Source organism: Scyliorhinus torazame, chromosome 23 (genome assembly GCF_047496885.1).
Source record: "Scyliorhinus torazame isolate Kashiwa2021f chromosome 23, sScyTor2.1, whole genome shotgun sequence".
Classification (NCBI taxonomy): domain Eukaryota; kingdom Metazoa; phylum Chordata; class Chondrichthyes; order Carcharhiniformes; family Scyliorhinidae; genus Scyliorhinus; species Scyliorhinus torazame.
The window spans coordinates 80,724,122-80,868,300 of NC_092729.1; the positions used below are offsets into that span (position 1 = coordinate 80,724,122).

General features: G+C 49.6%; 2 protein-coding genes across 2 annotated transcripts; both read left to right on the top strand.

Annotated features, from left to right (window-relative positions):
• The first annotated feature begins 5,308 nt into the window (after nucleotides 1–5,308).
• Nucleotides 5,309–104,321, top strand: LOC140399626 (probable N-acetyltransferase 14). Its single transcript, XM_072489163.1, has 3 exons — nucleotides 5,309–5,431; nucleotides 94,806–94,926; nucleotides 96,622–104,321. Exons 2-3 carry the CDS (start codon nucleotides 94,846–94,848, stop codon nucleotides 97,162–97,164), a joined length of 624 nt encoding a protein of 207 aa, XP_072345264.1. The 5' UTR covers nucleotides 5,309–5,431; nucleotides 94,806–94,845; the 3' UTR covers nucleotides 97,165–104,321.
• Nucleotides 104,322–105,503: 1,182 nt separating this feature from the next.
• On the top strand, nucleotides 105,504–108,274 carry LOC140399628 (uncharacterized). The gene is made up of 2 exons (XM_072489164.1): nucleotides 105,504–105,647; nucleotides 106,353–108,274. The coding sequence occupies exon 2, from the start codon at nucleotides 106,385–106,387 to the stop codon at nucleotides 108,125–108,127; it is 1,743 nt and encodes a 580-aa protein (XP_072345265.1). The 5' UTR covers nucleotides 105,504–105,647; nucleotides 106,353–106,384; the 3' UTR covers nucleotides 108,128–108,274.
• Nucleotides 108,275–144,179: the final 35,905 nt, after the last annotated feature.

A 144,179-nucleotide genomic window follows, 5' to 3' on the forward strand; every position in this document is an offset into this window, starting at 1 on the left:
CTGTGAAACCACTCTAAAGCCCATCTACACTATTCCCTTATCGTCCATATGTCTATCCAATGACCATTTGAATGCCCTTAGTGTTGGCGAGTCCACTACTGTTGCAGGCAGGGCATTCCACGCCCTTACTACTCTCTGAGTAAGGAACCTACCTCTGACATCTGTCCTATATCTATCTCCCCTCAATTTAAAGCTACGTCCCCTCGTGCTAGACATCACCATCCGAGGGAAAAGTCTCTCACTGTCCACCCTATCCAATCCTCTGATCATCTTGTATGCCTCAATTAAGTCACCTCTTAACCTTCTTCTCTCTAACGAAAACAGCCTCAGCCTTTCCTCATAAGATCTTCCCTCCATACCAGGCAACATTCTGGTAAATCTCTGCACCCTTTCCAATGCTTCCACATCCTTCCTATAATGCGGCGACCAGAACTGCACGCAATACTCCAAATGCGGCCGCACCAGAGTTTTGTACAGCTGCAACATGACCTCATGGCTCCGAAACTCAATCCCTCCACCAATAAAAGCTAACACACCGGACGCCTTCTTAACAACCCTCTCAACCTGGGTGGCAACTTTCAGGAATCTATGTACATGGACACCGAGATCTCTCTGCTCATCCACACTGCCAAGAATCTTACCATTAGCCCAGTACTCTGTCTTCCTGTTATTCCTTCCAAGATGAATCACCTCACACTTAGGTGGGGTTACCGGGTTAGGGGGATTAGGTGGGGCTGTGGGGCTTAGGTAGGGTCCTCTCTCCGAGGGCCGGTGCAGACTCGATGGGCCGAATGCACTGTAAATTGTATGAAATCGGGACTTTGTGTGGCGAGATCTGTTGCCTGATCCCGGACCTAGATTCGCACATCCTCAGAGGGAGATTATAATACAGTCTTGGACCCGGAGTTGGACCGATCAAGTCCTAGACCTGGGAGGAGATCGCCGATGGCTCGGGAACAGTGGTTAGTTCCCCAAACATTCAATCCTGGCTGATATTTTCTCATCCCCATTCTCCTGCCTTCTCCCCATAACCCCTGATCCCCTTATTGATCAAGAACCTATCTATCTCTGTCTTAAAGACACTCAGTGATTTGGCCTCCACAGCCTTCTGCGGCAAAGAGATTCACAGATTTAGCACCCTCTGGCTGAAGAAATTCCTCCTCATCGCTGTTTTAAAGGATCGTCCCTTTAGTCTGAGATTGTGTCCCCTCTGCTTCTAGTTTTCCCTACAAGTGGAAACATCCTCTCCATGTCCACTCTATCCAGGCCTCGCAGTATCCTGTAAGTTTCAATAAGATCCCCCCCTCATCCTTCTTCACTCCCAACGAGTACAGACCCAGAGTCCTCAACCGTTCCTACCTGCCTCGCACATCCCCTCTAAACTTTGCCCCATGGACCTTTAACCTCTGCCCCCTGGTGACTGACCCCTCCACCCTGGGAAAGAACCTGCCCATCCACTCTATCCATGCCCCTCATAATCGTGTAGGCCTCTATCAGGCCGCCCCCCTCAACCTCCGTCTCTCTCATGACAACAGTCCGAGTCTGCTCAGCCTCTCCGCATAGCGAACACCCTCCAGACCCGGCAACGTCCTGGTAAACCTCCTCTGCACCCTCTCCAAAGCCTCCACCTCCTCCTGGTAGTGTGGCGGCCGGAATTGTGCGCAATATTCCCAAGTGGGGCCTCACCGAGGTTCGATACAGCTGCAGCGTGGCTTGGCCGTTTTTACACTCGACGCCCCGGCCAATGAAGGCGAGCATTCCGTACGCTTGCTTGACCAACTTGTCCACGTGTGTTGCCACCTTCAACGGTCTGTGGGCCCGCCCGCTCTGATCGCTCTGACTTTCTGCTTTTGATCCCAACGTTGCTCCCCTTGGGCCTACAGGACAGGCTTCCCTCGGACGATGGGATTGCGTCCTCGTCGTGTGCGGGGCCCAGCTACAAACAGGTTACGGCCGTGCGCAGAGTGAAGCTCGGCTGAGCCGTCTCATTCCGGACGTGGCGGATCGATGCACGAGATATCCCCGATCACCAGCGAACTATGTCCACATGTTCTGCTCCTGTCCAAATCTAGTGCCGTTTTGGAAGGGTGTCACTGCCCTTCAATGGGGGGTGATGTCACGTCTTGTATTGTTAGTGTTTTATGTATTGTGAGTATGTTATGTTCGTTGTGGACTGTTCCTGTTTTGTAGACTCCAAATGCTTTGGATATACCTTCAATAAGTTATGTTTTCGCAAAAATAAATAGAGCGGGTACCAGCTCGTGAAGGAAGAATTGTTCAATCACTGTCGCTGTGCCCATATCGTCAAGAAATTTACTTTCTGTTTGATTCTACAAACACCTGCTGGATTCTTCATGGCCCTCCCAACAGGTAAATACAGGGTTCGAGACAGAGTAAAGCTCTTTCTACACTGTCCCCATCAAACACTCCCAGGACAGGTACAGCACGGGGTTAGATACAGAGTAAAGCTCCCTCCACACTGTCCCCATCAAACGCTCCCAGGACTGGTACAGCACGGGGTTAGATACAGAGTAAAGCTCCCTCTACACTGTCCCCATCAAACACTCCCAGGACAGGTACAGCACGGGGTTAGATACAGAGTAAAGCTCTCTCTACACTGTCCCCGTCAAACACTCCCAGGACAGGTACAGCACGGGGCTAGATACAGAGTAAAGCTCCCTCTACACTGTCCCCAACAAACACTCCCAGGACAGGTACAGCACGCGGTTAGATACAGAGTAAAGCTCCCTCTACACTGTCCCCATCAAACACTCCCAGGACAGGTACAGCACGGGGTTAGATACAGAGTAAAGCTCCCTCTACACTGTCCCCATCAAACACTCCCAGGACAGGTACAGCACGGGGTTAGATACAGAGTAAAGCTCCCTCTACACTGTCCCCATCAAACACTCCCAGGACAGGTACAGCACGGGGTTAGATACAGAGTAAAGCTCCCTCTACACTGTCCTCATCAAACACTCCCAGGACAGGTACAGCACGGTGTTAGATACAGAGTAAAGCCCCCTCTACACTGTCCCCATCAAACACTCCCAGGACAGGTACAGCACGGGGTTAGATACAGAGTAAAGCTCCCTCTACACTGTCCCCATCAAACACTCCCAGGACAGGTACAGCACGGTGTTAGATACAGAGTAAAGCCCCCTCTACACTGTCCCCATCAAACACTCCCAGGACAGGTACAGCACGGGGTTAGATACAGAGTAAAGCTCCCTCTACACTGTCCCCATCAAACACTCCCAGCACAGGTACAGCACGGGGTTAGATACAGAGTAAAGCCCCCTCTACACTGTCCCCATCAAACACTCCCAGGACAGGTACAGCACGGGGTTAGATACAGAGTAAAGCTCCCTCTACACTGTCCCCATCAAACACTCCCAGGACAGGTACAGCACGGGGTTAGATACAGAGTAAAGCTCCCTCTACACTGTCCCCATCAAATACTCCCAGGACAGGTACAGCACGGGGCTAGATACAGAGTAAAGCTCCCTCTACACTGTCCCCATCAAACACTCCCAGGACAGGTACTGCACTGGGTTAGATACAGAGTAAAGCTCCCTCTACACCGTCCCCATCAAACACTCGCAGGACAGGTACAGCTCGGGGTTAGATACAGAGTAAAGCTCCCTCGACACTGTCCCCATCAAACACTCCCAGGACAGGTACAGCACGGGGTTAGATACAGAGTAAAGCTCCCTCTACACTGTCCCCATCAAACACTCGCAGGACAGGTACAGCACGGCGTTAGATACAGAGTAAAGCTCCCTCTACACCGTCCCCATCAAACACTCCCAGGACAGGTACAGCACGGGGTTAGATACAGAGTAAAGCTCCCTCTACACTGTCCCCATCAAACACTCCCAGGACAGGTACAGCACGGGGTTAGATACAGAGTAAAGCTCCCTCTACACTGTCCCCATCAAACACTCCCAGGACAGGTACAGCACGGGGTTCGATACAGAGTAAAGCTCCTTCTACACTGTCCCCATCAAACACTCCCAGGACAGGTACAGCACAGGGTCAGATACAGAGTAAAGCTCCCTCTACACTGTCGCCATCAAACACTCCCAGGACAGGTACAGCACGGGGTTAGATACAGAGTAAAGCTCCCTCTACACTGTCCCCATCAAACACTCCCAGGACAGGTACAGCACGGGGTTAGATACAGAGTAAAGCTCCCTCTACACTGTCCCCATCAAACACTCCCAGGACAGGAACAGCACGGGGTTAGATACAGAGTAAAGCTCCCTCTACACTGTCCCCATCAAACACTCCCAGGGCAGGTACATAGAATTTACAGTGCCATTCGGCCCATCTAGTCTGCACCGGCTCTTGGAAAGAGCACCCTCCTCAAGGTCAACACCTCCACCCTATCCCCATAACCCAGTAACCCCACCCAGCACTAAGGACAATTTTGGACACTAAGGGCAATTTATCATGGACAATCCACCTAACCTGCACATCTTTGGACTGTGGGAGGAAACCGGAGCACCCGGAGGAAACCCACGCACACACGGGGGAGGACGCGCAGACTCCGCACAGACAGTGACCCAAGCCGGAATCGAACCCGGGACCCCGGAGCTGTGAAGCAACTGTGCTAACCACTGTGCTGCCGCGCAGCGCGTGGTGAGATACAGAGTAAAGCTCCCTCTACGCCGAGCCGACCGGCCACCCTGCGGGACGATCGCACGGGTCCACGGAGTGGGGAGACGCGACCGATCTCCGCACAGGAAGATCCCACAAATGAATTGAACGCTGGGGACGAGGCGGCTCGGGTCCCGGGGCCGCTGCCGCGTCCGGGACGCCCGGAAGGACGGCGTCCCCCCCCCCCCCCCCCCGGGGCCCCGGTTCCATAGCGCGAGGCCGCCTCCACCCTCCCAGAGTGGCCAAATCAATGCAGAGGTATCGTTGCAACCCCCCCCCCCCCCCCTCTCAATTGGAAACCGGGGTGGGGGGGGGGGATGCAGCGGGGTAAACCCCTCTCGGCCTTCCCCCCCCTTCCATTTTTCCAGCGGCCCAACCCAGTCTGGGGTCCATTCGGCCCATCCTCCAAGGCCCCTGGGGCTAGGCTGGGGGGGGGGGTGGGGCAGCGCGCCTGCGCGGGTGCCGGCCGGCCGGCCGCCGGCAAGGGTTCGAGGCTCAGCGCGCCTGCGCGGGTGCCGGCCGGCACGGGCAGAGGGGTTGGGGTTCAGCGCGCCTGCGCGGGTGCCGGCCGGCTGCCGGCACGGGCCGAGGGTTGCTCCCAGGCCGAGTCAGCTCGCTGAGCGGATGACGTTGGTGGGCGGGGAAGGGGGGGGAAAGAACGGCGCTGCGCGCGCAGGGCCCCGCCCCCGGCCCCGCCCCCTGAATGACCTCCCCGGACCCAGGCGCCGGAGCCTCAGTCTGCGGCTGGACGGCGAGGGAGCCGCATCCGGTGAGTGGGGAGGGGGAGGGGAAGCCCAGGGCAGCAAGAGGGGGCAATACACAGAGAGAGAGGGAGACCCTGAGCAGTGCCAAGATACACATTAATGTAACCATTGCACACTGGGCAGGCCCGCCCCCCCCCCCACTCTCCCCCCCCCCCACCCCCGGATGCGCGCCCGTCGATCGGCGCGATCGCCCCCCAAGTCCATCGCCGTCCCCTCGATCACCAAACTCCGCTCCCTGGATCACCAAACTCCACTCCCTCAATCACCAAACTCCGCTCCCTGGATCAACAAACTCCACTCCCTCGATCGCCAAACTCCGCTCCCTCGATCACCAAACTCCGCTCCCTCGATCGCCAAACTCCGCTCCCTGGATCACCAAACTCCGCTCCCTCGATCGCCAAACTCCGCTCCCTCGATCACCAAACTCCGCTTCCTCGATCACCAAACTCCGCTCCCTCGATCGCCAAACTCCGCTCCCTCAATCACCAAACTCCGCTCTCTCAATCACCAAACTCCGCTCCCTCAATCACCAAACCCCGCTCTCTCAATCGCCAAACTCCGCTCTCTCAATCACCAAACTCCGCTCTCTCAATCGCCAAACTCCGCTCCCTGGATCACCAAACTCCACTCCCTCAATCACCAAACCCCGCTCTCTCAATCGCCAAACTCCGCTCCCTGGATCACCAAACTCCACTCCCTCAATCACCAAACCCCGCTCTCTCAATCGCCAAACTCCGCTCCCTGGATCACCAAACTCCGCTCCCTCGATCGCCAAAATCCGCTCCCTCGATCGCCAAACTCCGCTCCCTCGATCGCCAAACTCCGCTCCCTCGATCGCCAAAATCCGCTCCCTCGATCGCCAAACTCCGCTCCCTCGATCGCCAAACTCCGCTCCCTCGATCGCCAAACTCCGCTCCCTCGATCGCCAAACTCCGCTCCCTCAATCACCAAACTCCGCTCCCTCAATCACCAAACTCCGCTCCCTCTATCACCAAACTCCGCTCCCTCAATCGCCAAACTCCGCTCCCTCAATCACCAAACTCCGCTCCCTCAATCACCAAACTCCGCTCCCTCAATCACCAAACTCCGCTCCCTCAATCACCAAACTCCGCTCCCTCTATCACCAAACTCCGCTCTCTCAATCGCCAAACTCTGCTCCCTCAATCACCAAACTCCGCTCCCTCAATCACCAAACTCCGCTCCCTCTATCACCAAACTCCGCTCTCTCAATCACCAAACTCCGCTCCCTCTATCACCAAACTCCGCTCTCTCAATCGCCAAACTCCGCTCCCTGGATCACCAAACTCCACTCCCTCAATCACCAAACTCCGCTCTCTCAATCACCAAACTCCGCTCCCTCGATCGCCAAACTCCGCTCCCTGGATCACCAAACTCCGCTCCCTCAATCGCCAAACTCCGCTCCCTCAATCGCCAAACTCCGCTCCCTCAATCGCCAAACTCCGCTCCCTCAATCGCCAAACTCCGCTCCCTCAATCGCCAAACTCCGCTCCCTCAATCGCCAAACTCCGCTCCCTCGATCGCCAAACTCCGCTCCCTCGATCGCCAAACTCCGCTCCCTCGATCGCCAAACACCGCTCCCTCGATCGCCAAACTCCGCTCCCTCAATCACCAAACTCCGTTCCCTCTATCACCAAACTCCGCTCCCTCGATCGCCAAACTCCGCTCCCTGGATCGCCAAACTCCGCTCCCTCTATCACCAAACTCCGCTCCCTGGATCGCCAAACTCCGCTCCCTCAATCGCCAAACTCCGCTCTCTCAATCACCAAACTCCGCTCCCTCAATCACCAAACTCCGCTCTCTCAATCGCCAAACTCCGTTCCCTGGATCACCAAACTCCACTCCCTCAATCACCAAACTCCGCTCCCTCAATCGCCAAACTCCGCTCTCTCAATCACCAAACTCCGCTCCCTCGATCGCCAAACTCCGCTCTCTCAATCACCAAACTCCGCTCCCTAGATCGCCAAACTCCACTCCCTGGATCACCAAACTCCACTCCCTCAATCACCAAACTCCGCTCTCTCAATCACCAAACTCTGCTCCCTCGATCACCAAACTCCGCTCCCTCTATCACCAAACTCCGCTCCCTGGATCACCAAACTCCACTCCCTGGATCACCAAACTCCCCTCCCTCAATCACCAAACTCCGCTCCCTCGATCACCAAACTCCACTCCCTCAATCACCAAACTCCGCTCTCTCTATCACCAAACTCCGCTCCCTGGATCGCCAAACTCCGCTCCCTCAATCACCAAACTCCGCTCCCTCAATCACCAAACTCCGCTCCTTCAATCACCAAACTCCGCTCCCTCGATCGCCAAACTCCGCTCCCTCTATCACCAAACTCCGCTCCCTCAATCACCAAACTCCGCTCCCTCAATCACCAAACTCCGCTCACTCAATCACCAAACTCCGCTCCCTCGATCGCCAAACTCCGCTCCCTCGATCGCCAAACTCCGCTCCCTCAATCACCAAACTCCGCTCCCTCAATCACCAAACTCCGCTCCCTCTATCACCAAACTCCGCTCTCTCAATCGCCAAACTCTGCTCCCTCAATCACCAAACTCCGCTCCCTCAATCACCAAACTCCGCTCCCTCTATCACCAAACTCCGCTCTCTCAATCACCAAACTCCGCTCCCTCTATCACCAAACTCCGCTCTCTCAATCGCCAAACTCCGCTCCCTGGATCACCAAACTCCACTCGCTCAATCACCAAACTCCGCTCTCTCAATCACCAAACTCCGCTCCCTCGATCGCCAAACTCCGCTCCCTGGATCACCAAACTCCGCTCCCTCAATCGCCAAACTCCGCTCCCTCAATCGCCAAACTCCGCTCCCTCAATCGCCAAACTCCGCTCCCTCAATCGCCAAACTCCGCTCCCTCAATCGCCAAACTCCGCTCCCTCGATCGCCAAACTCCGCTCCCTCGATCGCCAAACTCCGCTCCCTCGATCGCCAAACACCGCTCCCTCGATCGCCAAACTCCGCTCCCTCGATCACCAAACTCCGTTCCCTCTATCACCAAACTCCGCTCCCTCGATCGCCAAACTCCGCTCCCTGGATCGCCAAACTCCGCTCCCTCTATCACCAAACTCCGCTCCCTGGATCGCCAAACTCCGCTCCCTGGATCACCAAACTCCGCTCCCTGGATCGCCAAACTCCGCTCCCTCAATCGCCAAACTCCGCTCTCTCAATCACCAAACTCCGCTCCCTCAATCACCAAACTCCGCTCTCTCAATCGCCAAACTCCGTTCCCTGGATCACCAAACTCCACTCCCTCAATCACCAAACTCCGCTCCCTCAATCGCCAAACTCCGCTCTCTCAATCACGAAACTCCGCTCCCTCGATCGCCAAACTCCGCTCTCTCAATCACCAAACTCCGCTCCCTAGATCGCCAAACTCCACTCCCTGGATCACCAAACTCCACTCCCTCAATCACCAAACTCCGCTCTCTCAATCACCAAACTCTGCTCCCTCGATCACCAAACTCCGCTCCCTCTATCACCAAACTCCGCTCCCTCTATCACCAAACTCCGCTCCCTGGATCGCCAAACTCCGCTCCCTCAATCACCAAACTCCGCTCCCTCAATCACCAAACTCCGCTCCTTCAATCACCAAACTCCGCTCCCTGGATCACCAAACTCCACTCCCTCAATCACCAAACTCCGCTCTCTCAATCACCAAACTCCGCTCCCTCGATCGCCAAACTCCGCTCCCTCAATCACCAAACCCCGCTCCCTCAATCACCAAACTCCGCTCTCTCAATCGCCAAACTCCGCTCCCTGGATCACCAAACTCCGCTCCCTCGATCGCCAAACTCCGCTCCCTCGATCGCCAAACTCCGCTCCCTCGATCACCAAACTCCGCTCCCTGGATCACCAAACTCCGCTCCCTCGATCGCCAAACACCGCTCCCTGGATCAACAAACTCCACTCCCTCGATCGCCAAACTCCGCTCCCTCGATCACCAAACTCCGCTCCCTCTATCACCAAACTCCGCTCCCTGGATCACCAAACTCCGCTCGCTCTATCACCAAACTCCGCTCCCTCGATCACCAAACTCCGCTCCCTCGATCACCAAACTCCGCTCTCTCAATCACCAAACTCCGCTCCCTCAATCACAAAACTCCGCTCCCTCGATCACCAAACTCCGCTCCCTCTATCACCAAACTCCGCTCCCTGGATCACCAAACTCCGCTCCCTCTATCACCAAACTCCGCTCCCTCAATCACCAAACTCCGCTCCCTCGATCACCAAACTCCGCTCTCTCAATCACCAAACTCCGCTCCCTCGATCACCAAACTCCGCTCTCTCAATCACCAAACTCCGCTCCCTCTATCACCAAACTCCGCTCCCTCGATCACCAAACTCCGCTCCCTGGATCACCAAACTCCACTCCCTCAATCACCAAACTCCGCTCTCTCAATCACAAACTCCGCTCCCTCAATCACCAAACTCCGCTCTCTCAATCGCCAAACTCCGCTCCCTGTATCACCAAACTCCACTCCCTCAATCACCAAACTCCGCTCTCTCAATCACCAAACTCCGCTCCCTCAATCACCAAACTCCGCTCCCTCAATCACCAAACTCCGCTCTCTCAATCGCCAAACTCCGCTCCCTGGATCACCAAACTCCACTCCCTCAATCAAAAAACTCCGCTCCCTCTATCACCAAACTCCGCACCCTCTATCACCAAACTCCGCTCCCTCTATCACCAAACTCCGCTCCCTGGATCACCAAACTCCGCTCCCTCGATCGCCAAACTCCGCTCCCTCGATCGCCAAACTCCGCTCCCTCGATCGCCAAACTCCGCTCCCTGGATCACCAAACTCCGCTCCCTCAATCACCAAACTCCACTCCCTCGATCACCAAACTCCACTCCCTGGATCACCAAACTCCGCTCCCTCGATCGCCAAACTCCGCTCCCTCGATCACCAAACACCACTCCCTGGATCACCAAACTCTGCTCCCTCGATCACCAAACTCCACTCCCTCAATCACCAAACACCGCTCCCTCGATCACCAAACACCACTCCCTGGATCACCAAACTCTGCTCCCTCGATCGCCAAACTCCGCTCCCTCGATCACCAAACTCCGTTCCCTGGATCACCAAACTCCACTCCCTCAATCACCAAACTCCGCTCCCTCAATCGCCAAACTCCGCTCTCTCAATCACCAAACTCCGCTCCCTCGATCGCCAAACTCCGCTCTCTCAATCACCAAACTCCGCTCCCTAAATCGCCAAACTCCACTCCCTGGATCACCAAACTCCGCTCCCTCAATCGCCAAACTCCGCTCTCTCAATCACCAAACTCCACTCCCTCAATCACCAAACTCCGCTCTCTCAATCACCAAACTCTGCTCCCTCGATCACCAAACTCCGCTCCCTCTATCACCAAACTACGCTCCCTGGATCACCAAACTCCACTCCCTGGATCACCAAACTCCCCTCCCTCGATCACCAAACTCCGCTCCCTCGATCACCAAACTCCACTCCCTCAATCACCAAACTCCGCTCTCTCTATCACCAAACTCCGCTCCCTGGATCGCCAAACTCCGCTCCCTCAATCACCAAACTCCGCTCCCTCAATCACCAAACTCCGCTCTTTCAATCACCAAACTCCGCTCCCTGGATCACCAAACTCCACTCCCTCAATCACCAAACTCCGCTCTCTCAATCACCAAACTCCGCTCCCTCGATCGCCAAACTCCGCTCCCTCAATCACCAAACCCCGCTCTCTCAATCACCAAACTCCGCTCCCTCAATCACAAAACTCCGCTCTCTCAATCGCCAAACTCCGCTCCCTGGATCACCAAACTCCACTCCCTCAATCACCAAACTCCGCTCTCTCAATCACCAAACTCCGCTCCCTCAATCACCAAACTCCGCTCTCTCAATCGCCAAACTCCGCTCCCTGTATCACCAAACTCCACTCCCTCAATCACCAAACTCCGCTCTCTCAATCACCAAACTCCGCTCCCTCAATCACCAAACTCCACTCCCTCAATCACCAAACTCCGCTCTCTCGATCGCCAAACTCCGCTCCCTCAATCACCAAACTCCGCTCCCTCTATCACCAAACTCCGCTCCCTGGATCACCAAACTCCGCTCCCTCGATCGCCAAACTCCGCTCCCTCGATCGCCAAACTCCGCTCCCTCGATCGCCAAACTCCGCTCCCTGGATCACCAAACTCCGCTCCCTCAATCACCAAACTCCACTCCCTCGATCACCAAACTCCACTCCCTGGATCACCAAACTCCGCTCCCTCGATCGCCAAACTCCGCTCCCTCGATCACCAAACACCACTCCCTGGATCACCAAACTCTGCTCCCTCGATCACCAAACTCCACTCCCTCAATCACCAAACACCGCTCCCTCGATCACCAAACACCACTCCCTGGATCACCAAACTCTGCTCCCTCGATCGCCAAACTCCGCTCCCTCGATCACCAAACTCCACTCCCTCGATCACCAAACACCGCTCCCTCAATCACCAAACTCCGCTCCCTCGATCACCAAACTCCGCTCCCTCAATCACCAAACTCCGCTCCCTCGATCGCCAAACACCGCTCCCTGGATCACCAAACTCTGCTCCCTCGATCGCCAAACTCCGCTCCCTCGATCACCAAACTCCACTCCCTCGATCACCAAACAGCACTCTCTGGATCACCAAACCCCGCTCCCTCGATCGCCAAACTCCGCTCCCTGGATCACCAAACTCCACTCCCTCAATCACCAAACTCCGCTCCCTCTATCACCAAACTCCGCTCCCTCAATCACCAAACTCCGCTCCCTCGATCGCCAAACTCCGCTCCCTCGATCAACAAACTCCGCTCCCTCGATCAACAAACTCCGCTCCCTCGATCAACAAACTCCGCTCCCTGGATCACCAAACTCCGCTCCCTCAATCACCAAACTCCGCTCCCTCGATCGCCAAACTCCGCTCCCTGGATCACCAAACTCCGCTCCCTCAATCACCAAACTCCGCTCTCTCAATCACCAAACTCCGCTCCCTGGATCACCAAACTCCGCTCCCTCAATCACCAAACTCCACTCCCTCTATCACCAAACTCCACTCCCTCTATCACCAAACTCCGCTCCCTCAATCACCAAACTCCGCTCCCTCTATCACCAAACTCCGCTCCCTCAATCACCAAACTCCGCTCCCTCTATCACCAAACTCCGCTCCCTCAATCACCAAACTCCGCTCCCTCAATCACCAAACTCCACTCCCTCGATCACCAAACTCCGCTCCCTCTATCACCAAACTCCGCTCTCTCAATCGCCAAACTCCGCTCCCTCTATCACCAAACTCCGCTCCCTCAATCACCAAATTCCGCTCCCTCTATCACCAAACTCCGCTCCCTCAATCACCAAACTCCGCTCCCTCAATCACCAAACTCCACTCCCTCGATCACCAAACTCCACTCCCTCGATCACCAAACTCCGCTCCCTCTATCACCAAACTCCGCTCTCTCAATCGCCAAACTCCGCTCCCTCAATCACCAAACTCCGCTCCCTCAATCACCAAACTCCGCTCCCTCAATCACCAAACTCCACTCCCTCGATCACCAAACTCCGCTCCCTCTATCACCAAACTGCGCTGCCGGCGACAGATAAACTCACAGATTGTGGCGCGGATTCCTTAGCCAATCAACCGCGGGATCGAGGGGTCAATTTATATCCGTCAATGTTATTCTATAAACCACCCCGAACCCCTCGATTAGATTCCAGTCTGTAACTCACTCCCGGGGATCTGTTATTCTATATATAAACCACCCCGAACCCCTCGATTAGATTCCAGTCTGTAACTCACTCCCGGGTATCTGTAATTCTATATATAAACCATCCCGAACCCCTCGATTAGATTCCAGTCTGTAACTCACTCCCGGGTATCTGTTATTCTATATATAAACCACCCCGAACCCCTCGATTAGATTCCAGTCTGTAACTCACTCCCGGGTATCTGTTATTCTATATATAAACCATCCCGAACCCCTCGATTAGATTCCAGTCTGTAACTCACTCCCGGGTATCTGTAATTCAATATATAAACCACCCCGAAACCCTCGATTAGATTCCAGTCTGTAACTCACTCCCGGGTATCTGTTATTCTATATATAAACCACCCCGAACCCCTCGATTAGATTCCAGTCTGTAACTCACTCCCGGGTATCTGTTATTCTGTATATAAACCATCCTGAACCCCTCGATTAGATTCCAGTTTGTAACTCACTCCCGGGTCTCTGTTATTCAAGAAATAAACCAGCCTGAACCCCTCGATTAGATTCCAGTCTGTAACTCACTCCCGGGAATCTGTTATTCTATATATAAACCACTCTGAACCCCTCGATTAGATTCCAGTCTGTAACTCACTCCCGGGTATCTGTTATTCTATATATAAACCACCCCGAACCCCTCGATTAGATTCCAGTCTGTAACTCACTCCCGGGTATCTGTTATTCTATATATAAACCACCCCGAACCCCTCGATTAGATTCCAGTCTGTAACTCACTCCCGGGTATCTGTTATTCTATATGTAAACTATCCTGAAACACTCGGTTAGATTCCAGTCTGTAACTCACTCCCGGGTATCTGTTGTTCTACATATAAACCACCCCGAACCCCTCGATTAGATTCCAGTCTGTAACTCACTCCCGGGTATCTGTTATTCTATATATAAACCATCCCGAACCCCTCGATTAGATTCCAGTCTGTAACTCACTCCCGGGTATCTGTTATTCTATATATAAACCACCCCGAACCCCTCGATTAGATTCCAGTCTGTAACTCACTCCCGGGTATCTGTTATTCTATATATAAAACTATCCCGAACCCCGCGATTAGATTCCAGTCTGTAACTCACTCCCGGGTATCTGTTATTCTATATCTCAACATCCCCGAACCCCTCGATTAGATTCCAGTCTGTAACTCACTCCCGGGTATCTGTTATTCTATATATAAACCAGCCTCAACCCCTCGATTAGATTCCAGTCTGTAACTCACCCCCGGGTATCTGTTATTCTATATATAAACCACCCCGAACCCCTCGATTAGATTCCAGTCTGTAACTCACTCCCGGGTATCTGTTATTCTATATATAAACCATCCTGAACCCCTCGATTAGATTCCTGTCTGTAACTCACTCCCGGGTATCTGTTATTCTACATATAAACCACCCTGAATCCCTCGATTAGATTCCAGTCTGTAACTCACTCCCGGGTATCTGTTATTCTATATATAAACCAGCCTGAACCCCTCGATTAGATTCCAGTCTGTAACTCACTCCCGGGTATCTGTTATTCTATATATAAACCACCCCGAACCCCTCGATTAGATTCCAGTCTGAAACTCACTCCCGGGTATCTGTTATTCTATATATAAACCACCCTGAACCCCTCGATTAGATTCCAGTCTGTAACTCACTCCCGGGTATCTGTTATTCTATATATAAACCATCCTCAACCCCTCGATTAGATTCCAGTCTGTAACTCACTCCCGGGTATCTGTTATTCTATATATAAACCACCCCGAAACCCTCGATTAGATTCCAGTCTGTAACTCACTCCCGGGTATCTGTTATTCTATATATAAACCACCCCGAAACCCTCGATTAGATTCCAGTCTGTAACTCACTCCCGGGTATCTGTTATTCTATATATAAACACCCCGAACCCCTCGATTAGATTCCAGTCTGTAACTCACTCCCGGGTATCTGTTATTCTATATATAGACCAACCTGAACCCCTCGATTAGATTCCAGTCTGTAACTCACTCCCGGGTATCTGTTATTCTATATATAAACCACCCCGAACACCTCGATTAGATTCCAGTCTGTAACTCACTCCCGGGAATCTGTTATTCTATATATAAACCACCCTGAACCCCTCGATTAGATTCCAGTCTGTAACTCACTCCCGGGTATCTGTTATTCTATATATAAACCACCCTGAACCCCTCGATTAGATTCCAGTCTGTAACTCACTCCCGGGTATCTGTTATTCTATATGTAACCCACCCCGAACCCCTCGATTAGATTCCAGTCTGTAGCTCACTCCCGGGTATCTGTTATTCTATATATAAACCACCCCGAACCCCTCGATTAGATTCCAGTCTGTAACTCACTCCCGGGTATCTGTTATTCTATATATAAACCACCCTGAACCCCTCGATTAGATTCCAGTCTGTAACTCACTCCCGGGTCTCTGTTATTCTATATATAAACCACCCTGAACCCCTCGATTAGATTCCAGTCTGTAACTCACTCCCGGGTATCTGTTATTCTATATATAAACCACCCTGAACCCCTCGATTAGATTCCAGTCTGTAACTCACTCCCGGGTATCTGTTATTCTGTATATAACACACCCCGAACCCCTCGATTAGATTCCAGTCTGTAACTCACTCCCGGGTATCTGTTATTCTGTATATAAACCACCCCGAACCCCTCGATTAGATTCCAGTCTGAAACTCACTCCCGGGTATCTGTTATTCTATATATAAACCACCCTGAACCCCTCGATTAGATTCCAGTCTGTAACTCACTCCCGGGTATCTGTTATTCTATATATAAACCACCCTGAACCCCTCGATTAGATTCCAGTCTGTAACTCACTCCCGGGTATCTGTTATTCTATATATAAACCACCCCGAACCCCTCGATTAGATTCCAGCCTGTAACTCACTCCCGGGTATCTGTTATTCTATATATAAACCACCCCGAACCGCTCGATTAGATTTCAGTCTGTAACTCACTCCCGGGTATCTGTTATTCTGTATATTAACCACCCCGAACCCCTCGATCAGATTCCAGTCTGTAACTCACTCTCGGGTATCTGTTATTCTATATATAAACCACCCCGAACCCCTCGATTAGATTCCAGTCTGTAACTCACTCCCGGGTATCTGTTATTCTATATATAACCCACCCCGAACCCCTCGATTAGATTCCAGTCTGTAGCTCACTCCCGGGTATCTGTTATTCTATATATAAACCACCCCGAACCCCTCGATTAGATTCCAGTCTGTAACTCACTCCCGGGTATCTGTTATTCTATATATAAACCACCCCGAACCCCTCGATTAGATTCCAGTCTGAAACTCACTCCCTGGTATCTGTTATTCTATATATAAACCACCCCGAACCCCTCGATTAGATTCCAGTCTGTAACTCACTCCCGGGTATCTGTTATTCTATATATAAACCACCCCGAACCCCTCGATTAGATTCCAGTCTGTAACTCACTCCCGGGTATCTGTTATTCTATATATAAACCACCCTGAACCCCTCGATTAGATTCCAGTCTGTAACTCACTCCCGGGTATCTGTTATTCTATATATAAACCACCCCGAACCCCTCGATTAGATTCCAGTCTGTAACTCACTCCCGAGTATCTGTTATTCTATATATAAACCACCCCGAACCCCTCGATTAGATTCCAGTCTGTAACTCACTCCCGGGTATCTGTTATTCTATATATAAACCACCCTGAACCCCTCGATTAGATTCCAGTCTGTAACTCACTCCCGGGTCTCTGTTATTCTATATATAAACCACCCTGAACCCCTCGATTAGATTCCAGTCTGTAACTCACTCCCGGGTATCTGTTATTCTGTATATAAACCACCCCGAACCCCTCGATTAGATTCCAGTCTGAAACTCACTCCCGGGTATCTGTTATTCTGTATATAAACCACCCCGAACCCCTCGATTAGATTCCAGTCTGTAACTCACTCCCGGGTATCTGTTATTCTAGAGATAAACCACCCCGAACCGCTCGATTAGATTTCAGTCTGTAACTCACTCCCGGGTATCTGTTATTCTGTATATTAACCACCCCGAACCCCTCGATCAGATTCCAGTCTGTAACTCACTCTCGGGTATCTGTTATTCTATATATAAACCACCCCGAACCCCTCGATTAGATTCCAGTCTGTAACTCACTCCCGGGTATCTGTTATTCTATATATAAACCACCCTGAACACCTCGATTAGATTCCAGTCTGTAACTCACTCCCGGGTATCTGTTATTCTATATATAAACCACCCCGAACCCCTCGATTAGATTCCAGTCTGTAACTCACTCCCGGGTATCTGTTATTCTATATATAAACCACCCTGAACCCCTCGATTAGATTCCAGTGTGTAACTCACTCCCGGGTATCTGTTATTCTATATATAAATCACCCCGAACCCCTCGATTAGATTCCAGTCTGTAACTCACTCCCGGGTATCTGTTATTCTATATATAAACCACCCTGAACACCCTCGATTAGATTCCAGTCTGTGACTCACTCCCGGGTATCTGTTATTCTATACATAAACCACTCTGAACCCCTCGATTAGATTCCAGTCTGTAACTCACTCCCGGGTATCTGTTATTATATATATAAACCATCCCGAACCCCTCGATTAGATTCCAGTCTGTAACTCACTCCCGGGTATCTGTTATTCTATATATAAACCATCCCGAACCCCGCGATTAATTCCAGTCTGTAACTCACTCCCGGGTATCTGTTATTCTAGATATAAACCAGCCTGAACCCCTCGATTAGATTCCAGTGTGTAACTCACTCCCGGGTATCTGTTATTCTATATATAAACCACCCCGAACCCCTCGATTAGATTCCAGTCTGTAACTCACTCCCGGGTCTCTGTTATTCTATATATAAACCATCCCGAACCCCTCGATTAGATTCCAGTCTGTAACTCACTCCCGGGTATCTGTTATTCTATATATAAACCATCCTGAACCCCTCGATTAGATTCCAGTCTGTAACTCACTCCCGGGTATCTGTTATTCTATATATAAACCACCCTGAACCCCTCGATTAGATTCCAGTCTGTAACTCACTCCCGGGTATCTGTTATTCTATATATAAACCACCCCGAACCCCTCGATTAGATTCCAGTCTGTAACTCACTCCCGGGTATCTGTTATTCTGTATATAAACCACCCCGAACCCCTCGATTAGATTCCAGTCTGTAACTCACTCCCGGGTATCTGTTATTCTATATATAAACCACCCCGAACCCCTCGATTAGATTCCAGTCTGGAACTCACTCCCGGGTATCTGTTATTCTATATATAAACCAGCCTGAACCCCTCGATTAGATTAAAGTCTGTAACTCACTCCCGGGTATCTGTTATTCTAGATATAAACCACCCTGAACCCCTCGATTAGATTCCAGTCTGTAACTCACTCCCGGGTATCTGTTATTCTATATATAAACCACCCCGAACCCCTCGATTAGATTCCAGTCTGGAACTCACTCCCGGGTATCTGTTATTCTATATATAAACCAGCCTGAACCCCTCGATTAGATTAAAGTCTGTAACTCACTCCCGGGTATCTGTTATTCTATATATAAACCACCCTGAACCCCTCGATTAGATTCCAGTCTGTAACTCACTCCCGGGTATCTGTTATTCTATATATAACCCACCCCGAACCCCTCGATTAGATTCCAGTCTGAAACTCACTCCCGATTATCTGTTATTCTATATATAAACTATCCTGAACCCCTCGATTAGATTCCAGTCTGTAACTCACTCCCGGGTATCTGTTATTCTATTTATCAACCACCCTGAACCCCTCGATTAGATTCCAGTCTGTAACTCACTCCCGGGTATCTGTTATTCTATGTATAACCCACCCCGAACCCCTCGATTAGATTCCAGTCTGTAACTCACTCCCGGGTACCTGTTATTCTATATATAAACCCCCCCGAACCCCACGATTAGATTCCAGTCTGTAACTCACTCCCGGGTATCTGTTATTCTATATATAAACCACCCTGAACCCCTCGATTAGATTCCAGTCTGTAACTCACTCCCGGGTATCTGTTATTCTATATATAAACCACCCCAAACCCCTCGATTAGATTCCAGTCTGTAACTCACTCCCGGGTATCTGTTATTCTATATATAAACCACCCTGAACCCCTCGATTAGATTCCAGTGTGTAACTCACTCCCGGGTATCTGTTATTCTATATATAAACCACCCCGAACCCCTCGATTAGATTCCAGTCTGTAACTCACTCCCGGGTCTCTGTTATTCTGTATATAAACCATCCCGAACCCCTCAATTAGATTCCAGTCTGTAACTCACTCCCGAGCACCTGTTATTCTATATATAAACCACCCCGAACCCGTCGATTAGATTCCAGTCTGTAACTCACTCCCGGGTATCTGTTATTCTGTATATAAACCATCCCGAACCCCTCAATTAGATTCCAGTCTGTAACTCACTCCCGAGCACCTGTTATTCTATATATAAACCACCCCGAACCCCTCGATTAGATTCCAGTCTGTAACTCACTCCCGGGAATCTGTTATTCTGTATATAAACCACCCCGAACCCCTCGATTATATTCCAGTCTGTAACTCACTCCCGGGTATCTGGTATTCTATATAAAGCCACCCTGAACCCCTCGATTAGATTCCAGTCTGTAACTCACTCCCGGTTATCGGTTATTCTGTATATAAACCACCCCGAACCCCTCGATTAGATTCCAGTCTGTAACTCACTCCCGGGTATCTGTTATTCTATATATAAACCATCCCGAACCCCTCAATTAGATTCCAGTCCGTAACTCACTCCCGGGTATCTGTTATTCTCTATATAAACCACCCCGAACCCCTCGATTAGATTCCAGTCTGTAACTCACTCCCGGGTATCTGTTATTCTATATATAAACCATCCTGAACCCCTCGATTAGATTCCAGTCTGTAACTCACTCCCGGGAATCTGTTATTCTATATATAAACCACCCCGAACCCCTCGATTAGATTCCAGTGTGTAACTCACTCCCGGGTATCTGTTATTCTATATATAAAAAAACACCCCGAACCCCTCGATTAGATTCCAGTCTGTAACTCACTCCCGGGTATCTGTTATTCTATATATAAACCACACTGAACCCCTCGATTAGATTCCAGTCTGTAACTCACTCCCGGTTATCGGTTATTCTATATATAAACCATCCCGAACCCCTCAATTAGATTCCAGTCCGTAACTCACTCCCGGGTATCTGTTATTCTCTATATAAACCACCCTGAACCCCTCGATTAGATTCCAGTCTGTAACTCACTCCCGGGTATCTGTTATTCTATTTATAAACCACCCCGAACCCCTCGATTAGATTCCAGTCTGCAACTCACTCCCGGGTATCTGTTATTCTATATATAAACCACACTGAACCCCTCAATTAGATTCCAGTCCGTAACTCACTCCCGGGTATCAGTTATTCTCTATATAAACCACCCCGAACCCCTCGATTAGATTCCTGTCTGTAACTCACTCCCGGATATCTTTTATTCTATATATAAACCAGCCTGAACCCCTCAATTAGATTCCAGTCTGTAACTCACTCCCGGGTATCTGTTATTCTATATATAAACCACCCCGAACCCCTCGATTAGATTCCAGTCTGTAACTCACTCCCGGGTATCTGTTATTCTATATATAAACCACGCTGAACCCCTCGATTAGATTCCAGTCTGAAACTCACTCCCGGGTATCTGTTATTCTATATATAAACCACCCTGAACCCCTCGATTAGATTCCAGTCTGTAACTCACTCCCGGGTATCTGTTACTCTGTATATAAACCACCACGAACCCCTCGATTAGATTCCAGTCTGTAACTCACTCCCGGGTCTCTGTTATTCTATATATAAACCACCCTGAACCCCTCGATTAGATTCCAGTGTGTAACTCACACCCGGGTATCTGTTATTCGATATATAAACCATCCCAAACCCCTCGATTAGATTCCAGTCTGTAACTCACTCCCGGGTACCTGTTATTCTATATATAAACCATCCCGAACCCCTCGATTAGATTCCAGTCTGTAACTCACTCCCGGGTATCTGTTATTCTATATATAAACCACCCCGAACCCCTCGATTAGATTCCAGTCTGTAACTCACTCCCGGGTATCTGTTATTCTATATATAAACCATCCCGAACCCCTCAATTAGATTCCAGTCTGTAACTCACTCCCGAGTATCTGTTATTCTATATATAAACCATCCCGAACCCCTCGATTAGATTCCAGTCTGTAACTCACTCCCGGGAATCTGTTATTCTATACATAAACCACCCCGAACCCCTCGATTAGATTCCAGTGTGTAACTCACTCCCGAGTATCTGTTATTCTATATAAAGCCATCCTGAACCCCTCGATTAGATTCCAGTGTGTAACTCACTCCCGGGTATCGGTTATTCTATATATAAACCATCCCGAACCCCTCGATTAGATTCCAGTCTGTAACTCACTCCCGGGTATCTGTTATTCTCTATATAAACCACCCCGAACCCCTCGATTAGATTCCAGTCTGTAACTCACTCCCGGGGATCTGTTATTCTATATATAAACCACCCCAAATCCCTCGATTAGATTCCAGCCTGTAACTCACTCCCGGGTATCTGTTATTCTATATATAAACCACCCCGAACCCCTCGATTAGATTCCAGTGTGTAACTCACACCCGGGTATCTGTTATTCTATTTATAAACCACCCCGAACCCCTCGATTAGATTCCAGTGTGTAACTCACACCCGGGTATCTGTTATTCTATTGATAAACCAACCTGAACACCCTCGATTAGATTCCAGTCTGTAACTCACTCCCGGGCATCTGTTATTCTATACATAAACCACTCTGAACCCCTCGATTAGATTCCAGTCTGTAACTCACTCCCGGGTATCTGTTATTCTATATATAAACCACCCTGAACCCCTCGATTAGATTCCAGTCTGTAACTCACTCCCGGGTATCTGTTATTCTATATATAAACCACCCCAAATCCCTCGATTAGATTCCAGTCTGTAACTCACTCCCGGGTATCTGTTATTCTATATATAGACCATCCTGAACCCCTCGATTAGATTCCAGTCTGTAACTCTCTCCCGGGTATCTGTTATTCTATATATAAACCACCCTGAACCCCTCGATTAGATTCCAGTCTGTAACTCACTCCCGGGTATCTGTTATTCTATATATAAACTATCTTGAACCCCTCGATTAGATTCCAGTCTGTAACTCATTCCCGGGTATCTGTTATTCTGTATATAAACCACTCTGAACCCCTCGATTAGATTCCAGTCTGTAACTCACTCCCGGGTATCTGTTATTCTATTTATAAACCACCCCGAACCCCTCGATTAGATTCCAGTCTGTAACTCACTCCCGGGTATCTGTTATTCTATATATAAACCATCCCGAACCCCTCGATTAGATTCCAGTCTGTAACTCACTCCCGGGTATCTGTTATTCTATTTATAAACCACCCCGAACCCCTCGATTAGATTCCAGTGTGTAACTCACACCCGGGTATCTGTTATTCTATTGATTAACCAACCTGAACACCCTCGATTAGATTCCAGTCTGTAACTCACTCCCGGGTATCTGTTATTCTATACATAAACCACTCTGAACCCCTCGATTAGATTCCAGTCTGTAACTCACTCCCGGGTATCTGTTATTCTATATATAAACCACCCCAAATCCCACTCGATTAGATTCCAGTCTGTAACTCACTCCCGGGTATCTGTAATTCTATATATAAACCACCCTGAACCCCTCGATTCGATTCCAGTCTGTAACTCACTCCCGGGTATCTGTTATTCTATATATAAACCACCCTGAACCCCTCGATTAGATTCCAGTCTGTAACTCTCTCCCGGGTATCTGTTACTCTATATATAAACCACCCTGAACCCCTCGATTAGATTCCAGTCTGTAACTCACTCCCGGGTATCTGTTATTCTATATATAAACCACCCCAAATCCCACTCGATTAGATTCCAGTCTGTAACTCACTCCCGGGTATCTGTAATTCTATATATAAACCACCCTGAACCCCTCGATTAGATTCCAGTCTGTAACTCACTCCCGGGTATCTGTTATTCTATATATAAACCACCCCAAATCCCTCGATTAGATTCCAGTCTGTAACTCACTCCCGGGTGTCTGTTATTCTATATATAGACCATCCTGAACCCCTCGATTTGATTCCAGTCTGTAACTCACTCCCGGGTATCTGTTATTCTATATATAAACCACCCCGAACCTCGCGATTAGATTCCAGTCTGTAACTCACTCCCGGGTATCTGTTATTCTATATATAAACCACCCCGAACCACTCGATTAGATTCCAGTCTGTAACTCTCTCCCGGGTATCTGTTATTCTATATATAAACCACCCTGAACCCCTCGATTAGATTCTAGTCTGTAACGCACTCCCGGGTATCTGTTATTCTGTATATAAACCACCCCGAACCCCTCGATTAGGTTCCAGTCTGTAACTCACTCCCGGGAATCTGTTAGTCTATGTATAAACCATCCCGAACCCCTCGATTAGATTCCAGTCTGAAACTCACTCCCGGGTATCTGTTATTCTATATATAAACCATCCTGAACCCCTCGATTAGATTCCAGTCTGTAACTTACTCCCGGGTCTCTGTTATTCAATATATAAACCATCCTGAACCCCTCGATTAGATTCCAGTCTGTAACTTACTCCCGGGTATCTGTTATTCTATATATAAACCACCCCGAACCCCTCAATTAGATTCCAGTCTGTAACTCACTCCCGGGTATCTGTTATTCTATATATAAACCACCCCGAACCCCTCGATTAGATTCCAGTCTGTAACTCACTCCCGGGTATCTGTTATTCTATATATAAACCACCCCGAACCCCTCGATTAGATTCCAGCCTGTTACTCACTCCCGGGTATCTGTTATTCTATCTATAAACCACCCCGAAACCCTCGATTAGATTCCAGTCTGTAACTCACTCCCGGGTATCTGTTATTCTGTATATAAACCACCCCGAACCCCTCGATCAGATTCCAGTCTGTAACTCACTCTCGGGTATCTGTTATTCTATATCTAAACCACCCTGAACCCCCCGATTAGATTCCAGTCTGTAACTCACTCCCGGGTATCTGTTATTCTATATATAGACCACCCTGAACACCCTCGATTAGATTCCAGTCTGTAACTCACTCCCGGGTATCTGTTATTCTATACATAAACCACTCTGAACCCCTCGATTAGATTCCAGTCTGTAACTCACTCCCGGGTATCTGTTATTCTATATATAAACCATCCTGAACCCCTCGATTAGATCCCAGTCTGTAACTCACTCCCGGGTATCTGTTATTCTATATATAAACCATCCCGAACCCCGCGATTAATTCCAGTCTGTAACTCACTCCCGGGTATCTGTTATTCTATATATAAACCACCCCGAACCCCTCGATTAGATTCCAGTCTGTAACTCACTCCCGGGTATCTGTTATTCTATATATAAACCAGCCTGAACCCCTCGATTAGATTCTAGTCTGTAACTCACTCCCGGGTATCTGTTATTCTATATATAAACCACCCTGAACCCCTCGATTAGATTCCAGTCTGAAACTCACTCCCGATTATCTGTTATTCTATATATAAACTATCCTGAACCCCTCGATTAGATTCCAGTCTGTAACTCACTCCCGGGTATCTGTTATTCTATATATAAACCACCCTGAACCCCTCGATTAGATTCCTGTCTGTAACTCACTCCCGGGTATCTGTTATTCTATATATAAACCACCCCGAACCCCTCGATCAGATTCCTGTCTGTAACTCACTCCCGGGTATCTGTTATTCTATATATAAACCACCCTGAACCCCTCGATTAGATTCCAGTCTGAAACTCACTCCCGATTATCTGTTATTCTATATATGAACTATCCTGAACCCCTCGATTAGATTCCAGTCTGTAACTCACTCCCGGGTATCTGTTATTCTATATATAAACCACCCTGAACCCCTCGATTAGATTCCAGTCTGTAACTCACTCCCGGGTATCTGTTATTCTATATATAAACCACCCTGAACCCCTCGATTAGATTCCAGTCTGTAACTCACTCCCGGGTATCTGTTATTCTATGTATAACCCACCCCGAACCCCTCGATTAGATTCCAGTCTGTAACTCACTCCCGGGTATCTGTTCCCCGAACCCCTCGATTAGATTCCAGTCTGTAACTCACTCCCGGGTATCTGTTATTCTATATATAAACCACCCTGAACCCCTCGATTAGATTCCAGTCTGTAACTCACTCCCGGGTATCTGTTATTCTATATATAAACCACCCTGAACCCCTCGATTAGATTCCAGTCTGTAACTCTCTCCCGGGTATCTTTATTCTATATATAAACCACCCTGAACCCCTCGATTAGATTCCAGTCTGTAACTCACTCCCGGGTATCTGTTATTCTATATATAAACCACCCCGAACCCCTCGATTAGATTCCAGTCTGTAACTCACTCCCGAGTACCTGTTATTCTATATATAAACCACCCCAAACCCCTCGATTAGATTCCAGTCTGTAACTCACTCCCGGGAATCTGTTATTCTATACATAAACCACCCCGAACCCCTCGATTATATTCCAGTCTGTAACTCACTCCCGGGTATCTGTTATTCTATATAAAGCCATCCTGAACCCCTCAATTCGATTCCAGTCTGTAACTCACTCCCGGTTATCGGTTATTCTATATATAAACCATCCCGAACCCCTCGATTAGATTCCAGTCCGTAACTCACTCCCGGGTATCTGTTATTCTATATATAAACCACCCCGAACCCCTCGATTAGATTCCAGTCTGTAACTCACTCCCGGGTATCTGTTATTTTCTATATAAACCACCCCGAACCCCTCGATTAGATTCCTGTCTGTAACTCACTCCCGGGTATCTGTTATTCTATATATAAACCACCCCGAACCCCTCGATTAGATTCCTGTCTGTAACTCACTCCCGGGTATCTGTTATTCTATATATAAACCACACTGAACCCCTCGATTAGATTCCAGTCTGTAACTCACACCCGGGTATCTGTTATTCTATTTATAAACCAACCTGAACACCCTCGATTAGATTCCAGTCTGTAACTCACTCCCGGGTATCTGTTATTCTATATATAAACCACCCCAAACCCCTCGATTAGATTCCAGTCTGTAACTCACTCCCGGGAATCTGTTATTCTATACATAAACCACCCCGAACCCCTCGATTAGATTCCAGTCTGTAACTCACTCCCGGGTATCTGTTATTCTATATATAAACCATCCCGAACCCCTCAATTCGATTCCAGTCTGTAACTCACTCCCGAGTACCTGTTATTCTATATATAAACCACCCCAAACCCCTCGATTAGATTCCAGTCTGTAAGTCACTCCCGGGAATCTGTTATTCTATACATAAACCACCCCGAACCCCTCGATTATATTTCAGTCTGTAACTCACTCCCGGGTATCTGTTATTCTATATAAAGCCATCCTGAACCCCTCGATTAGATTCCAGTCTGTAACTCACTCCCGGTTTTCGGTTATTCTATATATAAACCATCCCGAACCCCTCGATTAGATTCCAGTCCGTAACTCACTCCCGGGTATCTGTTATTCTCTATATAAACCACCCCGAACCCCTCGATTAGATTCCTGTCTGTAACTCACTCCCGGGTATCTGTTATTCTATATATAAACCACCCCAAATCCCTCGATTCGATTCCAGTCTGTAACTCACTCCCGGGTATCTGTTATTCTATATATAAACCACACTGAACCCCTCGATTAGATTCCAGTCTGTCACACACACCCGGGTATCTGTTATTCTATTTATAAACCAACCTGAACACCCTCGATTAGATTCCAGTCTGTAACTCACTCCCGGGTATCTGTTATTCCATATATAAACCACCCCAAACCCCTCGATTAGATTCCAGTCTGTAACTCACTCCCGGGAATCTGTTATTCTATACATAAACCACCCCGAACCCCTCGATTATATTCCAGTCTGAAACTCACTCCCGATTATCTGTTATTCTATATATAAACTATCCTGAACCCCTCGATTAGATTCCAGTCTGTAACTCACTCCCGGGTATCTGTTATTCTATATATAAACCACCCTGAACCCCTCGATTAGATTCCAGTCTGTAACTCACTCCCGGGTATCTGTTATTCTATGTATAACCCACCCCGAACCCCTCGATTAGATTCCAGTCTGTAACTCACTCCCGGGTATCTGTTCCCCGAACCCCTCGATTAGATTCCAGTCTGTAACTCACTCCCGGGTATCTGTTATTCTATATATAAACCACCCTGAACCCCTCGATTAGATTCCAGTCTGTAACTCACTCCCGGGTATCTGTTATTCTATATATAAACCACCCCGAACCCCTCGATTAGATTCCAGTCTGTAACTCACTCCCGGGTATCTGTTATTCTATATATAAACCATCCCGAACCCCTCAATTAGATTCCAGTCGGTAACTCACTCCCGAGTACCTGTTATTCTATATATAAACCACCCCAAACCCCTCGATTAGATTCCAGTCTGGAACTCACTCCCGGGAATCTGTTATTCTATACATAAACCACCCCGAACCCCTCGATTATATTCCAGTCTGTAACTCACTCCCGGGTATCTGTTATTCTATATAAAGCCATCCTGAACCCCTCGATTAGATTCCAGTCTGTAACTCACTCCCGATTATCGGTTATTCTATATATAAACCATCCCGAACCCCTCGATTAGATTCCAGTCCGTAACTCACTCCCGGGTATCTGTTATTCTCTATATAAACCACCCCGAACCCCTCGATTAGATTCCTGTCTGTAACTCACTCCCGGGTATCTGTTATTCTATATATAAACCACCCCAAATCCCTCGATTAGATTCCAGTCTGCAACTCACTCCCGGGTATCTGTTATTCTATATATAAACCAACCTGAACACCCTCGATTAGATTCCAGTCTGTAACTCACTCCCGGGTATCTGTTATTCTATATATAAACCACCCCAAACCCCTCGATTAGATTCCAGTCTGTAACTCACTCCCGGGAATCTGTTATTCTATACATAAACCACCCCGAACCCCTCGATTATATTCCAGTCTGAAACTCACTCCCGATTATCTGTTATTCTATATATAAACTATCCTGAACCCCTCGATTAGATTACAGTCTGTAACTCACTCCCGGGTATCTGTTATTCTATATATAAACCACCCTGAACCCCTCGATTAGATTCCAGTCTGTAACTCAGTCCCGGGTATCTGTTATTCTGTATATAAACCACCCCGAACCCCTCGATTAGATTCCAGTCTGTAACTCACTCCCGGGTATCTGTTATTCTATATATAAACCACACCGAACCCCTCGATTAGATTCCAGTCTGAAACTCACTCCCGGGTATCTGTTATTCTATATATAAACCACCCCGAACCCCTCGATTAGATTCCAGTCTGTAACTCACTCCCGGGTATCTGTTATTCTATATATAAACTATCCTGAACCCCTCGATTAGATTCCAGTCTGTAACTCACTCCCGGGTATCTGTTATTCTATATATAAACCACCCTGAACCCCTCGATTAGATTCCAGTCTGTAACTCACTCCCGGGTATCTGTTATTCTATGTATAACCCACCCCGAACCCCTCGATTAGATTCCAGTCTGTAACTCACTCCCGGGTATCTGTTCCCCGAACCCCTCGATTAGATTCCAGTCTGTAACTCACTCCCGGGTATCTGTTATTCTATATATAAACCACCCTGAACCCCTCGATTAGATTCCAGTCTGTAACTCACTCCCGGGTATCTGTTATTCTATATATAAACCACCCCGAACCCCTCGATTAGATTCCAGTCTGTAACTCACTCCCGGGTATCTGTTATTCTATATATAAACCATCCCGAACCCCTCAATTAGATTCCAGTCGGTAACTCACTCCCGAGTACCTGTTATTCTATATATAAACCACCCCAAACCCCTCGATTAGATTCCAGTCTGTAACTCACTCCCGGGAATCTGTTATTCTATACATAAACCACCCCGAACCCCTCGATTATATTCCAGTCTGTAACTCACTCCCGGGTATCTGTTATTCTATATAAAGCCATCCTGAACCCCTCGATTAGATTCCAGTCTGTAACTCACTCCCGATTATCGGTTATTCTATATATAAACCATCCCGAACCCCTCGATTAGATTCCAGTCCGTAACTCACTCCCGGGTATCTGTTATTCTCTATATCAACCACCCCGAACCCCTCGATTAGATTCCTGTCTGTAACTCACTCCCGGGTATCTGTTATTCTATATATAAACCACCCCAAATCCCTCGATTAGATTCCAGTCTGCAACTCACTCCCGGGTATCTGTTATTCTATATATAAACCACACTGAACCCCTCGATTAGATTCCAGTCTGTAACTCTCTCCCGGGTATCTGTTATTCTATATATAAACCACCCCAAATCCCTCGATTAGATTCCAGTCTGCAACTCACTCTCGGGTATCTGTTATTCTATATATAAACCACCCCGAACCCCTCGATTAGATTCCAGTCTGTAACTCACTCCCGGGTATCTGTTATTCTATATATAAACCACCCCGAACCCCTCGATTAGATTCCTGTCTGTAACTCACTCCCGGGTATCTGTTATTCTATATATAAACCACCCCAAATCCCTCGATTAGATTCCAGTCTGCAACTCACTCTCGGGTATCTGTTATTCTATATATAAACCATCCTGAACCCCTCGATTAGATTCCAGTCTGTAACTCACTCCCGGGTATCTGTTATTCTATATATAAACCACCCTGAACCCCTCGATTAGATTCCAGTCTGTAACTCACTCCCGGGTATCTGTTATTCTATATATAAACCACCCCGAACCCCTCGATTAGATTCCAGTCTGTAACTCACACCCGGGTATCTGTTATTCTATATATAAACCACCCTGAACCCCTCGATTAGATTCCAGTCTGTAACTCACTCCCGGGTATCTGTTATTCTATATATAAACCACCCCGAACCCCTCGATTAAATTCCAGTGTGTAACTCACTCCCGGGAATCTGTTATTCTATATATAAACCAGCCTGAACCCCTCGATTAGATTCCAGTGTGTAACTCACTCCCGGGTATCTGTTATTCTATATATAAACCACCCCAAACCCCTCGATTAGATTCCAGTCTGTAACTCACTCCCGGGAATCTGTTATTCTATAATAAACCACCCCGAACCCCTCGATTATATTCCAGTCTGTAACTCACTCCCGGGTATCTGTTATTCTATATAAAGCCATCCTGAACCCCTCGATTAGATTCCAGTCTGTAACTCACTCCCGGTTATCGGTTATTCTATATATAAACCATCCCGAACCCCTCGATTAGATTCCAGTCCGTAACTCACTCCCGGGTATCTGTTATTCTCTATATAAACCACCCCGAACCCCTCGATTAGATTCCTGTCTGTAACTCACTCCCGGGTATCTGTTATTCTATATATAAACCACCCCAAATCCCTCGATTAGATTCCAGTCTGTAACTCACTCCCGGGTATCTGTTATTCTATATATAAACCACACTGAACCCCTCGATTAGATTCCAGTCTGTAACTCACACCCGGGTATCTGTTATTCTATTTATAAACCACACTGAACCCCTCGATTAGATTCCAGTCTGTAACTCACTCCCGGGTATCTGTTATTCTATATATAAACCATCCTGAACCCCTCAATTAGATTCCAGTCTGTAACTCACTCCCGGGTATCTGTTATTCTATATATAAACCACACTGAACCCCTCGATTAGATTCCAGTCTGTAACTCACTCCCGGGTATCTGTTATTCTATATATAAACCATCCTGAACCCCTCAATTAGATTCCAGTCTGTAACTCACTCCCGGGTATCTGTTATTCTATATATAAACCACCCCGAACCCCTCGATTAGATTCCTGTCTGTAACTCACTCCCGGGTATCTGTTATTCTATATATAACCCACCCCGAACCCCTCGATTAGATTCCAGTCTGTAACTCACTCCCGGGTATCTGTTATTCTATACATAAACCACACTGAACCACTCGATTAGATTCCAGTCTGTAACTCACTCCCGGGTATCTGTTATTCTATATATAAACCACCCCGAACCCCTCGATTAGATTCCAGTCTGTAACTCACTCCCGGGTATCTGTTATTCTATATATAAACCACCCTGAACCCCTCGATTAGATTCCAGTCTGTAACTCACTCCCGGGTATCTGTTATTCTATATATAAACCACCCCGAACCCCTCGATTAGATTCCAGTCTGTAACTCACTCCCGGGTATCTGTTATTCTATATATAAACCACCCTGAATCCCTCGATTAGATTCCAGTCGGTAACTCACTCCCGGGTATCTGTTATTCTATATATAAACCACCCTGAACCCCTCGATTAGATTCCAGTCTGAAGCTCACTCCCGGGTATCTGTTATTCTATATATAAACCACCCTGAACCCCTCGATTAGATTCCAGTCTGTAACTCACTCCCGGGTATCTGTTATTCTATATATAAACCACCCTGAACCCCTCGATTAGATTCCAGTCTGTAACTCACTCCCGGGTATCTGTTATTCTATATATAAACCATACTGAACCACTCGATTAGATTCCAGTCTGTAACTCACTCCCGGGTATCTGTTATTCTATATATAAACCACACTGAACCACTCGATTAGATTCCAGTCTGTAACTCACTCCCGGGTATCTGTTATTCTACATATAAACCACCCCGAACCCCTCGATTAGATTCCAGTCTGTAACTCACTCCCGGGTATCTGTTATTCTATATATAACCCACCCCGAACCACTCGATTAGATTCCAGTCTGTAACTCACACCCGGGTATCTGTTATTCTATTGATAAACCACCCTGAACCCCTCGATTAGATTCCAGTCTGTAACTCACTCCCGGGTATCTGTTATTCTATATATAGACCATCCTGAACCCCTCGATTAGATTCCAGTCTGTAACTCACTCCCGGGTATCTGTTATTCTATATATAAACCACCCCGAACCCCTCGATTAGATTCCTGTCTGTAACTCACTCCCGGGTATCTGTTATTCTATATATAAACCACCCCAAATCCCTCGATTAGATTCCAGTCTGCAACTCACTCTCGGGTATCTGTTATTCTATATATAAACCATCCTGAACCCCTCGATTAGATTCCAGTCTGTAACTCACTCCCGGGTATCTGTTATTCTATATATAAACCACCCTGAACCCCTCGATTAGATTCCAGTCTGTAACTCACTCCCGGGTATCTGTTATTCTATATATAAACCACCCCGAACCCCTCGATTAGATTCCAGTCTGTAACTCACACCCGGGTATCTGTTATTCTATATATAAACCACCCTGAACCCCTCGATTAGATTCCAGTCTGTAACTCACTCCCGGGTATCTGTTATTCTATATATAAACCACCCCGAACCCCTCGATTAAATTCCAGTGTGTAACTCACTCCCGGGAATCTGTTATTCTATATATAAACCAGCCTGAACCCCTCGATTAGATTCCAGTGTGTAACTCACTCCCGGGTATCTGTTATTCTATATATAAACCACCCCAAACCCCTCGATTAGATTCCAGTCTGTAACTCACTCCCGGGAATCTGTTATTCTATAATAAACCACCCCGAACCCCTCGATTATATTCCAGTCTGTAACTCACTCCCGGGTATCTGTTATTCTATATAAAGCCATCCTGAACCCCTCGATTAGATTCCAGTCTGTAACTCACTCCCGGTTATCGGTTATTCTATATATAAACCATCCCGAACCCCTCGATTAGATTCCAGTCCGTAACTCACTCCCGGGTATCTGTTATTCTCTATATAAACCACCCCGAACCCCTCGATTAGATTCCTGTCTGTAACTCACTCCCGGGTATCTGTTATTCTATATATAAACCACCCCAAATCCCTCGATTAGATTCCAGTCTGTAACTCACTCCCGGGTATCTGTTATTCTATATATAAACCACACTGAACCCCTCGATTAGATTCCAGTCTGTAACTCACACCCGGGTATCTGTTATTCTATTTATAAACCACACTGAACCCCTCGATTAGATTCCAGTCTGTAACTCACTCCCGGGTATCTGTTATTCTATATATAAACCATCCTGAACCCCTCAATTAGATTCCAGTCTGTAACTCACTCCCGGGTATCTGTTATTCTATATATAAACCACACTGAACCCCTCGATTAGATTCCAGTCTGTAACTCACTCCCGGGTATCTGTTATTCTATATATAAACCATCCTGAACCCCTCAATTAGATTCCAGTCTGTAACTCACTCCCGGGTATCTGTTATTCTATATATAAACCACCCCGAACCCCTCGATTAGATTCCTGTCTGTAACTCACTCCCGGGTATCTGTTATTCTATATATAACCCACCCCGAACCCCTCGATTAGATTCCAGTCTGTAACTCACTCCCGGGTATCTGTTATTCTATACATAAACCACACTGAACCACTCGATTAGATTCCAGTCTGTAACTCACTCCCGGGTATCTGTTATTCTATATATAAACCACCCCGAACCCCTCGATTAGATTCCAGTCTGTAACTCACTCCCGGGTATCTGTTATTCTATATATAAACCACCCTGAACCCCTCGATTAGATTCCAGTCTGTAACTCACTCCCGGGTATCTGTTATTCTATATATAAACCACCCCGAACCCCTCGATTAGATTCCAGTCTGTAACTCACTCCCGGGTATCTGTTATTCTATATATAAACCACCCTGAATCCCTCGATTAGATTCCAGTCGGTAACTCACTCCCGGGTATCTGTTATTCTATATATAAACCACCCTGAACCCCTCGATTAGATTCCAGTCTGAAGCTCACTCCCGGGTATCTGTTATTCTATATATAAACCACCCTGAACCCCTCGATTAGATTCCAGTCTGTAACTCACTCCCGGGTATCTGTTATTCTATATATAAACCACCCTGAACCCCTCGATTAGATTCCAGTCTGTAACTCACTCCCGGGTATCTGTTATTCTATATATAAACCATACTGAACCACTCGATTAGATTCCAGTCTGTAACTCACTCCCGGGTATCTGTTATTCTATATATAAACCACACTGAACCACTCGATTAGATTCCAGTCTGTAACTCACTCCCGGGTATCTGTTATTCTACATATAAACCACCCCGAACCCCTCGATTAGATTCCAGTCTGTAACTCACTCCCGGGTATCTGTTATTCTATATATAACCCACCCCGAACCACTCGATTAGATTCCAGTCTGTAACTCACACCCGGGTATCTGTTATTCTATTGATAAACCACCCTGAACCCCTCGATTAGATTCCAGTCTGTAACTCACTCCCGGGTATCTGTTATTCTATATATAGACCATCCTGAACCTCTCGATTAGATTCCAGTCTGTAACTCACTCCCGGGTATCTGTTATTCTATATATAAACCACCCTGAACCCCTCGATTAGATTCCAGTCTGTAACTCACTCCCGGGTATCTGTTATTCTATATATAAACCACCCCAAACCCCTCGATTAGATTCCAGTCTGTAACTCACTCCCGGGTATCTGTTATTCAATATATAACCCACCCTGAACCCCTCGATTAGATTCCAGTCTGTAACTCACTCCCGGGTATCTGTTATTCTATATATAAACCACCCCGAACCCTCGATCAGATTCCTGTCTGTAACTCACTCCCGGGTATCTGTTATTCTGTATATAAACCACCCTGAACCCCTCGATTAGATTCCAGTCTGAAACTCACTCCCGGGTATCTGTTATTCTATATATAAACCACCCTGAACCCCTCGATTAGATTCCAGTCTGTAACTCACTCCCGGGTATCTGTTACTCTGTATATAAACCACCACGAACCCCTCGATTAGATTCCAGTGTGTAACTCACTCCCGGGTATCTGTTATTCTATATATAAACCATCCCAAACCCCTCGATTAGATTCCAGTCTGTAACTCACTCCCGAGTATCTGTTATTCTATATATAAACCATCCCGAACCCCTCGATTAGATTCCAGTCTGTAACTCACTCCCGGGTATCTGTTATTCAATATATAAACCACCCCGAACTCCTCGATTAGATTCCAGTCTGTAACTCACTCCCGGGTATCTGTTATTCTATATATAAACCATCCCGAACCCCTCAATTAGATTCCAGTCTGTAACTCACTCCCGAGTATCTGTTATTCTATATATAAACCATCCCGAACCCCTCGATTAGATTCCAGTCTGTAACTGACTCCCGGGAATCTGTTATTCTATAAATAAACCACCCCGAACCCCTCGATTAGATTCCAGTGTGTAACTCACACCCGAGTATCTGTTATTCTATGTAAAGCCATCCTGAACCCCTCGATTAGATTCCAGTCTGTAACTCACTCCCGGGTATCTGTTATTCTATATATAAACCACCCCAAATCCCTCGATTAGATTCCAGTCTGTAACTCAGACCCGGGTATCTGTTATTCTATATATAAACCACCCTGAACCCCTCGATTAGATTCCAGTCTGTAACTCACTCCCGGGTATCTGTTATGCTATATATAAACAACCCTGAATCCCTCGATTAGATTCCAGTCTGTAACTTACTCCCGGGTATCTGTTATTCTAGAAATAAACTATTCCGAACCCCTCGATTATATTTCAGTCTGTAACTCACTCCCGGGTATCTGTTATTCTCTATATAAACCATCCCGAACCCCTCGATTATATTCCAGTCTGTAACTCACTCCCGGGTATCTGTTATTCTATATAAAGCCATCCTGAACCCCTTGATTAGATTCCAGTCTGTAACTCACTCCCGGTTTTCGGTTATTCTATATATAAACCATCCCGAACCCCTCGATTAGATTCCAGTCCGTAACTCACTCCCGGGTATCTGTTATTCTCTATATAAACCACCCCGAACCCCTCGATTAGATTCCTGTCTGTAACTCACTCCCGGGTATCTGTTATTCTATATATAAACCACCCCAAATCCCTCGATTAGATTCCAGTCTGTAACTCACTCCCGGGTATCTGTTATTCTATATACAAACCACACTGAACCCCTCGATTAGATTCCAGTCTGTCACTCACACCCGGGTATCTGTTATTCTATTTATAAACCAACCTGAACACCCTCGATTAGATTCCAGTCTGTAACTCACTCCCGGGTATCTGTTATTCTATATATAAACCACCCCAAACCCCTCGATTAGATTCCAGTCTGTAACTCACTCCCGGGAATCTGTTATTCTATACATAAACCACCCCGAACCCCTCGATTATATTCCAGTCTTAAACTCACTCCCGATTATCTGTTATTCTATATATAAACTATCCTGAACCCCTCGATTAGATTACAGTCTGTAACTCACTCCCGGGTATCTGTTATTCTATATATAAACCACCCTGAACCCTTCGATTAGATTCCAGTCTGTAACTCAGTCCCGGGTATCTGTTATTCTGTATATAAACCACCCCGAACCCCTCGATTAGATTCCAGTCTGTAACTCACTCCCGGGTATCTGTTATTCTATATATAAACCACACCGAACCCCTCGATTAGATTCCAGTCTGAAACTCACTCCCGGGTATCTGTTATTCAATATATAAACCACCCCGAACTCCTCGATTAGATTCCAGTCTGTAACTCACTCCCGGGTATCTGTTATTCTGTATATAAACCATCCCGAACCCCTCAATTAGATTCCAGTCTGTAACTCACTCCCGAGTATCTGTTATTCTATATATAAACCATCCCGAACCCCTCGATTAGATTCCAGTCTGTAACTGACTCCCGGGAATCTGTTATTCTATAAATAAACCACCCCGAACCCCTCGATTAGATTCCAGTGTGTAACTCACACCCGAGTATCTGTTATTCTATATATAAACCACCCCGAACCCCTCGATTAGATTCCAGTCTGTAACTCACTCCCGGGTATCGGTTATTCTATATATAAACCATCCCGAGCCCCTCGATTAGATTCCAGTCTGTAACTCACTCCCGGGTATCTGTTATTCTCTATATAAACCACCCCGAACCCCTCGATTAGATTCCTGTATGTAACTCACTCCCGGGTATCTGTTATTCTATATATAAACCACCCCAAATCCCTCGATTAGATTCCAGCCTGTAACTGACTCCCGGGAATCTGTTATTCTATAAATAAACCACCCCGAACCCCTCGATTAGATTCCAGTGTGTAACTCACACCCGAGTATCTGTTATTCTATGTAAAGCCATCCTGAACCCCTCAATTAGATTCCAGTCTGTAACTCACTCCCGGGTATCTGTTATTCTATATATAGACTATCCTGAACCCCTCGATTTGATTCCAGTCTGTAACTCACTCCCGGGTATCTGTTATTCTATATATAAACCACCCCGAAACCCTCGATACGATTCCAGTCTGTAACTCACTCCCGGGTATCTGTTATTCTGTATATAAACCACCCCAATCCCCTCGATTAGATTCCAGTCTGTAACTCACTCCCGGGTATCTGTTATTCTATATATAAACCACACCGAACCCCTCGATTAGATTCCAGTCTGTAACTCACTCCCGGGTATCTGTTAGTCTATGTATAAACCATCCCGAACCCCTCGATTAGATTCCAGTCTGTAACTCACTCCCGGGTATCTGTTATTCTATATATAAACCATCCTGAACCCCTCGATTAGATTCCAGTCTGTAACTCACTCCCGGGTCTCTGTTACTCAATATATAAACCATCCTGTACCCCTCGATTAGATTCCAGTCTGTAACTTAATTCCGGGTATCTGTTATTCTATATATAAACCACACCGAACCCCTCGATTAGATTCCAGTCTGTAACTCACTCCCGGGTATCTGTTAGTCTATGTATAAACCATCCCGAACCCCTTGATTAGATTCCAGTCTGTAACTCACTCCCGGGTATCTGTTATTCTATATATAAACCATCCTGAACCCCTCGATTAGATTCCAGTCTGTAACTCACTCCCGGGTATCTGCTATTCTATATATAAACCACCCCGAACCCCTCGATTAGATTCCAGTGTGTAACTCACTCCCAGGTATCTGTTATTCTATATATAAACCACCCCGAACCCCTCGATTAGATTCCAGTCTGTAACTCACTCCCGGGAATCTGTTATTCTGTATATAAACCACCCCGAACCCCTCGATCAGATTCCAGTCTGTAACTCACTCCCGTGTATCTGTTATTCTATATATAAACCACCCCGAACCCTCGATTAGATTCCAGTCTGTAACTCACTCCCGGGTATCTGTTATTCTATATATAGACCATCCTGAACCCCTCGATTAGATTCCAGTCTGTAACTCACTCCCGGGTATCTGTTATTCTATATATAAACCACCCCGATCCCCTCGATTAGATTCCAGTCTGTAACTCACTCCCGGGTATCTGTTATTCTATATAAAACCACCCCGAACCCCTCGATTAGATTCCAGTCTGTAACTCACTCCCGGGTATCTGTTATTCTATATATAAACCACCCCGAACCCCTCGATTCGATTCCAGTCTGTAAATCACTCCCGGGTATCTGTTATTCTCTATATAAACCACCCTGAACCCCTCGATTAGATTCCTGTCTGTAACTCACTCCCGGGTATCTGTTATTCTCTATATAAACCACCCTGAACCCCTCGATTAGATTCCTGTCTGTAACTCACTCTCGGGAATCTGTTATTCTATATATAAACCACCCCGAACCCCTCGATTAGATTCCAGTCTGTAACTCACTCCCGGGTATCTGTTACTCTCTATATAAACCACCCCGAACCCCTCGATTAGATTCCAGTCTGTAACTCACTCCCGGGTATCTGTTATTCTGTATATAAACCACCCCGAACCCCTCGATTAGATTCCAGTCTGTAACTCACTCCCGGGTATCTGTTATTCTATATATAAACCACCCTGAACCCCTCGATTAGATTCCACTCTGTAACTCACTCCCGGGTATCTGTTATTCTATATATAAACCACCCCGAACCCCTCGATTAGATTCCAGTCTGTAACTCTCTCCCGGGTATCTGTTATTCTATATATAAACCACCCCGAACCCCTCGATTAGATTCCAGTCTGTAACTCACTCCCGGGTATCTGTTATTCTATATATAAACCACCCCGAACTCCTCGATTAGATTCCAGTCTGTAACTCACTCCCGGGTATCTGTTATTCTATATATAAACCACCCCAAATCCCTCGATTAGATTCCAGTCTGTAACTCAGACCCGGGTATCTGTTATTCTATATATAAACCACCCCGAACCCCTCGATTAGACTCCAGTCTGTAACTCACTCCCAGGTATCGGTTATTCTGTATATAAACCACCCCGAACCCCTCGATTAGATTCCGGTCTGTAACTCACTCCCGGGTATCTGTTATTCTATATATAAACCACCCCGAACCCCTCGATTAGATTCCAGTCTGTAACTCACTTCCGGGTATCTGTTATTCTATATATAACCCACCCCGAACCCCTCGATTAGATTCCAGTCTGTAACTCACTCCCGGGTATCTGTTATTCTATATATAAACCACCCCGAACCCCTCGATTAGATTCCAGTCTGTAACTCACTCCCGGGTATCTGTTATTCTATATATAACCCACCCTGAACCACTCGATTAGATTCCAGTCTGTAACTCACTCCCGGGTATCTGTTATTCTATATATAACCCACCCCGAACCCCTCGATTAGATTCCAGTCTGTAACTCACTCCCGGGTATCTGTTATTCTATATATAAACCACCCCGAACCCCTCGATTAGATTCCAGTCTGTAACTCACTCCCGGGTATCTGTTATTCTATATATAACCCACCCTGAACCACTCGATTAGATTCCAGTCTGTAACTCACTCCCGGGTATCTGTTATTCTATATATAACCCACCCCGAACCCCTCGATTAGATTCCAGTCTGTAACTCACTCCCGGGTATCTGTTATTCTATATATAAACCACCCCGAACCCCTCGATTAGATTCCTGTCTGTAACTCACTCCCGGGTATCGGTTATTCTGTATATAAACCACCCCGAACCCCTCGATTAGATTCCAGCCTGTAACTCACTTCCGGGTATCTGTTATTCTATATATAACCCACCCCGAACCCCTCGATTAGATTCCAGTCTGTAACTCACTCCCGGGTATCTGTTATTCTATATATAAACCACCCCGAACCCCTCGATTAGATTCCAGTCTGTAACTCACTCCCGGGTATCTGTTATTCGATATATAAACCACCCCGAACCCCTCGATTATATTCCAGTCTGTAACTCATTCCCGGGTATCTGTTATTCTATATATAACCCACCCCGAACCCCTCGATTAGATTCCAGTGTGTAACTCACTCCCGGGTATCTGTTACTCTATATATAAACCACCCTGAACCCCTCGATTAGATTCCAGTCTGTAACTCACTCCCGGGTATCTGTTATTCTATATATAACCCACCCCGAACCCCTCGATCAGATTCCAGTCTGTAACTCACTCCCGGGTATCTGTTATTCTATATATAAACCACTCCGAACACCTCGGTTAGATTCCAGTCTGTAACTCACTCCCGGGTATCTGTTATTCTATATATAAACCACCCCGAACCCCTCGATTAGATTCCAGTCTGTAACTCACTCCTGGGTATCTGTTATTCTATATATAAACCACCCCGAACACCTCGGTTAGATTCCAGTCTGTAACTCACTCCCGGGTATCTGTTATTCTATATATAAACCATCCTGAACTCCTCGATTAGATTCCAGTCTGTAACTCACTCCCGGGTATCTGTTATTCTATATATAAACCACCCCGAACTCCTCGATTAGATTCCAGTCTGTAACTCACTCCCGGGTATCTGTTATTCTATATATAAACCACCCCGAACCCCTCGATTAGATTTCAGTCTGTAACTCACTCCCGGGTATCTGTTATTCTGTATATTAACCGCCCCGAACCCCTCGATCAGATTCCAGTCTGTAACTCACTCTCGGGTATCTGTTATTCTATATATAAACCACCCCGAACCCCTCGATTAGATTCCAGTCTGTAACTCACTCCCGGGTATCTGTTATTCTATATATAAACCACCCTGAACACCCTCGATTAGATTCCAGTCTGTAACTCACTCCCGGGTATCTGTTATTCTATACATAAACCACTCTGAACCCCTCGATTAGATTCCAGTCTGTAACTCACTCCCGGGTATCTGTTATTCTATATATAAACCACCCTGAACACCCTCGATTAGATTCCAGTCTGTAACTCACTCCCGGGTATCTGTTATTCTATATATAAACCACCCCGAACCCCTCGATTAGATTCCAGTCTGTAACTCACTCCCGGGTATCTGTTATTCTGTATATAAACCACCCCGAACACCTCGATTAGATTCCAGTCTGTAACTCACCCCCGGGTATCTGTTATTCTGTATATAAACCACCCCGAACCCCTCGATTAGATTCCAGTCTGTAACTCACTCCCGGGTATCTGTTATTCTATATATAAACCACCCTGAACACCCTCGATTAGATTCCAGTCTGTAACTCACTCCCGGGTATCTGTTATTCTATACATAAACCACTCTGAACCCCTCGATTAGATTCCAGTCTGTAACTCACTCCCGGGTATCTGTTATTCTATATATAAACCACCCCGAACCCCTCGATTAGATTCCAGTCTGTAACTCACTCCCGGGTATCTGTTATTCTGTATATAAACCACCCCGAACACCTCGATTAGATTCCAGTCTGTAACTCACCCCCGGGTATCTGTTATTCTGTATATAAACCACCCCGAACCCCTCGATTAGATTCCAGTCTGTAACTCACTCCCGGGTATCTGTTATTCTATATATAAACCACCCCGAACCCCTCGATTAGATTCCAGTCTGTAACTCACTCCCGGGTATCTGTTATTCTATATATAAACCACCCCGAGCCCCTCGATTAGATTCCAGTCTGTAACTCACTCCCGGGTATCTGTTATTCTGTATATAAACCACCCCGAACCCCTCGATTAGATTCCAGTCTGTAACTCACTCCCGGGTATCTGTTATTCTATATATAAACCAGCCTGAACCCCTCGATTAGATTCCAGTCTGTAACTCACTCCCGGGTATCTGTTATTCTATATATAACCCACCCTGAATCCCTCGATTTGATTCCAGTCTGTAACTCACTCCCGGGTATCTGTTATTCTATATATAAACCACCCCGAGCCCCTCGATTAGATTCCAGTCTGCAACTCACTCCCGGGTATCTGTTATTCTATATATAAACCACACCGAACCCCTCGATTAGATTCCAGTCTGTAACTCACTCCCGGGTATCTGTTAGTCTATGTATAAACCATCCCGAACCCCTCGATTAGATTCCAGTCTGTAACTCACTCCCGGGTATCTGTTATTCTATATATAAACCATCCTGAACCCCTCGATTAGATTCCAGTCTGTAACTCACTCCCGGGTCTCTGTTACTCAATATATAAACCATCCTGTACCCCTCGATTAGATTCCAGTCTGTAACTTAATTCCGGGTATCTGTTATTCTATATATAAACCACACCGAACCCCTCGATTAGATTCCAGTCTGTAACTCACTCCCGGGTATCTGTTAGTCTATGTATAAACCATCCCGAACCCCTTGATTAGATTCCAGTCTGTAACTCACTCCCGGGTATCTGTTATTCTATATATAAACCATCCTGAACCCCTCGATTAGATTCCAGTCTGTAACTCACTCCCGGGTATCTGTTATTCTATATATAAACCACCCCGAACCCCTCGATTAGATTCCAGTGTGTAACTCACTCCCAGGTATCTGTTATTCTATATATAAACCACCCCGAACCCCTCGATTAGATTCCAGTCTGTAACTCACTCCCGGGAATCTGTTATTCTGTATATAAACCACCCCGAACCCCTCGATCAGATTCCAGTCTGTAACTCACTCCCGTGTATCTGTTATTCTATATATAAACCACCCCGAACCCTCGATTAGATTCCAGTCTGTAACTCACTCCCGGGTATCTGTTATTCTATATATAGACCATCCTGAACCCCTCGATTAGATTCCAGTCTGTAACTCACTCCCGGGTATCTGTTATTCTATATATAAACCACCCCGATCCCCTCGATTAGATTCCAGTCTGTAACTCACTCCCGGGTATCTGTTATTCTATATAAAACCACCCCGAACCCCTCGATTAGATTCCAGTCTGTAACTCACTCCCGGGTATCTGTTATTCTATATATAAACCACCCCGAACCCCTCGATTCGATTCCAGTCTGTAAATCACTCCCGGGTATCTGTTATTCTCTATATAAACCACCCTGAACCCCTCGATTAGATTCCTGTCTGTAACTCACTCCCGGGTATCTGTTATTCTCTATATAAACCACCCTGAACCCCTCGATTAGATTCCTGTCTGTAACTCACTCTCGGGAATCTGTTATTCTATATATAAACCACCCCGAACCCCTCGATTAGATTCCAGTCTGTAACTCACTCCCGGGTATCTGTTACTCTCTATATAAACCACCCCGAACCCCTCGATTAGATTCCAGTCTGTAACTCACTCCCGGGTATCTGTTATTCTGTATATAAACCACCCCGAACCCCTCGATTAGATTCCAGTCTGTAACTCACTCCCGGGTATCTGTTATTCTATATATAAACCACCCTGAACCCCTCGATTAGATTCCACTCTGTAACTCACTCCCGGGTATCTGTTATTCTATATATAAACCACCCCGAACCCCTCGATTAGATTCCAGTCTGTAACTCTCTCCCGGGTATCTGTTATTCTATATATAAACCACCCCGAACCCCTCGATTAGATTCCAGTCTGTAACTCACTCCCGGGTATCTGTTATTCTATATATAAACCACCCCGAACTCCTCGATTAGATTCCAGTCTGTAACTCACTCCCGGGTATCTGTTATTCTATATATAAACCACCCCAAATCCCTCGATTAGATTCCAGTCTGTAACTCAGACCCGGGTATCTGTTATTCTATATATAAACCACCCCGAACCCCTCGATTAGACTCCAGTCTGTAACTCACTCCCAGGTATCGGTTATTCTGTATATAAACCACCCCGAACCCCTCGATTAGATTCCGGTCTGTAACTCACTCCCGGGTATCTGTTATTCTATATATAAACCACCCTGAACCCTCGATTAGATTCCAGTCTGTAACTCTCTCCCGAGTATCTGTTATTCTATATATAAATCACCCCGAACCCCTCGATTAGATTCCAGTCTGTAACTCACTCCCGGGTATCTGTTATTCTATATATAAACCACCCCGAACCCCTCGATTAGATTCCAGTCTGTAACTCACTTCCGGGTATCTGTTATTCTATATATAACCCACCCCGAACCCCTCGATTAGATTCCAGTCTGTAACTCACTCCCGGGTATCTGTTATTCTATATATAACCCACCCCGAACCCCTCGATTAGATTCCAGTCTGTAACTCACTCCCGGGTATCTGTTATTCTATATATAACCCACCCCGAACCCCTCGATTAGATTCCAGTCTGTAACTCACTCCTGGGTATCGGTTATTCTGTATATAAACCACCCCGAACCCCTCGATTAGATTCCAGCCTGTAACTCACTCCCGGGTATCTGTTATTCTATATATAAACTACCCCGAACCCCTTGATTAGATTCCAGTCTGTAACTCACTTCCGGGTATCTGTTATTCTATATATAACCCACCCCGAACCCCTCGATTAGATTCCAGTCTGTAACTCACTCCCGGGTATCTGTTATTCTATATATAAACCACCCCGAACCCCTCGATTAGATTCCAGTCTGTAACTCACTCCCGGGTATCTGTTATTCTATATATAAACCACCCCGAACCCCTCGATTAGATTCCAGTCTGTAACTCACTCCCGGGTATCTGTTATTCTATATATAAACCACACCGAACCCCTCGATTATATTCCAGTCTGTAACTCACTCCCGGGTATCTGTTATTCTATATATAAACCACCCCGAACCCCTCGATTAGATTCCAGTCTGTAACTCACTCCCGGGTATCTGTTATTCTATATATAAACCACCCCGAACCCCTCGATTATATTCCAGTCTGTAACTCATTCCCGGGTATCTGTTATTCTATATATAACCCACCCCGAACCCCTCGATTAGATTCCAGTCTGTAACTCACTCCCGGGTATCTGGTATTCTATATATAAACCACCCTGAACCCCTCGATTAGATTCCAGTCTGTAACTCACTCCCGGGTATCTGTTATTCTATATATAACCCACCCCGAACCCCTCGATCAGATTCCAGTCTGTAACTCACTCCCGGGTATCTGTTATTCTATATATAAACCACCCCGAACACCTCGGTTAGATTCCAGTCTGTAACTCACTCCCGGGTATCTGTTATTCTATATATAAACCACCCCGAACCCCTCGATTAGATTTCAGTCTGTAACTCACTCCCGGGTATCTGTTATTCTGTATATTAACCGCCCCGAACCCCTCGATCAGATTCCAGTCTGTAACTCACTCTCGGGTATCTGTTATTCTATATATAAACCACCCCGAACCCCTCGATTAGATTCCAGTCTGTAACTCACTCCCGGGTATCTGTTATTCTATATATAAACCACCCTGAACACCCTCGATTAGATTCCAGTCTGTAACTCACTCCCGGGTATCTGTTATTCTATACATAAACCACTCTGAACCCCTCGATTAGATTCCAGTCTGTAACTCACTCCCGGGTATCTGTTATTCTATATATAAACCACCCTGAACACCCTCGATTAGATTCCAGTCTGTAACTCACTCCCGGGTATCTGTTATTCTATATATAAACCACCCCGAACCCCTCGATTAGATTCCAGTCTGTAACTCACTCCCGGGTATCTGTTATTCTGTATATAAACCACCCCGAACACCTCGATTAGATTCCAGTCTGTAACTCACCCCCGGGTATCTGTTATTCTGTATATAAACCACCCCGAACCCCTCGATTAGATTCCAGTCTGTAACTCACTCCCGGGTATCTGTTATTCTATATATAAACCACCCTGAACACCCTCGATTAGATTCCAGTCTGTAACTCACTCCCGGGTATCTGTTATTCTATACATAAACCACTCTGAACCCCTCGATTAGATTCCAGTCTGTAACTCACTCCCGGGTATCTGTTATTCTATATATAAACCACCCCGAACCCCTCGATTAGATTCCAGTCTGTAACTCACTCCCGGGTATCTGTTATTCTGTATATAAACCACCCCGAACACCTCGATTAGATTCCAGTCTGTAACTCACCCCCGGGTATCTGTTATTCTGTATATAAACCACCCCGAACCCCTCGATTAGATTCCAGTCTGTAACTCACTCCCGGGTATCTGTTATTCTATATATAAACCACCCCGAACCCCTCGATTAGATTCCAGTCTGTAACTCACTCCCGGGTATCTGTTATTCTATATATAAACCACCCCGAGCCCCTCGATTAGATTCCAGTCTGTAACTCACTCCCGGGTATCTGTTATTCTGTATATAAACCACCCCGAACCCCTCGATTAGATTCCAGTCTGTAACTCACTCCCGGGTATCTGTTATTCTATATATAAACCAGCCTGAACCCCTCGATTAGATTCCAGTCTGTAACTCACTCCCGGGTATCTGTTATTCTATATATAACCCACCCTGAATCCCTCGATTTGATTCCAGTCTGTAACTCACTCCCGGGTATCTGTTATTCTATATATAAACCACCCCGAGCCCCTCGATTAGATTCCAGTCTGCAACTCACTCCCGGGTATCTGTTATTCTATATATAAACCACCCTGAACCCCTCGATTAGATTCCAGTCTGTAACTCACTCCCGGGTATCTGTTATTCTACATATAAACCACCCCGAACCCCTCGATTAGATTCCAGTCTGTAACTCACTCTCGGGTATCTGTTATTCTACATATAAACCACCCCGAACCCCTCGATTAGATTCCAGTCTGTAACTCACTCCCGGGAATCTGTTATTCTATATATAAACCACCCCGAACCCCTCGATTAGATTCCAGCCTGTAACTCACTCCCGGGTATCTGTTATTCTACATATAAACCACCCCGAACCCCTCGATTAGATTCCAGTCTGTAACTCACTCTCGGGTATCTGTTATTCTATATATAAACCACCCTGAACCCCTCGATTAGATTCCAGTCTGTAACTCACTCCCGGGTATCTGTTATTCTCTATATAAACCACCCCGAACCCCTCGATTAGATTCCAGTCTGTAACTCACTCCCGGGTATCTGTTATTCTGTATATAAACCACCCCGAACCCCTCGATTAGATTCCAGTCTGTAACTCACTCCCGGGTATCTGTTATTCTGTATATAAACCACCCTGAACCCCTCGATTAGATTCCAGTCTGTAACTCACTCCCGGGTATCTGTTATTCTATATATAAACCACCCTGAACCCCTCGATTAGATTCCAGTCTGTAACTCACTCCCGGGTATCTGTTATTCTATATATAAACCACCCCGAACCCCTCGATTAGATTCCAGTCTGTAACTCACTCCCGGGTATCTGTTATTCTATATATAAACCACCCTGAACCCCTCGATTAGATTCCCGTCTGTAACTCACTCCCGGGTCTCTGTTATTCTATATATAAACCACCCTGAACCCCTCGATTAGATTCCAGTCTGTAACTCACTCCCGGGTATCTGTTTTCTATATATAAACCACCCTGAACCCCTCGATTAGATTCCAGTCTGTGACTCACTGCCGGGTATCTGTTATTCTGTATATAACACACCCCGAACCCCTCGATTAGATTCCAGTCTGTAACTCACTCCCGGGTATCTGTTATTCTGTATATAAACCACCCCGAACCCCTCGATTAGATTCCAGTCTGAAACTCACTCCCGGGTATCTGTTATTCTATATATAAACCACCCTGAACCCCTCGATTAGATTCCAGTCTGTAACTCACTCCCGGGTATCTGTTATTCTATATATAAACCACCCCGAACCCCTCGATTAGATTCCAGCCTGTAACTCACTCCCGGGTATCTGTTATTCTATATATAAACCACCCCGAACCCCTCGATTAGATTTCAGTCTGTAACTCACTCCCGGGTATCTGTTATTCTGTATATTAACCACCCCGAACCCCTCGATCAGATTCCAGTCTGTAACTCACTCTCGGGTATCTGTTATTCTATATATAAACCACCCCGAACCCCTCGATTAGATTCCAGTCTGTAACTCACTCCCGGGTATCTGTTATTCTATATATAAACCACCCTGAACACCCTCGATTAGATTCCAGTCTGTGACTCACTCCCGGGTATCTGTTATTCTATACATAAACCACTCTGAACCCCTCGATTAGATTCCAGTCTGTAACTCACTCCCGGGTATCTGTTATTATATATATAAACCATCCCGAACCCCTCGATTAGATTCCAGTCTGTAACTCACTCCCGGGTATCTGTTATTCTATATATAAACCACCCTGAACCCCTCGATTAGATTCCAGTCTGTAACTCACTCCCGGGTATCTGTTATTATATATATAAACCATCCCGAACCCCTCGATTAGATTCCAGTCTGTAACTCACTCCCGGGTATCTGTTATTCTAGATATAAACCAGCCTGAACCCCTCGATTAGATTCCAGTGTGTAACTCACTCCCGGGTATCTGTTATTCTATATATAAACCATCCCGAACCCCGCGATTAATTCCAGTCTGTAACTCACTCCCGGGTATCTGTTATTCTAGATATAAACCATCCTGAACCCCTGGATTAGATTCCAGTCTGTAACTCACTCCCGGGTATCTGTTATTCTATATATAAACCACCCCGAACCCCTCGATTAGATTCCAGTCTGGAACTCACTCCCGGGTATCTGTTATTCTATATATAAACCACCCTGAACACCCTCGATTAGATTCCAGTCTGTGACTCACTCCCGGGTATCTGTTATTCTATACATAAACCACTCTGAACCCCTCGATTAGATTCCAGTCTGTAACTCACTCCCGGGTATCTGTTATTATATATATAAACCATCCCGAACCCCTCGATTAGATTCCAGTCTGTAACTCACTCCCGGGTATCTGTTATTCTATATATAAACCACCCTGAACCCCTCGATTAGATTCCAGTCTGTAACTCACTCCCGGGTATCTGTTATTATATATATAAACCATCCCGAACCCCTCGATTAGATTCCAGTCTGTAACTCACTCCCGGGTATCTGTTATTCTAGATATAAACCAGCCTGAACCCCTCGATTAGATTCCAGTGTGTAACTCACTCCCGGGTATCTGTTATTCTATATATAAACCATCCCGAACCCCGCGATTAATTCCAGTCTGTAACTCACTCCCGGGTATCTGTTATTCTAGATATAAACCATCCTGAACCCCTGGATTAGATTCCAGTCTGTAACTCACTCCCGGGTATCTGTTATTCTATATATAAACCACCCCGAACCCCTCGATTAGATTCCAGTCTGGAACTCACTCCCGGGTATCTGTTATTCTATATATAAACCACCCTGAACCCCTCGATTAGATTCCAGTCTGTAACTCACTCCCGGGTATCTGTTATTCTATATATAAACCACCCCGAACCCCTCGATTAGATTCCAGTCTGTAACTCACTCCCGAGTACCTGTTATTCTATATATAAACCCCCCCGAACCCGACGATTAGATCCCAGTCTGTAACTCACTCCCGGGTATCTGTTATTCTATATATAAACCACCCTGAACCCCTCGATTAGATTCCAGTCTGTAACTCACTCCCGGGTATCTGTTATTCTATATATAAACCACCCCAAACCCCTCGATTAGATTCCAGTCTGTAACTCACTCCCGGGTATCTGTTATTCTATATATAAACCACCCTGAACCCCTCGATTAGATTCCAGTGTGTAACTCACTCCCGGGTATCTGTTATTCTATATATAAACCACCCCGAACCCCTCGATTAGATTCCAGTCTGTAACTCACTCCCGGGTCTCTGTTATTCTGTATATAAACCATCCCGAACCCCTCAATTAGATTCCAGTCTGTAACTCACTCCCGAGCACCTGTTATTCTATATATAAACCACCCCGAACCCGTCGATTAGATTCCAGTCTGTAACTCACTCCCGGGTATCTGTTATTCTGTATATAAACCATCCCGAACCCCTCAATTAGATTCCAGTCTGTAACTCACTCCCGGGTATCTGTTATTCTATATATAAACCACCCTGAACCCCTCGATTAGATTCCAGTCTGTAACTCACTCCCGAGCACCTGTTATTCTATATATAAACCACCCCGAACCCCTCGATTAGATTCCAGTCTGTAACTCACTCCCGGGAATCTGTTATTCTATACATAAACCACCCCGAACCCCTCGATTATATTCCAGTCTGTAACTCACTCCCGGGTATCTGGTATTCTATATAAAGCCACCCTGAACCCCTCGATTAGATTCCAGTCTGTAACTCACTCCCGGTTATCGGTTATTCTGTATATAAACCACCCCGAACCCCTCGATTAGATTCCAGTCTGTAACTCACTCCCGGGTATCTGTTATTCTATATATAAACCATCCCGAACCCCTCAATTAGATTCCAGTCCGTAATTCACTCCCGGGTATCTGTTATTCTCTATATAAACCACCCCGAACCCCTCGATTAGATTCCAGTCTGTAACTCACTCCCGGGTATCTGTTATTCTATATATAAACCATCCTGAACCCCTCGATTAGATTCCAGTCTGTAACTCACTCCCGGGAATCTGTTATTCTATATATAAACCACCCCGAACCCCTCGATTAGATTCCAGTGTGTAACTCACTCCCGGGTATCTGTTATTCTATATATAAACCACCCCGAACCCCTCGATTAGATTCCAGTCTGTAACTCACTCCCGGGCATCTGTTATTCTATATATAAACCACACTGAACCCCTCGATTAGATTCCAGTCTGTAACTCACTCCCGGTTATCGGTTATTCTATATATAAACCATCCCGAACCCCTCAATTAGATTCCAGTCCGTAACTCACTCCCGGGTATCTGTTATTCTCTATATAAACCACCCCGAACCCCTCGATTAGATTCCTGTCTGTAACACACTCCCGGATATCTTTTATTCTATATATAAACCAGCCTGAACCCCTCGATTAGATTCCAGTCTGTAACTCACTCCCGGGTATCTGTTATTCTGTATATAAACCACCCCGAACCCCTCGATTAGATTCCAGTCTGTAACTCACTCCCGGGTATCTGTTATTCTATATATAAACCACCCCGAACCCCTCGATTCGATTCCAGTCTGTAACTCACTCTCGGGTATCTGTTATTCTATATATAAACCACCCCGAACCCCTCGATTAGATTCCAGTCTGTAACTCACTCCCGGACACCTGTTATTCTATATATAAACCACCCCGAACCCCTCGATTAGATTCCAGTCTGGAACTCACTCCCGGGTATCTGTTATTCTGTATATAAACCACCCTGAACCCCTCGATTAGATTCCAGTCTGTAACTCACTCCCGGGTATCTGTTATTCTATATATAAACCACCCCGAACCCTCGATCAGATTCCTGTCTGTAACTCACTCCCGGGTATCTGTTATTCTATATATAAACCACCCCGAACCCCTCGATTAGATTCCAGTCTGTAACTCACTCCCGGGTATCTGTTATTCTATATATAAACCACCCTGAACCCCTCGATTAGATTCCAGTCTGTAACTCACTCCCGGGTATCTGTTATTCTATATATAAACCACCCTGAATCCCTCGATTAGATTCCAGTCTGTGACTCACTCCCGGGTATCTGTTATTCTATATATAAACCACCCTGAACCCCTCGATTAGATTCCAGTCTGAAACTCACTCCCGGGTATCTGTTATTCTATATATAAACCACCCTGAACCCCTCGATTAGATTCCAGTCTGTAACTCACTCCCGGGTATCTGTTACTCTGTATATAAACCACCACGAACCCCTCGATTAGATTCCAGTGTGTAACTCACTCCCGGGTATCTGTTATTCGATAAATAAACCATCCCAAACCCCTCGATTAGATTCCAGTCTGTAACTCACTCCCGGGTACCTGTTATTCTATATATAAACCATCCCGAACCCCTCGATTAGATTCCAGTCTGTGACTCACTCCCGGGTATCTGTTATTCTATATATAAACCATCCCGAACCCCTCGATTAGATTCCATTCTGCAACTCACTCCCGGCTATCTGTTATTCTATATATAAACCACCCTGAACACCTCGATTAGATTCCAGTCTGTAACTCACTCCCGGGTATCTGTTATTCTATATATAAACTATCCCGAACCCCTCGATTAGATTCCAGTCTGCAACTCACTCCCGGGTATCTGTTATTCTATATATAAACCACCCTGAACCCCTCGATTAGATTCCAGTCTGTAACTCACTCCCGGGTATCTGTTATTCTATATATAAACCACCCTGAACCCCTCGATTAGATTCCAGTCTGTAACTCACTCCCGAGTATCTGTTATTCTATATATAAACCACCCCGAACTCCTCGATTAGATTCCAGTCTGTAACTCACTCCCGGGTATCTGTTATTCTATATATAAACCATCCCGAACCCCTCAATTAGATTCCAGTCTGTAACTCACTCCCGAGTATCTGTTATTCTATATATAAACCATCCCGAACCCCTCGATTAGATTCCAGTCTGTAACTCACTCCCGGGAATCTGTTATTCTATACATAAACCACCCCGAACCCCTCGATTAGATTCCAGTGTGTAACTCACTCCCGAGTATCTGTTATTCTATATAAAGCCATCCTGAACCCCTCGATTAGATTCCAGTGTGTAACTCACTCCCGGGTATCGGTTATTCTATATATAAACCATCCCGAACCCCTCGATTAGATTCCAGTCTGTAACTCACTCCCGGGTATCTGTTATTCTCTATATAAACCACCCCGAACCCCTCGATTAGATTCCTGTCTGTAACTCACTCCCGGGTATCTATTATTCTATATATAAACCACCCCAAATCCCTCGATTAGATTCCAGTCTGTAACTCAGTACCGGGTATCTGTTATTCTGTATATAAACCACCCTGAACCCCTCGATTAGATTCCAGTCTGTAACTCACTCCCGGGTATCTGTTATTCTATATATAAACCACCCTGAACCCCTCGATTAGATTCCAGTCTGGAACTCACTCCCGGGTATCTGTTATTCTATATATAAACAACCCTGAATCCCTCGATTAGATTCCAGTCTGTAACTTACACCCGGGTATCTGTTATTCTAGAAATAAACTATTCTGAACCCCTCGATTAGATTCCAGTCTGTAACTCACTCCCGGGTATCTGTTATTCTATATATAAACAACCCTGAATCCCTCGATTAGATTCCAGTCTGTAACTTACACCCGGGTATCTGTTATTCTAGAAATAAACTATTCTGAACCCCTCGATTAGATTCCAGTCTGTAACTCACTCCCGGGTCTCTGTTATTCTATATATAAACCACCCCGAACCCCTCGATTAGATTCCAGTCTGTAACTCACTCCCGGGTATCTGTTATTCTATATATAAACCATCCCGAACCCCTCGATTAGATTCCAGTCTGTAACTCACTCCCGGGTATCTGTTATTCTATATATAAACCACCCCGAACCCCTCGATTAGATTCCAGTCTGTAACTCACTCCCGGGTATCTGTTATTCTATATATAAACCACCCCGAACCCCTCGATTAGATTCCAGTCTGTAACTCACTCCCGGGTATCTGTTATTCTATATATAAACCACCCCGAACCCCTCGATTAGATTCCAGTCTGTAACTCACTCCCGGGTATCTGTTATTCTATATATAAACCATCCCGAACCCCTCAATTAGATTCCAGTCTGTAACTCACTCCCGAGTATCTGTTATTCTATATATAAACCATCCCGAACCCCTCGATTAGATTCCAGTCTGTAACTCACTCCCGGGAATCTGTTATTCTATACATAAACCACCCCGAACCCCTCGATTAGATTCCAGTGTGTAACTCACTCCCGAGTATCTGTTATTCTATATAAAGCCATCCTGAACCCCTCGATTAGATTCCAGTGTGTAACTCACTCCCGGGTATCGGTTATTCTATATATAAACCATCCCGAACCCCTCGATTAGATTCCAGTCTGTAACTCACTCCCGGGTATCTGTTATTCTCTATATAAACCACCCCGAACCCCTCGATTAGATTCCTGTCTGTAACTCACTCCCGGGTATCTATTATTCTATATATAAACCACCCCAAATCCCTCGATTAGATTCCAGTCTGTAACTCAGTCCCGGGTATCTGTTATTCTGTATATAAACCACCCTGAACCCCTCGATTAGATTCCAGTCTGTAACTCACTCCCGGGTATCTGTTATTCTATATATAAACCACCCTGAACCCCTCGATTAGATTCCAGTCTGGAACTCACTCCCGGGTATCTGTTATTCTATATATAAACAACCCTGAATCCCTCGATTAGATTCCAGTCTGTAACTTACACCCGGGTATCTGTTATTCTAGAAATAAACTATTCTGAACCCCTCGATTAGATTCCAGTCTGTAACTCACTCCCGGGTATCTGTTATTCTATATATAAACCACACTGAACCCCTCGATTAGATTCCAGTCTGTAACTCACTCCCGGTTATCGGTTATTCTATATATAAACCATCCCGAACCCCTCAATTAGATTCCAGTCCGAAACTCACTCCCGGGTATCTGTTATTCTCTATATAAACCACCCTGAACCCCTCGATTAGATTCCAGTCTGTAACTCACTCCCGGGTATCTGTTATTCTATTTATAAACCACCCCAAATCCCTCGATTAGATTCCAGTCTGTAACTCACTCCCGGGTATCTGTTATTCTATATATAACCCACCCCGAACCCCTCAATTAGATTCCAGTCCGTAACTCACTCCCGGGTATCTGTTATTCTCTATATAAACCACCCCGAACCCCTCGATTAGATTCCTGTCTGTAACTCACTCCCGGACATCTTTTATTCTATATATAAACCAGCCTGAACCCCTCGATTAGATTCCAGTCTGTAACTCACTCCCGGGTATCTGTTATTCTGTATATAAACCACCCCGAACCCCTCGATTAGATTCCAGTCTGTAACTCACTCCCGGGTATCTGTTATTCTATATATAAACCACCCCGAACCCCTCGATTCGATTCCAGTCTGTAACTCACTCTCGGGTATCTGTTATTCCAAATATAAACCACCCCGAACCCCTCGATTAGATTCCAGTCTGTAACTCACTCCCGGATACCTGTTATTCTATATATAAACCACCCCGAACCCCTCGATTAGATTCCAGTCTGGAACTCACTCCCAGGTATCTGTTATTCTGTATATAAACCACCCTGAACCCCTCGATTAGATTCCAGTCTGTAACTCACTCCCGGGTATCTGTTATTCTATATATAAACCACCCCGAACCCTCGATCAGATTCCTGTCTGTAACTCACTCCCGGGTATCTGTTATTCTATATAGAAACCACCCCGAACCCCTCGATTAGATTCCAGTCTGTAACTCACTCCCGGGTATCTGTTATTCTATATATAAACCACCCTGAACCCCTCGATTAGATTCCAGTCTGTAACTCACTCCCGGGTATCTGTTATTCTATATATAAACCACCCTGAATCCCTCGATTAGATTCCAGTCTGTGACTCACTCCCGGGTATCTGTTATTCTATATATAAACCACCCTGAACCCCTCGATTAGATTCCAGTCTGAAACTCACTCCCGGGTATCTGTTATTCTATATATAAACCACCCTGAACCCCTCGATTAGATTCCAGTCTGTAACTCACTCCCGGGTATCTGTTACTCTGTATATAAACCACCACGAACCCCTCGATTAGATTCCAGTGTGTAACTCACTCCCGGGTATCTGTTATTCGATATATAAACCATCCCAAACCCCTCGATTAGATTCCAGTCTGTAACTCACTCCCGGGTACCTGTTATTCTATATATAAACCATCCCGAACCCCTCGATTAGATTCCAGTCTGTGACTCACTCCCGGGTATCTGTTATTCTATATATAAACCATCCCGAACCCCTCGATTAGATTCCATTCTGCAACTCACTCCCGGCTATCTGTTATTCTATATATAAACCACCCTGAACACCTCGATTAGATTCCAGTCTGTAACTCACTCCCGGGTATCTGTTATTCTATATATAAACTATCCCGAACCCCTCGATTAGATTCCAGTCTGCAACTCACTCCCGGGTATCTGTTATTCTATATATAAACCACCCTGAACCCCTCGATTAGATTCCAGTCTGTAACTCACTCCCGGGTATCTGTTATTCTATATATAAACCACCCTGAACCCCTCGATTAGATTCCAGTCTGTAACTCACTCCCGAGTATCTGTTATTCTATATATAAACCACCCCGAACTCCTCGATTAGATTCCAGTCTGTAACTCACTCCCGGGTATCTGTTATTCTATATATAAACCATCCCGAACCCCTCAATTAGATTCCAGTCTGTAACTCACTCCCGAGTATCTGTTATTCTATATATAAACCATCCCGAACCCCTCGATTAGATTCCAGTCTGTAACTCACTCCCGGGAATCTGTTATTCTATACATAAACCACCCCGAACCCCTCGATTAGATTCCAGTGTGTAACTCACTCCCGAGTATCTGTTATTCTATATAAAGCCATCCTGAACCCCTCGATTAGATTCCAGTGTGTAACTCACTCCCGGGTATCTGTTATTCTCTATATAAACCACCCCGAACCCCTCGATTAGATTCCTGTCTGTAACTCACTCCCGGGTATCTATTATTCTATATATAAACCACCCCAAATCCCTCGATTAGATTCCAGTCTGTAACTCAGTCCCGGGTATCTGTTATTCTGTATATAAACCACCCTGAACCCCTCGATTAGATTCCAGTCTGTAACTCACTCCCGGGTATCTGTTATTCTATATATAAACCACCCTGAACCCCTCGATTAGATTCCAGTCTGGAACTCACTCCCGGGTATCTGTTATTCTATATATAAACAACCCTGAATCCCTCGATTAGATTCCAGTCTGTAACTTACACCCGGGTATCTGTTATTCTAGAAATAAACTATTCTGAACCCCTCGATTAGATTCCAGTCTGTAACTCACTCCCGGGTATCTGTTATTCTATATATAAACCATCCCGAACCCCTCGATTAGATTCCAGTCTGTAACTCACTCCCGGGTATCTGTTATTCTATATATAAACCACCCCGAACCCCTCGATTAGATTCCAGTCTGTAACTCACTCCCGGGTATCTGTTATTCTATATATAAACCACCCTGAACCCCTCGATTAGATTCCAGTCTGTAACTCACTCCCGGGTATCTGTTATTCTATATATAAACCACCCCGAACCCCTCGATTAGATTCCAGTCTGTAACTCACTCCCGGGTATCTGTTATTCTATATATAAACCATCCCGAACCCCTCAATTAGATTCCAGTCTGTAACTCACTCCCGAGTATCTGTTATTCTATATATAAACCATCCCGAACCCCTCGATTAGATTCCAGTCTGTAACTCACTCCCGGGAATCTGTTATTCTATACATAAACCACCCCGAACCCCTCGATTAGATTCCAGTGTGTAACTCACTCCCGAGTATCTGTTATTCTATATAAAGCCATCCTGAACCCCTCGATTAGATTCCAGTGTGTAACTCACTCCCGGGTATCGGTTATTCTATATATAAACCATCCCGAACCCCTCGATTAGATTCCAGTCTGTAACTCACTCCCGGGTATCTGTTATTCTCTGTATAAACCACCCCGAACCCCTCGATTAGATTCCTGTCTGTAACTCACTCCCGGGTATCTATTATTCTATATATAAACCACCCCAAATCCCTCGATTAGATTCCAGTCTGTAACTCAGTCCCGGGTATCTGTTATTCTGTATATAAACCACCCTGAACCCCTCGATTAGATTCCAGTCTGTAACTCACTCCCGGGTATCTGTTATTCTATATATAAACCACCCTGAACCCCTCGATTAGATTCCAGTCTGGAACTCACTCCCGGGTATCTGTTATTCTATATATAAACAACCCTGAATCCCTCGATTAGATTCCAGTCTGTAACTTACACCCGGGTATCTGTTATTCTAGAAATACACTATTCTGAACCCCTCGATTAGATTCCAGTCTGTAACTCACTCCCGGGTATCTGTTATTCTATATATAAACCATCCCGAACCCCTCGATTAGATTCCAGTCTGTAACTCACTCCCGGGTATCTGTTATTCTATATATAAACCACCCCGAACCCCTCGATTAGATTCCAGTCTGTAACTCACTCCCGGGTATCTGTTATTCTATATATAAACCACCCCGAACCCCTCGATTACATTCCAGTGTGTAACTCACTCCCGGGTATCTGTTATTCTATATATAAACCACCCCGAACCCCTCGATTAGATTCCAGTCTGTAACTCACTCCCGGGGTTCTGTTATTCTATATATAAACCACTCTGAACCCCTCGATTAGATTCCAGTCTGTAACTCACTCCCGGGTATCTGTTATTCTATTTATAAACCACCCCGAACCCCTCGATTAGATTCCAGTGTGTAACTCACACCCGGGTATCTGTTATTCTATTGATAAACCAACCTGAACACCCTCGATTAGATTCCAGTCTGTAACTCACTCCCGGGCATCTGTTATTCTATACATAAACCACTCTGAACCCCTCGATTAGATTCCAGTCTGTAACTCACTCCCGGGTATCTGTTATTCTATACATAAACCACCCTGAACCCCTCGATTAGATTCCAGTCTGTAACTCACTCCCGGGTATCTGTTATTCTATATATAAACCACCCCAAATCCCTCGATTAGATACCAGTCTGTAACTCACTCCCGGGTATCTGTAATTCTATATATAAACCACCCTGAACCCCTCGATTAGATTCCAGTCTGTAACTCACTCCCGGGTATCTGTTATTCTATATATAAACCACCCCAAATCCCTCGATTAGATTCCAGTCTGTAACTCACTCCCGGGTATCTGTTATTCTATATATAGACCATCCTGAACCCCTCGATTAGATTCCAGTCTGTAACTCTCTCCCGGGTATCTGTTATTCTATATATAAACCACCCTGAACCCCTCGATTCGATTCCAGTCTGTAACTCACTCCCGGGTATCTGTTATTCTATATATAAACTATCTTGAACCCCTCGATTAGATTCCAGTCTGTAACTCATTCCCGGGTATCTGTTATTCTATATATAAACCACCCTGAACCCCTCGATTAGATTCCAGTCTGTAACTCACTCCCGGGTATCTGTTATTCTGTATATAAACCACCCCGAACCCTCGATTAGATTCCAGTCTGTAACTCACTCCCGGGTATCTGTTATTCTGTATATAAACCACTCTGAACCCCTCGATTAGATTCCAGTCTGTAACTCACTCCCGGGTATCTGTTATTCTATTTATAAACCACCCCGAACCCCTCGATTAGATTCCAGTGTGTAACTCACACCCGGGTATCTGTTATTCTATTGATAAACCAACCTGAACACCCTCGATTAGATTCCAGTCTGTAACTCACTCCCGGGTATCTGTTATTCTATACATAAACCACTCTGAACCCCTCGATTAGATTCCAGTCTGTAACTCACTCCCGGGTATCTGTTATTCTATATATAAACCACCCCAAATCCCACTCGATTAGATTCCAGTCTGTAACTCACTCCCGGGTATCTGTAATTCTATATATAAACCACCCTGAACCCCTCGATTAGATTCCAGTCTGTAACTCACTCCCGGGTATCTGTTATTCTATATATAAACCACCCCAAATCCCACTCGATTAGATTCCAGTCTGTAACTCACTCCCGGGTATCTGTAATTCTATATATAAACCACCCTGAACCCCTCGATTAGATTCCAGTCTGTAACTCACTCCCGGGTATCTGTTATTCTATATATAAACCACCCCAAATCCCTCGATTAGATTCCAGTCTGTAACTCACTCCCGGGTATCTGTTATTCTATATATAGACCATCCTGAACCCCTCGATTTGATTCCAGTCTGTAACTCACTCCCGGGAATCTGTTATTCTATATATAAACCACCCCGAACCCCTCGATCAGATTCCAGTCTGTAACTCACTCCCGGGTATCTGTTATTCTATATATAAACCACCCTGAACCCCTCGATTAGATTCCAGTCTGTAACTCACTCCCGGGTATCTGTTATTCTATATATAATCCACCCCGAACCTCTCGATTAGATTCCAGTCTGTAACTCACTCCCGGGTATCTGTTATTCTATATATAAACCACCCCGAACCCCTCGATTAGATTCCAGTCTGTAACTCACTCCCGGGTATCTGTTATTCTATATATAAACCACCCCGAACCCCTCGATTAGATTCCAGTCTGTAACTCACTCCCGGGTATCTGTTATTCTATTTATAAACCACCCCGAACCCCTCGATTAGATTCCAGTCTGTAACTCACCCCCGGGAATCTGTTATTCTGTATATAAACCACCCCGAACCCCTCGATTAGATTCCAGCCTGTTACTCACTCCCGGGTATCTGTTATTCTATCTATAAACCACCCCGAAACCCTCGATTAGATTCCAGTCTGTAACTCACTCCCGGGTATCTGTTATTCTGTATATAAACCACCCCGAACCCCTCGATCAGATTCCAGTCTGTAACTCACTCTCGGGTATCTGTTATTCTATATCTAAACCACCCTGAACCCCCCGATTAGATTCCAGTCTGTAACTCACTCCCGGGTATCTGTTATTCTATATATAGACCACCCTGAACACCCTCGATTAGATTCCAGTCTGTAACTCACTCCCGGGTATCTGTTATTCTATACATAAACCACTCTGAACCCCTCGATTAGATTCCAGTCTGTAACTCACTCCCGGGTATCTGTTATTCTATATATAAACCATCCCGAACCCCTCGATTAGATTCCAGTCTGTAACTCACTCCCGGGTATCTGTTATTCTATATATAAACCATCCCGAACCCCTCGATTAGATCCCAGTCTGTAACTCACTCCCGGGTATCTGTTATTCTATATATAAACCATCCTGAACCCCTCGATTAGATTCCAGTCTGTAACTCACTCCCGGGTATCTGTTATTCTATATATAAACCATCCCGAACCCCGCGATTATTTCCAGTCTGTAACTCACTCCCGGGTATCTGTTATTCTATATATAAACCACCCCGAACCCCTCGATTAGATTCCAGTCTGTAACTCACTCCCGGGTATCTGTTATTCTATATATAAACCACCCCGAACCCGTCGATTAGATTCCAGTCTGTAACTCACTCCCGGCTATCTGTTATTCTATATATAAACCACCCCGAACCCCTCGATTAGATTCCAGTCTGTAACTCACTCCCGGGTATCTGTTATTCTATATATAAACCACCCCGAACCCCTCGATTAGATTCCAGTCTGTAACTCACTCCCGGGTATCTGTTATTCTATATATAAACCATCCCGAACCCCTCGATTAGATTCCAGTGTGTAACTCACTCCCGGGTATCTGTTATTCTATATATAAACCACCCCGAACCCCTCGATTAGATTCCGGTCTGTAACTCACTCCCGTGTATCTGTTATTCTATATATAAACCACCCCGAACCCCTCGATTAGATTCCGGTCTGTAACTCACTCCCGGGTATCTGTTATTCTATATATAAACCATCCCGAACCCCTCGATTAGATTCCAGTCTGTAACTCACTCCCGGGTATCTGTTATTCTATATATAAACCACCCCGAACCCCTCGATTAGATTCCAGTCTGTAACTCACTCCCGGGTATCTGTTACTCTATATATAAACCACCCCGAACCCCTTGATTAGATTCCAGTCTGTAACTCACTCCCGGGTATCTGTTACTCTATATATAAACCACCCCGAACCCCTCTATTAGATTCCAGTCTGTAATTCACTCCCGGGTATCTGTTATTCTATATATAAACCACCCCGAACTCCTCGATTAGATTCCAGTCTGTAACTCACTCCCGAGTATCTGTTATTCTATATATAAACCACCCCGAACCCCTCGATTAGATTCCAGTCTGTAACTCACTCCCGGGTATCTGTTATTCTATATATAAACCACCCCGAACCCCTCGATTAGATTCCAGTCTGTAACTCACTCCCGGGTATCTGTTATTCTATATATAAAACTATCCCGAACCCCGCGATTAGATTCCAGTCTGTAACTCACTCCCGGGTATCTGTTATTCTATATCTCAACATCCCCGAACCTCGATTAGATTCCAGTCTGTAACTCACTCCCGGGTATCTGTTATTCTATATATAAACCACCCCGAACCCCTCGATTAGATTCCAGTCTGTAACTCACTCCCGGGTATCTGTTATTCTATATATAAACCACCCCGAACCCCTCGATTAGATTCCAGTCTGTAACTCACTCCCGGGTATCTGTTATTCTATATATAAACCACCCTGAACCCCTCGATTAGATTCCAGTCTGTAACTCACTCCCGAGTACCTGTTATTCTGTATATAACCCACCCCAAACCCCTCGATTAGATTCCAGTCTGTAACTCACTCCCGGGAATCTGTTATTCTATACATAAACCACCCCGAACCCCTCGATTATATTCCAGTCTGTAACTCACTCCCGGGTATCTGTTATTCTATATAAAGCCATCCTGAACCCCTCAATTCGATTCCAGTCTGTAACTCACTCCCGGTTATCGGTTATTCTATATATAAACCATCCCGAACCCCTCGATTAGATTCCAGTCCGTAACTCACTCCCGGGTATCTGTTATTTTCTATATAAACCACCCCGAACCCCTCGATTAGATTCCTGTCTGTAACTCAGTCCCGGGTATCTGTTATTCTATATATAAACCACCCCAAATCCCTCGATTAGATTCCAGTCTGTAACTCACTCCCGGGTATCTGTTATTCTATATATAAACCACACTGAACCCCTCGATTAGATTCCAGTCTGTAACTCACACCCGGGTATCTGTTATTCTATTTATAAACCAACCTGAACACCCTCGATTAGATTCCAGTCTGTAACTCACTCCCGGGTATCTGTTATTCTATATATAAACCACCCCAAACCCCTCGATTAGATTCCAGTCTGTAACTCACTCCCGGGAATCTGTTATTCTATACATAAACCACCCCGAACCCCTCGATTATATTCCAGTCTGAAACTCACTCCCGATTATCTGTTATTCTATATATAAACTATCCTGAACCCCTCGATTAGATTCCAGTCTGTAACTCACTCCCGGGTATCTGTTATTCTATATATAAACCACCCTGAACCCCTCGATTAGATTCCAGTCTGTAACTCACTCCCGGGTATCTGTTATTCTATATATAAACCACCCTGAACCCCTCGATTAGATTCCAGTCTGTAACTCACTCCCGGGTATCTGTTATTCTATGTATAACCCACCCCGAACCCCTCGATTAGATTCCAGTCTGTAACTCACTCCCGGGTATCTGTTATTCTATACATAAACCACACTGAACCCCTCGATTAGATTCCAGTCTGTAACTCACTCCCGGGTATCTGTTATTCTATATATAAACCATCCCGAACCCCTCGATTAGATTCCAGTCTGTAACTCACTCCCGGGTATCTGTTATTCTATATATAAACCACCCCGAACCCCTCGATTAGATTCCAGTCTGTAACTCACTCCCGGGTATCTGTTATTCTATATATAAAACTATCCCGAACCCCGCGATTAGATTCCAGTCTGTAACTCACTCCCGGGTATCTGTTATTCTATATCTCAACATCCCCGAACCTCGATTAGATTCCAGTCTGTAACTCACTCCCGGGTATCTGTTATTCTATATATAAACCACCCCGAACCCCTCGATTAGATTCCAGTCTGTAACTCACTCCCGGGTATCTGTTATTCTATATATAAACCACCCCGAACCCCTCGATTAGATTCCAGTCTGTAACTCACTCCCGGGTATCTGTTATTCTATATATAAACCACCCTGAACCCCTCGATTAGATTCCAGTCTGTAACTCACTCCCGGGTATCTGTTATTCTATATATAAACCACCCCGAACCACTCGATTAGATTCCAGTCTGTAACTCACTCCCGGGTATCTGTTATTCTAGATATAACCCACCCCGAACCCCTCGATTAGATTCCAGTCTGTAACTCTCTCCCGGGTATCTGTTATTCTATATATAAACCACCCCGAACCCCTCGATCAGATTCCAGTCTGTAACTCACTCCCGGGTCTCTGTTATTCTATATATAAACCACCCCGAACCCCTCGATTAGATTCCAGTCTGTAACTCCCTCCCGGGTATCTGTTATTCTATATATAAACCACCCTGAACCCCTCGATTAGATTCCAGTCTGTAACTCACTCCCGGGTATCTGTTATTCTATATATAAACCACCCCGAACCCCTCGATTAGATTCCAGTCTGTAACTCACTCCCGGGTATCTGTTATTCTATATATAAACCACCCTGAACCCCTCGATTAGATTCCAGTCTGTAACTCACTCCCGGGTATCTGTTATTCTATATATAAACCACCCCGAACCCCTCGATTAGATTCCAGTCTGTAACTCACTCCCGAGTACCTGTTATTCTATATATAAACCACCCCAAACCCCTCGATTAGATTCCAGTCTGTAACTCACTCCCGGGAATCTGTTATTCTATACATAAACCACCCCGAACCCCTCGATTATATTCCAGTCTGTAACTCACTCCCGGGTATCTGTTATTCTATATAAAGCCATCCTGAACCCCTCAATTCGATTCCAGTCTGTAACTCACTCCCGGTTATCGGTTATTCTATATATAAACCATCCCGAACCCCTCGATTAGATTCCAGTCCGTAACTCACTCCCGGGTATCTGTTATTTTCTATATAAACCACCCCGAACCCCTCGATTAGATTCCTGTCTGTAACTCACTCCCGGGTATCTGTTATTCTATATATAAACCACCCCAAATCCCTCGATTAGATTCCAGTCTGTAACTCACTCCCGGGTATCTGTTATTCTATATATAAACCACACTGAACCCCTCGATTAGATTCCAGTCTGTAACTCACACCCGGGTATCTGTTATTCTATTTATAAACCAACCTGAACACCCTCGATTAGATTCCAGTCTGTAACTCACTCCCGGGTATCTGTTATTCTATATATAAACCACCCCGAACCCCTCGATTAGATTCCAGTCTGTAACTCACTCCCGGGTATCTGTTATTCTATATATAAACCACCCCGAACCCCTCGATTAGATTCCAGTCTGTAACTCACTCCCGGGTATCTGTTATTCTATATATAAACCACCCCGAACCCCTCGATTAGATTCCAGTCTGTAACTCACTCTCGGGTATCTGTTATTCTATATATAAACCACCCCGAACCCCTCGATTAGATTCCAGTCTGTAACTCACTCCCGGGTATCTGTTATTCTATATATAAACCACCCCGAACCCCTCGATTAGATTCCAGTCCGTAACTCACTCCCGGGTATCTGTTATTCTCTATATAAACCACCCCGAACCCCTCGATTAGATTCCTGTCTGTAACTCACTCCCGGGTATCTGTTATTCTATATATAAACCACCCCAAATCCCTCGATTAGATTCCAGTCTGTAACTCACTCCCGGGTATCTGTTATTCTATATATAAACCACACTGAACCCCTCGATTAGATTCCAGTCTGTCACACACACCCGGGTATCTGTTATTCTATTTATAAACCAACCTGAACACCCTCGATTAGATTCCAGTCTGTAACTCACTCCCGGGTACCTGTTATTCTATATATAAACCACCCCGAACCCCTCGATTAGATTCCAGTCTGTAACTCACTCCCGGGTATCTGTTATTCTATATATAAACTATCCCGAACCCCTCGATTAGATTCCAGTCTGTAACTCACTCCCGGGTATCTGTTATTCTATATATAAACCACCCCAAACCCCTCGATTAGATTCCAGTCTGTAACTCACTCCCGGGAATCTGTTATTCTATACATAAACCACCCCGAACCCCTCGATTATATTCCAGTCTGAAACTCACTCCCGATTATCTGTTATTCTATATATTACCTATCCTGAACCCCTCGATTAGATTACAGTCTGTAACTCACTCCCGGGTATCTGTTATTCTATATATAAACCACCCTGAACCCCTCGATTAGATTCCAGTCTGTAACTCAGTCCCGGGTATCTGTTATTCTGTATATAAACCACCCCGAACCCCTCGATTAGATTCCAGTCTGTAACTCACTCCCGGGTATCTGTTATTCTATATATAAACCACACCGAACCCCTCGATTAGATTCCAGTCTGAAACTCACTCCCGGGTATCTGTTATTCTATATATAAACCACCCCGAACCCCTCGATTAGATTCCAGTCTGTAACTCACTCCCGGGTATCTGTTATTCTATATATAAACTATCCTGAACCCCTCGATTAGATTCCAGTCTGTAACTCACTCCCGGGTATCTGTTATTCTATATATAAACCACCCTGAACCCCTCGATTAGATTCCAGTCTGTAACTCACTCCCGGGTATCTGTTATTCTATGTATAACCCACCCCGAACCCCTCGATTAGATTCCAGTCTGTAACTCACTCCCGGGTATCTGCTCCCCGAACCCCTCGATTAGATTCCAGTCTGTAACTCACTCCCGGGTATCTGTTATTCTATATATAAACCACCCTGAACCCCTCGATTAGATTCCAGTCTGTAACTCACTCCCGGGTATCTGTTATTCTATATATAAACCACCCCGAACCCCTCGATTAGATTCCAGTCTGTAACTCACTCCCGGGTATCTGTTATTCTATATATAAACCACCCTGAACCCCTCGATTAGATTCCAGTCTGTAACTCACTCCCGGGTATCTGTTATTCTATATATAACCCACCCCGAACCCCTCGATTAGATTCCAGTCTGTAACTCACTCCCGGGTATCTGTTATTCTATATATAAACCATCCCGAACCCCTCAATTAGATTCCAGTCGGTAACTCACTCCCGAGTACCTGTTATTCTATATATAAACCACCCCAAACCCCTCGATTAGATTCCAGTCTGTAACTCACTCCCGGGAATCTGTTATTCTATACATAAACCACCCCGAACCCCTCGATTATATTCCAGTCTGTAACTCACTCCCGGGTATCTGTTATTCTATAGAAAGCCATCCTGAACCCCTCGATTAGATTCCAGTCTGTAACTCACTCCCGATTATCGGTTATTCTATATATAAACCATCCCGAACCCCTCGATTAGATTCCAGTCCGTAACTCACTCCCGGGTATCTGTTATTCTATACATAAACCACCCCGAACCCCTCGATTATATTCCAGTCTGAAACTCACTCCCGGGTATCTGTTATTCTATATATAAACCACCCCGAACCCCTCGATTAGATTCCTGTCTGTAACTCACTCCCGGGTATCTGTTATTCTATATATAAACCACCCCAAATCCCTCGATTAGATTCCAGTCTGCAACTCACTCCCGGGTATCTGTTATTCTATATATAAACCACACTGAACCCCTCGATTAGATTCCAGTCTGTAACTCTCTCCCGGGTATCTGTTATTCTATATATAAACTATCCTGAACCCCTCGATTAGATTACAGTCTGTAACTCACTCCCGGGTATCTGTTATTCTATATATAAACCAACCTGAACACCCTCGATTAGATTCCAGTCTGTAACTCACTCCCGGGTACCTGTTATTCTGTATATAAACCACCCCGAACCCCTCGATTAGATTCCAGTCTGTAACTCACTCCCGGGTATCTGTTATTCTGTATATAAACCACCCCGAACCCCTCGATTAGATTCCAGTCTGTAACTCACTCCCGGGTATCTGTTATTCTATATATAAACCACCCCAAACCCCTCGATTAGATTCCAGTCTGTAACTCACTCCCGGGAATCTGTTATTCTATACATAAACCACCCCGAACCCCTCGATTATATTCCAGTCTGAAACTCACTCCCGATTATCTGTTATTCTATATATAAACTATCCTGAACCCCTCGATTAGATTACAGTCTGTAACTCACTCCCGGGTATCTGTTATTCTATATATAAACCACCCTGAACCCCTCGATTAGATTCCAGTCTGTAACTCAGTCCCGGGTATCTGTTATTCTGTATATAAACCACCCCGAACCCCTCGATTAGATTCCAGTCTGTAACTCACTCCCGGGTATCTGTTATTCTATATATAAACCACACCGAACCCCTCGATTAGATTCCAGTCTGATACTCACTCCCGGGTATCTGTTATTCTATATATAAACCACCCCGAACCCCTCGATTAGATTCCAGTCTGTAACTCACTCCCGGGTATCTGTTATTCTATATATAAACTATCCTGAACCCCTCGATTAGATTCCAGTCTGTAACTCACTCCCGGGTATCTGTTATTCTATATATAAACCACCCTGAACCCCTCGATTAGATTCCAGTCTGTAACTCACTCCCGGGTATCTGTTATTCTATGTATAACCCACCCCGAACCCCTCGATTAGATTCCAGTCTGTAACTCACTCCCGGGTATCTGTTATTCTATATATAAACCACCCTGAACCCCTCGATTAGATTCCAGTCTGTAACTCACTCCCGGGTATCTGTTATTCTATATATAAACCACCCCGAACCCCTCGATTAGATTCCAGTCTGTAACTCACTCCCGGGTATCTGTTATTCTATATATAAACCATCCCGAACCCCTCAATTAGATTCCAGTCGGTAACTCACTCCCGAGTACCTGTTATTCTATATATAAACCACCCCAAACCCCTCGATTAGATTAAGGTCTGTAACTCACTCCCGGGAATCTGTTATTCTATACATAAACCACCCCGAACCCCTCGATTATATTCCAGTCTGTAACTCACTCCCGGGTATCTGTTATTCTATATAAAGCCATCCTGAACCCCTCGATTAGATTCCAGTCTGTAACTCACTCCCGATTATCGGTTATTCTATATATAAACCATCCCGAACCCCTCGATTAGATTCCAGTCCGTAACTCACTCCCGGGTATCTGTTATTCTCTATATAAACCACCCCGAACCCCTCGATTAGATTCCTGTCTGTAACTCACTCCCTGGTATCTGTTATTCTATATATAAACCACCCCAAATCCCTCGATTAGATTCCAGTCTGCAACTCACTCCCGGTTATCTGTTATTCTATATATAAACCACACTGAACCCCTCGATTAGATTCCAGTCTGTAACTCTCTCCCGGGTATCTGTTATTCTATATATAAACCACCCCAAATCCCTCGATTAGATTCCAGTCTGCAACTCACTCTCGGGTATCTGTTATTCTATATATAAACCACCCCGAACCCCTCGATTAGATTCCAGTCTGTAACTCACTCCCGGGTATCTGTTATTCTATATATAAACCACCCCGAACCCCTCGATTAGATTCCTGTCTGTAACTCACTCCCGGGTATCTGTTATTCTATATATAAACCACCCCAAATCCCTCGATTAGATTCCAGTCTGCAACTCACTCTCGGGTATCTGTTATTCTATATATAAACCACCCCGAACCCCTCGATTAGATTCCAGTCTGTAACTCACTCCCGGGTATCTGTTATTCTATATATAAACCACCCCGAACCCCTCGATTAGATTCCAGTCTGCAACTCACACCCGGGTATCTGTTATTCTATATATAAACCACCCTGAACCCCTCGATTAGATTCCAGTCTGTAACTCACTCCCGGGTATCTGTTATTCTATATATAAACCACCCCGAACCCCTCGATTAGATTCCAGTGTGTAACTCACTCCCGGGAATCTGTTATTCTATATATAAACCAGCCTGAACCCCTCGATTAGATTCCAGTGTGTAACTCACTCCCGGGTATCTGTTATTCTATATATAAACCACCCCAAACCCCTCGATTAGATTCCAGTCTGTAACTCACTCCCGGGAATCTGTTATTCTATACATAAACCACCCCGAACCCCTCGATTATATTCCAGTCTGTAACTCACTCCCGGGTATCTGTTATTCTATATAAAGCCATCCTGAACCCCTCGATTAGATTCCAGTCTGTAACTCACTCCCGGTTATCGGTTATTCTATATATAAACCACCCCGAACCCCTCGATTAGATTCCAGTCCGTAACTCACTCCCGGGTATCTGTTATTCTCTATATAAACCACCCCGAACCCCTCGATTAGATTCCTGTCTGTAACTCACTCCCGGGTATCTGTTATTCTATATATAAACCACCCCGAACCCCTCGATTAGATTCCAGTCTGTAACTCACTCCCGGTTATCGGTTATTCTGTATATAAACCACCCCAAATCCCTCGATTAGATTCCAGTCTGAAACTCACTCCCGGGTATCTGTTATTCTATATATAAACCACCCTGAACCCCTCGATTAGATTCCAGTCTGTAACTCACTCCCGGGTATCTGTTATTCTATATATAAACCATCCCGAACCCTCGATCAGATTCCTGTCTGTAACTCACTCCCGGGTATCTGTTATTCTATATATAAACCACCCTGAACCCCTCGATTAGATTCCAGTCTGAAACTCACTCCCGGGTATCTGTTATTCTATATATAAACCACCCCGAACCCCTCGATTAGATTCCAGTCTGAAACTCACTCCCGGGTATCTGTTATTCTATATATAAACCACCCTGAACCCCTCGATTAGATTCCAGTCTGTAACTCACTCCCGGGTATCTGTTACTCTGTATATAAACCACCACGAACCCCTCGATTAGATTCCAGTGTGTAACTCACTCCCGGGTATCTGTTATTCTATATATAAAGCATCCCAAACCCCTCGATTAGATTCCAGTCTGTAACTCACTCCCGGGTACCTGTTATTCTATATATAAACCATCCCGAACCCCTCGATTAGATTCCAGTCTGCAACTCACTCCCGGCTATCTGTTATTCTATATATAAACCACCCTGAACATCTCGATTAGATTCCAGTCTGTAACTCACTCCCGGGTATCTGTTATTCAATATATAAACCACCCCGAACTCCTCGATTAGATTCCAGTCTGTAACTCACTCCCGGGTATCTGTTATTCTATATATAAACCATCCCGAACCCCTCAATTGGATTCCAGTCTGTAACTCACTCCCGAGTATCTTTTATTCTATATATAAACCATCCCGAACCCCTCGATTAGATTCCAGTCTGTAACTGACTCCCGGGAATCTGTTATTCTATAAATAAACCACCCCGAACCCCTCGATTAGATTCCAGTGTGTAACTCACACCCGAGTATCTGTTATTCTATGTAAAGCCATCCTGAACCCCTCGATTAGATTCCAGTCTGTAACTCACTCCCGGGTATCTGTTATTCTATATATAAACCACCCCAAATCCCTCGATTAAATTCCAGTCTGTAACTCACTCCCGGGTATCTGTTATTCTATATATAAACCACCCTGAACCCCTCGATTAGATTCCAGTCTGTAACTCACTCCCGGGTATCTGTTATGCTATATATAAACAACCCTGAATCCCTCGATTAGATTCCAGTCTGTAACTTACTCCCGGGTATCTGTTATTCTAGAAATAAACTATTCCGAACCCCTCGATTATATTTCAGTCTGTAACTCACTCCCGGGTATCTGTTATTCTATATAAAGCCATCCTGAACCCCTTGATTAGATTCCAGTCTGTAACTCACTCCCGGTTTTCGGTTATTCTATATATAAACCATCCCGAACCCCTCGATTAGATTCCAGTCCGTAACTCACTCCCGGGTATCTGTTATTCTCTATATAAACCACCCCGAACCCCTCGATTAGATTCCTGTCTGTAACTCACTCCCGGGTATCTGTTATTCTATATATAAACCACCCCGAACCCCTCGATTAGATTCCAGTCTGTAACTCACTCCCGGGTATCTGTTATTCTATATATAAACCACACTGAACCCCTCGATTAGATTCCAGTCTGTCACTCACACCCGGGTATCTGTTATTCTATTTATAAACTAACCTGAACACCCTCGATTAGATTCCAGTCTGTAACTCACTCCCGGGTATCTGTTATTCGATATATAAACCACCCCAAACCCCTCGATTAGATTCCAGTCTGTAACTCACTCCCGGGAATCTGTTATTCTATACATAAACCACCCCGAACCCCTCGATTATATTCCAGTCTGAAACTCACTCCAGATTATCTGTTATTCTATATATAAACTATCCTGAACCCCTCGATTAGATTACAGTCTGTAACTCACTCCCGGGTATCTGTTATTCTATATATAAACCACACTGAACCCCTCGATTAGATTCCAGTCTGTCACTCACACCCGGGTATCTGTTATTCTATTTATAAACTAACCTGAACACCCTCGATTAGATTCCAGTCTGTAACTCACTCCCGGGTATCTGTTATTCGATATATAAACCACCCCAAACCCCTCGATTAGATTCCAGTCTGTAACTCACTCCCGGGAATCTGTTATTCTATACATAAACCACCCCGAACCCCTCGATTATATTCCAGTCTGAAACTCACTCCAGATTATCTGTTATTCTATATATAAACTATCCTGAACCCCTCGATTAGATTACAGTCTGTAACTCACTCCCGGGTATCTGTTATTCTATATATAAACCACCCTGAACCCTTCGATTAGATTCCAGTCTGTAACTCAGTCCCGGGTATCTGTTATTCTGTATATAAACCACCCCGAACCCCTCGATTAGATTCCAGTCTGTAACTCACTCCCGGGTATCTGTTATTCTATATATAAACCACACCGAACCCCTCGATTAGATTCCAGTCTGAAACTCACTCCCGGGTATCTGTTATTCAATATATAAACCACCCCGAACTCCTCGATTAGATTCCAGTCTGTAACTCACTCCCGGGTATCTGTTATTCTGTATATAAACCATCCCGAACCCTTCAATTAGATTCCAGTCTGTAACTCACTCCCGAGTATCTGTTATTCTATATATAAACCATCCCGAACCCCTCGATTAGATTCCAGTCTGTAACTGACTCCCGGGAATCTGTTATTCTATAAATAAACCACCCCGAACCCCTCGATTAGATTCCAGTGTGTAACTCACACCCGAGTATCTGTTATTCTATGTAAAGCCATCCTGAACCCCTCGATTAGATTCCAGTCTGTAACTCACTCCCGGGTATCGGTTATTCTATATATAAACCATCCCGAGCCCCTCGATTAGATTCCAGTCTGTAACTCACTCCCGGGTATCTGTTATTCTATACATAAACCACCCTGAACCCCTCGATTAGATTCCAGTCTGTAACTCACTCCCGGGTATCTGTTATTCTATATATAAACCACCCCGAACCCCTCGATTAGATTCCAGTCTGTAACTCACTCCCGGGTATCTGTTATTCTCTATATAAACCATCCTGAACCCCTCGATTAGATTCCAGTCTGTAACTCACTCCCGGGTATCTGTTATTCTATATATAAACCACCCCAAATCCCTCGATTAGATTCCAGCCTGTAACTGACTCCCGGGAATCTGTTATTCTATATATAAACCACCCCGAACCCCTCGATTAGATTCCAGTCTGTAACTCACTCCCGGGTATCTGTTATTCTATATATAAACCACCCCGAACCCCTCGATTAGATTCCAGTCTGTAACTCACTCCCGGGTATCTGTTATTCTATATATAAACCATCCCGAACCCCTCGATTAGATTCCAGTCTGTAACTCACTCCCGGGTATCTGTTATTTTATATATAAACCACCCTGAACCCCTCGATTAGATTCTAGTCTGTAACACTCTCCCGGGTATCTGTTATTCTATATATAAACCACCCTGAACACCCTCGATTAGATTCCAGTCTGTAACACTCTCCCGGGTATCTGTTATTCTATATATAAACCACCCTGAACCCCTCGATTAGATTCCAGTGTGTAACTCACTCCCGGGTATCTGTTATTCTATAAATAAACCACCCCGAACCCCTCGATTAGATTCCAGTGTGTAACTCACACCCGAGTATCTGTTATTCTATGTAAAGCCATCCTGAACCCCTCGATTAGATTCCAGTCTGTAACTCACTCCCGGGTATCTGTTATTCTATAGACAAACCATCCCGAACCCCTCGATTAGATTCCAGTCTGTAACTCACTCCCGGGTATCGGTTATTCTATATATAAACCATCCCGAGCCCCTCGATTAGATTCCAGTCTGTAACTCACTCCCGGGTATCTGTTATTCTCTATATAAACCACCCCGAACCCCTCGATTAGATTCCTGTATGTAACTCACTCCCGGGTATCTGTTATTCTATATATCAACAACCCCAAATCCCTCGATTAGATTCCAGTCTGTAACTCAGACCCGGGTATCTGTTATTCTATATATAAACCACCCTGAACCCCTCGATTAGATTCCAGTCTGTAACTCACTCCCGGGTATCTGTTATGCTATATATAAACAACCCTGAATCCCTCGATTAGATTCCAGTCTGTAACTTACTCCCGGGTATCTGTTATTCTAGAAATAAACTATTCCGAACCCCTCGATTATATTTCAGTCTGTAACTCACTCCCGGGTATCTGTTATTCTATATAAAGCCATCCTGAACCCCTTGATTAGATTCCAGTCTGTAACTCACTCCCGGTTTTCGGTTATTCTATATATAAACCATCCCGAACCCCTCGATTAGATTCCAGTCCGTAACTCACTCCCGGGTATCTGTTATTCCCTATATAAACCACCCCGAACCCCTCGATTAGATTCCTGTCTGTAACTCACTCCCGGGTATCTGTTATTCTATATATAAACCACCCCAAATCCCTCGATTAGATTCCAGTCTGTAACTCACTCCCGGGTATCTGTTATTCTGTATATAAACCACCCCGAACCCCTCGATTAGATTCCAGTCTGTAACTCACTCCCGGGTATCTGTTATTCTATATATAACCCACCCTGAACCCCTCGATTAGATTCCAGTCTGTAACTCACACCCGGGTATCTGTTATTCTATTTATAAACCAACCTGAACACCCTCGATTTGATTCCAGTCTGTAACTCACTCCCGGGTATCTGTTATTCTATACATAAACCACCCTGAACCCCTCGATTAGATTCCAGTCTGTAACTCACTCCCGGGTATCTGTTATTCTATATATAAACCACCCCAAACCCCTCGATTAGATTCCAGTCTGTAACTCACTCCCGGGTATCTGTTATTCTATATATAAACCACCCTGAACCCCTCGATTAGATTCCTGTCTGTAACTCACTCCCGGGTATCTGTTATTCTATATATAAACCACCCCAAACCCCTCGATTAGATTCCAGTCTGTAACTCACTCCCGGGAATCTGTTATTCTATATATAAACCACCCCGAACCCCTCGATTAGATTCCAGTCTGTAACTCACTCCCGGGTATCTGTTATTCTATACATAAACCACCCCGAACCCCTCGATTATATTCCAGTCTGAAACTCACTCCCGATTATCTGTTATTCTATATATAAACTATCCTGAACCCCTCGATTAGATTACAGTCTGTAACTCACTCCCGGGTATCTGTTATTCTATATATAAACCACCCTGAACCCCTCGATTAGATTCCAGTCTGTAACTCAGTCCAGGGTATCTGTTATTCTGTATATAAACCACCCCGAACCCCTCGATTAGATTCCAGTCTGTAACTCACTCCCGGGTATCTGTTATTCTATATATAAACCACCCCGAACCCCTCGATTACATTCCAGTCTGAAACTCACTCCCGGGTATCTGTTATTCTATATATAAACCACACCGAACCCCTCGATTACATTCCAGTCTGAAACTCACTCCCGGGTATCTGTTATTCTATATATAAACCATCCTGAACCCCTCGATTAGATTCCAGTCTGTAACTCACTCCCGGGTATCTGTTATTCTATATATAAACCACCCTGAACCCCTCGATTAGATTCCAGTCTGTAACTCACTCCCGGGTATCTGTTATTCTATGTATAACCCACCCCGAACCCCTCGATTAGATTCCAGTCTGTAACTCACTCCCGGGTATCTGTTCCCCGAACCCCTCGATTAGATTCCAGTCTGTAACTCACTCCCGGGTATCTGTTATTCTATATATAAACCACCCTGAACCCCTCGATTAGATTCCAGTCTGTAACTCACTCCCGGGTATCTGTTATTCTATATATAAACCACCCCGAACCCCTCGATTAGATTCCAGTCTGTAACTCACTCCCGGGTATCTGTTATTCTATATATAAACCATCCCGAACCCCTCAATTAGATTCCAGTCGGTAACTCACTCCCGAGTACCTGTTATTCTATATATAAACCACCCCAAACCCCTCGATTAGATTCCAGTCTGTAACTCACTCCCGGGAATCTGTTATTCTATACATAAACCACCCCGAACCCCTCGATTATATTCCAGTCTGTAACTCACTCCCGGGTATCTGTTATTCTATATAAAGCCATCCTGAACCCCTCGATTAGATTCCAGTCTGTAACTCACTCCCGGGTATCTGTTATTCTATATATAAACCACCCCAAACCCCTCGATTAGATTCCCGTCTGTAACTCACTCCCGGGTATCTGTTATTCTATATATAAACCACACTGAACCCCTCGATTAGATTCCAGTCTGCAACTCACACCCGGGTATCTGTTATTCTATTTATAAACCAACCTGAACACCCTCGATTAGATTCCAGTCTGTAACTCACTCCCGGGTATCTGTTATTCTATATATAAACCACCCCAAACCCCTCGATTAGATTCCAGTCTGTAACTCACTCCCGGGAATCTGTTATTCTATACATAAACCACCCCGAACCCCTCGATTATATTCCAGTCTGTAACTCACTCCCGGGTATCTGTTATTCTATATAAAGCCATCCTGAACCCCTCGATTAGATTCCAGTCTGTAACTCACTCCCGGTTATCGGTTATTCTATATATAAACCATCCCGAACCCCTCGATTAGATTCCAGTCCGTAACTCACTCCCGGGTATCTGTTATTCTCTATATATACCACCCCGAACCCCTCGATTAGATTCCTGTCTGTAACTCACTCCCGGGTATCTGTTATTCTATATATAAACCACCCCAAATCCCTCAATTAGATTCCAGTCTGTAACTCACTCCCGGGTATCTGTTATTCTATATATAGACCACCCCGAACCCCTCGATTAGATTCCAGTCTGTAACTCACTCCCGGGTATCTGTTATTCTATTTATAAACCACACTGAACCCCTCGATTAGATTCCAGTCTGTAACTCACTCCCGGGTATCTGTTATTCTCTATATAAACAACCCCGAACCCCTCGATTAGATTCCTGTCTGTAACTCACTCCCGGGTATCTGTTATTCTATATATAAACCACCCTGAACCCCTCGATTAGATTCCAGTCTGTAACTCACTCCCGGGTATCTGTTACTCTGTATATAAACCACCACGAACCCCTCGATTAGATTCCAGTGTGTAACTCACTCCCGGGTATCTGTTATTCTATATATAAACCACCCTGAACCCCTCGATTAGATTCCAGTCTGTAACTCACTCCCGGGTATCTGTTATTCTATATATAAACCATCCCGAACCCCTCGATTAGATTCCAGTCTGCAACTCACTCCCGGGTATCTGTTATTCTATATATAAACCACCCTGAACCCCTCAATTAGATTCCAGTCTGTAACTCACTCCCGGGTATCTGTTATTCTATATATAAACCATCCCGAACCCCTCGATTAGATTCCAGTCTGCAACTCACTCCCGGGTATCTGTTATTCTATATATAAACCACCCTGAACCCCTCAATTAGATTCCAGTCTGTAACTCACTCCCGGGTATCTGTTATTCAATATATAAACCACCCCGAACTCCTCGATTAGATTCCAGTCTGTAACTCACTCCCAGGTATCTGTTATTCTATATATAAACAACCCCGAACCCCTCGATTAGATTCCAGTCTGTAACTCACTCCCGGGTATCTGTTATTCTATATATAAACCACCCTGAACCCCTCGATTAGATTCCAGTCTGTAACTCACTCCCGGGTGTCTGTTATTCTATATATAAACCACCCTGAACCCCTCGATTAGATTCCAGTCTGTAACTCACTCCCGGGTATCTGTTATTCTATATATAAACCACCCTGAACCCCTCGATTAGATTCCAGTCTGTAACTCACTCCCGAGTATCTGTTATTCTATATATAAACCATCCCGAGCCCCTCGATTAGATTCCAGTCTGTAACTCACTCCCGGGTATCTGTTATTCTATATATAAACCATCCCGAACCCCTCAATTAGATTCCAGTCTGTAACTCACTCCCGAGTATCTGTTATTCTATATATAAACCATCCCGAACCCCTCGATTAGATTCCAGTCTGTAACTCACTCCCGGGAATCTGTTATTCTATAAATAAACCACCCCGAACCCCTCGATTAGATTCCAGTGTGTAACTCACACCCGAGTATCTGTTATTCTTTGTAAAGCCATCCTGAACCCCTCGATTAGATTCCAGTCTGTAACTCACTCCCGAGTATCTGTTATTCTATATATAAACCACCCCGAACCCCTCGATTAGATTCCAGTCTGTAACTCACTCCCGGGTATCTGTTATTCTATATATAAACCACCCCGAACCCCTCGATTAGATTCCTGTATGTAACTCACTCCCGAGTATCTGTTATTCTATATATAAACCACCCCGAACCCCTCGATTAGATTCCAGTCTGTAACTCACTCCCGGGTATCTGTTATTCTATATATAAACCACCCCAAATCCCTCGATTAGATTCCAGTCTGTAACTCAGACCCGGGTATCTGTTATTCTATATATAAACCACCCTGAACCCCTCGATTAGATTCCAGTCTGTAACTCACTCCCGGGTATCTGTTATGCTATATATAAACAACCCTGAATCCCTCGATTAGATTCCAGTCTGTAACTTACTCCCGGGTATCTGTTATTCTAGAAATAAACTATTCTGAACCCCTCGATTAGATTCCAGTCTGTAGCTCACTCCCGGGTATCTGTTATTCTATATATAGACCATCCTGCACCCCTCGATTAGATTCCAGTCTGTAACTTTCTCCCGGGTATCTGTTATTCTATATATAAACCACCCTGAACCCCTCGATTAGATTCCAGTCTGTAACTCACTCCCGGGTATCTGTTATTCTATATAAAACCATCCTGAACCCCTCGATTAGATTCCAGTCTGTAACTCACTCCCGGGTGTCTGTTATTCTATATATAAACCACCCTTAACCCCTCGATTAGATTCCAGTCTGTAACTCACTCCCGGGTATCTGTTATTCTATATCTAAACCACCCCGAACCCCTCGATTAGATTCCAGTCTGTAACTCACTCCCGGGTACCTGTTATTCTATATATAAACTATCCTGAACCCCTCGATTAGATTCCAGTCTGTAACTCACTCCCGGGTATCTGTTATTCTATATATAAACCACCCCGAACCCCTCGATTAGATTCCAGTCTGTAACTCACTCCCGGGTCTCTGTTATTCTATATATAAACAACCATGAACCCCTCGATCAGATTCCAGTCTGTAACTCACTCCCGGGTCTCTGTTATTCTATATATAAACAACCATGAACCCCTCGATTAGATTCCGGTCAGTAACTCACTCCCGGGTATCTGTTATTCTATATATAAACCACCCTGAACCCCTCGATTAGATTCCAGTCTGTAACTCACTCCCGGGTATCTGTTATTCTATATATAAACCACCCTGAACCCCTCGATTAGATTCCAGTCTGTAACTCACTCCCGGGTATCTGTTATTCTATATATAAACCACCCCGAACCCCTCGATTAGATTCCAGTCTGTAACTCACTCCCGGGTATCTGTTATTCTATATATAAACCACCCCGAACCCCTCGATTAGATTCCAGTCTGTAACTCACTCCCGGGTATCTGTTATTCTGTATATAAACCACCCCAAATCCCTCGATTAGATTCCAGTCTGTAACTCACTCCCGGGTATCTGTAATTCTATATATAAACCACCCTGAACCCCTCGATTAGATTCCGGTCAGTAACTCACTCCCGGGTATCTGTTATTCTATATATAAACCACCCTGAACCCCTCGATTAGATTCCAGTCTGTAACTCACTCCCGGGTATCTGTTATTCTATAGAAACCACCCCAAATCCCTCGATTAGATTCCAGTCTGTAACTCACTCCCGGGTATCTGTAATTCTATATATAAACCACCCTGAACCCCTCGATTAGATTCCAGTCTGTAACTCACTCCCGGGTCGCTGTTATTCGATATATAAACCACCCTGAACCCCTCGATTAGATTCCAGTCTGTAACTCACTCCCGGGTATCTGTTATTCTATATATAAACCACCCCAAATCCCTCGATTATATTCCAGTCTGTAACTCACTCCCGGGTATCTGTAATTCTATATATAAACCACCCTGAACCCCTCGATTAGATTCCAGTCTGTAACTCACTCCCGGGTATCTGTTATTCGATATATAAACCACCCCAAATCCCTCGATTAGATTCCAGTCTGTAACTCACTCCCGGGTATCTGTTATTCTATATATAGACCATCCTGAACCCCTCGATTTGATTCCAGTCTGTAACTCACTCCCGGGTATCTGTTATTCTATATATAAACCACCCCGAACCCCTCGATTAGATTCCAGTCTGTAACTCACTCCCGGGTATCTGTTATTCTATATATAAACTATCCTGAACCCCTCGATTAGATTCCAGTCTGTAACTCACTCCCGGGTATCTGTTATTCTATGTATAACCCACCCCGAACCCCTCGATTAGATTCCAGTCTGTAACTCACTCCCGGGTATCTGTTACTCTATATATAAACCACCCTGAACCCCTCGATTAGATTCCAGTCTGTAACTCACTCCCGGGTATCTGTTATTCTATATATAACCCACCCCGAACCCCTCGATTAGATTCCAGTCTGTAACTCTCTCCCGGGTATCTGTAATTCTATATATAACCCACCCCGAACCCCTCGATTAGATTCCAGTCTGTAACTCACTCCCGGGTATCTGTTATTCTATATATAAACCACCCTGAACCCCTCGATTAGATTCCAGTCTGTAACTCACTCCCGGGTATCTGTTATTCTATATATAAACCACCCCGAACCCCTCGATTAGATTCCAGTCTGTAACTCACTCCCGGGTATCTGTTATTCTATATATAAACCATCCCGAACCCCTCAATTAGATTCCAGTCGGTAACTCACTCCCGAGTACCTGTTATTCTATATATAAACCACCCCAAACCCCTCGATTAGATTCCAGTCTGTAACTCACTCCCGGGTCTCTGTTATTCTATATATAAACCACCCCGAACCCCTCGATTAGATTCCAGTCTGTAACTCACTCCCGGGAATCTGTTATTCTATACATAAACCACCCCGAACCCCTCGATTATATTCCAGTCTGTAACTCACTCCCGGGTATCTGTTATTCTATATAAAGCCATCCTGAACCCCTCGATTAGATTCCAGTCTGTAACTCACTCCCGGTTATCGGTTATTCTATATATAAACCACCCCAAACCCCTCGATTAGATTCCCGTCTGTAACTCACTCCCGGGTATCTGTTATTCTATATATAAACCACACTGAACCCCTCGATTAGATTCCAGTCTGCAACTCACACCCGGGTATCTGTTATTCTATTTATAAACCAACCTGAACACCCTCGATTAGATTCCAGTCTGTAACTCACTCCCGGGTATCTGTTATTCTATATATAAACCACCCCAAACCCCTCGATTAGATTCCAGTCTGTAACTCACTCCCGGGAATCTGTTATTCTATACATAAACCACCCCGAACCCCTCGATTATATTCCAGTCTGTAACTCACTCCCGGGTATCTGTTATTCTATATAAAGCCATCCTGAACCCCTCGATTAGATTCCAGTCTGTAACTCACTCCCGGTTATCGGTTATTCTATATATAAACCATCCCGAACCCCTCGATTAGATTCCAGTCTGTAACTCACACCCGGGTATCTGTTATTCTATATATAAACCACCCCAAACCCCTCGATTAGATTCCGGTCTGTAACTCACTCCCGGGTATCTGTTATTCTACATATAAACCACCCTGAACCCCTCGATTAGATTCCAGTCCGTAACTCACTCCCGGGTATCTGTTATTCTCTATATATACCACCCCGAACCCCTCGATTAGATTCCTGTCTGTAACTCACTCCCGGGTATCTGTTATTCTATATATAAACCACCCCAAATCCCTCAATTAGATTCCAGTCTGTAACTCACTCCCGGGTATCTGTTATTCTATATATAAACCACCCTGAACCCCTTGATTAGATTCCAGTCTGTAACTCACTCCCGGGTATCTGTTATTCTATATATAGACCATCCCGAACTCCTCGATTAGATTCCAGTCTGTAACTCACTCCCGGGTATCTGTTATTCTATATATAGACCATCCCGAACTCCTCGATTAGATTCCAGTCTGTAACTCACTCCCGGGTATCTGTTATTCTATATATAAACAACCCCGAACCCCTCGATTAGATTCCTGTCTGTAACTCACTCCCGGGTATCTGTTATTCTCTATATAAACAACCCCGAACCCCTCGATTAGATTCCTGTCTGTAACTCACTCCCGGGTATCTGTTATTCTATATATAAACCACCCCGAACCCCTCGATTAGATTCCAGTCTGTAACTCACTCCCGGGTATCTGTTATTCTATATATAAACCACCCTGAACCCCTCGATTAGATTCCAGTCTGTAACTCACTCCCGGGTATCTTTTATTCTATATATAAACCACCCCGAACCCCTCGATTAGATTCCAGTCTGTAACTCACTCCCGGGTATCTGTTATTCTATATATAAACCACCCCGAACCTCGATTAGATTCCAGTCTGTAACTCACTCCCGGGTATCTGTTATTCTATATATAACCCACCCCGAACCCCTCGATTAGATTCCAGTCTGTAACTCACTCCCGGGTATCTGTTATTCTATTGATAAACCACCCCAAATCCCTCGATTAGATTCCAGCCTGTAACTCACTCCCGGGTATCTGTTATTCTATATATAAACCATCCTCAACCCCTCGATTAGATTCCAGTCTGTAACTCACTCCCGGGTATCTGTTATTCTATTGATAAACCACCCCAAATCCCTCAATTAGATTCCAGTCTGTAACTCACTCCCGGGTATCTGGTATTCTATATATAAACCACCCCGAACCCCTCGATTAGATTCCAGTCTGTAACTCACTCCCGGGTATCTGTTATTCTATATATAAACCACCCCGAACCCCTCGATTAGATTCCAGTCTGTAACTCACACCCGGGTATCTGTTATTCTATTGATAAACCACTCTGAACCCCTCGATTAGATTCCAGTCTGAAACTCACTCCCGGGTATCTGTTATTCTATATATAAACCACCCCGAACCCCTCGATTAGATTCCAGTCTGTAACTCACTCCCGGGTATCTGTTATTCTATATATAAACCAGCCTGAACCCCTCGATTAGATTCCAGTCTGTAACTCACTCCCGGGTATCTGTTATTCTTTATATAAACCACCCCGAACCCCTCGATTAGATTCACGTCTGTAACTCACTCCCGGGTATCTGTTATTCTATATATAAACCACCCTGAACCCCTCGATTAGATTCCAGTCTGAAACTCACTCCCGGGTATCTGTTATTCTATATATAAACCACCCTGAACCCCTCGATTAGATTCCAGTCTGTAACTCACTCCCGGGTATCTGTTACTCTGTATATAAACCACCCCGAACCCCTCGATTAGATTCCAGTCTGTAACTCACTCCCGGGTATCTGTTATTCTATATATAAACCACCCTGAACCCCTCGATTAGATTCCAGTCTGTAACTCACTCCCGGGTATCTGTTATTCTATATATAAACCATCCCGAACCCCTCGATTAGATTCCAGTCTGCAACTCACTCCCGGGTATCTGTTATTCTATATATAAACCACCCTGAACCCCTCAATTAGATTCCAGTCTGTAACTCACTCCCGGGTATCTGTTATTCTATATATAAACCATCGCGAACCCCTCGATTAGATTCCAGTCTGCAACTCACTCCCGGGTATCTGTTATTCTATATATAAACCACCCTGAACCCCTCAATTAGATTCCAGTCTGTAACTCACTCCCGGGTATCTGTTATTCAATATATAAACCACCCCGAACTCCTCGATTAGATTCCAGTCTGTAACTCACTCCCAGGTATCTGTTATTCTATATATAAACAACCCCGAACCCCTCGATTAGATTCCAGTCTGTAACTCACTCCCGGGTATCTGTTATTCTATATATAAACCACCCTGAACCCCTCGATTAGATTCCAGTCTGTAACTCACTCCCGGGTGTCTGTTATTCTATATATAAACCACCCTGAACCCCTCGATTAGATTCCAGTCTGTAACTCACTCCCGGGTATCTGTTATTCTATATATAAACCACCCTGAACCCCTCGATTAGATTCCAGTCTGTAACTCACTCCCGAGTATCTGTTATTCTATATATAAACCATCCCGAGCCCCTCGATTAGATTCCAGTCTGTAACTCACTCCCGGGTATCTGTTATTCTATATATAAACCATCCCGAACCCCTCAATTAGATTCCAGTCTGTAACTCACTCCCGAGTATCTGTTATTCTATATATAAACCATCCCGAACCCCTCGATTAGATTCCAGTCTGTAACTCACTCCCGGGAATCTGTTATTCTATAAATAAACCACCCCGAACCCCTCGATTAGATTCCAGTGTGTAACTCACACCCGAGTATCTGTTATTCTATGTAAAGCCATCCTGAACCCCTCGATTAGATTCCAGTCTGTAACTCACTCCCGAGTATCTGTTATTCTATATATAAACCACCCCGAACCCCTCGATTAGATTCCAGTCTGTAACTCACTCCCGGGTATCTGTTATTCTATATATAAACCACCCCGAACCCCTCGATTAGATTCCAGTCTGTAACTCACTCCCGGGTATCGGTTATTCTATATATAAACCATCCCGAGCCCCTCGATTAGATTCCAGTCTGTAACTCACTCCCGGGTATCTGTTATTCTCTATATAAACCACCCCGAACCCCTCGATTAGATTCCTGTATGTAACTCACTCCCGAGTATCTGTTATTCTATATATAAACCACCCCGAACCCCTCGATTAGATTCCAGTCTGTAACTCACTCCCGGGTATCTGTTATTCTATATATAAACCACCCCAAATCCCTCGATTAGATTCCAGTCTGTAACTCAGACCCGGGTATCTGTTATTCTATATATAAACCACCCTGAACCCCTCGATTAGATTCCAGTCTGTAACTCACTCCCGGGTATCTGTTATGCTATATATAAACAACCCTGAATCCCTCGATTAGATTCCAGTCTGTAACTTACTCCCGGGTATCTGTTATTCTAGAAATAAACTATTCTGAACCCCTCGATTAGATTCCAGTCTGTAGCTCACTCCCGGGTATCTGTTATTCTATATATAGACCATCCTGCACCCCTCGATTAGATTCCAGTCTGTAATTTTCTCCCGGGTATCTGTTATTCTATATATAAACCACCCTGAACCCCTCGATTAGATTCCAGTCTGTAACTCACTCCCGGGTATCTGTTATTCTATATAAAACCATCCTGAACCCCTCGATTAGATTCCAGTCTGTAACTCACTCCCGGGTGTCTGTTATTCTATATATAAACCACCCTTAACCCCTCGATTAGATTCCAGTCTGTAACTCACTCCCGGGTATCTGTTATTCTATATCTAAACCACCCCGAACCCCTCGATTAGATTCCAGTCTGTAACTCACTCCCGGGTACCTGTTATTCTATATATAAACTATCCTGAACCCCTCGATTAGATTCCAGTCTGTAACTCACTCCCGGGTATCTGTTATTCTATATATAAACCACCCCGAACCCCTCGATTAGATTCCAGTCTGTAACTCACTCCCGGGTCTCTGTTATTCTATATATAAACAACCATGAACCCCTCGATCAGATTCCAGTCTGTAACTCACTCCCGGGTCTCTGTTATTCTATATATAAACAACCATGAACCCCTCGATTAGATTCCAGTCTGTAACTCACTCCCGGGTATCTGTTATTCTATATAAAAACCACCCCGAACCCCTCGATTAGATTCCAGTCTGTTCCTCACTCCCGGGTATCTGTTATTCTATATATAAACCACCCCGAACCCCTCGATTAGATTCCAGCGTGTAACTCACTCCCGGGTATCTGTTATTCTATATATAAACCACCCCGAACCCCTCGATTAGATTCCGGTCAGTAACTCACTCCCGGGTATCTGTTATTCTATATATAAATCACCCTGAACCCCTCGATTAGATTCCAGTCTGTAACTCACTCCCGGGTATCTGTTATTCTATATATAAACCACCCTGAACCCCTCGATTAGATTCCAGTCTGTAACTCACTCCCGGGTATCTGTTATTCTATATATAAACCACCCCAAATCCCTCGATTAGATTCCAGTCTGTAACTCACTCCCGGGTATCTGTAATTCTATATATAAACCACCCTGAACCCCTCGATTAGATTCCGGTCAGTAACTCACTCCCGGGTATCTGTTATTCTATATATAAACCACCCTGAACCCCTCGATTAGATTCCAGTCTGTAACTCACTCCCGGGTATCTGTTATTCTATATATAAACCACCCCAAATCCCTCGATTAGATTCCAGTCTGTAACTCACTCCCGGGTATCTGTAATTCCATATATAAACCACCCTGAACCCCTCGATTAGATTCCAGTCTGTAACTCACTCCCGGGTATCTGTTATTCGATATATAAACCACCCCAAATCCCTCGATTAGATTCCAGTCTGTAACTCACTCCCGGGTATCTGTTATTCTATATATAGACCATCCTGAACCCCTCGATTTGATTCCAGTCTGTAACTCACTCCCGGGTATCTGTTATTCTATATATAAACCACCCTGAACCCCTCGATTAGATTCCAGTCTGTAACGCACTCCCGGGTATCTGTTATTCTGTATATAAACCACCCCGAACCCCTCGATTAGATTCCAGTCTGTAACTCACTCCCGGGTATCTGTTATTCTATGTATAAACCATCCCGAACCCCTCGATTAGATTCGAGTCTGTAACTCACTCCCGGTCATCTGTTATTCTATATATAAACCATCCTGAACCCCTCGATTAGATTCCAGTCTGTAACTCACTCCCGGGTATCTGTTATTCTATATATAAACCACCCTGAATCCCTCGATTAGATTCCAGTCTGTAACTCACTCCCGGGCATCTGTTATTCTATATATAAACCACCCCGAACCCCTCGATTAGATTCCAGTCTGTAACTCACTCCCGGGTATCTGTTATTCTATTTATAAACCACCCCGAACCCCTCGATTAGATTCCAGTCTGTAACTCACTCCCGGGTATCTGTTATTCTATATATAAACCACCCTGAACCCCTCGATTAGATTCCAGTCTGAAACTCACTCCCGGGTATCTGTTATTCTGTATATAAAGCCATCCTGAACCCATCGATTAAATTCCAGTCTGTAACTCACTCCCGGGTATCGGTTATTCTATATATAAACCATCCCGAGCCCCTCGATTAGATTCCAGTCTGTAACTCAGACCCGGGTATCTGTTATTCTATATATAAACCACCCTGAACCCCTCGATTAGATTCCAGTCTGTAACTCACTCCCGGGTATCTGTTATGCTATATATAAACAACCCTGAATCCCTCGATTAGATTCCAGTCTGTAACTTACTCCCGGGTATCTGTTATTCTAGAAATAAACTATTCTGAACCCCTCGATTAGATTCCAGTCTGTAACTCACTCCCGGGTATCTGTTATTCTATATATAAACCACCCCGAACCCCTCGATTAGATTCCAGTCTGTAACTCACTCCCGGGTATCTGTTATTCTATATATAGACCATCCTGCACCCCTCGATTAGATTCCAGTCTGTAACTTTCTCCCGGGTATCTGTTATTCTATATATAAACCACCCTGAACCCCTCGATTAGATTCCAGTCTGTAACTCACCCCCGGGTATCTGTCATTCTATATATAACCCACCCCGAACCCCTCGATTAGATTCCAGTCTGTAACTCACTCCCGGGTATCTGTTATTCTATATATAAACCACCCTGAACCCCTCGATTAGATTCCAGTCTGTAACTCACTCCCGGGTATCTGTTATTCTATATAAAACCATCCTGAACCCCTCGATTAGATTCCAGTCTGTAACTCACTCCCGGGTATCGGTTATTCTATATATAAACCATCCCGAACCCCTCGATTAGATTCCAGTCTGTAACTCACTCCCGGGTATCTGTTATTCTATATATAAACCATCCCGAACCCCTCGATTAGATTCTAGTCTGTAACTCACTCCCGGGTATCTGTTATTCTATATAAAACCATCCTGAACCCCTCGATTAGATTCCAGTCTGGAACTCACTCCCGGGTATCGGTTATTCTATATATAAACCATCCCGAACCCCTCGATTAGATTCCAGTCTCTAACTCACTCCCGGGTATCTGTTATTCTATATATAAACCACCCCGAACCCCTTGATTAGATTCCAGTCTGTAACTCACTCCCGGGTATCTGTTATTCTATATATAAACCACCCCGAACCCCTCGATTAGATTCCAGTCTGTAACTCACTCCCGGGTACCTGTTATTCTATATATAAACTATCCTGAACCCCTCGATTAGATTCCAGTCTGTAACTCACTCCCGGGTATCTGTTATTCTATATATAAACCACCCCGAACCCCTCGATTAGATTCCAGTCTGTAACTCACTCCCGGGTATCTGTTATTCTATATATAAACCACCCCGAACCCCTCGATTAGATTCCAGTCTGTAACTCACTCCCGGGTACCTGTTATTCTATATATAAACTATCCTGAACCCCTCGATTAGATTCCAGTCTGTAACTCACTCCCGGGTATCTGTTATTCTATATATAAACCACCCCGAACCCCTCGATTAGATTCCAGTCTGTAACTCACTCCCGGGTATCTGTTATTCTATATATAAACCACCCCGAACCCCTCGATTAGATTCCAGTCTGTAACACTCTCCCGGGTCTCTGTTATTCTATATATAAACAACCATGAACCCCTCGATCAGATTCCAGTCTGTAACTCACTCCCGGGTATCTGTTATTCTATATAAAAACCACCCCGAACCCCTCGATTAGATTCCAGTCTGTTCCTCACTCCCGGGTATCTGTTATTCTATATATAAACCACCCCGAACCCCTCGATTAGATTCCAGCGTGTAACTCACTCCCGGGTATCTGTTATTCTGTATATAAACCACCCCGAACCCCTCGATTAGATTCCAGTCTGTAACTCACTCCCGGGTATCTGTTATTCTGTATATAAATCACCCCGAACACCTCGATTAGATTCCAGTCTGTAACTCACTCCCGGGTATCTGTTATTCTATATATAAACCACCCCAAAACCCTCGATTAGATTCCAGTCTGTAACTCACTCCCGGGTATCTGTAATTCTATATATAAACCACCCCAAATCCCTCGATTAGATTCCAGTCTGTAACTCACTCCCGGGTATCTGTAATTCTATATATAAACCACCCCGAACCCCTCGATTAGATTCCAGTCTGTAACTCACTCCCGGGTATCTGTTATTCTATATATAAACCACCCCAAATCCCTCGATTAGATTCCAGTCTGTAACTCACTCCCGGGTATCTGTTATTCTATATATAAACCACCCCAAATCCCTCGATTAGATTCCAGTCTGTAACTCACTCCCGGGTATCTGTAATTCTATATATAAACCACCCTGAACCCCTCGATTAGATTCCAGTCTGTAACTCACTCCCGGGTATCTGTTATTCTATATATAAACCACCCCAAATCCCTCGATTAGATTCCAGTCTGTAACTCACTCCCGGGTATCTGTTATTCTATATATAGACCATCCTGAACCCCTCGATTTGATTCCAGTCTGTAACTCACTCCCGGGTATCTGTTATTCTATATATAAACCACCCTGAACCCCTCGATTAGATTCCAGTCTGTAACGCACTCCCGGGTATCTGTTATTCTGTATATAAACCACCCCGAACCCCTCGATTAGATTCCAGTCTGTAACTCACTCCCGGGTATCTGTTATTCTATGTATAAACCATCCCGAACCCCTCGATTAGATACGAGTCTGTAACTCACTCCCGGGCATCTGTTATTCTATATATAAACCACCCCGAACCCCTCGATTAGATTCCAGTCTGTAACTCACTCCCGGGTATCTGTTATTCTATTTATAAACAACCCCGAACCCCTCGATTAGATTCCAGTGTGTAACTCACACCCGGGTATCTGTTATTCTATTTATAAACCAACCTGAACACCCTCGATTAGATTCCAGTCTGTAACTCACTCCCGGGTATCTGTTATTCTATATATAAACCACCCTGAACCCCTCAATTAGATTCCAGTCTGTAACTCACTCCCGGGTATCTGCTATTCTATATATAAACCATCCCGAACCCCTCGATTAGATTCCAGTCTGAAACTCACTCCCGGGTATCTGTTATTCTATATATAAACTATCCTGAACCCCTCGATTAGATTCCAGTCTGTAACTCACTCCCGGGTATCTGTTATTCTATATATAAACCACCCCGAACCCCTCGATTAGATTCCAGTCTGTAACTCACTCCCGGGTATCTGTTATTCTATATATAAACCACCCCGAACCCCTCGATTAGATTCCAGTCTGTAACTCACTCCCGGGTATCTGTTATTCTATATATAAACCACCCCGAACCCCTCGATTAGATTCCAGTCTGTAACTCACTCCCGGGTATCTGTTATTCTATATATAAACCACCCTGAACCCCTCGATTAGATTCCAGTCTGTAACTCACTCCCGGGTATCTGTTATTCTATATATAAACCACCCCGAACCCCTCGATTAGATTCCAGTCTGTAACTCACTCCCGGGTATCTTTTATTCTATATATAAACCACCCTGAACCCCTCGATTAGATTCCAGTCTGTAACGCACTCCCGGGTATCTGTTATTCTGTATATAAACCACCCCGAACCCCTCGATTAGATTCCAGTCTGTAACTCACTCCCGGGTATCTGTTATTCTATGTATAAACCATCCCGAACCCCTCGATTAGATTCCAGTCTGTAACTCACTCCCGGGTATCTGTTATTCTATATATAAACCACCCCGAACACCTCGATTAGATTCCAGTCTGTAACTCACCCTCAGGTATTTGTGATTCTATATATAAACCACCCCGAACCCCTCGATTAGATTCCAGTCTGTAACTCACTCCCGGGTATCTGTTATTCTATATATAAGCCACCCCGAACCCCTCGATTATATTCCAGTCTGTAACTCATTCCCGGGTATCTGTTATTCTATATATAAACCACCCCGAACCCCTCGATTAGATTCCAGTCTGCAACTCACTCCCGGGTATCTGTTATTCTATATATAAACCATCCTGAACCCCTCAATTAGATTCCAGTCTGTCACTCACTCCCGGGTATCTGTTATTCTATATATAAACCCCCCCGAACCCCTCGATTAGATTCCAGTCTGTAACTCACTCCCGGGTATCTGTTATTCTATATATAAACCATCCCGAACCCCTCGATTAGATTCCAGTCTGTAACTCACTCCCGGGTATCTGTTATTCTATATATAAACCACCCCGAACCCCTCGATTAGATTCCAGTCTGTAACTCACTCCCGGGTATCTGTTATTCTATATATAAACCATCCTGAACCCCTCGATTAGATTCCAGTCTGTAACTCACTCCCGGGTATCTGTTATTCTATATATAAACCCCCCCGTACCCCTCGATTAGATTCCAGTGTGTAACTCACTCCTGGGTATCTGTTATTCTATATATAAACCACCCCGAACCCCTCGATTAGATTCCAGTCTGTAACTCACTCCCGGGTATCTGTTATTCTATATATAAACCACCCCGAACCCCTCGATTAGATTCCAGTCTGTAACTCACTCCCGGGTATCTGTTATTCTATATATAAACTATCCTGAACCCCTCGATTAGATTCCAGTCTGTAACTCACTCCCGGGTATCTGTTATTCTATATATAAACCCCCCCGTACCCCTCAATTAGATTCCAGTCTGTAACTCACTCCCGGGTATCTGTTATTCTATATATAACCCACCCTGAACCCCTCGATTAGATTCCAGTCTGTAACTCACTCCCGGCTATCTGTTATTCTGTATATAAACCACCCCGAACCCTCGATTAGATTCCAGTCTGTAACTCACTCCCGGGTATCTGTTATTCTGTATATAAACCACCCCGAACCCTCGATTAGATTCCAGTCTGTAACTCACTCCCGGGTATCTGTTATTCTATATATAAACCATCCTGAACCCCTCGATTAGATTCCAGTCTGTAACTCACTCCCGGGTATCTGTTATTCTATATATAAATCACCCCGAACCCCTCGATTAGATTCCAGTCTGTAACTCACTCCCGGGTATCTGTTATTCTATATATAAACCACCCTGAACCCCTCGATTAGATTCCAGTCTGTAACTCACTCCCGGGTATCTGTTATTCTGTATATAAACCACCCCGAACTCCTCGATTAGATTCCAGTCTGTAACTCACTCCCGGGTATCTGTTATTCTATATATAAACCATCCCGAACCCCTCGATTAGATTCCAGTGTGTAACTCACTCCCGGGTATCTGTTATTCTATATATAAACCACCCCGAACCCCTCGATTAGATTCCAGTCTGTAACTCACTCCCGGGTATCTGTTATTCTATATATAAACCACCCTGAACCCCTCGATTTGATTCCAGTCTGTAACTCACTCCCGGGTATCTGTTATTCTATATATAAACCACCACAAACCCCTCGATTAGATTCCAGTCTGTAACTCACTCCCGGGTATCTGTTATTCTATATATAAACCACCCTGAATCCCTCGATTAGATTCCAGTCTGTAACTCACTCCCGGGTATCTGTTATTCTATATATAAACCACCCCGAACCCCTCGATTAGATTCCAGTCTGTAACTCACTCCCGGGTATCTGTTATTCTATATATAAACCACCCTGAATCCCTCGATTAGATTCCAGTCTGTAACTCACTCCCGGGTATCTGTTATTCTATATATAAACCACCCCGAACCCCTCGATTAGATTCCTGTCTGTAACTCACTCCCGGGTATCTGTTATTCTATATATAAACCACCCCGAACCCCTCGATTAGATTCCAGTCTGTAACTCTCTCCCGGGTATCTGTTATTCTATATATAAACCACCCTGAACCCCTCGATTAGATTCCAGTCTGTAACTCACTCCCGGGTATCTGTTATTCTATATATAAACCACCCCGAACCCCTCGATTAGATTCCAGTCTGTAACTCACTCCCGGGTATCTGTTATTCTATATATAAACCACCCTGAATCCCTCGATTAGATTCCAGTCTGTAACTCACTCCCGGGTATCTGGTATTCTATATATAAACCACCCCGAACCCCTCGATTAGATTCCAGTGTGTAACTCACTCCCGGGTATCTGTTATTCTATATATAAACCACCCTGAATCCCTCGATTAGATTCCAGTCTGTAACTCACTCCCGGGTATCTGTTATTCTATATATAAACCACCCCGAACCCCTCGATTAGATTCCAGTCTGTAACTCACTCCCGGGTATCTGTTATTCTATATATAAACCACCCCGAACCCCTCGATTAGCTTCCAGTCTGTAACTCACTCCCGGATATCTGTTATTCTATATATAAACCACCCTGAACCCCTCGATTAGATTCCAGTCTGTAACTCACTCCCGGGTATCTGTTATTCTATATATAAACCATCCTGAACCCCTCGATTATATTCCAGTCTGTAACTCACTCCCGGGTATCTGTTATTCTATATATAAACCACCCCGAACCCCTCGATTAGATTCCAGTCTGTAACTCACTCCCGGGTATCTGTTATTCTATATATAAACCACCCCGAACCCCTCGATTAGATTCCAGTCTGTAACTCACTCCCGGGTATCTGTTATTCTATATATAAACCACCCTGAACCCCTCGATTAGATTCCAGTCTGTAACTCACTCCCGGGTATCTGTTATTCTATATATAAACCACCCTGAACCCCTCGATTAGATTCCAGTCTGTAACTCACTCCCGGGTCTCTGTTATTTTCTGTTTGAAGCTCCGTAAGGCCACTCCCAGCACCATTTACGGCTGTCGCGATGCCCCCGCTGGAGAAGGATAAATTGATTTTTCGGGAAATGCTGGATAGCGAGCTGGAGATTGTGATGGAGATGCTGAAGGTGAGCGATTCTCCAGATCTCTGTGACACTGCGAGATCCAGCTCTGAGCTGAGTCGATAAATTCATAATACAGAACATGGAGAAGCCCCTCGAGCCTGTTACACAGGAACAGGAGGAGGCCCGTTCAGCCCCCTGCTCGAGCCTGTTACACAGGAACAGGAGGAGGCCCATTCAGCCCCCTGCTCGAGCCTGTTACACAGGAACAGGAGGAGGCCCATTCAGCCCCCTGCTCGAGCCTGTTACACAGGAACAGAAGGAGGCCCATTCAGCCCCCTGCTCGAGCCTGTTACACAGGAACAGGAGGAGGTCCATTCAGCCCCCTGCTCGAGCCTGTTCCACAGGAACAGGAGGAGGCCCGTTCAGCCCCCTGCTCGAGCCTGTTACACAGGAACAGGAGGAGGCCCGTTCAGCCCCCTGCTCGAGCCAGTGACACAGGAACAGGAAGAGACCCATTCAGCCCCCTCCTCGAGCCTGTTACACGGGAACAGGAGGAGGCCCATTCAGCCCCCTGCTCGAGCCAGTGACACAGGAACAGGAGGAGGCCCATTCATCCACCTCCTCGAGCCTGTTACACAGGAACAGGAGGAGGTCCATTCAGCCCCCTGCTCGAGCCTGTTACACAGGAACAGGAGGAGGCCCATTCAGCCCCTCGAGCCTGTTACACAGGAACAGGAGGAGGCCCATTCAGCCCCCTGCTCGAGCCAGTGACACAGGAACAGGAGGAGGCCCATTCATCCACCTCCTCGAGCCTGTTACACAGGAACAGGAGGAGGCCCATTCAGCCCCCTGCTCGAGCCTGTTACAGAGAACAGGAGGAGGCCCATTCAGCCCTCTCCTCGAGCCTGTTACAGAGAACAGGAGGAGGCCCCTTCTGCCCCCTCCTCGAGCCTGTTACACAGGAACAGGAGGAGGCCCATTCAGCCCCCTCCTCGAGCCTGTTACACAGGAACAGGAGGAGCTCCATTCAGCCCCCTCCTCGAACCTGTTACAGAGAACAGGAGGAGGCCCCTTCTGCCCCCTGCTCGAGCCTGTTACACAGGAACAGGAGGAGGCCCATTCAGCCCCCTCCTCGAGCCTGTTACACAGGAACAGGAGGAGGCCCATTCAGCCACCTCCTCGAGTCGGTTACACAGGAACAGGAGGAGGCCCATTCAGCCCCCTCCTCGAGTCTGTTACACAGGAACAGGAGGAGGCCCATTCAGCCCCCTCCTCGAGCCTGTTACACAGGAACAGGAGGAGGTCCATTCAGCCCCCTCCTCGAGTCTGTTACACAGGAACAGGAGGAGGCCCATTCAGCCCCCTCCTCGAGCCTGTTACACAGGAACAGGAGGAGGCCCATTCAGCCCCCTCCTCGAGCCTGTTACACAGGAACAGGAGGAGGCCCATTCATCCACCTCCTCGAGCCTGTTACACAGGAACAGGAGGAGGTCCATTCAGCCCCCTCCTCGAGCCTGTTACACAGGAACAGGAGGAGGCCCATTCACCCCCCCCCCTCGAGCCTGTTACACGGGAACAGGAGGTGGTCCATTCAGCCCCCCTGCTCGAGCCTGTGACACAGGAACAGGAGGAGGCCCATTTAGCCCCTCCTCGAGCCTGGACCTCTATTGATCGTGCGAGTCTGTGTGTGTGCACCAAATTGGCGTCCGAGGTAGGACTCATTTTGACGGTGTCTCTTTTCCCTCTCTCTTCCCACAGGACGGTTCCCGGGAGACGGAAAACCGCCTGCTCCTCTACGCCATGACCCGCCCAGCTGCCTTGCTCCTGATGGCCGTGGGCAGCAGCGCCCTCCGCTTTGTCCTCAGCTCCTTCGCCGCTGCCCTCCTGCTCCCCGTGGTGTGTGTCGCCGCCCTGCTGAAGCTGGCCCTCCACTGGCGGGCGGGCCTCCCCCGCACCCGCATCTGGGTGGCCGTCTACGACGGCGAGGATGTCTGCGGCTGCGCGGCCTTCGACCCCAAGCCGGGGGGCCGCCCGGGGTCGCCGGCGCTGGAGCTGCACCGCCTGGCGGTATGCCGCTGGCACCGGAGATCGGGCATCGCCACCTTCCTGCTGGCCGCCTTCGAGGAGCGGGCCCGCAAAGGCGGGCACCGGCAGGCAACGCTGCGCATCGACCCCGTCAACCGTGCCGCCATTGCGCTCTTCGAGAAACACGGGTACAAGCCGAGCCTTGGCGGGGGAGGAGGAGGAGGGGGGGCTCGACTCTGTTCCAGCATCAGCCTCGAGTACGTCAAGGACTTGTGACAACTCACCCATCTCCCACCCCCCCCCCCGGCAAGCGGGACAGGACGAGGAAAGAAATTGCAGCAACTGGGACTTGGTCATGGGAATTCCGATGCGACTTGGTCACGGGATCCAACGCTCAATCTCTTTCCATTGAGCAAGGGGAAAGTGTGCGATTTTTAATTTGGACCTTGAGTCTGAGGGAAGAAGGGGGCCATTTCAGCGGCGATGGCTATCAGAACTCCCTTGACTCTCCTAGATTCCTCAGCTGAAAACCTCTCCTCACACAAAAATCTTCATTTGTATCGTTGACTCTTTCCGAAAACTGGCGGGGGGGGGGGGCGCGTTTTGGAGTTCCTGGTATGAATTTTCATGACGGTCTGTGGCAGGCGTGTCTTTCGCACTCTCCTTTGCATCATCGAATGGTTGCCGCACAGAAGGAGGCCATTCGGCCCATTGTCTATGTACCTACTCTCTTCAGGTGCGATGTGCCTCATGCCACTCTCTTTTCGGGGAACAGTCCCTCACCCTCTCGAACGCCTGGATTGAATCGGGGCCCCCCCACCCCCCCCACATTCCCAAGCAGCACCTACTGCTCCCCTAACCGCGTGAGAACGTCTCCCCACGTAGCTCCATCGCTTCTTTTCCCCGATCACCTTAAATCCACCTAACCTGTACATCTTTGGACACTAAGGGACAATTTAACACGGCCAATCCACCTAACCTGCACATCTTTGGACACTGAGGGACAATTTAACACGGCCAATCCACCTAACCTGCACATCTTTGGACACTAAGGGACAATTTAACACGGCCAGTCCACCTAACCTGTACATCTTTGGACACTAAGGGACAATTTAACACGGCCAATCCACCTAACTTGCACATCTTTGGACACTAAGGGACAATTTAACACGGCCAATCCACCTAACCTGCACATCTTTGGACACTAAGGGACAATTTAACACGGCCAATCCACCTAACCTGTACATCTTTGGACACTAAGGGACAATTTAACATGGCCAATCCACCTAACCTGCACATCTTTGGACACTAAGGGACAATTTAACACGGCCAATCCCCCTAACCTGTACATCTTTGGACACGAAGGGACAATTTAACACGGCCAGTCCACCTAACCTGTACACCTTTGGACACTAAGCGACAATTTAACACGGCCAATCCACCTAACCTGCACATCTTTGGACACTAAGGGACAATTTAACACGGCCAATCCACCTAACCTGTACATCTTTGGACACTAAGGGACAAGTTAACACGACCAATCCACCTAACCTGTACATCTTTGGACACTAAGGGACAATTTAACACGGCCAATCCACCTAACCTGTACATCTTTGGACACTAAGGGACAATTTAACATGACCAATCACCTAACCTGCACATCTTTGGACACTAAGGGACAATTTAACTTGGCCAATCCACCTAACCTGCACATCTTTGGACACTAAGGGACAATTTAACACGGCCAATCCACCTAACCTGCACATCTTTGGACACTAAGGGACAATTTAACACGGCCAGTCCACCTAACCTGTACATCTTTGGACACTAAGGGACAATTTAACACGGCCAATCCACCTAACTTGCACATCTTTGGACACTAAGGGACAATTTAACACGGCCAATCCACCTAACCTGCACATCTTTGGACACTAAGGGACAATTTAACACGGCCAATCCACCTAACCTGTACATCTTTGGACACTAAGGGACAATTTAACATGGCCAATCCACCTAACCTGCACATCTTTGGACACTAAGGGACAATTTAACACGGCCAATCCCCCTAACCTGTACATCTTTGGACACGAAGGGACAATTTAACACGGCCAGTCCACCTAACCTGTACACCTTTGGACACTAAGCGACAATTTAACACGGCCAATCCACCTAACCTGCACATCTTTGGACACTAAGGGACAATTTAACACGGCCAATCCACCTAACCTGTACATCTTTGGACACTAAGGGACAAGTTAACACGACCAATCCACCTAACCTGTACATCTTTAGACACTAAGGGACAATTTAACACGGCCAATCCACCTAACCTGTACATCTTTGGACACTAAGGGACAATTTAACATGACCAATCACCTAACCTGCACATCTTTGGACACTAAGGGACAATTTAACTTGGCCAATCCACCTAACCTGCACATCTTTGGACACTAAGGGACAATTTAACACGGCCAATCCATCTAACCTGTACATCTTTGGACACTAAGGGACAATTTAACACGGCCAGTCCACCTAACCTGTACACCTTTGGACACTAAGCGACAATTTAACACGGCCAATCCACCTAACCTGCACATCTTTGGACACTAAGGGACAATTTAACACGGCCAATCCACCTAACCTGTACATCTTTGGACACTAAGGGACAAGTTAACACGACCAATCCACCTAACCTGTACATCTTTGGACACTAAGGGACAATTTAACACGGCCAATCCACCTAACCTGTACATCTTTGGACACTAAGGGACAATTTAACATGACCAATCACCTAACCTGCACATCTTTGGACACTAAGGGACAATTTAACTTGGCCAATCCACCTAACCTGCACATCTTTGGACACTAAGGGACAATTTAACACGGCCAATCCATCTAACCTGTACATCTTTGGACACTAAGGGACAATTTAACACGGCCAATCCACCTAACCTGTACATCTTTGGACACTAAGGGACAATTTAACATGGCCAATCCACCTAACCTGTACATCTTTGGACACCAAGGGACAATTTAACACAGCCAATCCACCTAACCTGTACATCTTTGGACACTAAGGGACAATGTAACACGGCCAATCCACCTAACCTGCACATCTTTGGACACTAAGGGACAATTTATCGCGGCCAATCCACCTAACCTGCACATCTTTGGACACCAAGGGACAATTTAACACAGCCAATCCACCTAACCTGTACATCTTTGGACACGAAGGGACAATTTAACACGGCCAATCCACCTAACCTGCACATCTTTGGACACTAGGGGACAATTTAACACGGCCAATCCACCTAACCTGTACATCTTTGGACACTGAGGGACAATTTAACACGGCCAATCCACCTAACCTGCACATCTTTGGACACTAAGGGACAATTTAACACGGCCAATCCACCTAACCTGCACATCTTTGGACACCAAGGGACAATTTAACACAGCCAATCCACCTAACCTGTACATCTTTGGACACCAAGGGACAATTTAACACGGCCAATCCCCCTAACCTGTACATCTTTGGACACAAAGGCACAATTTAACACGGCCAATCCACCTAACCTGCACATCTTTGGACACTAGGGGACAATTTAACACGGCCAATCCACCTAACCTGTACATCTTTGGACACTAAGGGACAATTTAACACGGCCAATCCACCTAACCTGCACATCTTTGGACACTAAGTGAGAATTTAACATGGCCAATCCACCTAAGCTGTACATCTTTGGACTGTGGGAGGAAACCAGAGGAAACCCACGCAGACACGGGGCGAGCGTGCAAACCCCACACAGTGAGCCGAGGCCAGAATCGAACCCGGGTCCCTGGCGCTGTGAGGCAGCAGTGCTTACCATCGTGTCCACCCCTCATCATCCCTGGATTCATTCACGCCCTTGGCACCCTTCCACCAAAGATTAACAGTCAGCGATTCAGGGCCTTGGTGAGGCCTCGCTTGGAGTATTGTGAGCAGTTTTGGTCTCCTTCGCTGAGGGAGGATGTGGTTGCTCTCGGGGGCGATCAGCGAAGGTTTGAAGAACAAAGAACAACGCAGCACAGGAAACAGGCCCTTCGGCCCTCCAGGCCTGTACCAGTCATGACACCACATCATGGTAAACCTCCTCTGCACCCTCTCCAAAGCCTCCACATCCACTTGGTAGTGTGGCGACCAGAATTGTGCGCAGTATTCCAAGTCGAACTTACCGACCACATTGATCCCACGCTTCTACGCTTCTAGTATCGGAAGCTCGTTGCCCTCCAGAACTGGAGGGGACTAAAAAGCAAAGAATTAGATCGTTTTGGGGATGAAGGGAGTGGCTGGAGGAGGTGGGGCAGAATAGAAGGCCAGAGGTAGGCCGGAGCTAAGGAGGAATTGACAAAGACGTCTCGGTCACAAGAGAAAGGGAGAGTTAATGATGGCGTTAAGGACTAAAGGGAGTATTAATGGTGGTGTTAAGGACTAAAGGAAGAGTTAATGGTGGCGTTAAGGACTGAAGGGAGTATTATTGGTGGCGTTAAGGACTAAAGGAAGAGTTAATGGTGGCGTTAAGGACTAAAGGGAGTATTAATGGTGGTGTTAAGGACTAAAGGAAGAGTTAATGGTGGCGTTAAGGACTAAAGGGAGTATTAATGGTGGTGTTAAGGACTAAAGGAAGAGTTAATGGTGGCATTAAGGACTAAAGGGAGTATTAATGGTAGTGTTAAGGACTAAAGGAAGAGTTAATGGTGGCGTTAAGGACTAAAGGGAGTATTAATGGTGGTGTTAAGGACTAAAGGAAGAGTTAATGGTGGCATTAAGGACTAAAGGGAGTATTAATGGTGGTGTTAAGGACTAAAGGAAGAGTTAATGGTGGCGTTAAGGACTGAAGGGAGTATTATTGGTGGCGTTAAGGACTAAAGGAAGTGTTAATGGTGGCGTTAAGGACTAAAGGGAGTATTAATGGTGGTGTTAAGGACTAAAGGAAGAGTTAATGGTGGCGTTAAGGACTAAAGGGAGTATTAATGGTGGTAAGGACTAAAGGAAGTGTTAATGGTGGTGTTAAGGACTAAAGGGGGTGTTAACATAAGAACCTAAGAACTAGGAGCAGGAGTAGGCCATCTGGCCCCTCGAGCCTGCTCCACCATTCAGTGAGATCATGGCTGATCTTTTGTGGACTCAGCTCCACTTTCCGGCCCGAACACCATAACCCTTAATCCCTTTATTCTTCAAAAAACTATCTATCTTTATCTTAAAAACATTTAATGAAGGAGCCTCAACTGCTTCACTGGGCAAGGAATTCCATAGATTCACAACCCTTTGGGTGAGGAAGTTCCTCCTAAACTCAGTCCTAAATCTACTTCCCCTTATTTTGAGGCTATGTCCCCTAGTTCTGCTTTCACCCGCCAGTGAAAACAACCTGCCCGCATCTATCCTATCTATTCCCTTCATAATCTTATATGTTTCTATAAGATCCCCCCTCATCCTTCTAAATTCCAACGAGTACAGTCCCAGTCTACTCAACCTCTCCTCGTAATCCAACCCCTTCAGCTCTGGGATTAACCTAGTGAATCTCCTCTGCACACCCTCCAGCACCAGTACGTCCTTTCTCAGGTAAGGAGACCAAAACTGAACACAATACTCCAGGTGTGGCCTCACTAACACCTTATACAATTGCAGCAAAACCTCCCTAGTCTTAAACTCCTTCCCTCTAGCAATGAAGGACAAAACTCTATTCGCCTTCTTAATCACCTGCTGCACCTGCAAACCAACTTTTTGCGACTCATGCACTAGCACACCCAGGTCTCTCTGCACAGCAGCATGTTTAAATCTTTGATCATTTAAATAATAATCCCTTTTGCTGTTATTCCTACCAAAATGGATAACCGCACATTTGTCAACATTGTATTCCATCTGCCAGACCCTAGCCCATTCACTTAGCCTATCCAAATCCTTCTGCAGACTTCCAGTAGCCTCTGCACTTTTTGCTTTACCACTTATCTTAGTGTCGTCTGCAAACTTGGACACATTGCCCTTGGTCCCCAACTCCAAATCATCTATGTAAATTGTGAACAATTGTGGGCCCAACACTGATCCCTGAGGGACACCACTAGCTACTGATTGCCAACCAGAGAAACACCCATTAATCCCCACTCTTTGCTTAACGGTAACGTTAAGGACTAAAGGGAGTGTTAACGGTATCGTTAAGGACTAACATAGAACATAGAACGATACAGCGCAGTACAGGCCCTTCGGCCCACGATGTTGCACCGAAACAAAAGCCATCTAACCTACACTATGCCATTATCATCCATATGTTTATCCAATAAACTTTTAAATGCCCTCAATGTTGGCGAGTTCACTACTATTGCAGGTGGGGCATTCCACGGCCTCACTACTCTTTGCGTAAAGAACCTACCTCTGACCTCTGTCCTATATCTATTACCCCTCAGTTTAAAGTTATGTCCCCTCGTGCCAGCCATTTCCATCCGCGGGAGAAGGCTCTCACTGTCTACCCTATCCAACCCCCTGATCATTTTGTATGCCTCTATTAAGTCTCCTCTTAACCTTCTTCTCTCCAACGAAAACAACCTCAAGTCCATCAGCCTTTCCTCATAAGATTTTCCCTCCATACCAGGCAACATCCTGGTAAATCTCCTCTGCACCCGCTCCAAAGCCTCCACGTCCTTCCTATAATGCGGTGACCAGAACTGTACGCAATACTCCAAATGCGGCCGTACCAGAGTTCTGTACAGCTGCAACATGACCTCCCGACTCCGGAACTCAATCCCTCTACCAATAAAGGCCAACACTCCATAGGCCTTCTTCACAACCCTCTCAACCTGGGTGGCAACTTTCAGGGATCTATGTACATGGACACCTAGATCCCTCTGCTCATCCACACTTTCAAGAACTTTACCATTAGCCAAATATTCCGCATTCCTGTTATTCCTTCCAAAGTGAATCACCTCACACTTCTCTACATTAAACTCCATTTGCCACCTCTCAGCCCAGCTCTGCAGCTTATCTATATCCCTCTGTAACCTGCTACATCCTTCCACACTATCGACAACACCACCGACTTTAGTATCGTCTGCAAATTTACTCACCCACCCTTCTGCGCCCTCCTCTAGGTCATTGATAAAAATGACAAACAGCAACGGCCCCAGAACAGATCCTTGTGGTACGCCACTTGTGACAGAACTCCATTCTGAACATTTCCCATCAACCACCACCCTCTGTCTTCTTTCAGCTAGAGGATGTTATTGATGGGATATTTACGATGGGCTGAATTGGCAGCTTTTGTGGATGTCCTCCTCTTTACCTCACGCAAACCCGCCATGCTCAACCCAGGAGCAGGACGGTCATTCAATTAAACTATGTGCTCACTGTCCCGCAACACCTTTTGCAATTGCTTTGTGAAGTAAACTCTATTTATTGAGCACCCGAGTGTCTTGTTTTCTTCTCACTTCGCAGCCTTTGACGTTCCCAAGTCGGGGATACGCGTGGGAGGCGGAGGAGGCCTTCCAGGCTCTCCCGGGCCTCTTGCGCCGCGCGACCAGGGCTTGGCAGCACGACGGCCCAACTCTGTTGACCGCCCGCCTCCCTCGTAATGAGGGATCGTTAACGTTCAGCCGGGCGGTGGGGGGGGGGGGGGGGGGGAAGGGGGCAGACGGCGCCCTCAGTTCGATGCCTCGGGAACCTCTCGGCAGTGCGGCGCTCCCTCAGTACCCGCTGTGAAAGGCCTCGTCCGGGCAGCCTAACGCACAGCCGGCAATGGCCACATGATGGGAATCGGGGCAGGTCTTGGGGGGGGCGGGGGGGGTTCCCCCCCCTGGCGGTGGCCATTTTGGACGCCAACCTGGCCTCTCGAACCTTGGCCACGCCGTGAGAGGGGCCTTTTTTTCCCGGCCGTCTCTGCGAACCCCACCCCCCCCGCTCCCTGGTGGCCATCTTCGGCGTGGACCCGACGACCTAAACATTGGCCGTAGGGTGGGGCTGAAACAGCGATGGGTGCCTTCTCCTTTTACTCAGCCGCCCCACGGCGGCGGCCATCTTGAGTTGGCGCCCCGGACGTTGGCCGCGCGACCGGGTTGATGGGGAGGGGAGGGACGACAACGGAGCTGTCACGCAGGTCACGGTCCCCGCCACGTCCGGTGGGTGGACGACTGGACGGACATGGTCTCTGGGGCCGAGCGTGACCGGGGTCGAAGGTCGAGGGCTCGGTTGGCCAACCCCGACCCCTCGGACCGGCAATGGGGAGGGTGGGACACGGCCGAACGTAGCCGGACTCAGACCTCCGTCCACCTCCCCTCCAATGGGGAGTGGGGGGGGGGCAAAGAAAACGTGGGGGACCGTGGGTTTTAGCCCCTTTAAACCCACATAATAAACTTGACCAATGGGGAGGCTGCTTTCAAATAGAGCGGAGGACCTGTTTTGAAAGGCGGGCGCCGATTGGTGGAGACCCCACGTGGGAGGCCGGCCAATGGGAGCGGGGCGTGGCGTGAGGGGCGGCCCGACCAATGGCGGCGCGGCGGAAGGGGGCGGCCAGGCCAATGGGGATTGCGGGGCGCTGAGGCGGGTGACGCGTGGGGAGCAGCCGGTGACGCGAAGGGAGGGGGCGGAGCCGGTGACGCGCGGACCGACCCAGCTGAGCTCGAGCGGCGGCTGTTGGGCCTCGCGCGCGGCGGCCGTTGGGATTCGAATCGAGCGGCCGTTGGTCGGGGGCGCGGCCGGTTGCCGGGGAGACACCGCCGGGAGCGCGCCTGAGGTCTGGCGGCTGATTGGCGGGGGTGGGGGGGGGGGGGGGAGGGGGCGCCGCCTCCCTCTTAAAGAGACAGGACACTCCCTTAAAGGGACCCACCCCCAACAAAAGTGCCCCCCACCCCCACATTGGAATCCCGGATCCGCGCTTCCACACCCCCCCCCCCCCACCCACATTCCCGCCCCTCCTCCCGAAAGTAACCCGCCAAACCCGGGTTGACCGAAGAGCGGCCATTTTGTCCCCCCCCCCCGCACTTTCCGCCGTCACGTTCCGGCAAGGGAGGGCGGGGAAAATCGGCCAACGGGGCGGCCGTCCATCTCCCTTTAGTCCGATGGCATCCATTCCCCCCCCCCCCCACCCCCTTGCACCGGGTTGCCGAATCGGATTCCAACCTCTTCCCTCCCCTCTGCCCCCCCCACCCCCCCCACACCCATTGGCGAGGGGAGGGGAGACGGGCAAGTTGGCGTGGCGGCGTCAGCAACTCAGGACTTGGGTGGGCCTGTCGGGAAGGTTGACGCGATTGGCGACGACCCCGATTTGGGTGGGGGGGGGGGGGCATGAGGAGTTTGGGGCCTAGAGCCAATCGGGAGCGAGAGGAGAAGGGATGTGTGGGGGGGCGGGGGGGGTTTGCGGTCAGTTTGGGCTTGACCGTTGGCCAAATTGACGTGTTTTTTTTTTTCTTCCCCTCTCTACCTTTTGTCTCCTCCGCAGAGTCGACCCCGGGCCTGATCGGGGAGGGTGCGATGGCGGAGAGCGAGGCTTCGAGCGGGAGCCGGGCCCCCCCCGGCCCTCAGGCCTACCAGTGCCTGGAGTGCGGCAAGAGCTTCAAGTGGTCGTCCCGGCTGGCCCACCACCAGCGTAGCCATACTGGCGAGCGGCCCTACAAGTGCTCCGAGTGCGGCAAGGCCTTCAAGGGCTCGTCGGCGCTGCTGTACCACCAGCGCGGGCACACCGGCGAGAGGCCCTACAAGTGCTCCGAGTGCGGGAAGGCCTTCAAGAGGGCCTCGCTGCTGTCCGTCCACCAGAGCGTCCACACGGGCGCCCGGGTTTTCCGCTGCGCCCTGTGCGGCCTGACCTTCAAGTGGTCCTCCCACTACCAGTACCACCTGCGCCAACACACCGGGGAGCGGCCCTACGCCTGCTCGGAGTGCGGCAAGGCCTTCCGCAACTCCTCCAGCCTCTCGCGGCACCGGCGGGTACACACGGGGGCCCGGCCCTACCCCTGCGAGCTCTGCGGCAAGGCCTTTGCCCAGTCCGCCAACCTCCGGCAGCACCAGCGCACCCACTCGGGCGAGAGGCCGTACCGCTGCGGCGAGTGCGGGCGGGCCTTCACCCACTCCTCCAACCTCCTGCTCCACCGCCGCACCCACGCGGGGCAGCGCGCCCACCGGTGCCCCCTCTGCGCCAAGTCCTTCGCCACCCCGGCCTACCTGCAGCGCCACCTCCGCTGCCACGCTGGCCAGGCCGCGGCCGCCCTCCCGCCGCCGGAGGAGGCCCCGCCGGCCGTGGCGGGCGAGGTGGTGGTGGAGGCCGCCTGCCCGCTGCTGCCCCACCCCAGCCCCGCCGACGAGACGCCCTACAAGTGCGCCATCTGCGAGCGCAGCTTCGCCCAGCTGGCGGGCGTGCTGGCCCACCAGCGCGGCCACACTGCCGAGCAGCGGCTGGTGCAGGCCGAGGCGGAGGTGACCTGTGCGGCCCCGCCTCCCCCGCCCCCCCTCCCTCCTCCCCCGGCCCCTCCCGCGCCCGCCGCGCCGCCGCCGCCCGAACGGGGCCGCCCTTACCAGTGCGCAGACTGCGGCAAGGCCTTCAAGGGCTCGTCGGGCCTCCGCTACCACCAGCGCGGGCACACCGGCGAGAGGCCCTACAAGTGCTCGGAGTGCGGCAAGGCCTTCAAGAGGGCCTCGCTGCTGTCCGTCCACCAGCGCGTCCACACGGGCGCCCGGGTCTTCCGCTGCGCCCTGTGCGGCCTGACCTTCAAGTGGTCCTCCCACTACCAGTACCACCTGCGCCAACACACCGGGGAGCGGCCCTACGCCTGCTCGGAGTGCGGCAAGGCCTTCCGCAACTCCTCCAGCCTCTCGCGGCACCGGCACCTCCACACGGGGGCCCGGCCCTACCCCTGCCAGCTCTGCGGCAAGGCCTTTGCCCAGTCCTCCAACCTGCGGCAGCACCAGCGCACCCACACGGGCGAGCGCCCCTACGCCTGCGCCGAGTGCGGCAAAACCTTCACCCACTCCTCCAACCTGCTGCTCCACCGCCGCACCCACTCGGCCCAGCGCCCGCACGCCTGCCCGGTCTGCGCCAAGTCCTTTGCCGTGGCCTCCTACCTGCAGCGCCACCTGCGTACCCATGCCGCCGAGGCGCCGCCCCAGCCCGCGGCCCTGCCGCCGCCCCCCGCCCTCCAGGGGCTCCAGGCCCTGCCCACCATCCAGATCATCCACACCGTGCAGTCGTTGCCAACCGTCCAGCTAGTGCAAACCTTCTGAGAGCACGCGCCAGCCTAGGGCACCAAGTGACGTCAGCGTACACCACCAACCCCCCCCTCCATTGCATCTCCTCCTCAAACGATAAAGCACCCATTGATCGGTGCCCATTCATTGCTTTGCATTCCCCCCCCCCCCCTCACCACTCAAACCCCCCCCCCCCCAGACCCTTCTCCCCAGTGCCTCGCTCTTTCCAACGATGAAGTGACGGGCCGCCGGGCCAACTTCCCGCCACGTGTGAGCCAGGGACGAACGTCACCGATTTCCACATACTTTACAAGTTTGGAGCTTCAGGGCGAGGGAATCGGCTGCTTGGGACCGCAGAATGGAAAGCTCCTGGCCCTTGCGCAAGCGCACATCCCGTGCGTCGTGGGTCCTGATGGGTGCATCCAATGTCGCCCCACGTGCCTGCGTGGAGACTCGTCACTTCTCTGCCATGCCTCGCTCCCGCCAACAAAATCCGCCAGAGAGCTGAGTGAGGCCGAGCGCACCCGTCCCACCTCCAGCCCCTCATCGGCGAACGGTCAAATATCGACAATTTCCACAGAGGATAAAAGGGCGAGCTTCGCACCGAGGCAGTCTGTGGACTTTACAAGTTTGGAGCTTCGCACCGAGGCAGTCTGTGGACTTTACAAGTTTGGAGCTTCGCACCGAGGCAGTCTGTGGACTTTACAAGTTTGGAGCTTCGCACCGAGGCAGTCTGTGGACTTTACAAGTTTGGAGCTTCGCACCGAGGCAGTCTGTGGACTTTACAAGTGTGGAGCTTCGCACTGATACAGTCTGTGGACTTTACAAGTTTGGAGCTTCGCACTGATACAGTCTGTGGACTTTACAAGTTTGGAGCTTCGCACCGAGGCAGTCTGTGGACTTTACAAGTTTGGAGCTTCGCACCGAGGCAGTCTGTGGACTTTACAAGTTTGGAGCTTCGCACTGAGGCAGTCTGTGGACTTTACAAGTGTGGAGCTTCGTACCGAGGCAGTCTGTGGACTTTACAAGTTTGGAGCTTCGCACTGATACAGTCTGTGGACTTTACAAGTTTGGAGCTTTGCACTGATACAGTCTGTGGACTTTACAAGTGTGGAGCTTCGTACCGAGGCAGTCTGTGGACTTTACAAGTTTGGAGCTTCGCACTGATACAGTCTGTGGACTTTACAAGTTTGGAGCTTTGCACTGATACAGTCTGTGGACTTTACAAGTGTGGAGCTTCGCACCGAGGCAGTCTGTGGACTTTACAAGTGTGGAGCTTCGTACCGAGGCAGTCTGTGGACTTTACAAGTTTGGAGCTTCGCACTGATACAGTCTGTGGACTTTACAAGTTTGGAGCTTTGCACTGATACAGTCTGTGGACTTTACAAGTTTGGAGCTTCGTACCGAGGCAGTCTGTGGACTTTACAAGTTTGGAGCTTTGCACTGATACAGTCTGTGGACTTTACAAGTTTGGAGCTTTGCACTGATACAGTCTGTGGACTTTACAAGTGTGGAGCTTCGCACCGAGGCAGTCTGTGGACTTTACAAGTTTGGAGCTTTGCACTGATACAGTCTGTGGACTTTACAAGTTTGGAGCTTCGCACCGAGGCAGTCTGTGGACTTTACAAGTGTGGAGCTTCGCACCGAGGCAGTCTGTGGACTTTACAAGTGTGGAGCTTCGCACCGAGGCAGTCTGTGGACTTTACAAGTTTGGAGCCTGATGCCGACGCAATCCGTGTACGTTTGGAGATTCACACTGAGGGGGTTGATGGACTTGTCAGGATTGGAGTTTCGCGCTGGCGGGAATCTGTTGCGGCTTTATTGGGAGCGGCCCCACCCCCCTCTCGCCCAACCACCCCCTCCACCCGCCCCGCTAGTCGCCCTCAGAAGCTGAGGAGCGAAGATTGCCGAGTTCTGCGTGCTACATTCTGAAGGGCTCTCCTGTTCCGTGCTGAGGAATATTAGCAGGATGTGCCGGATAGTTAATGTCCAGCCCCCTACGCCAGGATTCGCTGTCGGGCCCTTCCTCTCTGTCCCACTCCCTGGCTCCGCACCTCTCAGTCACTCCCTTCTCCCCCCCGTGCTGTTCCTGCCCTGGGAGTGTTTGATGGGGACAGTGTAGAGGGAGCTTTACTCTGTATCTAACCCCGTGCTGTACCTGTCCTGGGAGTGTTTGATGGGGACAGTGTAGAGGGAGCTTTACTCTGTATCTAACCCCATGCTGTACCTGTCCTGGGAGTGTTTGATGGGGACGGTGTAGAGGGAGCTTTACTCTGTATCTAACCCCGTGCTGTACCTGTCCTGGGAGTGTTTGATGGGGACAGTGTAGAGGGAGCTTTACTCTGTATCTAACCCCGTGCTGTACCTGTCCTGGGAGTGTTTGATGGGGACAGTGTAGAGGGAGCTTTACTCTGTATCTAACCCCGTGCTGTACCTGTCCTGGGAGAGTTTGATGGGGACAGTGTAGAGGGAGCTTTACTCTGTATCTAACCCCGTGCTGTACCTGTCCTGGGAGTGTTTGTTGGGGACAGTGTAGCGTGAGCTTTACTCTGTATCTAACCCCGTGCTGTACCTGTCCTGGGAGTGTTTGATGGGGACAGTATAGAGGGAGCTTTACTCTGTATCTAACCCCGTGCTGTACCTGTCCTGGGAGTGTTTGATGGGGACAGTGTAGAGGGAGCTTTACTCTGTATCTAACCCCGTGCTGTACCTGTCCTGGGAGTGTTTGTTGGGGACAGTGTAGCGTGAGCTTTACTCTGTATCTAACCCCGTGCTGTACCTGTCCTGGGAGTGTTTGATGGGGACAGTGCAGAGGGAGCTTTACTCTGTATCTAACCCCGTGCTGTACCTGTCCTGGGAGTGTTTGATGGGGACAGTGTAGAGGGAGCTTTACTCTGTATCTAACCCAGTGCTGTACCTGTCCTGGGAGTGTTTGATGGGGACAGTGTAGAGGGAGCTTTACTCTGTATCTAACCCCGTGCTGTACCTGTCCTGGGAGTGTTTGATGGGGACAGTGTAGAGGGAGCTTTACTCTGTATCTAACCCAGTGCTGTACCTGTCCTGGGAGTGTTTGATGGGGACAGTGTAGAGGGAGCTTTACTCTGTATCTAACCCCGTGCTGTACCTGTCCTGGGAGTGTTTGATGGGGACAGTGTAGAGGGAGCTTTACTCTGTATCTAACCCCGTGCTGTACCTGTCCTGGGAGTGTTTGATGGACACAGTGTAGAGGGAACTTTACTCTGTATCTAACCCTGTGCTGTACCTGTCCTGGGAGTGTTTGATGGGGACAGTGTAGAGGGAGCTTTACTCTGTATCTAACCCCGTGCTGTACCTGTCCTGGGAGTGTTTGATGGGGACAGTGTAGAGGGAGCTTTACTCTGTATCTAACCCAGTGCTGTACCTGTCCTGGGAGTGTTTGATGGGGACAGTGTAGAGGGAGCTTTACTCTGTATCTAACCCCGTGCTGTACCTGTCCTGGGAGTGTTTGATGGGGACAGTGTAGAGGGAGCTTTACTCTGTATCTAACCCCGTGCTGTACCTGTCCTGGGAGTGTTTGATGGACACAGTGTAGAGGGAGCTTTACTCTGTATCTAACCCTGTGCTGTACCTGTCCTGGGAGTGTTTGATGGGTCAGTGTAGAGGGAGCTTTACGCTGTATCTAACCCCGTGCTGTACCTGTCCTGGGAGTGTTTGATGGACACAGTGTAGAGGGAACTTTACTCTGTATCTAACCCCGTGCTGTGCCTGTCCTGGGAGTGTTTGATGGGGACAGTGTAGAGGGAGCTTTACTCTGTATCGAACCCCGTGCTGTACCTGTCCTGGGAGTGTTTGATGGACACAGTGTAGAGGGAGCTTTACTCTGTATCTAACCCCGTGCTGTACCTGTCCTGGGAGTGTTTGATGGGGACAGTGTAGAGGGAGCTTTACTCTGTATCTAACCCCGTGCTGTACCTGTCCTGGGAGTGTTTGATGGGGACAGTGTAGAGGGAGCTTTACTCTGTATCTAACCCCGTGCTGTACCTGTCCTGGGGGAGTTTGATGGGGACAGTGTAGAGGTAGCTTTACTCTGTATCTAACCCCGTGCTGTATCTGTCCTGGGAGTGTTTGATGGGGACAGTGTAGAGGGAGCTTTACTCTGTTTCTAACCCCGCGCTGTACCTGTCCTGCGAGTGTTTGATGGGGACAGTGTCGAGGGAGCTTTACTCTGTATCTAACCCCGTGCTGTACCTGTCCTGGGAGTGTTTGATGGGGACAGCATAGAGGGAGCTTTACTCTGTATCTAACCCCGTGCTGTACCTGTCCTGGGAGTGTTTGATGGGGACAGTGTCGAGGGAGCTTTACTCTGTATCTAACCCCGTGCTGTACCTGTCCTGGGAGTGTTTGATGGGGACAGTGTAGAGGGAGCTTTACTCTGTTTCTAACCCCGCGCTGTACCTGTCCTGGGAGTGTTTGATGGGGAGGGTGAGATGGTTCCGGTAGCTCCGAGATTCTGAGGGAGGGCAGCATGTGAACGCTGAGGGAATGGCAGGTACTGATGTAGATGCTGTTTTGTGTGTGTGCTGTTTGCTCTGTTAATATTAAACAAAATTGTAAACGCTGACAGTTATTCCCGTGTATCTTTTTTCCACCTTCTCCCTCTTCCTTCTCTCTCGATGTCCCCTTTTCTCGAAGCTCAGCACTTCCTTCTGCCCAGGAGTCCCCATTCAGATCTGACCCCTCGCACATTCTCCCCCACTCCCCGCGGGAGCGAGTCCCACATTCTCCCCACTCCCCGTGGGAGCGAGTCCCACATTCTCCCCCACTCCCCGTGGGAGCGAGTCCCACATTCTCCCCACTCCCCGTGGGAGCGAGTCCCACATTCTCCCCCACTCCCCGCGGGAGAGAGTCCCACATTCTCCCCACTCCCCGCGGGAGCGAGTCCCACATTCTCCCCCACTCCCCGTGGGAGCGAGTCGCACATTCTCCCCCACTCCCCGCGGGAGCGAGTCCCACATTCTCCCCACTCCCCGTGGGAGCGAGTCCCACATTCTCCCCCCACTCCCCGTGGGAGCGAGTCCCACATTCTCCCCACTCCCCGTGGGAGCGAGTCCCACATTCTCCCCCACTCCCCGCGGGAGCGAGTCCCACGTTCTCCCCACTCCCCGTGGGAGCGAGTCCCACATTCTCCCCATTCCCCGTGGGAGCGAGTCCCACATTCTCCCCCACTCCCCGTGGGAGCGAGTCCCACGTTCTCCCCACTCCCCGTGGGAGCGAGTCCCACATTCTCCCCATTCCCCGTGGGAGCGAGTCCCACATTCTCCCCCACTCCCCGTGGCAGCGAGTCCCACATTCTCCCCCACACTCTGTGGGAGCGAGTCCCACATTCTCCCCCACTCCCCGCAGGAGCGAGTCCCACATTCTCCCCCACTCCCCGTTGGAGCGAGTCCCACATTCTCCCCCACTCCCTGTGGGAGCGAGTCCCACATTCTCCCCACTCCCTGTGGGAGCGAGTCCCACATTCTCCCCCACTCCCCGCGGGAGCGAGTCCCACGTTCTCCCCCACTCCCGGTGGGAGCGAGTCCCACATTCTCCCCCTCTCCCCGTGGGAGCGAGTCCCACATTCTCCCCACTCCCTGTGGGAGCGAGTCCCACATTCTCCCCCACTCCCTGTGGGAGCGAGTCCCACATTCTCCCCACTCCCCGTGGGAGCGAGTCCCACATTCTCCCCCACTCCCCGCGGGAGCGAGTCCCACGTTCTCCCCCACTCCCGGTGGGAGCGAGTCCCACATTCTCCCCCTCTCCCCGTGGGAGCGAGTCCCACATTCTCCCCACTCCCTGTCGGAGCGAGTCCCACATTCTCCCCCACTCCCCGTGGGAGCGAGTCCCACATTCTCCCCCACTCCCCGTGGGAGCGAGTCCCACATTCTCCCCCACTCCCCGTGGGAGCGAGTCCCACATTCTCCCCCACTCCCCGTGGGAGCGAGTCACACGTTCTCCCCACTCCCCGCGGGAGCGAGTCCCTCATTCTCCCCCACTCCCCGTGGGAGCGAGTCCCACGTTCTCCCCACTCCCCGTGGAACGAGTCCCACATTCTCCCCCACACCCTGTGGGAGCGAGTCCCACATTCTCCCCCACTCCCCGTGGGAGCGAGTCCCACATTCTCCACACTCCCCGTGGGAGTGAGTCCCACATTCTCCCCCACTCCCCGTGGGAGCGAGTCCCACATTCTCCCCCACTCTCTGTGGGAGCGAGTCCCACATTCTCCCCACTCCCCGCGGGAGCGAGTCGCACATTCTCCCCCACTCCCCGTGGGAGGGAGTCCCACATTCTCCCCACTCCCCGCGGGAGCGAGTCCCACATTCTCCCCCACTCCCCGTGGGAGCGAGTCCCACATACTCCCCCTCTCCCCGTGGGAGCGAGTCCCACATTCTCCCCACTCCCTGTGGGAGCGAGTCCCACATTCTGCCCCACTCCCCGTGGGAGCGAGTCCCACATTCTCCCCCACTCCCCGTGGGAGCAAGTCCCACATTCTCCCCCACTCCCCGTGGGAGCGAGTCCCACATTCTCCCCCACTCCCCGTGGGAGCGAGTCCCACATTCTCCCCATTCCCCGTGGGAGCAAGTCCCACATTCTCCACGACTCCCCGTGGGAGCGAGTCCCACATTCTCCCCCACTCCCCGTGGGAGCGAGTCCCACATTCTCCCCCACTCCCCGTGGGAGCGAGTCCCACATTCTCCCCCACTCCCCGTGGGAGCGAGTCCCACATTCTCCCCCACTTCCCGTGGGAGCGAGTCCCACATTCTCCCCCTCACCCCGTGGGAGCGAGTCCCACATTCTCCCCACTCCCTGTGGGAGCGAGTCCCACATTCTCCCCCACTCCCCGCGGGAGCGAGTCCCACATTCTCCCCCACTCCCTGTGGGAGCGAGTCCCACATTCTCCCCACTCCCCATGGGAGCGAGTCCCACATTCTCCCCCACTCCCCGTGGGAGCGAGTCCCACATTCTCCCCCACTCCCCTTGGGAGCGAGTCCCACATTCTCCCCCACTCCCCGTGGGAGCGAGTCCCACATTCTCCCCCATTCCCCGTGGGAGCGAGTCCCACATTCTCCCCCACTCCCCTTGGGAGCGAGTCCCACATTCTCCCCCACTCCCCGTGGGAGCGAGTCCCAGATTCTCCCCCACTCCCCGTGGGAGCGAGTCCCACATTCTCCCCCACTCCCCGTGGGAGCGAGTCCCACATTCTCCCCCACTCCCCGTGGGAGCGAGTCCCACATTCTCCCCCACTTCCCGTGGGAGCGAGTCCCACATTCTCCCCCTCACCCCGTGGGAGCGAGTCCCACATTCTCCCCACTCCCTGTGGGAGCGAGTCCCACATTCTCCCCCACTCCCCGCGGGAGCGAGTCCCACATTCTCCCCGCTCCCCGTGGGAGTGAGTCCCACATTCTCCCCACTCCCCGTGGGAGCGAGTCCCACATTCTCCCCACTCCCCGTGGGAGCAAGTCCCACATTCTCCCCCACTCCCCGTGGGAGCGAGTCCCACATTCTCCCCCACTCCCCGCGGGAGCGAGTCCCACATTCTCCCCCACTCCCTGTGGGAGCGAGTCCCACATTCTCCCCACTCCCCGTGGGAGCAAGTCCCACATTCTCCCCCACTCCCCGTGGGAGCGAGTCCCACATTCTCCCCCACTCCCCTTGGGAGCGAGTCCCACATTCTCCCCCACTCCCCGTGGGAGCGAGTCCCCCATTCTCCCCCACTCCCCGTGGGAGCGAGTCCCACATTCTCCCCCACTCCCCGTGGGAGCGAGTCCCACATTCTCCCCCACTCCCCGTGGGAGCGAGTCCCACATTCTCCCCCACTTCCCGTGGGAGCGAGTCCCACATTCTCCCCCTCACCCCGTGGGAGCGAGTCCCACATTCTCCCCACTCCCTGTGGGAGCGAGTCCCACATTCTCCCCCACTCCCCGCGGGAGCGAGTCCCACATTCTCCCCCACTCCCTGTGGGAGCGAGTCCCACATTCTTCCCACTCCCCGTGGGAGCGAGTCCCACATTCTCCCCCACTCCCCGTGGGAGCGAGTCCCACATTCTCCCCCATTCCCCTTGGGAGCGAGTCCCACATACTCCCCCACTCCCCGTGGGAGCGAGTCCCACATTCTCCCCCATTCCCCGTGGGAGCGAGTCCCACATTCTCCCCCACTCCCCTTGGGAGCGAGTCCCACATTCTCCCCACTCCCCGTGGGAGCGAGTCCCACATTCTCCCCCACTCCCCGTGGGAGCGAGTCCCACATTCTCCCCCACTCCCCGTGGGAGCGAGTCCCACATTCTCCCCCACTCCCCGTGGGAGCGAGTCCCACATTCTTCCCCACTTCCCGTGGGAGCGAGTCCCACATTCTCCCCCTCACCCCGTGGGAGCGAGTCCCACATTCTCCCCACTCCCTGTGGGAGCGAGTCCCACATTCTCCCCCACTCCCCGCGGGAGCGAGTCCCACATTCTCCCCCACTCCCTGTGGGAGCGAGTCCCACATTCTCCCCACTCCCCGTGGGAGCGAGTCCCACATTCTCCCCCACTCCCCGTGGGAGCGAGTCCCACATTCTCCCCCACTCCCCTTGGGAGCGAGTCCCACATTCTCCCCCACTCCCCGTGGGAGCGAGTCCCACATTCTCCCCCACTCCCCGTGGGAGCGAGTCCCACATTCTCCCCCACTCCCCGTGGGAGCGAGTCCCACATTCTCCCCCACTCCCCGTGGGAGCGAGTCCCACATTCTCCCCCACTTCCCGTGGGAGCGAGTCCCACATTCTCCCCCTCACCCCGTGGGAGTGAGTCCCACATTCTCCCCACTCCCTGTGGGAGCGAGTCCCACATTCTCCCCCACTCCCCGCGGGAGCGAGTCCCACATTCTCCCCCACTCCCTGTGGGAGCGAGTCCCACATTCTCCCCACTCCCCGTGGGAGCGAGTCCCACATTCTCCCCCACTCCCCGTGGGAGCGAGTCCCACATTCTCCCCCACTCCCCGTGGGAGCGAGTCCCACATTCTCCCCCATTCCCCGTGGGAGCGAGTCCCACATTCTCCCCCACTCCCCTTGGGAGCGAGTCCCACATTCTCCCCCACTCCCCGTGGGAGCGAGTCCCACATTCTCCCCCACTCCCCGTGGGAGCGAGTCCCACATTCTCCCCCACTCCCCGTGGGAGCGAGTCCCACATTCTCCCCCACTTCCCGTGGGAGCGAGTCCCACATTCTCCCCCTCACCCCGTGGGAGCGAGTCCCACATTCTCCCCACTCCCTGTGGGAGCGAGTCCCACATTCTCCCCCACTCCCCGCGGGAGCGAGTCCCACATTCTCCCCCACTCCCTGTGGGAGCGAGTCCCACATTCTCCCCACTCCCCGTGGGAGCAAGTCCCACATTCTCCCCCACTCCCCGTGGGAGCGAGTCCCACATTCTCCCCCACTCCCCTTGGGAGCGAGTCCCACATTCTCCCCCACTCCCCGTGGGAGCGAGTCCCACATTCTCCCCCACTCCCCGTGGGAGCGAGTCCCACATTCTCCCCCACTCCCCGTGGGAGCGAGTCCCACATTCTCCCCCACTCCCCGTGGGAGCGAGTCCCACATTCTCCCCCACTTCCCGTGGGAGCGAGTCCCACATTCTCCCCCTCACCCCGTGGGAGCGAGTCCCACATTCTCCCCACTCCCTGTGGGAGCGAGTCCCACATTCTCCCCCACTCCCCGCGGGAGCGAGTCCCACATTCTCCCCCACTCCCTGTGGGAGCGAGTCCCACATTCTTCCCACTCCCCGTGGGAGCGAGTCCCACATTCTCCCCCACTCCCCGTGGGAGCGAGTCCCACATTCTCCCCCATTCCCCTTGGGAGCGAGTCCCACATACTCCCCCACTCCCCGTGGGAGCGAGTCCCACATTCTCCCCCACTCCCCGTGGGAGCGAGTCCCACATTCTCCCCCACTCCCCGTGGGAGCGAATCCCACATTCTCCCCCACTCCCCGTGGGAGCGAGTCCCACATTCTCCCCCACTCCCCGTGGGAGCGAGTCCCACATTCTCCCCCACTCCCCGTGGGAGCGAGTCCCACATTCTCCCCCACTTCCCGTGGGAGCGAGTCCCACATTCTCCCCCTCACCCCGTGGGAGCGAGTCCCACATTCTCCCCACTCCCTGTGGGAGCGAGTCCCACATTCTCCCCCACTCCCCGTGGGAGCGAGTCCCACATTCTCCCCCACTCCCCGTGGGAGCGAGTCCCACATTCTCCCCCACTTCCCGTGGGAGCGAGTCCCACATTCTCCCCCTCACCCCGTGGGAGCGAGTCCCACATTCTCCCCACTCCCTGTGGGAGCGAGTCCCACATTCTCCCCCACTCCCCGCGGGAGCGAGTCCCACATTCTCCCCCACTCCCTGTGGGAGCGAGTCCCACATTCTCCCCACTCCCCGTGGGAGCGAGTCCCACATTCTCCCCCACTCCCCGTGGGAGCGAGTCCCACATTCTCCCCCACTCCCCTTGGGAGCGAGTCCCACATTCTCCCCCACTCCCCTTGGGAGCGAGTCCCACATTCTCCCCCACTCCCCGTGGGAGCGAGTCCCACATTCTCCCCCACTCCCCGTGGGCGCGAGTCCCACATTCTCCTCACTCCCTGTGGGAGCGAGTCCCATATTCTCCCCCACTTCCCGTGGGAGCGAGTCCCACATTCTCCCCACTCCCCGTGGGAGCGAGTCCCACATTCTCCCCACGCCCCGTGGGAGCGAGTCCCACATTCTCCCCCACTCCCCGTGGGAGCGAGTCCCACATTCCCCCCGTGGGAGCGAGTATGGGTCTAACCGAGGGATACAGAGACCAGGACTGTGCACGGTGCTCCGAGTGTGGGTCTAACCGAGGGATACAGAGACCAGGACTGTGCACGGTGCTCCGAGTGTGGGTCTAACCGATGGATACGGAGACCGGGACTGTGTATGGTGCTCCGAGTGTGGGTCTAACCGAGGGATACGGAGACCAGACCTATACACGGTGCTCCGAGTGTGGGTCTAACCGAGGGATACGGAGACCGGGACTGTGCACGGTGCTCCCAGTGTGGGTCTAACCGAGGGATACGGATACCGGGACTGTGCACGGTGCTCCGAGTGTGGGTCTGACCGAGGGATAGGGAGACCGGGACTGTGCACGATGCTCCGAGTGTGCATCTAACCGAGGAATACGTTGACCGGGACTGTGCATGGTGCTCCGAGTGTGGGTCTAACTGAGGGATATGGAGACCGGGACTGTGCACGGTGCTCCGAGTGTGGGTCTAACCGAGGGATACGGAGACCGGGACTGTGCACGGTGCTCCAAGTGTGGCTCTATCCGACGGATACAGAGACCATGACTGTGCACGGTGCTCCGAGTGTGGGTCTGACCGAGAGATATGGTGACCGGGACTGTGCATGGTCCTCCGAGTGTGGGTCTGACCGAGGGATACGGAGACCGGGACTGTGCACGGTGCTCCGAGTGTGGGTCTAACCGAGGGATAGGGAGAGCGGGACTGTGCACCGTGCTCCGAGTATGGGTCTAACCGAGGGATATGGAGACTGGAATTGTGCACGGTGATCCGAGTGTGGGTCTGACCGAGGAATACGGAGACCGGGACTGTGCACGGTGCCCCGAGTGTGGGTCTAACCGAGGGATACAGAGACCAGGACTGTGCACAGTGCTCCGAGCAGGGATCTAACCGAGGGATATGGAGACTGGAACTGTGCACGGTGCTCCGAGTGTGGGTCTAACCGAGGTATACGGAGACCGGGACTGTGCACGGTGCTCCAATTGTGGGTCTAACCGAGGGATAGGGAGACCGGGACTGCGCACGGTGCTCCGAGTGTGGGTCTAACCGAGGGATATGGAGACCGGGACTGTGCACGGTGCTCCGACTGTGGGTCTAACCGAGGAATACGGAGACCGGGACTGTTCAGGTGATCCCAGTGTGGGTCTGTCCGACGTTTACCGAGACCGGGACTGTGCACGGTGCTCCGAGCGTGGGTCTAACCGAGGGATATGGAACTGGAATTGTGCACGGTGCTCCGATTGTGGGTCTAACTGAGGGATACGGAGACCGGGACTGTGCACGGTGCTCTACGTGTGGGTCTGACCGAGGAATATGGAGACCGGGACTGTACACGGTGCCCCGAGTGTGGGTCTGACCGAGGGATACAGAGACCAGGACTGTGCACAGTGCTCCGAGCAGGGATCTAACCGAGGGATATGGAGACTGGAACTGTGCACGGTGCTCCGAGTGTGGGTCTAACCGAGGGACACGGAGGCCGGGACTGTGCACGGTGCTCCGAGTGTGGGTCTAACCGAGGGACACGGAGGCCGGGACTGTGCACGGTGCTCCGAGTGTGGTTCTAACCAACGGATACGGAGACCGGGACTGTGCACGATGCTCCGAATGTGGGTCTAACCGAGGGATATGGAGACCGGGACTGTGCACGGTGCTCCGCGTGTGGGTCTGACCGAGGGATACGGAGACCGGGACTGTGCACGGTGCTCCGAGTGTGGGTCTAACCGAGGGATACGGAGACCGAGACTGTGCACGGTGCCCCGAGTGTGGGTCTCACCGAGGGATACGAAGACCGGGACTGTGCACGGTGCTCCGAGTGTGGGTCTGACCGAGGGACACGGAGACTGGGACTGTGCACGGTGCTCCGAGTGTGGGTCTAACCGAGGAATATGGAGACCAGAACTGTGCACGCTGCTCCGAGTGTGGGTCTAACTGAGGGATACGGAGACCGGGACTGTGCACGGTGCTCCGAGTGTGGGTCTGACCGAGGGATACGGAGACCGGGACTGTGCACGGTGCTCCGAGTGTGGGTCTGACCAAGGGATACGGAGACCGGGACTGTGCACGGTGCTCCGAGTGTGGGTCTAACCGAGGGATACGGCGACCGGGACTGTGCACGGTGCTCCGACTGTGGTTCTAACCGAGGGATAGGGAGACCGGGACTGTGCACGGTGATTCGTGTGTGGGTCTAACCGACGGATACGGAGACCGGGACTGTGCACGGTGCTCCGAGTGTTGGTCTGACCGAGGGATACGGACACCGGGACTGTGCACGATGCTCTGAGTGTGGGTCTAACCGAAGGATACGGAGACCGGGACTGTGCATGGTGTCGGAGTGTGGGTCTAACCGAGGGATACGGTGATCGGGACTGTGCACAGTGCTACGAGTGTGGGTTTACCCGAGGGATATGGAGACTGGAACTGTGCACGGTGCTCCAAGTGTGGGTCTAACCGAGGGATACAGAGTCCCGGACTGTGCACGGTGCTCCAAGTGTGGGTCTATCAGACGGATACAGAGACCATGACTGTGCACGGTTCTCTGTGTGTGGGTCTAACCGAGGGATATGGAGACTGGAACTGTGCACGGTGCTCCGAATGTGGGTCTGACCGAGGGATACGGAGACCGGGACTGTGCACGGTGCTCTGAGTGTGGGTCTAACCGAGGGATACGGAGACCGGGACTGTGCACGGTGCTCCGAGTGTGGGTCTGACCGAGGGATACGGAGACCGGGACTGTGCACGGTGCTCCGAGTGTGGGTCTGACCGAGGGATACGGAGACCGGGACTGTGCACGGTGCTCTGAGTGTGGGTCTAACCGAGGGATACGGAGACCGGGACTGTGCACGGTGCTCCGAGTGTGGGTCTGACCGAGGGATACGGAGACCGGGACTGTGCACGGTGCTCTGATTGTGGGTCCAACCGAGGGATACGGAGACCGGGACTGTGCACGGTGCTCCGACCGTGGGTCTAACCGAGGGATATGGAGACCGGGACTGTGCACGGTGCTCTACGTGTGGGTCTGACCGAGGAATATGGAGACCGGGACTGTACACGGTGCCCCGAGTGTGGGTCTAACCGAGGGATACGGCGTCCGGGACTGTGCACGGTGCTCCGAGTGTGGTTCTAACCAACGGATACGGAGACCGGGACTGTGCACGATGCTCCGAATGTGGGTCTAACCGAGGGATATGGAGACCGGGACTGTGCACGGTGCTCCGCGTGTGGGTCTGACCGAGGGATACGGAGACCGGGACTGTGCACGGTGCTCCGAGTGTGGGTCTAACCGAGGGATACGGAGACCGAGACTGTGCACGGTGCCCCGAGTGTGGGTCTCACCGAGGGATACGAAGACCGGGACTGTGCACGGTGCTCCGAGTGTGGGTCTGACCGAGGGACACGGAGACTGGGACTGTGCACGGTGCTCCGAGTGTGGGTCTAACCGAGGAATATGGAGACCAGAACTGTGCACGCTGCTCCGAGTGTGGGTCTAACTGAGGGATACGGAGACCGGGACTGTGCACGGTGCTCCGAGTGTGGGTCTGACCGAGGGATACGGAGACCGGGACTGTGCACGGTGCTCCGAGTGTGGGTCTGACCAAGGGATACGGAGACCGGGACTGTGCACGGTGCTCCGAGTGTGGGTCTAACCGAGGGATACGGCGACCGGGACTGTGCACGGTGCTCCGACTGTGGTTCTAACCGAGGGATAGGGAGACCGGGACTGTGCACGGTGATTCGTGTGTGGGTCTAACCGACGGATACGGAGACCGGGACTGTGCACGGTGCTCCGAGTGTTGGTCTGACCGAGGGATACGGACACCGGGACTGTGCACGATGCTCTGAGTGTGGGTCTAACCGAAGGATACGGAGACCGGGACTGTGCATGGTGTCGGAGTGTGGGTCTAACCGAGGGATACGGTGATCGGGACTGTGCACAGTGCTACGAGTGTGGGTTTACCCGAGGGATATGGAGACTGGAACTGTGCACGGTGCTCCAAGTGTGGGTCTAACCGAGGGATACAGAGTCCCGGACTGTGCACGGTGCTCCAAGTGTGGGTCTATCAGACGGATACGGAGACCATGACTGTGCACGGTTCTCTGTGTGTGGGTCTAACCGAGGGATATGGAGACTGGAACTGTGCACGGTGCTCCGAATGTGGGTCTGACCGAGGGATACGGAGACCGGGACTGTGCACGGTGCTCTGAGTGTGGGTCTAACCGAGGGATACGGAGACCGGGACTGTGCACGGTGCTCCGAGTGTGGGTCTGACCGAGGGATACGGAGACCGGGACTGTGCACGGTGCTCCGAGTGTGGGTCTGACCGAGGGATACGGAGACCGGGACTGTGCACGGTGCTCTGAGTGTGGGTCTAACCGAGGGATACGGAGACCGGGACTGTGCACGGTGCTCCGAGTGTGGGTCTGACCGAGGGATACGGAGACCGGGACTGTGCACGGTGCTCTGATTGTGGGTCCAACCGAGGGATACGGAGACCGGGACTGTGCACGGTGCTCCGACCGTGGGTCTAACCGAGGGATATGGAGACCGGGACTGTGCACGGTGCTCCGAGTGTGTGTCTAATCGAGGGTGACGGAGACCTGGACTGTGCACGGTGCTCCGAATGTGGGTCTAAACGAGGGATACGGAGACCGGGACTGTGCACGGTGCTCCGAGTGTGGGTCTGACCGAGGGATACGGAGAACGGGACTGTGCACGGTGCTCCGAGTGTGGGTCTAACCGAGGGATACGGAGACCGGGACTGTGCACGGTGCTCCGAATGTGGGTCTACCCGAGGGATATGGAGACCGGGACTGTGCACGGTGCTCCGAGTGTGGGTCTAACCGAGGGATACAGAGACCGGGACTGTGCACGGTGCTCTGAGTGTGGGTCTAACCGAGGGATACGGAGACCGGGACTGTACACGGTGCGCCGAGTGTGGGTCTAACCGAGGGATACAGAGTCCGGGACTGTGCACGGTGCTCTGAGTGTGGGTCTAACCGAGGGATACGGAGACCGGGACTGTGCACGGTGCTCCGAGTGTGGGTCTAATCGAGGGTTACGGAGACCGGGACTGTGCACGGTGCTCCGAATGTGGGTCTACCCGAGGGATACGGAGACTGGGACTGTGCTCGGTGCTCCGAGTGTGGGTCTAACCGAGGGATACGGAGACCGGGACTGTGCACGGTGCTCCGAGTGTGGGTCTAACCGAGGAAATGGAGACTGGGACTGTGCACGGTGCTCCGAGTGTGGGTCTAACCGAGGGATACGGAGACCGGGGCTGTGCACGGTGCTCGGAGTGTGGGTCTAACCGAGGGATACGGAGACCGGGATTGTGCACGGTGCTCCGAGTGTGGGTCTGACCGAGGGATACGGAGACCGGGACTGTGCACGGTGCTCGGAGTGTGGGTCTAACCGAGGGATACGGAGACCGGGACTGTGCACGGTGCTCCGAGTGTGGGTCTAACCGAGGGATACGGAGACCGGGACTGTGCATGGTGCTCCGAGTGTGGGTCTAACCGAGGGAAACGGAGACCGGGACTGTGCACGGTGCTCCGAGTGTGGGTCTGACCGAGGGATACGGAGACCGGGACTGTGCACGGTGCTCCGAGTGTGGGTCTGACCGAGGGATACGGAGACCGGGACTGTGCACGGTGCCCCGAGTGTGGGTCTCACCGATGGATACGGAGACCGGGACTGTGCACGGTGCTCCGCGTGTGGGTCTAACCGAGGGATACGGAGACCGGAACTGTGCACGGTTCTCCGCGTGTGGGTCTAACCGAGGGATACGGAGACCGGGACTGTGCACGGTGCTCCGTGTGTGTGTCTAATCGAGGGTTAGGGAGACCGGGACTGTGCGCGGTGCTCCGAGTGTGGGTCTAACCGGGGGATACGGAGACCGGGACTGTGCACGGTGCTCCAAGTGTGGGTCTAACAGGGGGATATGGAGACCGGGACTGTGCACGGTGCTCCAATTGTGGGTCTAACCGAGGGATAGGTAGACCGGGACTGCGCACGGTGCTCCGAGTATGGGTCTAACCGAGGGATATGGAGACCGGGACTGTGCACGGTGCTCCGACTGTGGGTCTAACCGAGGGATATGGAGACTGGAACTATGCACGGTGCTCCGAGTGTGGGTCTAACCGAGGGATACAGAGACCGGGACTGTGCACGGTGCTCCGAGTGTGGGTCTAACAGAGGGATTGGGAGACCGGGACTGTGCACGGTGCTCCGAGTGTGGGTCTAACCGAAGGATACAGAAACCGGAACCGTGCACAGTGCTCCGAGTGTGGATCTAACCGAGGGATACGGAGACCGGGACTGTGCACGGTGCTCCGAGTGTGGGTCTAACCAAGGGATACGGAGAGCGGGACTGTACACGGTGCTCCAAGTGTGGGTCTGACCGAGGGATACGTAGACCGGGACTGTGCACGGTGCTCCCAGTGTGGGTCTAACCGAGGGACACCGAGACCGGGACTGTGCACGGTGCTCGAAGTGTGGGTCTAACCGAGGGATACGGAGACCGGGACTGTACACGGTGCTCCGAGTGTGGGTCTGACCGAGGGATACGTAGACCGGGACTGTGCACGGTGCTCCGAGTTTGGGTCTGACCGAGGGATACGGAGACCGGGACTGTGCACGGTGCTCCGAGTGTGGGTCTGACCGAGGGATACGGAGACCGGGACTGTGCACGGTGCTCCGAGTGTGGGTCTAACCGAAGGATACAGAAACCGGAACTGTGCACAGTGCTCCGAGTGTGGATCTAACCGAGGGATACGGAGACCGGGACTGTGCACAGTGCTCCGAGTGTGGGTCTAACCAAGGGATACGGAGACCGGGACTGTACACGGTGCTCCAAGTGTGGGTCTGACCGAGGGATACGTAGACCGGGACTGTGCACGGTGCTCCCAGTGTGGGTCTAACCGAGGGATACCGAGACCGGGACTGTGCACGGTGCTCGAAGTGTGGGTCTAATCGAGGGATACGGAGACCGGGACTGTACACGGTGCTCCGAGTGTGGGTCTGACCGAGGGATACGTAGACCGGGACTGTGCACGGTGCTCCGAGTGTGGGTCTGACCGAGGGATACGGAGACCGGGACTGTGCACGGTGCTCCGAGTGTGGGTCTGACCGAGGGATACGGAGACCGGAACTGTGCGCGGTGCTCCGAGTGTGGGTCTGACCGAGGGATATGGAGACCGGAACTGTGCACGGTGCTCCGAGTGTGGGTCTAACCAAGGGATACGGAGACCGGGACTGTGCACGGTGCTCCGAGTGTGGGTCTAACCAAGGGATACGGAGACCGGGACTGTGCACGGTGCTCCGAGTGTGGGCCTAACCGAGGGATACGGAGACCGGGACTGTGCACGGTGCTCCGAGTGTGGGTCTAACCAAGGGATACGGAGACCGGGACTGTACACGGTGCTCCAAGTGTGGGTCTGACCGAGGGATACGTAGACCGGGACTGTGCACGGTGCTCCCAGTGTGGGTCTAACCGAGGGATACCGAGACCGGGACTGTGCACGGTGCTCGAAGTGTGGGTCTAACCGAGGGATACGGAGACCGGGAATGTGCACGGTGCTCCGAGTGTGGGTCTGACCGAGGGATACGGAGACCGGGAATGTGCACGGTGCTCCGAGTGTGGGTCTGACCGAGGGATACGGAGACCGGGACTGTGCACGGTGCTCCGAGTGTGGGTCTGACCGAGGGATACGGAGACCGGAACTGTGCGCGGTGCTCCGAGTGTGGGTCTGACCGAGGGATATGGAGACCGGAACTGTGCACGGTGCTCCGAGTGTGGGCCTAACCGAGGGATACGGAGACCGGGACTGTGCACGGTGCTCCGAGTATGTGTCTAACCCAGGGACACGGAGACCGGGACTGTGCACGGTGCTCCGAGTGTGGGTCTAACAGGGGGATATGGAGACCGGGACTGTGCACGGTGCTCCGAGTGTGGGTCTGACCGAGGGATACGGAGACCGGGACTGTGCACGGTGCTCCGAGTCTGGGTCTGACCGAGGGATAGGGAGACCGGGACTGTGCACAGTACTCCGAGTGTGGGTCTAACCGAGGGATACGGAGACCGGGACTGTGCACGGTGCTCCGAGTGTGGGTCTGACCGAGGGATACGGAGACCGGGACTGTGCACGGTGCTCCGAGTGTGGGTCTGACCGAGGGATACGGAGACCGGAACTGTGCGCGGTGCTCCGAGTGTGGGTCTGACCGAGGGATATGGAGACCGGAACTGTGCACGGTGCTCCGAGTGTGGGCCTAACCGAGGGATACGGAGACCGGGACTGTGCACGGTGCTCCGAGTGTGGGTCTAACCGAGGGATACGGAGACCGGGACTGTGCACGTTGCTCCGAATGTGGGTCTGACCGAGGGATACGGTGACCGGGACTGTGCACGGTGCTCCGAGTGTGGGTCTAACCGAGGGTTACGAAGACCGGGACTGTGCACGGTGCCCCGAGTGTGGGTCTCACCGAGGGATACGAAGACCGGGACTGTGCACGGTGCTCCGAGTGTGGGTCTAACCGAGGGATACGGAGACCGGGACTGTGCACGGTGCTCCGAGTGTGGGTCTGACCGAGGGATACGGATACCGGGACTGTGCACGGTGCTCCGAGTGTGGGTCTGACTGAGGGATACGGAGACCGGGACTGTGCACAGTGCTCCGAGTGTGGGTCTGACCGAGGGATACGGAGACCGGGACTGTGCACGGTGCTCCGTGTGTGGGTCTGACCGATGGATACGGAGACCGGGGCTGTGCACGGTGCTCCGAGTGTGGGTCTGACCGAGGGATACGGAGACCGGGACTGTGCACGGTGCTCCGAGTGTGGGTCTGACCGAGGGATACGGAGACCGGGACTGTGCACGGTGCTCTGAGTGTGGGTCTAACCGAGGGATACGGAGACCGGGACTGTGCACGGTGCTCTGATTGTGGGTCCAACCGAGGGATACGGAGACCGGGACTGTGCACGGTGCTCCGACCGTGGGTCTAACCGAGGGATATGGAGACCGGGACTGTGCACGGTGCTCCGAGTGTGTGTCTAATCGAGGGTGACGGAGACCGGGACTGTGCACGGTGCTCCGAATGTGGGTCTAACCGAGGGATACGGAGACCGGGACTGTGCACGGTGCTCCGAGTGTGGGTCTGACCGAGGGATACGGAGAACGGGACTGTGCACGGTGCTCCGAGTGTGGGTCTAACCGAGGGATACGGAGACCGGGACTGTGCACGGTGCTCCGAATGTGGGTCTACCCGAGGGATATGGAGACCGGGACTGTGCACGGTGCTCCGAGTGTGGGTCTAACCGAGGGATACAGAGACCGGGACTGTGCACGGTGCTCTGAGTGTGGGTCTAACCGAGGGATACGGAGACCGGGACTGTACACGGTGCGCCGAGTGTGGGTCTAACCGAGGGATACAGAGTCCGGGACTGTGCACGGTGCTCTGAGTGTGGGTCTAACCGAGGGATACGGAGACCGGGACTGTGCACGGTGCTCCGAGTGTGGGTCTAATCGAGGGTTACGGAGACCGGGACTGTGCACGGTGCTCCGAATGTGGGTCTACCCGAGGGATACGGAGACTGGGACTGTGCTCGGTGCTCCGAGTGTGGGTCTAACCGAGGGATACGGAGACCGGGACTGTGCACGGTGCTCCGAGTGTGGGTCTAACCGAGGAAATGGAGACTGGGACTGTGCACGGTGCTCCGAGTGTGGGTCTAACCGAGGGATACGGAGACCGGGGCTGTGCACGGTGCTCGGAGTGTGGGTCTAACCGAGGGATACGGAGACCGGGATTGTGCACGGTGCTCCGAGTGTGGGTCTGACCGAGGGATACGGAGACCGGGACTGTGCACGGTGCTCCGAGTGTGGGTCTAACCGAGGGATACGGAGACCGGGACTGTGCACGGTGCTCCGAGTGTGGGTCTAACCGAGGGATACGGAGACCGGGACTGTGCATGGTGCTCCGAGTGTGGGTCTAACCGAGGAAAACGGAGACCGGAACTGTGCACGGCGCCCCGAGTGTGGGTCTAACCGAGGGATAGGGAGACCGGGACTGTGCACGGTGCTCCGAATGTGGGTCTGACCGAGGGATACGGAGACCGGGACTGTGCACGGTGCTCCGAGTGTGGGTCTGACCGAGGGATACGGAGACCGGGACTGTGCACGGTGCCCCGAGTGTGGGTCTCACCGATGGATACGGAGACCGGGACTGTGCACGGTGCACCGCGTGTGGGTCTAACCGAGGGATACGGAGACCGGAACTGCGCACGGTTCTCCGCGTGTGGGTCTAACCGAGGGATACGGAGACCGGGACTGTGCACGGTGCACCGTGTGTGTGTCTAATCGAGGGTTAGGGAGACCGGGACTGTGCGCGGTGCTCCGAGTGTGGGTCTAACCGGGGGATACGGAGACCGGGACTGTGCACGGTGCTCCAAGTGTGGGTCTAACAGGGGGATACGGAGACCGGGACTGTGCACGGTGCTCCAATTGTGGGTCTAACCGAGGGATAGGTAGACCGGGACTGCGCACGGTGCTCCGAGTATGGGTCTAACCGAGGGATACGGAGACCGGGACTGTGCACGGTGCACCGAGTGTGGGTCTGACCGAGGGATATGGAGACCGGGACTGTGCACGGTGCTCCGAGTGTGGGTCTAACCGAAGGATACAGAAACCGGAACTGTGCACAGTGCTCCGAGTGTGGATCTAACCGAGGGATACGGAGACCGTGACTGTGCATGGTGCTCCGAGTGTGGGTCTAACCAAGGGATACGGAGAGCGGGACTGTACACGGTGCTCCAAGTGTGGGTCTAACCGGGGGATACGGAGACCGGGACTGTGCACGGTGCTCCAAGTGTGGGTCTAACAGGGGGATACGGAGACCGGGACTGTGCACGGTGCTCCGACTGTGGGTCTAACCGAGGGATATGGAGACTGGAACTATGCACGGTGCTCCGAGTGTGGGTCTAACCGAGGGATACAGAGACCGGGACTGTGCACGGTGCTCCGAGTGTGGGTCTAACAGAGGGATTGGGAGACCGGGACTGTGCACGGTGCTCCGAGTGTGGGTCTAACCGAAGGATACAGAAACCGGAACTGTGCACAGTGCTCCGAGTGTGGATCTAACCGAGGGATACGGAGACCGTGACTGTGCATGGTGCTCCGAGTGTGGGTCTAACCAAGGGATACGGAGAGCGGGACTGTACACGGTGCTCCAAGTGTGGGTCTGACCGAGGGATACGTAGACCGGGACTGTGCACGGTGCTCCCAGTGTGGGTCTAACCGAGGGACACCGAGACCGGGACTGTGCACGGTGCTCGAAGTGTGGGTCTAACCGAGGGATACGGAGACCGGGACTGTACACGGTGCTCCGAGTGTGGGTCTGACCGAGGGATACGTAGACCGGGACTGTGCACGGTGCTCCGAGTTTGGGTCTGACCGAGGGATACGGAGACCGGGACTGTGCACGGTGCTCCGAGTGTGGGTCTGACCGAGGGATACGGAGACCGGGACTGTGCACGGTGCTCCGAGTGTGGGTCTAACCGAAGGATACAGAAACCGGAACTGTGCACAGTGCTCCGAGTGTGGATCTAACCGAGGGATACGGAGACCGGGACTGTGCACGGTGCTCCGAGTGTGGGTCTAACCAAGCGATACGGAGACCGGGACTGTACACGGTGCTCCAAGTGTGGGTCTGACCGAGGGATACGTAGACCGGGACTGTGCACGGTGCTCCCAGTGTGGGTCTAACCGAGGGATACCGAGACCGGGACTGTGCACGGTGCTCGAAGTGTGGGTCTAACCGAGGGATACGGAGACCGGGACTGTACACGGTGCTCCGAGTGTGGGTCTGACCGAGGGATACGTAGACCGGGACTGTGCACGGTGCTCCGAGTGTGGGTCTGACCGAGGGATACGGAGACCGGGACTGTGCACGGTGCTCTGAGTGTGGGTCTGACCGAGGGATACGGAGACCGGGACTGTGCACGGGGCTCCGAGTGTGGGTCTGACCGAGGGATATGGAGACCGGAACTGTTCACCGTGCTCCGAGTGTGGGCCTAACCGAGGGATACGGAGACCGGGACTGTGCACGGTGCTCCGAGTATGTGTCTAACCCAGGGACACGGAGACCGGGACTGTGCACGGTGCTCCGAGTGTGGGTCTAACAGGGGGATATGGAGACCGGGACTGTGCACGATGCTCCAAGTGTGGGTCTGACCGAGGGATACGGAGACCGGGACTGTGCACGGTGCTCCGAGTGTGGGTCTGACCGAGGGATAGGGAGACCGGGACTGTGCACAGTGCTCCGAGTGTGGGTCTAACCGAGGGATACGGAGACCGGGACTGTGCACGGTGCTCCGAGTGTGGGTCTGACCGAGGGATACGGAGACCGGGACTGTGCACGGTGCTCCGAGTGTGGGTCTGACCGAGGGATACGGAGACCGGAACTGTGCGCGGTGCTCCGAGTGTGGGTATGACCGAGGGATATGGAGACAGGAACTGTGCACGGTGCTCCGAGTGTGGGCCTAACCGAGGGATACGGAGACCGGGACTGTGCACGGTGCTCCGAGTGTGGGTCTAACCGAGGGATACGGAGACCGGGACTGTGCACGGTGCTCCGAGTGTGGGCCTCACCGAGGGTTACGAAGACCGGGACTGTGCACGGTGCCCCGAGTGTGGGTCTCACCGAGGGATACGAAGACCGGGACTGTGCACGGTGCTCCGAGTGTGGGTCTAACCGAGGGATACGGAGACCGGGACTGTGCACGGTGCTCCGAGTGTGGGTCTGACCGAGGGATACGGAGACCGGGACTGTGCACGGTGCTCCGAGTGTGGGTCTGACCGAGGGATATGGAGACCGGGACTGTGCACAGTGCTCCGAGTGTGGGTCAGACCGAGGGATACGGAGACCGGGACTGTGCACGGTGCTCCGTGTGTGGGTCTAACCGATGGATACGGAGACCGGGGCTGTGCACGGTGCTCCTAGTGTGGGTCTGACCGAGGGATACGGAGACCGGGACTGTGCACGGTGCTCCGAGTGTGGGTCTAACCGATGCAAACAGAGACCGGGACTGTGCACGGTGCTGCGAGTGTGGGTCTGACCGAGGGATAGGGAGACCGGGACTGTACACGGTGCTCCGAGTGTCGGTCTGACCGAGGGATACGGAGACCGGGACTGTGCACGGTGCTCCGAGTGTGGGTCTAACCGACGCATACGGAAACCGGGACTGTGCACGGTGCTCCGAGTGTGGGTCTGACCGAGGGATGGGGAGACCGGGACTGTACACGGTGCTCCGAGTGTGGGTCTAACCGATGGATACAGAGACCGTGACTGTGCACGGTGCTCCGAGTGTGGGTCTAACCGACGGATACGGAGACCGGGTCTGTGCAAGGTGCTCCGAGTGTGGGTCTACCCGAGGGATACGGAGACCGGGACTGTGCACGGTGCTCCGAGTGTGGGTCTAACCGACGGATACGGAGACCGGGTCTGTGCAAGGTGCTCCGAGTGTGGGTCTGACCGAGGGATACGGAGACCGGGACTGTGCACGGTGCTCCGAGTGTGGGTCTAACCGACGGATACGGACCGGGACTGTGCACGGTGCTCCGAGTGTGGGTCTAACCGAGGGATACAGTGACCGGGACTGTGCAAGGTGCTCCGAGTGTGGGTCTAACCGAGGGATACGGAGACCGGGACTGTGCACGGTGCTCCGAGTGTGGGTCTAACCGAGGGATACTGAGACCGGGACTGTGCACGGTACTCCGAGTGTGGATCTTTCTGAGGGAAACGGAGACCGGGTCTGTGCATGGTGCTCAGAGTGTGGGTCTAAACGAGGGACACGGAGACCGGGACTGTGCACGGTGCTCCGAGTGTGGGTCTAACTGAGGGATATGGAGACCGGGACTGTGCACTGTGCTCAGAGAGTGGGTCTAACTGAGGTATACGGAGACGGGGACTGTGCACAGTGCTCCGAGCGGGGGTCTAACCGAGGGATACGGAAACCGGGACTGTGCACGGTGCTCCGAGTGTGGGTCTAACCAAGGAATATGGAGACTGGAACTGTGCACGGTGCTCCGAGTGTGGGTCTAACTGAGGGATACGTAAAACCGGGTCTGTGCACGGTGCACCGAGTGTGTGTTTAACCGAGGGATACAGAGACCGGAACTGTGCACGGATTGATTCAGGATCTCATAGTTAGGGATCCTCTCGGAAGGAGCGATCACAATATGGTGGAATTTAAAATTCAGATGGAGGGTGAGAAGGTAAAATCAAGCACGAGTGTTTTGTGCTTAAACAAAGGAGATTACAATGGGATGAGAGAAGAACTATCTAAGGTAGACTGGGAGCAAAGACTTTATGGTGAAACAGTTGAGGAACAGTGGAGAACCTTCCAAGTGATTTTTCACAGTGCTCAGCAAAGGTTTATACCAACAAAAAGGAAGGATGGTAAAAAGAGGGAAAATCGACCGTGGATATCTAAGGAAATAAGGGAGAGTATCAAATTGAAGGAAAAAACATTCAAAGTAGCAAAGATCACTGGGAGACTAGAGGACTGGGAAATCTTTAGGGGGCAACAGAAAGCTACTAAAAAAGCTATAAAGAAGAGTAAGATAGATTATGAGAGTAAACTTGCTCAGAATATAAAAACAGATAGTAAATGTTTCTCCAAATATATAAAGCAGAAAAGAGTGGCTAAGGTAAATATTGGTCCTTTAGAGGATGAGAAGGGAGATTTAATAATGGGAGATGAGGAAATGGCTGAGGAACTGAACAGGTTTTTTGGGTCGGTCTTCACAGTGGAAGACACAAATAACATGCCAGTGACTGATGGAAATGAGGCAATGACAGGTGAGGACCTTGAGAGGATTGATATCACCAAGGAGGTAGTGATGGGCAAGCTAATGGGGCTAAAGGTAGACAAGTCTCCTGGCCCTGATGGAATGCATCCCAGAGTGCTAAAAGAGATGGCTAGGGAAATTGCAAATGCACTAGTGATAATTTACCAAAATTCACTAGACTCTGGGGTGGTCCCGGCGGATTGGAAATTAGCAAACGTGACACCACTGTTTAAAAAAGGAGGTAGGCAGAAAGTGGGTAATTATAGGCCAGTGAGCTTAACTTCGGTAGTAGGGAAGATGCTGGAATCTACCATCAAGGAAGAAATAGCGAGGCATCTGGATGGAAATTGTCCCATTGGACAGACGCAGCATGGGTTCATAAAGGGCAGGTTGTGCCTAACTAATTTAGTCGAATTTTTTGAGGACATTAACTGTGCGGTAGATAACGGGGAGCCAATGGATGTGGTATATCTGGATTTCCAGAAAGCCTTTGACAAGGTGCCACACAAAAGGTTGTTGCATAAGATAAAGATGCATGGCATTAAGGGTAAAGTAGGAGCATGGATAGAGGATTGGTTAATTAATAGAAAGCAAAGAGTGGGGATTAATGGGTGTTTCTCTGGTTGGCAATCAGTAGCTAGTGGTGTCCCTCAGGGATCAGTGTTGGGCCCACAACTGTTCACAATTTACATAGATGATTTGGAGTTGGGGACCAAGGGCAATGTGTCCAAGTTTGCAGACGACACTAAGATAAGTGGTAAAGCAAAAAGTGCAGAGGCTACTGGAAGTCTGCAGAGGGATTTGGATAGGCTAAGTGAATGGGCTAGGGTCTGGCAGATGGAATACAATGTTGACAAATGTCAGGTTATCCATTTTGGTAAGAATAACGGCAAAAGGGATTATTATTTAAATGATAAAATATTAAAACATGCTGCTGTGCAGAGAGACCTGGGTGTGCTAGTGCATGAGTCGCAAAAAGTTGGTTTTCAGGTGCAACAGGTGATTAAGAAGGCAAATGGAATTTTGTCCTTCATTGCTAGAGGGAAGGAGTTTAAGACTAGGGAGGTTATGCTGCAATTGTATAAGGTGTCAGTGAGGCCACACCTGGAGTATTGTGTTCAGTTTTGGTCTCCTTACTTGAGAAAGGACGTACTGGCACTGGAGGGTGTGCAGAGGAGATTCACTAGGTTAATCCCAGAGCTGAAGGGGTTGGATTACGACGAGAGGTTGAGTAGACTGGGACTGTACTCGTTGGAATTTAGAAGGATGAGGGGGGATCTTATAGAAACATATAAGATTATGAAGGGAATAGATAGGATAGATGCGGGCAGGTTGTTTCCACTGGCGGGTGAAAGCAGAACTAGGGGGCATAGCCTCAAAATAAGGGGGAGTAGATTTAGGACTGAGTTTAGGAGGAACTTCTTCACCCAAAGGGTTGTGAATCTCTGGAATTCCTTGCCCAGTGAAGCAGTAGAGGCTCCTTCATTAAATGTTTTTAAGATAAAGATAGATAGTTTTTTGAAGAATAAAGGGATTAAGGGTTATGGTGTTCAGGCCGGAAAGTGGAGCTGAGTCCACAAAAGATCAGCCATGATCTCATTGAATGGTGGAGCAGGCTCGAGGGGCCAGATGGCCTACTCCTGCTCCTAGTTCTTATGTTCTTATGCTCCGAGGGTGGGTCTAACCGAGGGATACGGGGACCGGGACTGTGCACGGTGCTCCGAGTGTGGGTCTAACCGAGTGATACGGAGACCGGGACTGTGCACGGTGCTCCGAGTGTGGGCCTGACCGAGGGATACGGAGACAGGGACTGTGCACGGTGCTCCGAGTGTGGGTCTGACCGAGGGATACAGAGACCGGGACTGTGCACTGTGCTCCGAGTGTGGGTCTGACCGAGGGATACAGAGACCGGGACTGTGCACAGTGCTCCGAGTGTGCGTCTAATCGAGGGATAGGGAGACCGGGACTGTACACGGTGCTCCGAGTCTGGGTCTAACCAAGGGATACGGAGACTGGGACTGTGCACGGTGCTCCGAGTGTGGTTCTGACCGAGGGATACAGAGACCGGGACTGTGCACGGTGCTCCGAGTGTGGGTCTGACCAAGGGATACAGAGACCGGGACTGTGCACTGTGCTCCGAGTGTGGGTCTGACCGAGGGATACAGAGACCGGGACTGTGCACGGTGCTCCGAGTGTGCGTCTAATCGAGGGATAGGGAGACCGGGACTGTACACGGTGCTCCGAGTCTGGGTCTAACCAAGGGATACGGAGACTGGGACTGTGCACGGTGCTCCGAGTGTGGTTCTGACCGAGGGATACGCAGACCGGGACTGTGCACGGTGCTCCGAGTGTGGGTCTAACCGAGGGATACGGAGACCGGGACTGTGCACGGTGCTCCGAGTGTGGGTCTGACCGAGGGATACGGAGACCGGGACTGTGCACGGTGCTCCGAGTGTGGGTCTGACCGAGGGATACGGAGACCGGGACTGTGCACGGTGCTCCGAGTGTGGGTCTGACCGAGGGATAGCGAGACCGGGACTGTGCACGGTGCTCCGAGTGTGGGTCTAACCGAGGGATACGGAGACCGGGACTGTGCACGGTGCTCCGAGTCTGGGTCTAACCGAGGGATACGGAGACCGGGACTGTGCACGGTGCTCCGAGTGTGGGTCTCACCGAGGGATACGGAGACCGGGACTGTGCACGGTGCTCCGAGTCTGGGTCTAACCGAGGGATACGGAGACCGGGACTGTGCACAGTGCTCCGAGTGTGGGTCTGACCGAGGGATACGGAGACCGGGACTGTGCACGGTGCTCCGAGTGTGGGTTTAACCGAGGGATACGGAGACCGGGACTGTGCACGGTGCTCCGAGTGTGGGTCTAACCGAGGAATACAGAGACCGGGACTGTGCACGGTGCTCCGAGTGTGGGTCTAACCGAGGGATACGGAGACCGGGACTGTGCACGGTGCTCCGAGTGTGGGTCTAACCGAGGGACACGGAGACCGGGACTGTGCACGGTGCTCCGAGTGTGGGTCTGACCGAGGGATACAGAGACCGGGACTGTGCACTGTGCTCCGAGTGTGGGTCTGACCGAGGGATACAGAGACCGGGACTGTGCACGGTGCTCCGAGTGTGCGTCTAATCGAGGGATACGGAGACGGGGACAGTGCACGGTGCTCCGAGTGTGGGTCTAACCGAGGGATACGGAGACCGGGACTGTGCACGGCGCTCCGAGTGTGGGTCTAACCGAGGGATACGGAGACTGGGATTGAGAACGGTGCTCCAAGTGTGGGTCTGACCGAGGGATACGGAGACCGGGACTGTGCACGGTGCTCCGAGTGTGGGTCTGACCGAGGGATCCGGAGATCGGGACTGTGCACGGTGCTCCGAGTGTGGGCCTAACCGAGGGATACGGGGACCGGGACTGTGCACGGTGCTCCGAGTGTGGGTCTAACCGAGGGATACAGAGACCGGGACTGTGCACGGTGCTCTGAGTGTGGGTCTGACCGAGGGATACAGAGACCGGGACTGTGCACGGTGCTCTGAGTGTGGGTCTGACCGAGGGATACAGAGACCGGGACTGTGCACGGTGATTCGAGTGTGGGTCTAACCGAGGGATACGGAGACCGGGACTGTGCACGGTGCTCCGAGTGTGGGTCTAACCGAGGGATACGCAGACTGGAACTGTGCACGGTGCTCCAAGTGTGGGTCTAACCGAGGGATAGGGAGACCGGGACTGTGCACGGTGCTCCGAGTGTGGGTCTGACCGAGGGATACGGAGCCCGGGACTGTGCACGGTGCTCCGAGTGTGGGTCTAACCGAGGGATACGGAGACCGGGACTGTGCATGGTGCTCCGAGTGTGGGTCTGACCGAGGGACACGGACACCGGGACTGTGCACGGTGCTCCGAGTGTGGGTCTGACCGAGGGATACCGAGACCGGGACTGTGCATGGTGTCGGAGTGTGGGTCTAACCGAGGGATACGGTGATCGGGACTGTGCACGGTGCTCCGAGTGTGGGTCTAACTGAGGGATACGGAGACCCGGACTGTACACGGTGCTCCAAGTGTGGGTCTATCAGACGGATACGGAGACCATGACTGTGCACGGTTCTCTGTGTGTGGGTCTAACCGAGGGATATGGATACTGGAACTGTGCACGGTGCTCCGAGTGTGCGTCTGACCGAGGGATACGGAGATCGGGACTGTGCACGGTGCTCCGAGTGTGGGTCTGACCGAGGGATATGGAGACCGGGACTGTGCACGTGCTCCGAGTGTGGATCTAACCGAGGGATAGGGAGACCGGGACTGTGCACGGTGATTCGAGTGTGGGTCTGACTGAGGGATACGGAGACCGGGACTGTGCACGGTGCTCCGAGTGTGGGTCTAACCGACGGATACGGAGACCGGGACTGTGCACGGTGCTCTGAGTGTGGGTCTGACCGAGGGATACGGAGACCGGGACAGTGCACGGTGCTCCGAGTGTGGGCCTACCCGAGGGATAGGGAGACCGGGACTGTGCACGGTGCTCCGAGTGTGGGTCTGACCGAGGGATACGGAGACCGGGACTGTGCACGGTGCTCCGAGTGTGGGTCTGACCGAGGGATACGGAGACCGGAACTGTGCACGGTGCTCCGAGTGTGGGTCTAACCGAGGGATACGGAGACCGGGACTGTGCACGGTACTCCGAGTGTGGATCTTTCTGAGGGAAACGGAGACCGGGACTGTGCATGGTGCTCCGAGCGTGGGTCTAACTGAGGGATACGGAGACCGGGACTGTGCACGGTGCTCCGAGTGTGGGTCTGACCGAGGGATACGGAGACCGGAACTGTGCACGGTGCTCCGAGTGTGGGCCTAACCGAGGGATACAGAGACCGGGACTGTGCACGGAGCTCCGCGTGTGGGTCTAACTGAGGGATACGGAGACCAGGACTGTGCACGGTGCCCCGAGTGTGGGTCTCACCGAGGGATACGAAGACCGGGACTGTGCACAGTGCTCCGAGTGTGTGTCTAACCGAGGTATACGGAGACCGGGACTGTGCACAGTGCTCCGAGTGTGGGTCTGACCGAGGGATACGGAGACCGGGACTGTGCACGGTGCTCCGAGTGTGGGTCTGACCGAGGGATACGGACACCGGGACTGTGCACGGTGCTCCGAGTGTGGGTCTGACTGAGGTGATATGGATACCGGGACTGTGCACAGTGCTCCGAGTGTGTGTCTAACCGAGGGATACGGAGACCGGGAGTGTGCACGGTGCTCCGAGTGTGGGTCTAACCGACGCATACGGAGACCGGGACTGTTCACGGTGCTCCGAGTGTGGTTCTGACCGAGGGATAGGGAGACCGGGACTGTGCACGGTGCTCCGAGTGTGGTTCTGACCGAGGGATACGGAGACCGAGACTGTGCACGGTGCTCCGAGTGTGGGTCTAACAGAGGGATAGGGAGACCGGGACTGTGCACGGTGCTCCGAGTGTGGTTCTGACCGAGGGATACGGAGACCGAGACTGTGCACGGTGCTCCGAGTGTGGGTCTAACAGGGGGATACGGAGACCGGGACTGTGCACGATGCTCCGTGTGTGGGTCTAATCGAGTGATAGGGAGACCGGGACTGTGCACGGTGCTCCGAGTGTGGGTCTAACCGAGGGATACGGAGACCGGGACTGTGCACGATGTTCCGAGTGTGGGTCTAACCGAGGGATACGGAGACCGGGATTGTGCACGGTGCTCCGAGTGTGGGTCTAACCGACGGATACGGAGACCGGGACTGTGCACGGTGCTCCGAGTGTGGGTCTAACCGACGGATACGGAGACCGGGGCTGTGCACGGTGCTCCGTGTGTGGGTCCAACCGAGGGATACGGAAACCGGAACTGTGCACGGTGCTCAGAGTGTGGGTCTAACCGAGGGATACAGTGACCGGGACTGTGCAAGGTGCTCCGAGTGTGGGTCTAACCGAGGGATACGGAGACCGGGACTGTGCACGGTGCTCCGAGTGTGGGTCTAACCGAGGGATACGGAGACCGGGACTGTGCACGGTGCTCCGAGTGTGGGTCTAACCGAGGGATACGGAGACCGGGACTGTGCACGGTACTCCGAGTGTGGATCTTTCTGAGGGAAACGGAGACCGGGACTGTGCATGGTGCTCCGAGCGTGGGTCTAACTGAGGGATATGGAGACCGGGACTGTGCACTGTGCTCAGAGAGTGGGTCTAACTGAGGTATACGGAGACGGGGACTGTGCACGGTGCTCCGAGCGGGGGTCTAACCGAGGGATACGGAGACCGGGACAGTGCGCGGTGCTCCGAGTGTGGGTCTAACCAAGGAATCTGGAGACTGGAACTGTGCACGGTGCTCCGAGTGTGGGTCTAACTGAGGGATACGTAAAACCGGGTCTGTGCACGGTGCACCGAGTGTGTGTTTAACCGAGGGATACAGAGACCGGAACTGTGCACGGATTGATTCAGGATCTCATAGTTAGGGATCCTCTCGGAAGGAGCGATCACAATATTTGGAATTTAAAATACAGATGGAGGGTGAGAAGGTAAAATCAAGCACGAGTGTTTTGTGCTTAAACAAAGGAGATTACAATGGGATGAGAGAAGATCTAGCTAAGGTAGACTGGGAGCAAAGACTTTATGGTGAATCAGTTGAGGAACAGTGGAGAACCTTCCAAGTGATTTTTCACAGTGCTCAGCAAAGGTTTATACCAACAAAAAGGAAGGACGGTAAAAAGAGGGAAAATCGACCGTGGATATCTAAGGAAATAAGGGAGAGTATCAAATTGAAGGAAAAAACATACAAAGTGGCAAAGATTAGTGGGAGTCTAGAGGACTGGCAAATCTTTAGGGGGCAACAGAAAGCAACTAAAAAAGCTATAAAGAAGAGTAAGATAGATTATGAGAGTAAACTTGCTCAGAAAATAAAAACAGATAGTAAAGGTTTCTACAAATACATAAAACAAAAAAGAGTGGCAAAGGTAAATATTGGTCTTTTAGAGGATGAGAAGGGAGATTTAATAATGGGAGATGAGGAAATGGCTGAGGAACTGAACAGGTTTTTTGGGTCGGTCTTCACAGTGGAAGACACAAATAACATGCCAGTGACTGATGGAAATGAGGCTATGACAGGTGAGGACCTTGAGAGGATTGATATCACCAAGGAGGTAGTGATGGGCAAGCTAATGGGGCTAAAGGTAGACAAGTCTCCTGGCCCTGATGGAATGCATCCCAGAGTGCTAAAAGAGATGGCTAGGGAAATTGCAAATGCACTAGTGATAATTTACCAAAATTCTCTAGACTCTGGGGTGGTCCCGGCGGATTGGAAATTAGCAAACGTGACACCACTGTTTAAAAAAGGAGGTAGGCAGAAAGCAGGTAATTATAGGCCAGTGAGCTTAACTTCGGTAGTAGGGAAGATGCTGGAATCTATCATCAAGGAAGAAATAGCGAGGCATCTGGATGGAAATTGTCCCATTGGGCAGATGCAGCATGGGTTCATAAAAGGCAGGTCGTGCCTAACTAATCTAGTGGAATTTTTTGAGGACATTAACAGTGCGGTAGATAACGGGGAGCCAATGGATGTGGTATATCTGGATTTCCAGAAAGCCTTTGACAAGGTGCCACACAAAAGGTTGTTGCATAAGATAAAGATGCATGGCATTAAGGGGAAAGTAGTAGCATGGATAGAGGATTGGTTAATTAATAGAAAGCAAAGAGTGGGGATTAATGGGTGTTTCTCTGGTTGGCAATCAGTAGCTAGTGGTGTCCCTCAGGGATCAGTGTTGGGCCCACAACTGTTCACAATTTACATAGATGATTTGGAGTTGGGGACCAAGGGCAATGTGTCCAAGTTTGCAGACGACACTAAGATAAGTGGTAAAGCAAAAAGTGCAGAGGATGCTGGAAGTCTGAAGAGGGATTTGGACAGGCTAAGTGAATGGGCTAGGGTCTGGCAGATGGAATCCAATGTTGACAAATGTGAGGTTATCCATTTTGGTAGGAATAACAGCAAAAGGGATTATTATTTAAATGATAAAATATTAAAACATGCTGCTGTGCAGAGAGACCTGGGTGTGCTAGTGCATGAGTCGCAAAAAGTTGGTTTTCAGGTGCAGCAGGTGATTAAGAAGGCCAATGGAATTTTGTCCTTCATTGCTAGAGGGATGGAGTTTAAGACTAGGGAGGTTATGCTGCAATTGTATAAGGTGTTAGTGAGGCCACACCTGGAGTATTGTGTTCAGTTTTGGTCTCCTTACCTGAGAAAGGACGTACTGGCACTGGAGGGTGTGCAGAGGAGATTCACTAGGTTAATCCCAGAGCTGAAGGGGTTGGATTACGAGGAGAGGTTGAGTAGACTGGGACTGTACTCGTTGGAATTTAGAAGGATGAGGGGGGATCTTATAGAAACAGATAAGATTATGAAGGGAATAGATAGGATAGATGCGGGCAGGTTGTTTCCACTGGCGGGTGAAAGCAGAACTAGGGGGCATAGCCTCAAAATAAGGGGGGTAGGTTTAGGACTGAGTTTAGGAGGAACTTCTTCACCCAAAGGGTTGTGAATCTATGGAATTCCTTGCCCAGTGAAGCAGTAGAGGCTCCTTCATTAAATGTTTTTAAGATAAAGATAGATAGTTTTTTGAAGAATAAAGGGATTAAGGGTTATGGTGTTCGGGCCGGAAAGTGGAGCTGAGTCCACAAAAGATCAGCCATGATCTCATTGAATGGTGGAGCAGGCTCGAGGGGCCAGATGGCCGACTCCTGCTCCTAGTTCTTATGTTCTTATGCTCCGAGTGTGGGTCTAACCGAGGGATACGGAGACCGGGACTGTGCACGGTGCTCCGAGTGTGGGTCTAACCGAGGGATACGGAGACCGGGACTGTGCACGGTGCTCCGAGTGTGAGTCTGACCGAGGGATTGGGAGAGAGGGACTGTGCACGGTGCTCCGAGTGTGGGTCTGACTGAGGGATACGGAGACCGGGACTGTGTACGGTGCTCCGAGTATGGGTCTGACCGAGGGATACGGAGACCGGGACTGTGCACGGTGCTCCGAGTGTGGGTCTGACCGAGGGATACGGAGACCGGGTCTCTGCACGGTGCTCCGAGTGTGGGTCTAACCGAGGGATACGGAGACCGGGTCTCTGCACGGTGCTCCGAGTGTGGGTCTAACCGAGGGATACGGAGACCGGGACTGTGCACGGTGCTCCGAGTGTGGGTCTAACCGAGGGATACGGAGACCGGGACTGTGCACGGTGGTCTGAGTGCGGGTCTGACCGAGGGATACGGAGACCGGGACTGTGCACGATGCTCCGAGTGTGGGTCTAACCGGGGGATACGGAGACCGGGACTGTGCACGATGCTCCGAGTGTGGGTCTGACCGAGGGATACGGAGACCGGGACTGTGCACGGTGTTCCGAGTGTGGGTCTAACCGAGGGATACGGAGACCGGGACTGTGCACGGTGCTCCGAGTATGGGTCTAACCGAGTTATATGGAGTGTGGTTTAAAAAAATTCTCTTATGGTATATGGTCTGTCTTTGGCTGGTCCCAGCATTGATTCCCCGTCCCTCGTTGCCCCTGGAGAAAGTGGAGAGCTGCCAACTTGAACCCGCCACAATCCCCGTGTGGTACAGTCATGAGGGAGCGCCGCACTGTCGGAGGGAGATGTCTATACTCTAGGATTTGAGCTCCATAATCCAGGCCGACACTCCCCCCGGTGGCAGTACTGAGGGAGCGCCGCACTGTCGGAGGTAGATGTATATACTCTAGGATTTGAGCTCCATAATCCAGGCCCACACTCCCCCCGGTGCCAGTACTGAGGGAGCGCTGCACTGTCGGAGGTAGATGTATATACTCTAGGATTTGAGCTCCATAATCCAGGCGGACACTCCTCCCGGTGCCAGTACTGAGGGAGCGATGCACTATCGGAGGGAGATGTGTACACTCTAGGATTTGAGCTCCATAATCCAGACCGACACTCCCCCCCGGTGCCAGTACTGAGGGAGCGTCGCACTGTCGGAGGTAGATGTATATACTCTAGGATTTGAGCGCTATAATCCATGCCCACACTCCCCCCGGTGCCAGTACTGAGGGAGCGCTGCACTGTCGGAGGGAGATGTCTATACTCTAGGATTTGATCTCCATAATCCAGGCCCACACTCCCCGCGGTGCCAGTACTGAGGGAGCGCCGCACAGTCGGAGGGAGATGTCTATACTCTAGGATTTGAGCTCCATAATCCAGGCCCACACTCCCCCCGGTGCCAGTACTGAGGGAGCGCTGCACTGTCGGAGGGAGATGTCTATACTCTGGGATTTGAGCTCCATAATCCAGGCCCACACTCCCCCCGGTGCCAGTACTGAGGGAGCGCCGCACTGTCGGAGGGAGATGTCTATACTCTGGGATTTGAGCTCCATAATCCAGGCCCACACTCCCCGCGGTGCCAGTACTGAGGGAGCGCCGCACAGTCGGAG

Coding starts and splice junctions, on each gene's coding strand:
- LOC140399626 (XM_072489163.1), top strand. CDS start 94,846: ATGCCCCCGCTGGAGAAGGATAAATTGATTTTTCGGGAAATGCTGGAT. Junction 94,927..96,621: donor TTGTGATGGAGATGCTGAAG/GTGAGCGATTCT, acceptor CTCTTCCCACAG/GACGGTTCCCGGGAGACGGA.
- LOC140399628 (XM_072489164.1), top strand. CDS start 106,385: ATGGCGGAGAGCGAGGCTTCGAGCGGGAGCCGGGCCCCCCCCGGCCCT.